Source organism: Gopherus evgoodei, chromosome 19, assembly GCF_007399415.2.
Source record: "Gopherus evgoodei ecotype Sinaloan lineage chromosome 19, rGopEvg1_v1.p, whole genome shotgun sequence".
Lineage (NCBI taxonomy): Eukaryota > Metazoa > Chordata > Testudines > Testudinidae > Gopherus > Gopherus evgoodei.
Window position 1 is genome coordinate 13,624,717 of NC_044340.1, and position 144,179 is coordinate 13,768,895.

The following is a 144,179-nucleotide window of genomic DNA, read 5'->3' on the forward strand; positions in this document are numbered from 1 at the left end:
TGCTGTTATTAATACCTTGGCACAGTTCTTTAGCTGGTGTAAATATAAGAAGTTACACCAGCTCGGGATCTGGCCCCAAGTATTAGATGAAAGATGATATTCAAAGCCAGAAGGGACAATTATATTGTGTAGTCTGACCTCTTGTATAATACGGGCCAGTTACCTGTTTACTACTGCATTGAGTCTAATAACTCATGTTTGGATGCCTTTCTGGCAGACATGCTTTAGTCAATTTTTATATGGATGTATGTCCTAGAGATTTTTTGCCATTAATAATTCCAAGACACCTCAGTATTCCGCCCGAATTCCAAATTGCATGTTTTCAGTATGCCTCCTTAAAATTCCTCCTGCAACTTTAATTTGGTATGATAGTTGTCACTTCCTGCCCTAACCTGTCCTCACCCACATTCCCAACCTTCACAAAATAGCTTTAATTTTTATCTCCCTAAAGAGCATAGCAACCAAAGATCTGAGCAACCAGAATAATCATCATAATGATGACACCAGCAGAGCCAGTGCTAGTCATAAGGAGACTAAGGCCATGACTACAGGTTTTGCTGGCATAAGGGGTAGTGTGCACAGAGACATAGCTACTGCTACTTGTTGGGGGTGGTTTAATTATGTCGACCAGAGAGCTTGCTCCCGTTGGCACAAAGTGGCTACGCGAGAGATCTTACCGTGGTGCAGCTGCGCTGCTGTAAGGTCTCTAGCGTAGACATGGCCTAAGCAATAACTTAGGGCCCCGAGCAGCTCAAAAGAATCCCCCATTTGCTTTTACTATGTGTTGTGGGGGGGGGTTCCAAAATATCCTGCTTAGGGCCCCCAGTGTTCAAGCACCACCACCAGAAATGGCATCTGGTGGGAAATATTTCATTGTTAACACCAGTCATAATTGTAGTGCTCAGCCTGGCCTCTGGTAAGCACTTACAGGTAGATACTAGCTCCCCGTATGGTAGCGCTGGCACATTCAGTAGTGCCTGCTGTTTGCATATGGGAGAAAAAATCATGAAGGAACTCAAATCCCCCAGGCAAGAAGATGCTGTAAATAGTGTGGCCAAGTTTCAGACTCTCACAGTTCAGTGGGACAGGATCCAAGCTTATCTGGTGTCGGGAGAAGGAAGCATTTTATGCATCCTAGACACACTGCCTCAGCTGGATTTACTAGCTCTGGAAAGGGCACATGTTGGGCTCTCAGCAGAGTGGCAATGTCTGAAGCAACAATCGTTCCTCAACGGATCTTGCTGAGTGTGCGCTGGTGGGCTCTCTCACCAGCCCAGAACGAATTGATGCCATGCCAGATTCTGTTCCAGGCTCTCGCCTCAGGGCACAATTTATTGGTTAAACAGAACTTAGGCATAATCTCAAAATAAAGTAGTTCCTCTGCCCAACATGGACTGCTTTCCCTTCGCCTCTCGCAGCCCTTTGAGGTCCTTGACCTGACCCAGGAACTTCTGTTCCTTGCATTCTTATTCATCTTGCCTGCCCGGGCGTCACATAATAGCAAGCTTCTTTCCACAGCCACCAGTCCTAGTACAGGAACTCAACTTCCTGGTCTTGGAATTTCTCCAGCCTAGCTGAGTTCTTGTTGGCCTTTTTAAGGACCAGGTGCTCCTCAAGCTATCACCTGAACCCCTTGCTGGACAGGCTCAGCAGAGAGGCAGCTTATTGGTCACAGGTGGAGCTAGGCCCATTTCCCGTTAATGGGGCCAGTCACTCTGTGACAATGAAGAGCACTTAGCTAAACTTGAGGTAGCGTCACTGCCTAATTATAAACACTGCATCATTGGCCTGCGGGGGGCTGGATAGCTTCCAAATGCCAAATAATTCAAGAGAGAATCATTTTTTGGACTCGAATGTCCCATGTCATTTTTCTTTCAAGAAGAAAATTGGAGATGGAATGCATTCCACTTGGACAGAGGAGTCGTCTGCAAGCTAGGCCAACGCTCTGTTAAATAAGTCACCGTGCCAAGTGCTTGTGGGTAATTAAGCATGAAGGGAATCGGCAGTCTGCTCCTTCCATTGTGTGTCACAGGCTGCGTATCTGCAATATGCCTTCAGAGTTGTAGCACTCAAATGGAAAATGGGCCCTGCACATACAGCCCTACAAGGGACTCAGTTAGTTTATCGGTAACATTACTGGAACATCAGAGATCTTTGTGTGATTGCAGCATTACAGCTCTTGCTCTTCATGCACTGATTCTCTCACTGTGATGCTTTAAAGAAAAATAAACTCGTTTGCCCTGGTAACTCCTATTGTAGTGAATGAGGACCACTATCTAACACAGAGATCGGCAACCTTTGGCACACGGCTCGCCTGGGTAAGCATGTCCCTCATCCCATGCCGCTTCCCACCATCCCCATCGGCCTGGAGTGGCGAACCGCGGCCAGTGGGAGCCATGATCGGCCGAACCTGTGGATCATGTGCTTACCCTGGTGAGCTGCGTGCCAGAGGTTTCTGATTCTTGACCTAACACCTCTTGATGCCATGGGCTTAATGGCACGATAGTAAGTGGCAACAGGAATTTCATTTAGTTCTGTTAGGTGGTTGCGATTCATAGCTAGGAATAGGGTGACCAGATGTCCCTATATTACGGTCTTTTTCTTATATAGGCTCCTATTTTCCCCCACCCCGTCCTGATTTTCACGTTTGCTGTCTGGTCATTCTAGCTAGGAAGAAAAAGTTGGAAAGAGGGTCCAGGCATAGAATCCAGTGCATTTGTCTGCTTTTGTTGCCCTGATAAAGTCACTTGTGAAGGCAGGCTTTGTTGTGTGAAATGAAAATGTAGCAATGGGAAACCTCCTTTGGTCTGTGTGTTTAGTTTTGGTTAGCAGAGCGTAGATACTTATCCAAGCCATGTTAACATTTCTTGTTAACATATGTTAGTATTTCTTGGTTTGATACAGGGCACAAATATAGCAAGACTTGCCTTTGTCGTGGATCTTTCTCTTAGAACTGTGAAAAACAGCAGGAAGTGCAGAGATGTATGAATTCAACTTCTGAAATGCAGTTTCTGTTCCAGGCAAGGGATTCAGACGTGTTCTTAGTTGATCCAAACTAGTGCAACCCCAACCCAATACAACAGTGGTTAAAAAAGATCCCTAACTGTAAGCTGCAAAGTTCAGGAAGTTTTTTGGATCCGGAGTATTGGTTCACCCAGTACAGAGATAGGATCTGGATCCAATCTCTTCCAGAGTTGGGAGTTATTCACACACAAAGTTCAGGTTCAGCCCATCTCCAGTTTCAAATGCAGGTCCCTATTCATTTCTAGAGAACGCCACTGAAGTTCATGGAGTTAATCAGGGATGAATTTGGCCCGTAGAATTTGTAAATTCTAATTACAGGGTTGCCAACTCTTGCAATTTTATCCTTTTTGCAGTTTTAGAGAATTTGTATACAGCAGCTGGAAGGGTGCTTACCAGCAAAGGTAGACATGCATGTGTCTAGCTGTCTTTGAGCTAGCATGCTAAAAATAACAGTGTCGCCATGGCGGCCTGGCTCACTGTTTGGGGTAGCTTGCCTAAATATGTACTCAAAGGGTTGAGCAAGGAACCACTGCCTGTGTTGCTATGGCCATACTGCTAGGTTTAGTGCACTGGAGCATAGTTAGCACATCTGTCCAGCTGCAGTGTAGACAGGCCCTTGGTGGGAGTCTCATGGTATTTGGTGTTTTTATTAAAGCCTCAGCTCCTGGAGACATGAGACTATCAACTTTCATTTAAAAAAAGAGTAAAAGCAGCAAAGAGTCCTGTGGCACCTTATAGACTAACAGATGTTTTGGAGTATGAGCTTTTTACATGCATCCAACGAAGTGGGTATTTACCCACGAAAGCTCATGCTCATGCTCCAAAACGTCTGTTAGTCTATAAGGTGCCACAGGACTCTTTGCTGCTTTTACAGATCCAGACTAACATAGCTACCCCTCTGATACTTAAAAAAGAGTAAGTTTCTGGGCCTTATGGTTGTGGAGAAAAGCTGGAAAATGTGACCTAAATTCTCAAAATCCAGACAGTAAATAAAAAGACCCCCCCCACATTATTATTAGGTTTTTAAAAATGATAATTTTAAAGCCAATTTTATGATTTTTAGGGGGAGGGGAAGGGGTTTGATTTATGATATTTTGAACACTTGAAGATGGCAATATTGTAATTATTAAAGTGCCAGCAATGTGCTCCATTCTGCACAGGTTATTGAAGCAGACAGAGCTTGCTGTCTGAGGCTCTGGTCTCGTTTTCGTTGAAGGTAATGGCAAATTCCCCTGGACTAAAAAAGGAGCAGGATTGGGCCCTAAATATTTAACTAAATCAGAAGGGAGTATTGTGTCTCTGGCTAATCCATTCCTATGCTAATTTAAGTAACGTTTGTAGGGGAACCTACAGCTCTAACTCTGTATGATGCATTTCAGCAGGAAATGTTTTTCTTATTTTAAAGCGAGTTTGGGAGAAATAGATTTAAAAGAAAATTGACTTATGTTATCAGCACATTTAACCATTATTTTAACGCTGATCCAGTTTTATTTTCTTAGGGGAGAGTGTCACTTTAGCTGAAGCATAAAGCAAACTCTATCAAGTGTAGAAAAAAATTCACCCTGACGCGTCCTATTTGAGAAACTGACCTGCGGGTCACAACCTGAGTTTATTGATTTGTGGGGCCTTGTCTGGGATTCGGGCCTGTTTTCTGGACTTTGGTTGCAGCTGCATTCCTGACTTCTGAAAGAGTAGGGGGTGTGGACTTCCACTAGGAGTAACCACTGGGAAGGAAGTAATGTTCATTAAGTGTGTTTCATGCAGAGGCAATGCAGGACTAAGCATGCTCAGTGTAAAAGCCTGTCAAGCCCTGTGTTTGAACTCACTCCAGAATACTGGATTTACTTTTCACAAGGAAAGAATACCTGCCTGGATTGCATTTTTCCTTCTTTCTTCTCTGTAGTAACCAGACGATTGGAAACAGTATTCTTTTATGATCAGTTCAGTCTCAGTAATACGATGTTTGCTTCAATGCAAGTATAACTATTCCAATGGAGAAAGAAGGGGAAACTTTGCTACCTGCGAAGTGAAGACTTCTTCTTAGGTCAGTAAAGATGACGAATAGAAACTATGTTTTCCAAGTACCTTTGGCAGTAGTTTAATGTTTTTTTCCAACCCCACCCCACCTCCTCAAATATTTTAATATCAATTATATCAAACTTCTTTAAAAGTTAATTTTCTAAGCTAAACAGCAGCTTTATTGTTATTCAATGTCTCTAATAAGATAAACCTGTTTTACATGAAAATGCTGTGACAAAAGTTTCTTTCTTTCTTTTTTTTTGGTTTTTTGGTGGGTAAACTCCCACTTCTGAAAACTTGATACTGTTGACCTTAGCAGGTCTTTTTAAAAAAAGTGTTTGCTAAAAGCTTAGCTCTTTGCTTCTATGCTGCACGTTTAGAGTTTTTAAAAGGATATTCTCCCTACCCCTGCAGCTGAAAATAGGACACATTTTTGAAAAATAAACTCTGTCTTATCAAGCGATTCTTGTGGTTAGTTCATATGGTCATTTTCCAAACTGAATGTAGATGTTTTGCATATTAATATATGACTCTAGTTCAGTCTGTGAAATTTATTATTTGTTTTGTTGCCAGGAGGTGGGAGGAGATTTTGCTTAAAAAAAAAAGATTTAGAATAGTGGATGGTTGCATTTTGAAATGATTTAAGAAGTTTACAGTTTTTTGTTTAAGAGCCTACTTAGAAGTTCCATCTACTGAGATTTTAAAACACAACTTTTGTAGAGGGGAAAGAACAATATTTTTCTTGATATGTTGTACTGTCTAATGGAGAGTTTTCTAAGTGTAGGCCAAGTGTTCAAGGAAGAAAATGACTATTAAATGAGAGGTAGACCCGAATAATACAGAGTTTAAAAAAGGTATCTTTAGTCTGTGGCTATCCTGGACAGATTAGAAATTGTGTTTTCATTTAGTAGCTAGTGCTGATAAACTCTCATTTCAAATGTACTACAGAGAGGAGATTTTTCTTACCAAAATTTAACATTAAATTTAGTAACTGGGGAAAGTATGTACTGCACTGACTATAAAAATTATATTTTGGAAGTATCTTTTAACTCGTGATATAATCCAGGAAATAAATGAGGACTGTGCTTATGCAGAAGGAAAATTACTTTGTTGTAAACTATTTTTTCTGTTATCTAGTAGTTCTAAGTGTGGAATTGTTTCTCCATGGGGAAAAAAAAAACAGCTCAGCAGAAGGAAGGTTATTGATAGATTAGGAATGGCATGTACTGTTTTTGGGCTAGAAGTGCACAAGTCTTACTACTGAGTGATTGTAAGTGAAAAATGCAGCTTCGTATAGAATAAGTCAGAAGTTTTATATTCTAGTAACAGGGGTGGAGTGTAGAGTGGAAATGATGGGATTATCTGACTTGTTTCTTTTTGTTCTTTCAATTGATTTGCATTGGGGTCACCTGCTACCTGCAGAACAGGAGAGAGGCAAGGATATGTGGAGCCAAACAAAAGGAATGTGAAAATGACCAGACCTGAAGCACTTGGAGCCTTTCTCTTTTCGCTGTTCTTCACTTTAGTTTCAAGGAAGTATTTGGCTGGAAGGAGGACAGGAAAACTCATCTAGGTCCACCCCTTCCTATGGTTTAGCAAGCTCATGGAGTCAGTGTGGTCTACTGGACTTAGGAGACCTGTGTTCTATGGCTGTGTGGCTGGGGCAGGTCATTTCTGCCTCTTTGTGCCTCAGTTTCCCCATCTGTAAAATGAGGATAGTGACATTTAGACACTTTTTTTGTAAAGTTCTGTGAGGCATTTTGATGAAAGGTGTTTTATATTTGCAGACCAGAGAGGCTTACGATGCAACTATTCATAACCGGATTTGGATTTCAAAGACTGCTAACTTTGAGGTTCTTCAGCTCCACAGATTTGGCTCAGGTCATTTTAGTGATAGGGATCATTTGCAAAATTCTGATGTAGGCACAAACAGCCCCTCCTTTCCATCACCGCTCTCCCTTACAACTTGAGTGAGTTCAGATCCAGACATTCATGTTGGACCCATCTCTAGTGCAAGACAGAAATCATCTTTGGAGGATTGCAACCCATCTCTATGTCTAAGATTTAGCAACTGGTAGGGTCATAGTTCTTTTCTATCAATAATGTCTATTAGAATATTGAGTTCATTTCCCCTCAACAAGGGAAACCCCAATCTGTTTAAATGGATACTGTTCATTTCCCATTCACCACAATCCCCCCAAACTTTTCTCTCTCCTGTTTTTCACACTACAGATGTGCTGGTGCTTTTATTCTGCATATGAACTTAAAGCCTCTGTTTAAAAAAATGTGGCCATAATTTCTTGAGTACCCAAACCTTTCCAAGCTCTCACCCATATCCAGTGCTATTTAGAGCCAACAATGTATTCAGTGTATGTCACTCTCTTTCTGTTCGTCTGCTCTCACACTCATGCAGTGAGTCTTGGATTGCTGAACAATTTAAATGGGGTAGGCCTGCTATAATGCAGTTCTTCACTCTAATTCCCATCTGTGATCCTGCTCATTCGCCCTCCTTAAAATTTGGGACAAGTCTTTTGAAACGGCCACCCAGAAGTGAATGTTCGATGGAGGAAGTAGGAGTAGCAGAAACACGGGATGTTCCATGCTACCCCAAAGCAGCAAGTTACATTTGCTTTGAGAATGGTCAGCATCCTGGGGTAGAGTGGGACGGGATAGAAACACAGTGGCCTAAAGTTTCAGAGGTGACTAATGATTGTGGGTGCCCATCCCCAGACACTTTAAAGGGACCTGATTTCAAGAAGGCCAGTGCTCAGCACTTTATGACAATCCAGACCCTTTTGAAGGGTCCCAGCTTGAGCACTCAAAAAATGAGGCATCGAAAATTACAAGTCACTTTTGAAAACCAGGCCCAACATACCTACATCTCTGGGGAGGTCCCCTTGTACAATTGGTGTTTTTGGAGCAGATCATGGAAAATGTCATGCTTTCAGACAATTAGAAACATACGGGAATACGGTGAAGTATCTCCAAGCATCTCCAAGCATCCTGGGGGTAGATGGCATAGCTTTACATATTCTGTTTAGAATCCAATACAGTGTAATCTTGAGCAGCTGTTGCGAATCGGCTCAGCAAACCTTTCTTTGTCAGATTTCCCTACCGTCTTGAAAGGGCTGGGGCAGAAATGCAGTGCCACATCTCTTATCGCATCTAAAGTAGCATTGCTATGCACAGTCCTTTCTGCAGTATTCGGGCAGGAATGGGGAATCTTGCCCTGTACTTCTGTCCTTATTCAGAGGACTCTTCGTAAGGCTCCTGAGCTGAGCTGCGAGGAGCATTTTTGTGTTGATTTGCATTTCCAGCCTCAGTTCTGATTTTGATTGAGACTGATTATTCTCATTCTCCTTATCAAACCCATGAGTGTGCCCCTTTCTTCCATCACCCTCTCCCAGCACCCCATAGGAATGCAAGGACTGGGAGGTGGGGAAAACTTGAGAACCAGAAGCAGGAGCATCCTTAGAAGGTTATATTGAGCTATTCTGCCACCCATTTACTACAGATCCTAGCATTTCCTCTGAAGGCTGCATCACAAGCTAGAACGTATACAAGCAAAACTTTTCTACGAATACTGCTATGCTTATGTTATTGGCTTCCCTCGCTGTAGCACATTTATATAATTGGGTTGGTAGACCAGCTTAACCAAAAGAGGAAAGAATTTGTATCCCATGCCCCTCAGTTACTGAAATTAATTCCCCGAGCCAGAGGCATCAGCACCCCAGGACTAGCCAGAGCTCTGTGCGCTGCTACCGATCAGAGTAAAGTTTAGCTGTATCGGTTCATCGTGGACGAGCAGGAGCAAGGAGCATTATGGAGCCTTGTCAGAGAGAGCCTGTCCACATTAGGAGACAGGAGGGGACAATATGGGACTAATTTCCCAAGGACAGCTTTGTCTAAGCTGAAGACACTGATTTTCTTCACAGTGTTAGAGAGAGACTGAAAGTATAGTAATATCACTGCTGTCTGGGGTTAGGACATAGGATGGGGCAGTGACCAGAACCAAAATGCTAATGTTCAGTGCTTTATTTGTGTTATTTTAAGAAAAAAAATGTTTATTCTTTCAGGTCACAGTGGAGATAAAGGCAATTATATTTACAGTATTGTCCACAGACTTCATAAATGTAAGTACCTAGTTCAGAGTTATATTGTGTTTCAATATGGGGAGAAGTTTTGATTCCAGTTACCAAAGGACAATACACCTGAGCAGGACAGGTGCCCCAATTCCCATGGACTTTCAATGGGAGTTAGGTGTGTGACCAATTTTAGGAGCTTTTGAAAATACCACTAAGTTCCTATCTGCATCTTTAGGTGCCTAAAGACCTTTGTAAATCTGGCCCTCAGTCTCACTGACTTTCCATAGATCTTAGGCTCTTAAGTGCCTAAGTCATTTTTGATAATAGGACTTAAGGTTTCCTAAGTCACTTAGGTGATTTTCCTGATTTTGTCTAGCCGCTTTAAAATAACAAGTGAAAACAAAATGAATGTAACAAACGGTTTTGGCTGCTGTTAATGGCTTCTTCATTCAAAAAGGAGTTTGACAGACGAGTCAATAGCACAGCAGTATAAACCAGCTACTGAAAACTAGACCTCCAAAATTCAGGTTCAGATCTGTATCACCAGAACCTGCAAAGTTCAGGAGTGTTTGGATCCAGGATTGTAGTTTGGCCCATTATAGTGGGGAAAAATAGTTATGACATTTATTTCTGCTTCAATTTTGAAACTCTGAACCCTGCCAAAGTTCAGGGGTCTGGGGCTTTGGTTTAGCCATTATGGAGGTAGGAAACCACTTCAAAATTTGGGACTAAATTCAATGCTAATGTTGTCCCTCTGCATCTAAAAATTTGCAAATATCTGAATCCTGGGACTTTGATCTGGGCCATATCCCTAGCAAAAAATGTGTAGTGAAATATCCTGCATTGACACATAAAGACTTGCAAGAACAGGTGTCTTTTCTGAACCTCTTCTCTAATGCTCTCAGGGTTCAGGTGGTTGAATAAATGAGCATTGTGTTCACCAGGCAGCAGGGTTTAGGGTTGTTCTCAAGTGCCTTTGTTTGTGTATATGTAAAGCCATCAATGTATCATTCCTTCTGCTTCAGCTGTTTGCGACTCCCATTTTCTCTATTGATTTTACGCAGAAATAGTGCCCTGGAAGGTGTGACCTGTACCTCTGGCTAATTTATTTCTGTCATACTTGTTAGAATTTGGGGAGGATGGTGATGGCAGTGGGGAAGGGGACAATGAATTCAAGATGTGGAATATAAATCCAAGCTCTGAAACCCTCACAGATTTCCAGTATCTCAAAGTGCCCGCCTACCATCCCCAAATCCCATAGTTTGTATTCTGTAGGGTTTGAGATAAAAAGGGAAATCAAATTCACATAACTAATAAGGCAGATCACTCTGGGATGAACTCTTCTTGGTGACGTATGTCAGGGCTAATATTTATTCAAATTTTGCTAGATTTCAAAACTGTTTTTTAAACTGTCTAGTTTATGGGCTTGAACCAAAAGCCCAGATCTGAACTCTCTAAAGCTTGCTTTAATCTGAGCATCGCTACTTGAACTCATCTGTATTTATTTCATAGGGCATGGAGGAGTTGGATTTTATTTGGTGCTGAAAATTCACTTTGGCCTAGAGTGGTGGTGGCTGAAAGATATGCAGTTGTTTTTATTGTAATATTGTAATTAGGATTGTTTGTGCAATGGACACAAATGTTAATCTTCTCTGTCATAGCTTTCTTTTGTTTATAATCAATGAAATGACATTTGCGTTAGATATGTGAGTAAAAGCCTATGCTACAAGTCTATAAATGATTATGGGCAGATTTGGTCCCCCTTGCTTACATTGACTAGTTAGTGACTTTCTCTCTGAATAGTCCTTTGGAAATAATGGCCCTTGTTCTCAGATGTAGTGCTGAATAACACAACTTAGTCCCAGTGAGTTCCCTGAACTTTGCAAAAGAGCAGTGAACTTTTTGGCTCTGACTGAAATCACGTGACATTCATGGCAGTGTCATGATTTCAGCAGGCAACTAGGTGGAACTCAGCAATTTAGACTAAGTTTTGCTTGGAGATTCTGAGTTGGTTAGAACCCAGCATGCCAATGTCACTTTGTACAGCATCTTGGGGCTGGATTCTTCTCTCCCTTGCACCAGTTCTAGATTGGTTTATTTCTCTCTTGACTGGAGTTGCTCCTTGTTTACACTAGTATAACTGAGAGCAAATTCATATTCACATTTTTCACTTAAAATCATTGGAGAAGAGCTGCCTGAGGTTTTTCTCTCCATCAAAATACCAATGCAAACTTCTAGTGAAATTTTTAAAAATATAAAACATTGTGGGGTAGGGTGGGAGAATAGGAGGAACTTTGGGGAAATTTTTATTTTAAAAACAATTCCCAATTTTATTCCCCCTCTCAAAATCTGAAATTTCATTGAGAAAACATCAGAATTTAGAAAATTTTGACCCGTTTTAATTTTTATTATTATTATTGTTCAGCACTCCAGAGAGTGCTAAGCCTTTTCAAGAAACAAATTAAGGCTGCTTTTTCCACAGATTACACAATCTTAACTCATGTATGATGCAACTAAAAGGGTTAAAAACAAGCATCAGAGGGGCAAAGGGAGAGGAAAGACGGCACCATAATAATGCGATCATGTGGTTACACAAAACATCATGTACAAATGGCTTCGCTAAGGGCTGAATCCAGCGTTCTCTGAAGTCAAGGGAAGGAGTCCCACTGACTTCAATGGGAGCGAGAACAGGCCATAAATTAGGACTTTTCTCTTTAATCAGTTATATTTGAAAGAATTGATCTTGACAGTCCATATAGGGCAGTAAAGGCTCTTACACATGAGAGATTACTATTAATGTATTTATTTGGGTTGCAGTTACACCCAGTACAGACACCAACTGGGGATCAGGATTCCATTGTGCTAAACACAGAACACACACATAACAAAAAGGTGGTGCCTTCCCAAGGAGCAAACACAACTTTCATTTGTTGCTGTCTCAATCTAAGTCATGTGATAATACTGTCTACTCTTATATAGCACTTTTCATTAGTAGCTCTCAATGCACTTTATAAAGGGAAATAAGTAGATGGGGAAACTGAGGTACAGAGCAGGGACGTGACTTGCCCAGGGTCACTCAGCAGCCTAGTGACCAGGCTGGGAATTATCTCCTGAGTACATTGTGGTTCTTGTTCCACTGGCTCTACGTGTGTGGTGCATGCAATTATTACTGTGATGGGTGTCATACAAATGTGTATAATTATTAAATATTCTCATTTGCAGTGTTTATTTGGCTGTTTTTGTTTTTGGCATGTGCCGTTTATATGCCTCTTGGTAATTCTTACGTACCATTCTCTTTGCAAAACCCAGGCCTAGGCCAAACGTTGTGAAATGCATCTGGTTTTACTGTACAACATGTACTATAATAGAATAAGATCATTCCCTGTTGCGAACAAGTTGTGCTGCTTCTGGAGATGAGCTTCTGAGCAGCCTCATTAAGGCTTTTCACTGCTACTGCAACAGCTGTGATTCTTGATTTTAGTTACCATTCGGGTCAGCAATGGCAGTGTACACAATGCAGCAGTCTCTCATTTGGTTGTGCTCTCTCCCTTTCCTCACCACAGGCATAACACAATGCTTGTAACGAACCCATGGATTACATCAGCTTGAATCACAGATCATATAAAAGAGGTTGGGGGCGGTGGGCTGGAGCCTGATGATGACTATGTTTACATACCCCAGGGTTGGTTGAAGTCTCAGTGTGCTGGGTACTGTACATACATATATAAGAGAGAGTCCCTGCCTTGAAAAACTCAAAAACTAAAAAGACAAGACAGTCAAAGAATGGAAGAGAGGAAATATTATTATTCCCATTTTGCAGAGGGGGAAAGCGGCACAGAGATTAAGTGAGTTGCCCATGTCATATAGGAAGTCTGTGGCAGAGACGAGAATCTCCTGAGTTCTAGTCTAGTGCATTGTCCACAAGAACAGACTTTCTCTCAACATACCCTGATCCAGCATAAATTCAGGCTCCACTGCAGAGGAACTTGCTAACCCATTTTATTGAACTCATTAATTCTGTATATATGATTATACGTGTTCTTTCTGAGCAAATGGTGAATAAATCACAGTAAACCCTGCAAAAGTTTTGTGGGTCACTGTGCTGCTGAAGTTGTCCTCTTCTGAATGGGACATAAAACCAAGGTCCTTTGTATTCATTATCGTTAAAGATCTTATAGCATTTTTCATAAATGAATGGCTGTTAACTACAGTGTCTGAGTCAGATTCCAGTCTGGCTATTTACTCTCTGCCTGCCTGAATTCCACCCGTGTTTTCAGCTGAAAATGGCATTTCCCACTTCCTATCCTAAACTGATATCCATGTATCAAATTGTGCTCTTGTTGTAGCCTCATTTCTGTAACGGGGGATGTGATTCCTAAATAGTATGCCTTCACTAATCAAGCACTAGGAGTCTTAGAAATACCACATATAGATAATGCATGTAAAGCGTGTTGGGACCTTTTGGGATGAAAGACACTATAATAATGCAAATGATTATCATTTAATATTTTATAAACCTGAAACTTCAGCTGATTTTCTAGTGTAAATTACTTCCCTATGCTAAATGTCCCAAAGAATCTAATTCTATGAGATAGATGCTTTGCAAAATTATTTCTTTTACATGAGAAAGTGTGTCATATCTTCACAGATGTACAAATCCCATATGTCTGTTTTGTAAGGTTGGTTATGAAATACATTAATTTATGACTGGGAGCTAGCAGGGGATTGGACTGCCCACAGAATAGGAGGGATAGCTGTGTTAGTCTGGATCTGTAAAAGCAGCAAAGAGTCCTGTGGCACCTTATAGACTAACAGACATATTGGAGCATGAGCTTTCGTGGGTGAATGCCCACTTCGTCGGATGCATGAGGAATAGGGTGGATCTCACTATTCATTTGTGTTTGGTTTCAGCCAATATGTTAAAGATTATTTGCTAGATCCTCTACTGGTGTAAATAAGTGGAGCTCCATTAACATCAGAGACTTACATCAGTTCAGGATCTGGCCCAATAATCTAGCCAATCAAACATTAGACATTAGGATTTTTTTGAAATAATATATTATTTAATCAAAGATTGTAGAAGGTTTAAACCTTCTTTTGAGTGTCAGAACTGTAGATATTCTGACAATACAGCCCCTTCGATATATTGTATTATTTCAAAAAGAACAAGAGTACTTGTGGCACCTTAGAGACTAACAAATGTATTTCAGCACAAGCTTTCGAGAGCTCATGCTGAAATAAATTTGTTAGTCTCTAAGGTGCCACAAGTACTTTTGTTCTTTTTGCGGATACAGACTAACACGGCTGCTACTCTGAAACCTGTATTATTTCAGTTTGGATAAATTATATTAAATCATTGCTGCTTGTTCTGCAGATATGCATGTAAGTAACTTTACTCACACAGGTAATCCAATGGGGCTTCTCCTCATTATATCATAGGAATGCCTGTATCTGGACTCCATCAAGATACCATACCCTGTTATGGTAGGTGCTGTACAGAGGCAGTGTAAGACCATCACTGCCCTGAAGAGCTCACCATCGGAATGGAGAAGACAGACAAAAGGAAGGTTATCTCCGCATTTAGAGATGGGGAACTGAGGCACAAAGGCATTAAATGACTTGTCCAAGGTCCCACATTGCCAATTTAGCTGATTGTATCATGGGTCTTGCAATATTAGGGGTTTTTCTTGAAGTCCCAACTCTTAAAATTCTGTGTGTGATGATTTCAGCATGCATTCAAAAACAAATTCTAACCTTTGTGGCTGTGGAGAAAATCTTTGAAAACGTGACTTCAGAAGGCTCAAACTCCCACCCTCCCCCTCAAAAGTAAGAACTCAGATTTATTATGGTTAACATTTCATGATTTTTAAGCTAATCTCTTGATTTCTAGGAGCCTGACTCATAGTTTTTGAAATGCTATGAGTTTGGCAAGGCTGAAAGGCCATATGGTAAGATTATGGCAGAGCTGGAAATTAAACGCTGATCTTCAGAGTAGCCAGCACAGTGCCTCAACTCCATGACCGTCCTTCCTTGCTGCTTACATGAATAAAGTTGCTCACATATGGAAGTTGCCTGTAGGGTCATGTCTATGGTTTAGAATTGAGTTACATCATAGGGAGAAGCTGCGAGGCTGCTGCCAGAGATTCCACAAAGTCCAGTAGGGACTTCACTATTGCTATTGATTTTTACATGGATGGTGCCCAGCTACTTCGGTGATGAGCAACAAAATAAAATCTTAAGAGAGAAAGAGGTTGGTGCTCAAGACTAGGAAACACTCAGGACACATGGGTTTTATGTCCAGCAGTGCCACTGACTTGCTCTGTGTGCTTGAGGGGCAAGTCATTTAATAGGTATGTGTCTCTCGTTTTCCTCATCTGTCAAATGGGAATGGTACTTTGTTGGCCTGTTGGAAGTATCTTTGTATTGATGCTTTTATATGCTAGGTAGAAGCAGGAGAACTAACGTATACAAGAGAAAAGGAAAAAGTAGGTTAGCCTGTCTGGGCTTGTCAGACTTATACTGTGTCAACAAACTCCGTGAGACAAGAAAGCGGAGGGAAATAGATCAAAAGAATGAATTAAACTGAAAGGTGCACCGACGAAGTTACATTTACAAAGCAGCAAGTGGGGAGTTGCACAAAGAGATCCGGCTAACAAGCAGCCTGATTTTTGGTGCCTAGCTCCAACAGTTCAGCTGTTCCAGTGCATGTGGGAATGTTCCCCATCATTATGCATACCACGCTAGGCTGATTAGGGCACCTTCTCCACCCCAGCGGAATTCCTGCAGGTAGTGCTTTGTCCTGTGATTACAATCTGATCTCACCAGCTAAGCAAGGTGGCATTGGCTTAACAGGTGGACAAGGGGTCCTCCAGGTGATGAACGGCTTTTTACTGGTGATTCAGAAAGTAGCACTGTCCTCTGTGAGTCGGTTTGGATCTGGGGCCCCAAACTGATGCGTGGAGGAGTTTAGGTATTGCAAGAGCTACATTTCAGCTCAGGTTATTACATTCTGCTTACTTAGAGACCCCCTTCAATTTAAGTTGGCTATAGGACTATTCTTTACTTCCTGCAACAGGCTGTTACGCAGTGTTGCTGACTGATGTTCAACAGCTGCTGTGCATTGCAGTGATGGTTGCATTTCCATGGGATGTGTAATACCTCTGTCTATTCCTTAGCTACCTCACAGAGATTTTGAGATGGCTAATTACTGCGTAAGGGGGGAGATCCTGCTGAAAAGGGGGCCAAAGCAGTGCAGAGTAGTAGTATTTAGAAAAAAGCATACAGAGGACTCCATTAGAACAAAGTTTCAGTTTTAGTGGGGTACACTTGTTAATTCCCTAGAATGATGACTGCATGCCACTCTGTACCATTACTCTCATTTTACAGATGGGGAAAACTGAGATACAAAGGGGTGACTTGTCTTCAGTCACATAGTCAGTGACAGTTGGGAATGGAAGCCAACTACCATGACTCCCCATCCCCTTTGCATCTGAAGAAGTGGGTTTTTACCCACGAAAGCTTATGTCCCAATAAATCTGTTAGTTTTTAAGGGGCCACCGGACTACTCGTTTTTGTACCCTTTTTTAACTACAGTATTAGACATGCTGCTTCCTTAATCAGAGATGGTATAGTCCACATCAGGGGTACTAAGTCCCTGCTACACAACTAACATAGTTTTAACGTGTAATGTAGATCCCTACTTCTTTAGCCACATAGCCTCTTTGGTTTATTTTTTCTTCTTGTTTCTTTTCTAACCACTCCCATAAAACATGCTAATGTTTCCATGACTCAGTGACAAATGGCTCCAAGGTTACAAATGTTCTGGCAATTTTCGCTGGATAGCTACAACACTTATTTCAGGGGATTCACTCTAGTGTGCTAGCACGCAATATGGATTACGAATAATAGCAGTTAATGCGTCTGACCCTTTTAGGTACCTTTTGACTGTTTTATTCAGGCCAGGACCTGTCTGTTACTCTGTGTTTGTGCAGTGTCTAGCACACTGGGGCCTCTTTCTTGGGCAGTCCCTAGGCACTACCATACTAGATACGATCAATAATAATATTGGATCATCAGGTGTGGGCTCCTCAAGCTTTCATTTGGCGGGGGAGGGAGCAGAAAAAATCACTTTCGCTCATTCACCTCTTGTCCGAGCTTTCTACAGCCAAGCACCCAAAGGTTTTTATTTCCACTGTGCCACTGGCTTGGGGCATTCATAGGTTGATTCAGCACAGGCTGGGATGTTGTGTCATCATCTGCAGCTGTGTGCAAACTGGGTATGAAATGCTACTGGATCATAACGGGTCTTTTGCCCAGGTGTAAGTGATGACACTGGAATGGAGAATCAGGCCCTATGGATTCACTACGGTCTAAAGTGTGTGTCTTGTTAATCTTCTGCTGCAGTATATCTGAGTATGTTCCCTTGGAAAAGATCAAGGTATAGTTATCCTTGCTTTTCTGCCAGTTTCTTGCACAGATACAGCAGTGTGATATGTCCTCTACGTTGTCTGTGCTTGGAATTAACTCACCAGAAGTTTTGAGTTATGAACGGTCAATGTTGTTATGATTGTTACTTGTATTTATTTGTATTGCAATTGCACCTAGGAGCCCGTGGCCTAACCCAAGAATCCCATTGTGATAACACAGAACAAAATGAGGGTCTCTACCTCAAAGAGTTTACAATCCGTGCTTTACATTGCTAAAGAACCTTTTCTCCAAGGATCTCAGCTATCAAATATCACGTCAGTGGGGCAGGTACATGGCCTCATTTTACAGATAAGGCAGGAGGTGTTGAAGGATTTGCTCATGTCACACAGCAGAGCTGATATTAGAAACCAGGAGTCTGGACTCCCAGTTCTTCTTTTAGCCATTATAAATAGCAGCTTTAGAACAGGAAACTTCAGAAGAAGATGATTACTAAGGTTTATCATAACAAATGGCTATAGGATGATAAAGATGATGTAACGCTTAACACAAAATGGGCTGTTAAAGGGCAGCTAGTAACTCAGGTTTCAGAAATAAGTGCAAATATTATACGTATTGGAGAAGATAATAATTTGGCTTGCAACTCAGTAGTTACTAAATCTTTAGTACCCACTGCATAAGGGGAAATTGGAGTTAAAATGCGAAACACTCCCTGCATCTTTTCTATGATTATTTCCATTAAAATATTTGTAATTGGTTGAATGTTAGTGATGCCATTCAGTCGATGAAATCTTGAGGAATTACTTTCTTCTGTTCATTTTCATTGTTCTCTTATTGTACTGTATGAGTTCCTCCTCCATTCCGTTTTGTATGTTATGCCATCACCTCTTGAACAGTCTAGTTAGAGTTTGGCTTAAAAGACCTCTCTCTCCCATGTAAACCAATTAACAACTACTTTCCATTTTACCAGTGGTGCCTAAACTGTAGGAAAGACTGGCCTCTAGCCAATTCATTAAAGACTCCGGGATAATAGTTTGCTGTCTAATGAACAGTCTGGCTTTAAGCTTCTCTATTCAGCTATGATGGTGCTTCTGAAGTTGACAGGTATTTATAAGGCAACGAGGAAAGGTCATTTGTTGGACGTTAGCTTCATCGCCTGGTCCAAAGAATCTTCTGTTCATTCACATCTGTGCTCCTAAGGCAGAATAGGCAAAAGCAAATGTCAAGAGGAAAAATTCTCAGATTTGCTTTAAAATTTGCAGTCAATCAGTGCTGGGTGTTTCTTTGTTACCTGCGAGTCTTGGTCTGTCCAGTATTAAATATATAATATATTTGTTACGCATTGCAGTAGCTGAAATTAGGGGCCTTATTGTTCCAGGCTTTTTAAACATTCATAGGAAGAGACACTCCCGGCATGAAGAGCTTATAGTGTAGCTAGACAGGACCGACAAAGGGGTGAGAAAGATTTAATACCCCCATTTTACCGAGAGGACCTGAGGCACAGAGAGATCTAGTGACTTGCCCAAGGTCACACATAGGGTCTGTGGCAGTTAGTAATTGAACCCTGATCTCCTGAGTCCCAATCCAGTGCCTTAAACATGAGACCATCTTAACTCTTTGTCACTGGGTCTTTTGTAAGTATAACAAAGTAAGTCTTTTTACTTAAGTCTTTGTCACTGGGTCTTTTGTAAGTATAAGTAAGGAGGGCTTTAAACTAGGTTCGACAGGGACAGGTGAGCAAAGCCCACAGATAAGTGGGGAACAAGACCTGGGAGATGGGTTGGAAACAGGAGGGAGCACGGGCTATAATGGCAGAGAGGAAGGAGGGTCAGGGCAAAGCTGGGAGGCAAGATCAAACCAGTATCTTAGATGCCTTTATACAAATGCAAGAAGTATGGGTAATAAGCAGGAAGAACTGGAAGTGCTAATAAATAAATACAACTATGACATTATTGGCATTACTGAAACTTGGTGGGATAATACACACGACTGGAATGTTGGTGTGGATGGGTATAGTTTGCTCAGGAAGGATAGACAGGGGAAAAAGGGAGGAGGTGTTGCCTTATATATTAAAAATGTACACACTTGGACTGAGGTGGAGATGGACATAGGAGACGGAAGGGTGGAGAGTCTCTGGGTTAGGCTAAAAGGGGTAAAAAACACAGGTGATGTCATGCTGGGAGTCTACTACAGGCCACCTAATCAGGCGGAAGAGGTGGATGAAGCTTTTTTCAAACAACTAACAAAATCATCCAAAGCCCAAGATTTGGTGGTGATGGGGGACTTCAACTATCCAGATATATGTTGGGAAAATAACACCGCGGGGCACAGACTATCCAATAAGGTCCTGGACTGCATTGCAGACAACTTTTTATTTCAGAAAGTTGAAAAAGCTACTAGGGGGGAAGCTGTTCTAGACTTGATTTTAACCAATAGGGAGGAACTTGTTGAGAATTTAAAAGTAGAAGGAAGCTTGGGTGAAAGTGATCATGAAATCATAGAATTTGCAATTCTAAGGAAAGGTAGAAGGGAGTACAGCAGAATAGAGACAATGGATTTCAGGAAGGCGGATTTTGGTAAGCTCAGAGAGCTGATAGGCAAGGTCCCATGGGAATTAAGACTGAGGGGAAAAACAACTGAGGAAAGTTGGCAGTTTTTCAAAGGGACGCTATTAAGGGCCCAAAAGCAAGTTATTCCGATGGTTAGGAAAGATAGAAAATGTGGCAAAAGACCACCTTGGCTTACCCTTGAGATCTTGCGTGACCTACAAAATAAAAAGGCGTCATATAAAAAATGGAAACTAGGTCAGATCACAAAGGATGAATATAGGCAAATAACACAGGAATGCAGAGGCAAGATTAGAAAAGCAAAGGCACAAAATGAACTCAAACTAGCTATGGGAATAAAGGGAAACAAGAAGACTTTTTATCAATACATTAGAAGCAAGAGGAAGACTAAGGACAGGGTAGGCCCACTGCTCAATGAGGAGGGGGTAACAGTAACGGGAGACTTGGAAATGGCAGAGATGCTTAATGACTTCTTTGTTTCGGTCTTCACTGAGAAGTCTGAAGGAATGTCTAGTATAGTGAATGCTTACGGGAAGAGGGTAGGTTTAGAAGAGAAAATAAGGAAAGAGCAAGTAAAAAATCACTTAGAAAAGTTAGATGCCTGCAAGTCACCAGGGCCTGATGGAATGCATCCTAGAATACTCAAGGAGTTAATGGAAGAGGTATCTGAGCCTCTAGCTATTATCTTTGGGAAATCATGGGAGACGGGGGAGATTCCAGAAGACTGGAAGGGGGCAAATATAGTTCCCATCTATAAAAAGGGAAATAAAAACAACCCAGGAAACTACAGACCAGTTAGTTTAACTTCTGTGCCAGGGAAGATAATGGAGCAGGTAATCAAAGAAATCATCTGCAAACACTTGGAAGGTGGTAAGGTGATAGGGAATAGCCAGCATGGATTTGTAAAGAACAAATCATGTCAAACTAATCTGATAACGTTCTTTGATAGGATAACGAGCCTTGTGGATAAGGGAGAAGCAGTGGATGTGATATACCTAGACTTTAGTAAGGCATTTGATACAGTTTCGCATGATATTCTTATAGATAAGCTAGGAAAGTACAATTTAGATGGGGCTACTATAAGGTGGGTGCATAACTGGCTGGATAACCGTACTCAGAGAGTAGTTGTTAATGGCTCCCAATCCTGCTGGAAAGGTATAACAAGTGGGGTTCCGCAGGGGTCTGTTTTGGGACCGGTTCTGTTCAATATCTTCATCAACAATTTAGACGTTGGCATAGAAAGTACGCTTATTAAGTTTGCGGATGATACCAAACTGGGAGGGATTGCAACTGCTCTGGAGGACAGGGTCAAAATTCAAAATGATCTGGACAAATTGGAGAAATGGTCTGAGGTAAACAGGATGAAGTTCAATAAAGATAAATGCAAAGTGCTCCACTTAGGAAGGAACAATCAGTTTCACACATACAGAATGGGAAGAGACTGTCTAGGAAGGAGTATGGCAGAAAGAGATCTAGGGGTCATAGTGGACCACAAGCTTAATATGAGTGAACAGTGTGATACTGTTGCAAAAAAAGCAAACATGATTCTGGGATGCATTAACAGGTGTGTTGTAAACAAGACACGAGAAGTCATTCTTCCGCTTTACTCTGCGCTGGTTAGGCCTCAACTGGAGTATTGTGTCCAGTTCTGGGCACTGCATTTCAAGAAAGATGTGGAGAAATTGGAGAGGGTCCAGAGAAGAGCAACAAGAATGATTAAAGGTCTTGAGAACATGACCTATGAAGGAAGGCTGAAGGAATTGGGTTTGTTTAGTTTGGAAAAGAGAAGACTGAGAGGGGACATGATAGCAGTTTTCAGGTATCTAAAAGGGTGTCATCAGGAGGAGGGAGAAAACTTGTTCACCTTAGCCTCCAATGACAGAACAAGAAGCAATGGGCTTAAACTGCAGCAAGGGAGATTTAGGTTGGACATTAGGAAAAAGTTCCTAACTGTCAGGGTAGTTAAACACTGGAATAGATTGCCTAGGGAAGTTGTGGAATCTCCATCGCTGGAGATATTTAAGAGTAGGTTAGATAAATGTCTATCAGGGATGGTCTAGACAGTATTTGGTTCTGCCATGAGGGCAGGGGACTGGACTCGATGACCTCTCGAGGTCCCTTCCAGTCCTAGAGTCTATGAGTCTATGAGTCTATAAGAGATGTGACTTGTACAGAATGCATTATTGGATAACAGTACCTCTTCATGTATTTGCTATGATCTATGGTACTAACAGAAAATAAAAAAATACGCTCAGTTTTTCTGGTGGTTTGCATTTCACACATTAATAATTTCAGTCTCATAGGTATGTTGTGAAATATTTATTATTGCTGTTTTTAAATGGGGGAAATTGAGGCAGAGAATAGGTGACTTGACCAATGTCACCTGGGACACTAATGATAGATGTTCAATTTGAACTCATGACCTGACCTAAATCCCAGTTAGCTGCCAGACTTCTTTCCTCCCAGCTGGAGTAACATTTTTATTACCCAATTTTTTAATTGCTTTATCCTTGTGCCCCTTTAATAGCGAGTGTAAGACTGCCCATTTGTCCTGGCATTGGAACACTAGGAGGTCAAAAGTCTTGTAATGAAGGAGGGCTACAGTACAGAAACAGGTACTGCCAATGCCCCGGACCATTTTTTTAATAAACTGTGACATTTACTTTTACTTTAGCTTTAAATTACTTTATACTGAAGCCACTGTCTGGAATTGCAGGTATGACGTTGCATGCTCCACTCTCCTGCTGCCCAAGGAAATAAAGTGTAGCCAAGAGGGACTTTCACTTATCTTAGGCCATATTATTAGGGGATGACTCGCATCTTCCAGCACTAAGCAGAGATGGGTTCAAGTCACTTAATTTTGGATCTGAATCTGCATTGTAAATTGATTTTTGTGGCTTAAAAAAAATACAGTTATTGAAAACAAATTTCCAGTGAAAATTTCCTACCTGCTGGTGTCTGTGTGAGCCTCTAGAAGGAGGGGAAGACAGGATTGTTCTGCGTTTGTACAGCGCTTAGCACAATGGGAGGTGGGGCTCTGGGTCTGTGATTAAGGTTCCTAGGTGATACCATAATACAAATAGTGAATAATAATAATAATTAGTAGTGACTCCAATGTGGGGGGTGGAATACAGGACTCCCTATGCCTAGAGCAGGAGCATTTACACACACAGAGTCACCCTTGATAACTGGTGCTCCGATGCCTGTTGGTTTGGTAGATGTCAGATCCTGAGTTATTCTTATATCTCCCTTTAGAAACTCATATTGCAAGATGAACAATCTTACTTCCTAAAGTTATCTGTATTGGTTCAGTTAATTGCCTTCTTCCTTGCCCTGGTCCCCCAGGCTCCTGATTGTGTCTGGGCACAGAGAGGAGAACTAGGTATTTGACTGTTTCTCCTGTTTTCTTTTCACCCTGTATTCCCCTCCTCTGCCCACAAGTAGTGTAAGCACACCCCACCCTTACTGCTAGAGAGTGACTAGTAGAGGAGTATAACTTTGCTCATTGCAACAGAGAGAATCAAAGTTTGGAGGAGTTCGCTGCTACTGTCTCTCTCTCCATGTTGTTTGTATCTGCAAATTGGAGGATGCTGCTTTCTGAGGGTGGGAGTTTTGGGACAGTGTCTGACTTCTCCAGCTCCCAGAGAACCAGCAGAGAGGGCAGCGATGTGGCAGAGTGGGCCATAAAATGGACAGCAGTATTTCCCACTGTAGAAAGAAGAGGAGACAAAAAGCTTTCAGACTGGTGAAGTTAAGTGTCTGAATTGCTGGAAGCTGGGTTGAGCACATTGTTAGGAGAGGACTGAAGACAAGCGTGCACCCCTCCTATGACTTGGTTGAGCTATATTTAAAATGTATGCCTTTTAAGCAGAGAAGCACATAGAAGCATCTTTAAAAATGAAGGACCCAAACCAAATTGCTTTTGCCAGTCTGCACCTATTCTCTAACAGGTGGCTGGTCAAAACAAATCAGTCAGGTCCAAAGGGTGGTCTTTGGAGGATCAATCATTTCTTGTCTTTCTCTTCCCACTCTCTCCGTCACTCTGTTGCATGCTCAGTTTTCATTCCTTTTTATCTGAAAGCTATAAAAGCCAAGGAGGGAATGGAACCATTTAGAGGTTTCAAAGCCCAGGAGTTATGGGATGAAACTGAGCAAAAGCAAAATTAAAATGAAGAATAATACTAGATCTTTTACATAGTGCTTTTTATCAGTAGATCTCAAGGCACTTTACAAAAGAGGTCAGTATCATAGTATCCATTTTACAGATGGGGAAACTGAGACATAAAGCAGGGAAGTGACTTGCCAAGGTTACCAAACAAATCTAGGGCAGAGTCAGGAATTGAGCACAGATCTCCTTAATTTTAGTCCAGTGCCATAGCTGCAGGGCCACTCTCCATAGCAGGAAATGTTTCTTAAAGGGGGAAATCCATTAGACTGCTGAATTTTCTCCCATAAGAATGTGGTGAAAACCTTATCGTGTGAGTCACTGAAAAGCATACTGGAGGATCTCTTGTAAGGCAACTGAGCCCCTATCTAAAGCCCATTGAAGTCCAAATTCTTTCCATTGATTTCCATGGGCTTTGGGTCGGACCCTAATTTAACTCTGGTTGGGAATGGACCAGAGAACACCTGGTTTGCTATTGTCTGCTTCTCACTCCTGCAATTCTGTGATAAGCATTACATTTAACTGAGGGCAAGTTTAACTGTTATAGTTCCGTATGCAAAACACCCGAACAACTTTTATTTTAGATGAAGAAAAAGGGCAACAACAAAAAGTTCACAAGTGCAGTTTTCACTAATGGGGGAGCACAGCCTTCAATGTCTTCTACTGTACAGCTGCGTACAAAATGGCTGCTGAACTCTACCACCCGGGAGAGTCTTGGAAATTTAAAGACGCATTTCCCAGAAAACAAAAGGCTGCAGCCTCAGAATATGTGCACCAAGGTAGCCCTGTGGACTTAGCGCAGCTCCACGCTTCTCAGCATTTCTGTTGCATTGGACAGCCACCAGAAATTGAAGAATTTATAAAAACGGGACCATCCATCTATCAGATCTTGTCTTGGCGTCGCTGGTCAGCATTTTGCCTTTAGGCTGTTACAGTTTACCAGAACTTGTCCCATATTCCCATTTGATCCTGGGAGAAAGGGAAAAATCTGGTCAATAAGGTTCTCATTAACCAAAAAAGCTGCAACATGCTGGAGTCATTAGTACTTTGTTGATTGAGTTAACCGTGCAAGGCAGACTGCAATTGATCGTCTGCATCCTCACTAAGTGTGCCTCAGTTAAGGAGAGTTTGTTATAAAACTGTTTGGATGACATTAAGAACCCTGGATTTAGCCAAGATCATCAGTTTCAAAACTGCCATTTGGCTTTAAACTAAACATAAAAATTGTATTCATGCTAGAGATGGGACCAGGGTGCAAAGCTGAGAGTTGATCTTGCCCCTAATGTTAGATCTGAAGGTCTTGTTTTGGCTCACTGTGGAAATACAGACCAGTGCTGAAATCTGAATCCAAGTCTAAACATTTTTAACATTTGGAGGTCTTCGGATACAAGGTATTGCCTGCTTTATTTAAAGATAATAAGCAAAAGTAAATACAAACCAACAACCAGGTTCAGTTTAATGTTGTTGATAACATAGACAATATGTTCACAAGTTACATAAATGGTATAATTTCTGGTGCCAAAAAACAGGTGAACAGGAGTTGCTGAATAGTTGTACCTTGGAAATACATCATGGTCACTTTAAACATTGTGTTTTTAACTTTTGAAATGCTGAAGATCACATCTTGAGGGAATTTGTTAAAGCCTTTGAAGTATTTTTATGTTATACCCCTATGGGAGAAGACAGTACAGATCAAGAAAGCACCGAGTAGATTTATTCACAGAAAATACATTCAAATTATCCAGATATATGGGGCATACATTCTTCATTTGTAGCCCAGTGTCTCTCACAAACCTTCCCAAGAAATGGAGTTACAGATTTTTAAAATGAGCTAGTGTGCCATATTTTTGCCTTTTCAGATGTAATGCAGTACATACTGTGTTGTAAATTGGAGGGCATTCAGATAAAAGAACCAAAAATAAGGGGATGGTAGTTAAAATTAAAAGCACTGCAAATTTATGGCTTTGTGACACACTGAGTACTGCAAGTCAATGGACGTTTCTGAGCAAATCATTCAGCTTCAAAATTCCTGGCCTTGTCTACATCTGGGATTTTTTTTAAAGTAGACATTTAGGCCTAGATCTTCAACTTGCCATAGCACCCTTGAAGCCAATGAAAAAGTTGACAGGTTACATCAGATGAGGATCTGGCCCTTAGCCTTTTTTTAACTGGTAGTAGCAGCAATGGCAGCTCTAGTTTAGACAGGCAACCCATGTCTGTAGCCCCAAGATGTCTAGACCTTCTCTGAGCAAGGTTGGAATACGTGATGGTTAAAATCCCAGAAGGCTACCTGGCATTTTGTTTACACGAGTTCCTCCAATATTGCTAATATCTGTGGACCTGCAACAATGGTAGCAAGTAGAGCCATTTGAAACATTTCAAAGTTTATAAATTTCACAATATTTTCCATCTAAATCTTGATAGAAGAATTATAAAAAATTTCCGTGTGTGTGTGTGTGTGTGTGTGTGTGTGTGTGTGTGTGTACACATCTACACTACAGGATTATTCCGATTTTACATAGACTGGTTTTGTAAAACAAATTGTATAAAGTCGAATGCACGCGGCCACACAAAGCACAATAATTTGGTGGTGTGCATCCAGGTACCGAGGTTAGTGTCGATTTCCGGAGCGTTGCACTGTGGGGAGCTATCCCATAGCTATCCCATAGTTTCTGCAGTCTCCCCTGCCCACTGGAATTCTGGGTTGAGATCCCAATGCATGATGGTGCAAAAACAGTGTTGCAAGTGATTCTGGGTAAATGTCGTCACTCATTCCTTCCTCCGTGAAAGCAACAGCAGACAATCATTTTACGCCCTTTTTCCCTGAATTGCCCTGGCAGATGCCATAGCATGGCAACCATGGGGCCTGTTTTGCCGTTTGTCACTGTCACCGTGTGTGTACTGGATGCCGCTGACAGAGGCGATACTGCAGTGCTACACAGCAGCATTCATTTGCCTTTGCAAGGTAGCAGAGATGGTTACCAGTCTTTCTGTACCGTCTGCTGTGCCATTGTAAATTGGCAATGAGATGACGGCTATCAGTCATTCTATACTGTCTGCTGCTGTCATGGGTGCTCCTGGCTGGCCTTCGCTAAGGTCAGCCGGCGGTGCAAAGACAAAAATGGGAATGACTCCCTGGGTCATTCCCTCCTTTATATTTTCTCTAAAAATAGAGTCAGTCCTGCCTAGAATATGGGAAAAGTGTATTGGAGAACCAGTGTGTCAGAGAATCAGAGAGCACAGCCGCTCCGTGTCAGATCCCGCAGAAATGATGAGCTGCATGCCATTCTAAGGGCTGCCCCTGCAACAACCCCACCTGTTGCTTCCCTTCTTCCCCAACCCTCCTGGGCTACCATGGCAGTGTCCCCCCATTTGTGTGATGAAGTAATAAAGAATGCAGGAATAAGAAACACTGAGTTTTTAGTGAGATAAAATGAGGGGGAGGCAGCCTCCAGCTGCTATGATAGTCCAGGCAGGACATTAAATGGTGACAGGGAGAGGAGCCCAGCATCCCGCTGCTATGATAGTCCAGCCAGTACAGAATCTTTTCTTTAGACATGGAAGTGGGGGGGCTGATGGAGCTCAGCCCCCAGTTGCTATGATGAGGACTGTTACCAGCCGTTCTGTACCATCTGCCGGGAATGACCAGGAGTCATTTCTATTTTTACCCAGGCGCACCCGGCAGACCTCACCTGAGGCCAGCCAGGAGCACTCACAGGATGATGACGAGGATGGCTATCAGTCCTTTTGTACTGTACCATCTGCCACCAGGGCGGGGAGGCGAGAGGATGCTGCTGTTCAGTGCCGCAGCACCGCGTCTACCAGCAGCATGCAGTAGACATAGGGTGACATTGAAAAAAGTCAAGAAACGATTTTTTTCCCTTTTCTTTCACGGGGGGGAAATTGACAAGATATACCCTGAACCACCCTGGACAATGTGTTTGACATTTGGAGCTCAGCCAAGAATGCAAATACTTTTCGGAGACTGCAGGGACTGTGGGATAGCTGGAGTCCTCAGTCCCCCCTCCCTCCCTCCATGAGCGTCCATTTGATTCTTTGGCTTTCCGTTACACTTGTCACACAGCACTGTGCTGTGGACTCTGTATCATAGCCTGGAGATTTTTTTCAAATGCTTTGGCCTTTCGTCTTCTATAACGGAGCTCAGATAGAACAGATTTGTCTCCCAATACAGCGATCAGATCCAGTATCTCCCGTATGGTCCATGCTGGAGCTCTTTTTGGATCTGGGACTGCATCTCCACCCGTGCTGATCAGAGCTCCACGCTGGGCAAACAGGAAATGCAATTCAAAAGTTCACAGGGCTTTTCCTGTCTACCTGGCCAGTGCATCCGAGTTCAGATTGCTTTCCAGAGCGGTCACTATGGTGCACTGTGGGATACTGACTGGAGGCCAATACCGTCGATTTCCGGCCACATTAACCCTAATCCGACATGGCAATACCGATTTCAGAGCTACTCCTCTCGTCGGGGAGGAGTACAGAAACCGGTTTAAAGAGCCCTTTATATCGATATAAAGGGCCTCTTTGTGTGGACAGGTGCAGGGTTAAATCGGTTTAACGCTGCTAAATTCGGTTTAAACACGTAGTGTAGACCAGGCCTGAGTGTGTTTAACTAGCTCAAGTAGCAACAGTGGGAAATTTAAGGAAAAAAAGTCTAGCATAGGCATATCCTTGTTAGGGGACGTAACAATATGTGCGTATTGGAAGATTGCAAATGTAATTCTCTGGTGAGTGTGTATGCCATAATGTCTCCCTCTGTGTCACTTCTGTTGAAGGACAGGGGTTTGGTACAGTCCCAGTTAGAGAGTTTGGCTCTTTTGTTCAAGTTGTAGCAGTTAATGCTTTCAGCTTTGGAGATCCCAAGTTCCATCACGGGTGTGTTGGCCAAGATGGCAGCCATCATACAAACTGCAAGGAGGGGGAAGGAATTGTTCAGTGTCATTCATGGGGACAGGATTAGGGTGAAACTGAGCAATTGAAAATATAGGTTTACTCTTTGGAAATTTCTCCTAAGAATGAAGTTTGTGTGGCTGTGGAATAATCTCAGAAAGGAAGCGACAGAATCTCCATTGCTTGGAACATGGTACTTTTCACAAAAGTATGGCCGTTAACTGAAATATCCTGGCCAAATTCCAAAGAACAAGTTAAATTCTGGTTTCAACTGAATAAGGAATTCTTCACTCACTGTCCTAAAGTATTGTGCAGCCTTGCTCTGTGGTGTTGAAAGGCTGCCTGGCACCCCAGAAGCAGCTGCATTTCAGAGATGCGTGAAGTGGTCAAAGGAATATGAATCAAGTAAGGAGATTAGAATGTGGTACCCTTTCAGTGGAAGTCACTATGTGTGTCAGTTATTGTTACTGGTTTTAGTGTTCCTACTGGATTGAGAGATTCTACTGACTGAATATGTCCTCATCACAATTAGCACTAATTTGCAGTCTTATTGCCTATTGCAGCAAAGAGGCAAGATATTGAATGGGACTCTGGCAACTGAGTTCTCCTCTCACCCTTCCATGCCGTCCCTCCTCGTCAGGCTTGGGACACACTGCCGTGCCAGGGCCCAAACAATTCCTTTTCTGTGGATAAACACATGAAAAATGCTGCACAATAATAAGACTGGTGAGTAAAGCTCAGTCCTTCCCAACTGAATATTCGAAAGAGGCTTGGATATTTTGGTGAGACAAACAGAGCTAGACAGGAATACTGAACATAGACTGGGGATGCCAAGGGAATCGTTTCCATGGAAACAAAAACATGGCGGGTTTCAGGGCTCTCCCAGCTCTGCCATACAAACTCGTCTGATTATCTTAATGGTCAATATAATGGATTGAAAAGATGTGGGTGATTAGTGAAATGTGATCTGAATTAGCTGCAGGTGTAGAAAGCATTGCACTAAAATCTCTCTCTCATGTGGGCTCTAAATGGCTCATAGCTTGTGCATAATAGACCTGAGTTTGATCTCATGCTGGTGTAAATCAGGAGTAGTGCCATAGTAATCAGTGGAGTTCCATCGATATACAACGGGGAGAGACTCCGTCATAGTTTCTTTCATTGACATGCAGAAAGCAAGAGCCTCGTCGACTTCTTTGCATCCGTTGCTCACCCATGTGGGCTGATACATATATGCATGCATGCCTACATACATAACTTTTTGCTTGTAAATCAACAGAAAATCATGTGTTTCATGAAATATTGTTATGAGACATGGCCAATAGAGGTGCACACCTTCCTATCATCGGGCTTCTGAAACTGTCTTTGGAGAACAGGCTGTGGTTGCCTTCCTTTTGTGTGTCGGGGGAGTTCTTCCCTGCTGGGCAGTTAGGGATCCTTTAGTCTTCTCTGGCCCCTTTACCAAGAAAAGAGGTGAGAGAAGAAGTGAGAAACTGACAGGAACTTTCTGTCTTTCTGCCCAGTTTCTCTGTTTTTAGTTTCTGTGTAGTACTATTCACCCATGATATCTATGCACTAGGTCTGAAGACCAGTGCTGCATGGCTGACCTCATGGAATGGCTGACTTCCTATTCAGAATCAGGAAGGACGGGAAATTTCATGAGAGAATCCTGTTCATAAAAAAGAATCTGATGGTTTCTATAACGTCCAAATTTCCTATCCTTGTAGGAAAACATAGCCATGTAGATGATGAGGCCAAACCAAAAATCCCAGAACTGAATGCTTCCACATTTGGGTCAGGTTCCAAAGTGGAGTGGAGCTCTGTGGTTTGGACTTATCTCTTCTCTGAACCTTCCAAGACTTGTTCATCGCTGGTCATTACTCATTATTATGTACTGTGTTGGTTTAATGGCCTCTTGTGATGTTTTGTTTTAAGTAGGACTGGGCAAACTTGTTCTGTCAGATTTTTAACCAGCATGAACCTTGTGGGTTGTAAAGTTCTAATTAATTATAATAGTTTGTATTCCTCTTTAGAAGAGACTGAAGGGGGTGGAAGGAGGGAAACAGAGGGAGGGGAGCCCAGAACTGGAGAGGGGATAAATCCTAGGAAGCATTAGACTGGAAAATGTGAACGAGTCAGAAATGAATTGACGAAGGCAGGAAATAGAACTTTCTAATAGAAAAACATTTAATATATTGTGTAAAGGCCCCCATTTGTAGTAGTTAAGCTTTTTGAGCTGTTCTCTCACTTCTAATAGAGAACTCAGGTTGTTCTATAGCTAGGAAAACAGGGTTGTTATTTATTTTTGATATATTGAATCATCCTTGAGAGGGAGAGAGAACATACAAAATAAGTGCTTAAATTACGGGAAGATGGTTCATAGTCTCCAGACTAGTTTTGCAACCACACAGGTTTCTTGAAAAATGTCTTGAGACCCTGAAAACTGCAAGTCTCTCCCATCTCAAAGGCTTGCCTCTCAACAAGCATACATAATGCTCCTGCAGTGTTTAAAGGAAAACATCACAGCTTTGAGAAGGGTCAGCCAGAGATGATATAACTGCAAATACGAAAGGAAATCAAAGAGCTGCAGGGTTCCACCCATGAGAGAGAAGCAGAATTAGACTCTGCTAGAGCAGCCAACACTGACACAAACTGAACAGGGAGAGATGCCTCGAGAGGAATATTTTTCCTCTAACTCTTATGTGTGTGAATGCACAGTTAAACTTAACCCATGCTTTGAATTTTTAAGCTTTGAAATGCCCTACCTGAACTAATAGTGGGGCTACTATTCCAGTGTTGCCAGCTTTCAGGATTTTAGTTTGAAGTGAGTGATATTGGTGGTGGTCTTAAAGCCCCAGCTCCTGGAGTCATGTGAATATGTGACTAGAGCAGTGGGCCCCTGATCTTTGTTGGGGCCCCTGGATGATACCCTAATACAAATAAGAATGCTAGTAATAAAAGGAAAAAAATAAATATGTTCTAATAATTGAAACCATCAAGATGTGCACACAGCTTATTTTACTATTCCTTATCTACCCTCCCTTTTATGGTCATTTGTGTATTGTTTGAAATTATGACAGTAACCTCTGTGGGCAATAAACTCTGTTTTCCCAGTTTTGTATAGTGCCCTGCACAATGAGGTCCTAAACCTACCACAATACAAATAATAATAATGAATATTTTTAGCTTTACTGTTTGTTGGCAGGTTTCTCAAATTTTTCCCATATGGTGATCTCCCTTTCCACACCAGATTCACCAGAACCTCCCTCCATGCCTTATTTAGCTGAGATCCAGGGTAACGTTTTCTAAAGCACTTACTTGCCATTTTCAAAGTACCCAGGGACTAGATGTGGATTCTGTTTAGGCACCTAAAGGTGGAGTCAGGCACCAGGTGAGAATTTCAAAAGCACCTAGATACCTAATTCTCATTGATTTCAATAGGAATTGGGCACTTGGTGGAATGTTCAGAAGTGCCCAGGTACTAACTCCCATTTGGAATAAGGTGCCCAGACAATTTTGAAAATCTCCCTAAGTGCCTATCTGGATCTTAATGCTAAGTGACCTTTAAAATCTGGCTCTAAATATCTTTAAAATCTGGTCTTAACTAACTGGATTTCAATGAGGCTTGGGTACTTACATTTAGTTTACTCCTTCTGAGTTAGCAAAATGGGAAAACCAGATTGCGATGCCTGGCTTGAAAGCCCCTGATCAATCTTTAATATTAACTTGCAACCCTTGCCTTAAAGCTAACTTAGTTTCCACCTGCTAACATGTAACATATCTTAGACCAGCTTCACGCAGTTATTAATCTATAGATAGCTGCCCCCCAATTCATGCCTGCAAAATGTAATTGGACATCAACTCTCACTTTCCTGACCAATTTCCAAAGCTATTTCATTTGATTGTGTTTGGTCTTTTTTTTTTTTAAATTATGTCTAGATTTTTATCTGAAATCCATTGATAGTGGTTATATGAGCCCTTTCTGTGCTGTCCAATTGTTTTAATTCCAGGGAGTACTTTGAAGATTTTAAGTGTGTATTAGATATCACACTGATGGATCAGCCAAGCAAGGAACATTTGGAAATTCACAATTTCCTACTCTTTGACCTATGATATTTGAAATGTAAGCCTCCGACATGCCATTAACAATTTGAACATCTATAAACATTTCTCAGTATGTTTAGATTTTGTTTTGGACTAGTTTGAATATGTGCATGTAGTTTTTTCCTTTAACCCATCCAAGAATATTAATTGCCTATTCGGTTTTTTGTTTGCCATTTATTTCATTTGTTTTTTCTTCAAAGTAATATCAGAGCAGTTTGTATTGCATAATGTAGAGTAGCGGGAGACGGCCTGGTCTAGCTGACTGTGCACAAGGCTGAAAGCAAGGAACTCCTGAATTCCAATCCTGCTTCTGACACTGACTTGCTGTATGGCCTTGATAAAATCATGTACCACTGTGTCTCAGTTTTCCCAGCTGTAGAATGAAGATATTGTGACTATGGTAAGTTTGAATTAGTGCTTATGCAACACTGTGTGGCACTGAAGTATAGTTCAGATGGCCTGGTGGCTTGCGGTGCCAGAGGTCATGGGTTCATTCAGTCCCCATGTGGCTGTTGTTGTGGGAGCTATGCTTTAGTTCAAACAGGAATTATTTCAGGGAAGTTCTGTGGGCCGTGTAATGCAGGAGGTCGGACTAGGTAATCACAGAGGTCCTTTGAGGCTTTAGAATCCAAGAATCTATAAAACTGAAAGTGCTAAGTTTTATTAGAGAGGAGCTCAAAACTTTCAGAGGTGTGATTTGTATAAGCACTCAGATGTTTGGATTCTTATCCACGCTTCTTTCTCCAAATGACTAAATGTTTTTTGAATTCAGGACTTAGACTCCTAAATAGAGCTGGGCAAATAACTGATTTTTTTTGTCTGTTCCAAAAAGTTGGGAGAAAATTGTTTTCTTTTTGAGCTTTTAAAATCCTTCTTATTTTTTTAAAGTGAAATTGAAATAAATTTCAAAACAAAAAAAAATGTTTCAAACTGAAAAATAGAAATGTTTCATCTAAAAAATGTTGAAACAAAACATTTCAATTTTGGGTGGATTTTTGTTCAACCGAAACAATTTGGAAAATTCAGCAGAATTCATGAAATGTTTTGGTCAACCTGAATCTGTGTGTTTTCGTGAAAAAAAGTTTTGGGTGAAAGATTTTTCCCATCTACTCCTAAATCATTTAGATGCTTTTGAATATTTTACCTTATATCAATAATTATATTCTGCCTACCTAAACATTCCTTTTGTAGTCTTAAGTGCCTTTCTTTTTCATGAACTGTCCTGAATTGTTTCTTGTGCAGTGTTGCTACGTGCTGTTAAAAAGCTGACATGTTGCACCTCAGAGGTGTCTTCAATGCAGTGGTGGTTTGAACGGTCTCCATTACTGTATATTGCTTGGATGAAAAGCCTGTGTCTGTAGTTTTGTGGCTAATTTGCTGTACTGAATAAAATCAAGCAACCTTTCAATACTGCAAATGTTATTGCAAGTTTCCCTGAAATACTTCAGTGCAGAAGCAAAAATAGAGCAAGCAAAGCAGGAGGCTTTGCTCAGATCTTCTGTGATTCTCTCCTATTTAAAGGAACTAGTATGTATGTCATAGTCAACAGACTGATTGGCTGTGGCAATATACAGCTGTAAATATCTGCTGCACAGGAGCTGCAGCCTGTTTTTACAAGCTAGTGAGTCAAGAAGTCAGATTTTGGGAAAAGGGATTCCTGGCTGTTTTCAATAGACCAGGAGGTCCATATTCTTTCAATGGGAGTGTTCTAATTTACACCAGAGATTTGTCATAGTGCTGTCCTCTAGCCGTCCAATACTTGAGCTACCACCCTTGCAAGTGAGATTGTTGAATTAGTGCAGTTCCACTGTAATCAAAGGAGTTGCACCAGGAATGAATTTGTCCCACTGAGTCTGTTGGATTCTTTGTACAGTTCCAAAACTGGACTGCAGTTAGACAGAAGGAATGCTGCTTGCTGCACAATGTTTGGTTTTGATAGCTTTATGCACATCTGTGTGGGCCTGATCCAATGGCCATTGAATTCAGTGGGCATTGGATCAGACCCTTAGCCATTGAGGAGAAGAGAAGTAGATGGAAGGCTATGCCCTAAGCTAAAAGGACCTCTGCAGGACATTTCAACAAGATTTTCGTGCAAGTCCTCAGTTTCCCAGACTCAAATAGCTATCAAGTGGTGACTCAGCACAAAATCCACTCCAATGATTGATGGGAATTGGGGTGGTTCCATTGACTAAAACTGAGGACGAGTCCCATAGTCGCTAGAAAGAATTCAACACCTCTTTGACTATTTAATTTGTTTGAGGAGAGATGGCTGAAATAATGTACATCTCAAACTGGGGATTAATGGGCCTTTTCTCCAGTCCTGCTAGCGTAACTCCATTGAAGTCAGTGTCGTTATGCTGGTGTGAAAATGATGCGAGTGAAAGAACCAGTCTTTGTCACTGTAAGAACACCAGCTGCCTCAGTCATACAAATACACAATGTATAAAGTAGCTGGGGCAAGGAATCACAGAATCCAGATGTGGAAAAACCTTTTAGGTAACTGAGGGTACGTCTACACTACCCGCCAGATCAGCAGATAGCGATTGATCCCCGATTGTTTTCCCGTTGACTGCTGAACTCCAGCTTGACGAGAGGCGGAAGCAAAGTCGACGGGGAAGCGGTGGCCATCGACCCCGCCCCGTGAGGATGTGAAGTAAGTGATTCTAAGTCAATCTAAGATACATAGACTTCAGCTATGCTATTCTCGTAGCTGAAGTTGCGTATCTTAGATCGATCCCCCCTCCCAGCATACACCAGGCCTGAGTTTATCTCAGTCGCACAGAGCACAGGATTATTTTGTAGAATATGTTTGTTAAGAAATGTGTCCAGTCTAGTTCCAGCAAACAGGATCTCCATCTCTTTCTACTGGACACTATTCCACAGATGTAATTGTCTAGAAATGTTGACTGGTATTCAGCTGGGTCAGGTGTACACAAGTCATTGGTTACTTTTTCTAGTTCATGCTGGACAGTGTACAATGCCACTCTCAAGCAGTGCTCTGTTAATTTCTTTAATGAAGCGTGATTAAAAAATTCCCTAGGCCAGATTCTGCTCTGTTACCCTTGAGTAAACTGAATTCCACTGAATCCAGTTTTATGCTGCTATAAATGGGAATAGAAGTTGGCACTTAATGTTTATGAGTTTCATGGTGTCACTTGGTGTCAGTAGAGATGTACAAAAATATATCCAATATCATCCTATGAGTGTTTTCCAATAGGCAGTTCAGAAGATAGGGGGGCAGGATTTCTCGTTTCTATTCCTGATTGCCACTGACTTGCTTCATGACCTTGAGCAAATAATAATATCTCTTCACTTTTTGTTTTTGCTAAAATCCAGTATGCTTTCAGTTTAATATTGATTGCATCCTTTGATAGAAACGATAGCCTGCATTTTCAATGGGATGGACTCTATGAACCTGACTCACTACTGCATTAGTCCAGTTTCATTTGGGTGTAACTGTTAAAATCAGTGGAGTTACATCCTGGTAAAACTGGACTAATGCAGTGGTGAATTAAGATCTATAATCCTAGTAGAGGGTGACCATCTCTAACTTATATGAGCCATCTGTAAATGGGTCTAACGATACTAAACCACCTTCCAGGGTTCTTGTGAGGCTTAATTCACTAATGTGTGTATATCCAGGATGCTTGGATGAAAACTAGAATATAAGTGTGCAGTACTCTTAGGATGGTGATGAAGAATATCCCTCTCTCTGTCTGAGGAACATTTGAATTTTGAAACTTTTAGGGTCCCATCTAATAGCCACTGGAGTCATTAGAAAGACTCTGACTGCTCCAGGAGTTGGATCAGGTCTTAAGTGGAGAATTCTTCTTGGTTCTTCCAAAACACATCTCACAGGGGAAACTTTGCCTATATTTTCCCAGAAGAGTTTTTTCTTTCAGTTAAGAATTTTTATCAGCAATTCTTATGCTAACAGGGGTCAGGAGAGGAGATGTTTCTCACGTTACACTTGAAGCTTCTCATGAATAATGGCCTATATCTCTTCTATTGTCTGTTCAAAACATAAGCAACCAGACATAAGGCCAGAGGAGAAATTTAAAGAGTGCTGAATGAGCCAGCAGGATGGATCCAAGAGCTAAGATAGGAATGAAATAAAACAAGGTAGAGCAGATGGTTATTTGGATAAATGTTTGAGCAGATTTACTACTCAGAAACTAGAGAATTAGTTAAATTCTCTAGTTAAAAAGTACCTTGAATCTTCAGAGTGAGATTAAGAGAATCGCAGATGAAGATCACTGTATCCAAAATAAATTAGAGATCATTATTCCTGAGAGAATTTTTTAAGTATTAAGTAGTGCTCATCAGGCTTTTTACAGAAATCTAAGGGGGGTTGCTAATGCTACACTTTGGGCTGCCATTTACTCCAGTTTAGGGGCAATCTGTTTATTTCAAAGAACTTTTTTTCCCATCATCATTATCTTCAAGTTAATTTCTTTGCATTTTTCTGTTTCCTAAAATTTATGTGGATAAAATAGTTGAATAGTTTCTAGTTTGAGTAGGATGAGTGTTCCCACCTGAATTATATGGGATTTTGAAGGGAAATGAAATCCCCCTGAAAACTCATTCATTTTTGTTTGGTAAGAAAGCAACAGCCATCTGATTTTAATGTTTATGTATGCTTTTTTTATTGATGTTGATGCAATAACAGAAAAATATAAAGCACCATCGGTACATGGAGTTACAATCTCCGAGTTACAATCTCGCAAACATCAATGCATATGAGTAACTTTATGGATATAAGTCTTCCATTTGAATTCAGCAGGACTGCTCTCATGCATAAAGTTTGTAATGTGTGTAAACGTTTGCTGTAACTTCAGACTCTCACCATATGTTGATGGCAATTTGTTTTCTGGATAGTGTTGGTTTTTGCAACAACAATATAATACCTTTAGAAATTTCAAGTCTCTAATCAGCATTTGCATATGATTTTCAGCTAGATCCCCCTCCCCCAAAGCCCACTGGGCCAGAGATCTTCAGACTGGTAAAAATGGGTAAAACTCTGTTGAGGTCAATGAAGCTGCACTCATTTACACCTGCTGAAGATTTGGCCTGATGGGTAGTCTGCAAGCATTTTCTTTTGGATTTGAACAAACCCAGTTTTGACCCTTAGAACCAGTGAGTTAAATGAAGTTGCACACCAAGCGTAAACACTGGGTCCATACCCCAAATAAATCCCTTCAGGACACTCTGTGAAGCAAGCTTTGGGCCAGAGCTTCAGATGGTACAAATTGGGCCCCTTTACACCAAGAGAACTCACAGTTGCAGGTGGCCATTGAGTCGAAGGAAAGTGGTTGGCTTTGAGATCAATAATCATAATTATGCAGGCTAGGATAAGAGTGATAACATCATCATGCATAGGTCCACAAGCTAACTACTGCAACGGTCAGGAAAACATTCACTTCCATATTACATATGGCTAGTTCTATTGTGGAGGTGAGATTTGCCTTCCTGTGAAATATAAATCACCGAGTTAAAAGAACAGTGGAAAAGTCTGTGTTTTCTGTTAAAGCTCATTAAAAATCAGCATAAAACAGTCTCTTCAGACACCTCAGATTATCCTGCATCTCAATATTTGAGTAAATTATTGATCAACCCGCTGAATTGTAACAATTTTTTGCTTCGATCTAGCCTTGCAAAATCTAGGATTAACATCTTCTTTAGAAGAGTCATTTCCATACTTTTCAACCTGCCAAACACCAAGTGTGAGTGTGTATATGGTTGGAGGGGCTTTGGGAGTGAAAGAACTAACTTAAGGGACACAAGAAAATTATTAGACAGCAGAAAGTAAGATGGGATTCATTTCTGTGGCATAAAAAACATTTTCCATAACCTCACTTTCATGAGTTGGTGTTCCTGATATGTATCATAGAAGTGAGACAGATTTGGGTCTAAAATCAAGGAGAGCTGAGACATCAGATAACATTTTCAAAAGTTCCTGAATCCCATTTTCAAAAGTGACTTAGTCACTAAGGCTGCCAAATCCAAGTGAAAACAAATGGGAGTTGGGCACCTAGCTTCTTAGGCTGGGATGTTCAAAGATGTCTAAGTCTCTTGGGACTTGGGCACCTAAATGCCTAAAGACCAAATTTTTAAGGTTACCTACGTGCCTGAAGATGTAGATAGGTGCCTAGTGGCATTTTCAAAAGAACCTAGAGCCTGACTCCTAGTCAGATCAATGGGAGTTGAGCACTTACTTAGACAAATTTGAAAATCTCACGCGGTGCTTATCTGCATCTTAAGGTGCTTAAATAACTGTAAAAAAAAATGTCCTTTAGATTCCTCAGTCACTTTGGGTGAAATTTTCAAAAGCATCTATGTCTCGATGTGGCTTTTCAATATTATAGTTTTAAAACCCAAAAGAGCAACTCACTGTCAGGACAAAGGTGACCAGATAGCAAGTGTTGAAAAATCAGAACTGGGAGGGTAATAGTTGCCTATCTAAGACAAAGCCCCTAATATCAGGACGGTCCCGATAATATCGGAATGTCTGATTGCCCTAGTCGGGGCAATGTTTCTTCTGTTGTTTACTCAATCTCATGCTCAGGTTATAGTAGAATGGTGGCCTGGGTGGAGTTCTATCAAACTGAATCCAATGGGATTTGAGTGGGAATTCTGCCTGCATTAGTACTGTTGGATCATGCTCTACAGGAGCAAACTGTAGCCTGGTGCAGCTTGGGGGTGGGGTAGGGCGATGGAGAACATTGTAGCTATAAAATTGACATGATACCAACTATGTCTGAATTTTGCAAAGCCGAGGGCCACTGTGGCAACTCAACCAGAAGCCTAAGCAGCAGATTCTATCCAGCATCCAAGTTCCAGTGAGTACAGGAGAGTAGAAGGGGGTTGTGAGGGAGTTGATTTTCACATGCTTCTGTGGGCCAATTGGTGCCAGCTCAGCTCTGATGTGAGGTAGCTGCATTTTAGCTTAAGTCAGAGGCATGTGGTCGCTAGGCCCATGCACCATCTGAAGACTGGCAGAGCAAAGCTTCACCACTTCTTCCCTTGGCATACTTTTACGTGGTGCGGTGGGGAGCTGGGGCAGGAACTGGCTTCTCCAGCATGATACCAGTTGAGAACTCACCTAGTTGGGAGTTCCTAGCAGGTCAGTTACAGCTAAAATCCAGCTCCTCTGTGCTGCCTAAACTGTGCAGAAGGGCTGAATTTCAAATGAGAATCTGGCCCAAAGTGCCATGAACTTGTGAAGGCATAAAAAGAGACCCCAGGGTCATCACTGGGGTTTCAGTCCAGTCTGTCAGTCTTGCCCTTGCCCCTGGAGTAGCTAAGTAAATGAGCTGTGTGTAAGTAGCAGCTTCCTAATCTCAGTGGTGGCCTAGGGGAAAGCATAAATATTTGTACTCAGTCAGTGTGTTACGCAAGGGCCAGGTCTAATTTGTACATACAAAGACATTATATGCCTACAGTTATGTGGTGCCAAGGGCTGGCTTCCTTAGAGTTCAAATAAACTGAGCTAACAGTTTCCAAATTGAAATGTATGGTGGTCTAGAGGGAGGATCTTCTGGCCTACATCTCTTACTACCGCCATGTAGATTCCCACAGTGCAGAATTGGGGCCTAAAATCATAAGCACCTCAGAGCAAGAAGAGTCTAACTCAAGGATACATACAGCCCTGAGCATGCTGTTGGAACTTGACGAATGATGTATAATAATTGCTATAGGTACCTTACAGGACATCAGCCAGATGACTTTAGGATGCCCCTCGTGTGAAAAGCAACTCTGAGTCAGCCTGTCTGGGTTATTAATACAAAACAAAATGTGAGGGAGAACTGTGACAGGGGTTCTGCCTCCTGTTATGGTAGCAGTATCTAGGGATCATAAATGTCTTGCAAGGGGAGAATTCCCTCAGCTCAGGCACTGTGTGTAGACTTCATAAGTGGCCGTATGCTGGCCTCCTGCCATAAGCCCTGGTGCAGAGGGTGTGTGGGCGGTAGAACCAGGGGTGGCATGGGCAGAGGCATAGTGCGGAGTGATTTAGGGGAATCTAGGTCTCTCTGTACAGTGGAACAGCCCATAGCAAACCCTGAGGTTGCTCTAATTTACACCAGAAGCTGAACCAGTCCCAGGCGCAGCCCAGAAACTTGAGGGTGCCAAGGAAGCATAAAATCCCCTTTGTCCTCCTTGGGCCTTTTGTTTTTGACCTCCAGGAGATGCAGCACAAAGCCACAGCCCATATAGCCTTTCTGCCAAGCCTAATGTCTTAGAGAAGAGATCCCAGCAGGGGAATCGAGAGGCCAATTAATAAAACTCCTTTCTGTGTCTGCTTCCTCCGTGTGTGTTCTTGGCCTGTCTCAGATGATCCTAAAGAGCGGGGCTTATCCTTAGAACGCCTTGTGAACTAGGAGCAGCAGTTTTGTATAAATTGGGAACAAAACTGGTCACCAGAGAATGAAAATCTGGCAGGCAGAGCCGATTAGACATGCTCAGAAAAGCTCACGATCTCACTGCCGCGCACCCTGTGGGCTCGCAGTGAAAAACAAGCCTGTGTGCTGCCAATATTTAAATATGTGATTCCATTGTTTTATCTGCAAATGAGATCAGTTAGGAGGAAAGAGCCCAGCACATCTCAGTGTTTAATTTTTTCCCCTATGCCATCGCGAGGGATGTGAAGCATTAATCACCTCTCCCAGAAACATCTTCAGGTTTTCTAGTTCAGTGCCTCTTTGTCTTTTCCATACCTGGAACCAATTTTCCATCCTAGGCTATCATCCTCCCATCGGCCCCTCCTGCTCCCTAGTTGGGATGTATCCAGGACCCTCATTTAGCAATATGGGAAACACACTTGGGTTGAGAACTCCTGTTCTAGTCTATTCTGTTTAGATTCTCTTATGCCATACCCATCATCATGGTCTCCGAGTGCCTTCCACTAGTGCATTAAGTGATATGACTAGTATCTGGCCCATCCGTTCTTTCTTTCCTTCCCCTGGGGGATGTGGGGCTTTACAGGTGCAATCTCTTTCTCTATGGGCATGTCTACACTGTGAGCTAGGGGTGTGATTCCCCTCATGTACACATGCTCATGGTAGCTTGAGGAGAGCTAGCACAAGTATAACTAGTAGCGTAGCCATGACAGCCCAAGCAGTGGCAGCAGTGGTGCAGCTTAGCTGTGCCATGTATGTACCCACTAGTTTCAGGCAGGCATTATACTTAGCATGGCTGAGGTTGTTGGGTTTTGAGTGGTGTTGGCGGCCTATGGTATGCAGGAGGTCAGACAGGATAATCTGGTGGTCTCATATGACCTTCAACTCTAGGACTCTATGAATCACACCCCTACTGCATGGTGTAGATAGAGCCTATGTATGTGTAGGTGTGGATATGAATGTGTGTATTATATCTATAGTGTATCCTTGTGTGTATAAACTCTCACATGTCACAGTGAATAAATTGTATAAGTACCTGGCTAAATCACTGCTATCCTACTATCATGCCCTTGATCTCCCAAGAAATTTCACCAGAGCTAAATTTGTCCCATTACATGTATTGGGGAATGAGGTGAGATCATGTGTCTGATGTAGGATGCAGTGGTCCAGTCAGGTACCTGTACAACTGATTCTCCATGGTGTTACCCTATCTAGCAGTTGCCATGCATCTGTCATTTGGTGCTGCCTCTCTTCATCCCAGTGACATCATCATTTACTTTAATTAAGCTCTCCCTGTTCTTGCTTGTGGGAAATCTTTAGTTTTAAACAGCAAGGGAGAGAGCTTGCTCTTCTAGCAGCTTTCTTCCCAAGCATTCAAAGTTCTGAGGTCCTCCTACCTCCAGGTATACCATACTGTTGTTATGCTGTGAGCAGAAGAATGGTCTTGTGGCTGGAATCCAGGAAATCTGGATTTGGTTCCTCGCTTATTAACATACCTGCTGTGTGACTTTGGGCAAGTCAGTTAGGCCCAGATCCTTGAAGGTATGTAGGTGTGTAACTCCCAGGGAAATCATTGGGACTTAGGGACCTAAATACCTTTTGAGAATCTGGGCCTTTTAATCACTTTCCATGCTCCAGTTCCCCATCTGTTTGATTCTTCAAACAATCTTCCCTGCAACTGTTGTGACGGTAAACCCATAAATAATTGGATGCTACCTTGATGGCGGCCATGTAACTCTCCAGGTAGGTAAACAGTGAAAAGGTGACCTGGGGATCAAGAGCAGGTTTATATTTTGAGATGGAGCTGGTTGATAGCGGTAATCTATTTTGTGATGACCACAGTTTGGATATCCCATTGCCCCTTCATGGGGTGCTGTTGCATATAGCAACCTTGACTCTACTATATGGTGTAGTTATTGGTGGTAATGTTTCCTTTGCTTTGCACAGTGATGCTGAAAGGCTGGGTTAAGATGTTTGCTTAGGTTTGATCTAGTGATTATTAAACTATCTGTTACCATTGTTGACTCAGGGGCAAATCTCCTTATTTCAGTATGGCCAGATAGTCTTTCCAAGAATGATACTTGGGTCCCCACAAAAAAGCATTTTCATTGCCATTGGATTGCTTTGAGTATTAAGGTGACCAAAAAGATATTAGATGATATGTAGGTACTGGCTAATCCCCACTCTCTCTGCCAAGTTTGGAGCTATCAAATACTTCCAAGGTCCACACTACTATTCATTTCCCGTGGCCTTTTGAGGCTCACTAGCTACAATAATGTTTCTTCCCTTTTCTGCAGATGTGAGTCACTTACTAACATGGGCAGCCGTGATTGCACATGGTTCTCTAGCAGAGCAGTAATTTACAGGTAGTCACAGGCTACTTACATATTTTAAGAGGTGCATTTATATTGCTGAGATTAGCATAGCTCCTACTGGCTTTCCTTTTTGTTCATCTGTTAGAGTTGTTGCGTCCAGACCATTCAAGGATCCAACTTTAAATCTTGAGGGTCTGATTTTATCAAGTGCCAAGCACCAGTAACCTCACAGGAAGTCAACAGCAAAGGCAGGTAGGCTGCACCTCTGAAAAGCAAGCTTTAATTGTGTGTGCATCTCATGGAATGAACGTTGGGCTCCACTAACTAGCTAAATCCGCCTGTCTCGAAAAATGCCCCGTCTACAGTGATTGGAGATGAAACTGATACTGGGTGGTCTAGTGATGTGAGATTCAGGATTATTTGGTTCTATTCTGGGCTCTGCTGTTGACCTGAGAGGATGGTCTCACGGTTAGGGTGCTAGCCTGGGACCCTACAGAAACCCTGTGGATAATAGCATTGACCTGCCTTACAAGGGTGTTGTGAGAATAAATGCATTAAAAATTGTGAGGTGCTCAGTACAATAATAGGGCCAAGACAGGCAGATAGTCTAGTGGACTGGATTTAGGATTCCTTGGTTTTATTACCATTGACCTTATGCAAGTCACTTCACCTCAATTTCCTCATCTGTAAAATGGGGCTAAGATACTCCCCTTGATTTATAAAGTGGTTTGAGGCCAATGGATTAAAAGTGCTGTGTAAGAGCCAAATGCCTTTTTTGCTTCAAGGTTTGTTTATTTCAGTCTGATTCTCACATAAGTATAGCCTTCACATGACCCGCTCGGAAACAATGGCAAGAACAGTAAAGATTCTCTCAGGCTTGTGCGTATGATCTTTTCTTTTCTATCTCTTGCTTGGAGGCTTGAGAAGATTAAAGGGTTGTTTTATGAGCCCAACTCTGACCCAGGGGGGTCATAAGTAAAAGCAAGAGAAGTACACAGTGAGAACTTCAAAGTGCTTCAGAGCACAACTCTGCTTCAGTTCCATTAGAAATATTGAAATTGCCATGCCAGATTAGACCAATAGTTTGTCTAGTCCTGCCCTCACAGTAGCAAAGAACTTATGTTTCAGAAGAAGATTTTAAATCCTTCAAATGGACAGTTATGTAAATCATATTGGTAGGAGGGCATTTCTTCCTAGCTGTTGGTAGTGGGCTTATGTCCTGAAGCATGAAGACTGAGGTCCTTTATAAACATTTCTCCTTGTTACTATAACTGCCTATGATATTCAAATTAGTGAAATAAATATCTAAACTTTGAACCCTACTAAGAGCTTTTCTCAATAATATTTTGCTGCAGAAAGTTCTGCAGGTTAATTATTTGTAAAATGGGGCTAAAGCTTTACTTACATTTACCTCAGCTGAAAAGTGCCGTTGTAATGCTACAGTTCAATAGGGTTCTTGGGGATGGCTCTGGACGTGCTTCCTAGACAATGAAGGGGCAGAAAGGAGATTATGTAGGTGTCTGGCTGGCTGCATCCCACTTGAATTGACCATTTGAATGCTGCAGAGATTTAATTATGTTGTATTGTGTGCTTGGGTGTCTAGAGCTTTGCATAGGCATCTTTTTAGTTATTGTTTATAAATAAATGAAATAATCACATTATTTACACATTGTGATTGTTGGGAAATTTTAACCCAGGCCCTTCCTAGCCAAGAACATGAGCTAGATCCTCTAGTAGACTCCAGTCCTCTGCTGATCAGGCACAGAGGGGAACGTACATAGGGGAAAAGTGTTGTTATGACCATGATTTGTAAGTATTCCTTTCCAAAGCGTAGGGTTGGTCACATGTATTAACAGCTTGCGTGGTTTTACTGTATGCCTCTCTATATCACAACCAGACAGGTACTTGGGTTTTTCTGTTGACAGTGGCTACTAGAGGCTCAAGAGCTTTTGCAGAGTGATCAGTTTCACAAGGCCAGATGCTCCCTTCACCTACGCTATTGTGTGAGACAGACAATTATAGAAGCATCCTCTTTATGCAATTCATCTGCAGGCATAGCATCATAAGCTCTTTCGAGAGTGTTGAGGAAAAGCCCCTGAAAATTCCTGCTTAAAGCTTGTCTAAACTTCTTTTTAAAAAAGCACGGTTATTGTATTTCTCGAAGTCTGTTTGCAGCTACGGCAGAAGGAAACAGATGTAAGCAAGCCTATCCATTCCTTCTTCCAAGGGTCTGTTAGTTCCTGGATGGCAGCCAATGTTCAAACAGGGCTCAAGGCGGTACCGCTTTCTCTCCTCTCCCTGACCTGCTAACAGACAAGACATTTGTACATTACTGAACACTGAAGTACACACTGTGTCTTGCAACTGGACAGTCTAGGGTACTCAACAGAGTTGTAAATCTCCAATCGTACCTTTCGTCGCGGGAATCTTGGATATTGTCAGAAATACTCCCTTGTGAGCCGCCCTAGATTTAAAGAAAACCGCCCTCCCCTAGTACACACAAAGAAAGGAGCTGGAGTTGCTGTTGATACAAAGTCTCCTGTTAGCCAGAAAGTGATCAAAACAACCTTGTGATGTGAGTGATTGGCTGTGTATATGGTGTCAGCTCTGTGATACAGGGGGACTGCAATGTGTTTGTCAAGTTCTGTACTGCAAAGCCTTGATAATTTTTGTCATCAAACCAAGTCTTATGCCAGTTCAATGATGTAAGGTCATTTTAATTCCATCCCACAGTTGTTGGTGGGTTCCTCCCACCCCTTTTCCCTGGAGGTTAATCACTGCATGAGGTGATTGTCCCTGGCGCATTCTGTGATCTGGAAATTTGGTTGCTAATTACTGCCTTAGCACCAGGGAAGGAATCTGCAGAGTCCTGCCTTGTGAGTGACTGCACTGGTCCATGATTTGAATTGCAGGATGTTTCTGGCTAACTATGAGTCTAATGGGGGTTGACCAGTCTGCATCTGGAAGAAAAATGGACTCCCTTTGTAATCTAGAGTGTATACCTAATAAACTCTGAGCGCTTCCCATGCTTAGCAACACAAGAAGGACAATAGCCGTCTGAAAAGGGAGATAATCCCAGTTTAGGAAAAGCATAGTTGATTTTTCAGGTTTTTTGGGGGGGTGAGGAAGGAAAGGGGGGATACTTGTGTAAACTGGCCCAAACCTCCCTAAAAATCTTTCTCGGAGGATGACATTTTTCTTCCTCTTTCCCTTTCTGGTCACGTTTTACCTCTGGAGTTACTCAGCAAATTAATAGGTATAGAAATGCAAAGCTCTTTTCTTATTACACGCCATCGATCTGATTGCAGTGTCATTAATTGAAAGACTTGGGAAATGTGATGGATGGTTCGGCTTAGGATTCCACATTCATTTTGGCATAGCCCTGCAGGAGAAAAGCTGCATGAAGTTGATTGAAGGGCTCTTTTTGTCTGACTTGAATTATTCTTTCATTGTCAAACCTTGTAACAGCATTCAGACATAGGGAGATTTACAATGTGAAATCCTAAACGGGGTCTAGTCTTAAAATAAAATTGGGGGGAAAGGCTTTATCGTACGATGTTGAAAATAGCTATATTTGTTAAAAAACCCTATTTCTATCAATTAAATCTCTTCTGTGAATCCCAAGGGGTTAACTTTGCTCACTCAGTTTTGAATTAGTTCAGTGTTAAGGCCACAGATGAGAAACAGTTGCTTTAATCGTGTAGCTATTGTCAGCATTTTTATTACAGCCAAAGATGTTTGGTAGTTTGGAAGAGTTGGTTGGTTGGTTTATCTGACTACTATCATTTACCTCCATACCAATTTGCCCATTAATCTGGGGACCCCAGTTGTCCTATAAAATTACAGTTGAGAGTTATTTTTATTAGGGCAAAAAAAGCAGCAGGCAATATTTAAATTATTAGTTTTAAAGAAAATGTTTAGAATTTGGGAGAGCAGGAAAATATACAATATTCCTTGTGCTCTCAAAATTTCAGATTACTCCCAATTTGTTTCTGAAGGCAAATCTTGTCAACTGTCTTGTAATTCTGTTCTTAGCTGATGATCCTAGAGAGTTCTATTGCCTAAATTCCTGTTGCTCTTTTGTCTGTTAAATATTTGTGCTGTGCTGCTGGGAAATGCCCACAATATCACCAAATGGAACAATAAAAATCCAACGTGAAGGTACAGTCCATCCCTTACTTGTAACTGATGTTACTGGTGAAGAGTTTTTAAATGCAAAATAGCCACCCAGCTTGTAGTCTTATTTGAAAATAAAATAGTGCAATAACATTATAAATTGTAAATATACAAACGCCTAGGGAGGGAGGGAGCTAAATTAGACAGATTAGATGAAGAAAAAACATTGGTTTAGATTAGTGGTGTCTATTCCTCTAATTATTTTTTTAAGAAAACAACTCATTTTATCAGCATGTGGTATGTTTTAAGGACCGAAGGTATTAGAAACCAGGCTGTAAGCTCAATACAAAATGGGCTCAGAAACAGAAGAATTGGACATAAAACATAATAATGAAAATGATCTCTCTCTCTCTCTCTCAGCCTACCTACTTGCCTAAGCAGTTATAACACATCCACTACAGGGATTCAGATTTTCTACTGTTCTCTTTGCCCCCCCACTCCCCCACCATGAGACAACACGTTGGGTGTGATTATTTTGTGTTACAAACTCTTAAATAAACATTCCTTTAATTTGAAATATATATTGCAGGCAACAAATTAGTCCAATAAGGAAGATTAGTAATTCATATTAAAGTAGGAAATAGCCTATTCACATACTATGAAATCAAATGAGTTGCTAGGAATGGTTGTCCTGTCCCCATCCCTATTCTGCATATAACACTCTCACGTATGTATATTAAGATCTCATTCTTCAGTGAAGGGTGAGATTATTTTGTAGAATCTGTTATGCTTTTGTCTCTCTCTCTGATAGGACCTTTGGCAGAGGGGCCGAGAGCAGGGTTGTTTTAGTGGGACTGCAGATCCTTGCTAGCGTTCTTCTTATTATACAAATCCTGTGGTGTGTCTCTTTCAGAGAGCAAAGAGACTAGGATAAACCCTGCTCCTGGCATATTGGAAATCTGCTGTCACCATAGCACCTGCAATTCCCAACAGCTAAGTTCTGAAATGAAGTACATGGCGGGTCAGCACTATTTAAAATAAAAAAAGTCTGTTATTCCTTTTCTTCTGCTGGACAATCTGCTCTGGGATTCTTGCACTCAGGGCTCCGTTTGGTCAGGAAATTGTTTTACTGCAGCTTACCTTTAATCTTGTTTCATTGAGAACACCTGCTGTGTGGTTACCAGCGACTAGTTATTCACTACTCTTCTATCTATTACCATTCTCTTGTTGGGGAATTCCTCTTTGGGGATGTACTTTTGCTGCTTTGTTTATTTTAAAGAGAGTTTTGTTTTTAAGGCTTCTCAGGCTAAATAAAGCTGATGACTTTTGAGGGTCACTGGGAGGAAATAAATGGTCTGGTGTCCCTAACAAGCCTTCCAAGGATTGTGATATAAGTAGCAATAGAGCTAACGAGATAGTTAGGCAGCATATGTCTCCATGTGGGACTTTGTGGACACATTACCCAAGAGAAAAAAATGCTTCTTATAAGTAACAAACTAATTCCATCAAATGATTTAATTTTTTATCTGTGACATATTTCAAAACATTCCTTCAAATTAAATTTCAGTTGGCATTAGAATTGTTCTTATGAAATCTCTGGACATAAAATTGCCCGCAGGTTATAGTCGCACCTTTGAAATATTCTGTGCTTAGCAGACAGTAAACTGGATCTTTCTCATTCTTACTTCTTATTGGGGAGTCAGGGTGGTGGTGGATTTTTTGATTTGGGAAGGTGTTGTTTTTTATTTTTGTCCTTCTTGATTAAGTAGCATTTTGCTGGTTTTCCTAAGATGAAATTCATTTGTCGAGCTTAAAAAACAAATGAGAATAAAAGGTTCTGTATTTTTTCTTTTTAATTGTTTGGCTAATGTCTAAAAATGTGCAGAAAATACCCTTAAAATGTCCTTAAAAATAGCAGCTGTTTTTAAAAAATTAACTGTTTCGGTTTTTAAAAGGGTTTAATTTTCTCATTTTGTGGCTTAACTTGAATACAATCAACCCTCTTTTAGTCTCTTCTGAAGACATTAAATTTCATACATATTTATATATCACATTATCAAATACATATTTGTCAAATGCATCCTTAACTCCAGAACAGTTGATAAAAATAATAAGGACGCACAGCTACAGATCAGAGAATCTCTTTTGTTAAAACCTTTAAATCGCCATTTATTTATTTGTTCAATATCTTTTTATTGTGTTGTCCAAAGGAAAATATGCAATGCCATGTCTAATTATGTTAGTATTCACATTAATAACCTGTAACTTTACATAACAATGAGCACTAAACATTGAAAAGGCAGAAACAGATGCAATTATTTGTTGCTAACTAAGTTACTGTACGTGACCCAGGTGCTGTATTATTATTTGCATGTGCTTCCCACCTTTGTTCACTCAGACACATGGGGATCTCAAGCTATTGCTGACTAATTGATAGTTGTAGTAACTGCTATAGGCTCCTTAGATTAGAAATGCATGCAGACGTGTGTCTTGATTCAAACATTAAGGAACACACACTCTCACTTACTTACATGGGCAGAAAGTCTTCATACTAATAGAGGTGTGGGATGGAGATAGCAGGACATAAAACAGAAGAGAGAGAGAGGGAGAGAGAGAGACAGAGACAGAGAGATGGCATGCAGCATATATACCCCTACAAATAGTTCTAAAATGCGTTTGCCAATGGAGAAGTCTTCAGAACCTTCCAACAGTTCAGAACACCCTTTTTCTCTCTTCTCTGCGGGACGTCTCCTCCAGATTACTCGAAAAAAGCGGAAAAGGTGAGAGCTCTGCCATCTTAGCTCTGAATTCATCTGATTTCCTTCCCCCCCTCCCTTATATTCCTCATGCCATTGTCCATTCTTATGATGGCAGCCGCCCTTGCTCTTGAATGCAAGTGTCACAGCAGGAGCAAAAAGGGTTCAGGGCTGCATTGTCAAAGCCATGGTTGCTTATTGTTTCTTAGCCTTTCACTGCTCTGCTTTTCCAAGCCTCTTTCCCTATCGGTGGCCCCTGTCAAGGGGAGGAGTAGGGAGAAAATTGCAAGAGTTAGTCGTCCTTTTTTATTGCACAGTGTTATGATAAACAGCCCAGCAATAGATTCCACAAAATTAGGAATTATAACGATGGGACGGGGTAGGGTGGGGAGAATTCTTTGTAGGTTTGTGTTTGTCGCTGTCCATCTGTCAGAAGGTTGGTTTCTTAGGAAAGACTTTTGTATTGGTGTTTTGGCCAGCCAAAAAGTAGAAGCAGCTGCAAAGTGAACAGTGAGTTATTTAGCCACAAGGTAAAAATTTCCTGTTGCTATTTGGATACTGAAGCTTTTCAATCTTAAGGGGGAAAAAAAGCATGACTGAAAGCATTTCTTAGCTGTGGTCCATCCATCTATCTATATTTTACGTATAAAAGCAATATATGATGATTGCAACTTGGCTTCTTTTGAAAATGGTTCAACCAGAGAATGAGGTTTTTGTTTTAGAACATTGAATCTTGCGCTAGAAAACGAAGAGGGGAACAACTTTCTTGTTCTAGTCACAAGAAAGACGCGGGGTTGTCAGTTCATCTAAAAGTAATATTGTGTCGTAATTTTTTCCTCCCACAACAAAAATTGTGCTCAAATATATAGTTGGCATTTATAATCTGTCTGATTGTTTTCCACAAACAGGCCAGCTTTTCCGGTACCCCAACTTCAGGGAGGTTACAGAGTGATGGCCTCAAAAGTTTTTTGTTTAACTATGTCCTGATATTAAAAACAAATTATATTTATAAAATGTGTCTTCCAGTAAGAATACAAATGCATTTAAGTATCCAAGCTATATATTTTTGTTAAAGCTAGGCAAATCTGACCAAGAAGAAGAGAAGCAAGTTAAATTTGGGCTCGAGCTCTAAATTGCTCTACTAAATATCAATATTTTACCAATCCCCTTTTATAGTTAGCAACCTCAATGTAAATGAAATTTGCTCAGTGTGGAATTTAATTTTTAAAAGCATCTCTCATTACATTACATAGACAAAACCATTTTGATATCTATAATTATCGAGAGAAAACATTTCAAATCATTCAGATGTTTATTCCTTGAACTCTGAATATCTAAGTGGTTGTGAATGTCTAGCAATATTTTATCATGTCTAATTATAGTGGGCAGAGTGCTTTCTCAGTTGTAAATGTAGTTTAAGTCTGAGTGGGGTTTTGGAGAGAAATATCCTTTAACTGAACGTTCATACCCTGTTTTGGTTATATTTGAGAAGACCCCGTTGTTTGGCTCTCCCAAATGATAAATGTTTCTTGTGAATTATTTTGAAATAAATGGAGACAAATATTTCAAACCAACTCCTTCCCTTTTTAATAGAGAATTTTAGAAGTTACCGATTCAAGTGTGTGTTAATGGTCCGATGAGCACATTATCTTAATATATCCTGCAAACACCTTGACTTGCTTTGTGCAATAAGGTTTTTTAGACTCATGCATTGTCTTGTATTACCGAGGTTTAGGTCAAGCATGTGTCTGTTTTGAAATTTCTCTATAGATGAAACTTTTGAAGCAACATTGAAAGAACTCTGGCCTTATTTTCCGCCAAAGTCTGAATGCAGTTGAGGCCACCCTGAGAGCACAATGTTTAAATTCTATTCCACATCTGCCTTATATTTGCAATTGTAGGCCAGTGGTCATGGGCAAGGAGTACTGATCAGTGATAAAGTTTAGTACCTTCTTTGCCAGGAGATTGTCATGTCTGCCCTGTAAATCTGGACTATTATTTTTGGAAAATCTTCTTAAATGGGATCTGAACTAATAAGCTCTGATGATCCTTACTATGGGGAAAAATACGACTGTAGAACAGGATTCAAATATGTTAAAAATTCTGCACACTGGCTCTTTCAGATACGATAGGCTTCATTCTGATTCTGACTCACTCTAGTGTGAATAAGGAGTCAGTCTATTGAACTGAGTGGAGTTTTACCTGTGTAAAACAAGTAAGAGTGGTATCAGTATCAGGCTCAGTTAATTTATTTTCAGTTCAAGACTATGGACCATATCTTTCAGGTCTATATCCATGCCCAACTCCTATTTACCACTTGTAATGACAGATGCTTGTGGGCCAGGTACAATGGTCCCAATTCTGCTCTCATTTACATGGTGTAAATCTTTGACTTGGGTGGATACTCCAGTTTCACACCCACTAAAATGAGATCAGAATTTGACCTTCTGGGGTCCAGGAATAAACTGCTGAATGTTTTCTTTAGATAGTAAAATGTATTTCCAATCTGAAATAAGAAGGTTGGGATTTTTACAAGCGCTCTGCATTGGTCTAACTCTGTTCTCATAGATGTCAATGGAAACTTGACCACTGAGTTTTCATGGAAGCAGAGTTAGGCCAGTGCTGAGCAGTTTTGAAAATCCGATCCTAAGAGAGTAAATGGGAGATTAGCCAGCATAAGGACAGCAGGATTTGGCTGCATAAATGTGGTTTACTTCAGCACAGAGCAGTTAATGGGGAGTGAATGCAGAGCTGTCATGACTCTGGGAATGGGAGAACTGGTTTGGATGTAATAATAAAAAACCTACCTCTAAGTGCTTTAAGCTGTATTTAATTTGAGATAGAATATTATCTCCATATTTTTTGTGGTTTTTTGCAATGTTCAATAAACTTCTTATATAATAAATGATTGTATCAGTCTCTCTATTCCTCAAGCACTATTCTTACTGAGCAGAATTTACCCCCGTACTGAGGAAAGACCTAGGCACCTCTTAACTCCCCAAAACCAAGCTTAAGAGGGACTAAAGTGGTATGCAGGCCTTGTATTGGTCCCCTAAATAGCAGTGAATGTAATCTTACTGGTGTTATTGAGTAACTCTCAGTTACTTCAGTGGGAGTAACTTTGTATCCAGAAGGCAGAATGGATCATTGGGGTCCTATGTGAGACCAGAATCTGAGCTAAAATCCCATTAAAAAGACCATAAGAATGGCCATACTGGGTCAGACCAAGGTTCATCCAGCCCAGTTTCCTGTCTTCTGATAGTGGCCAATGCCACGTGTCCCAGAGGGAATGAACAGAACAGGCAATCACCAAGTGATCTATCCCCTGCCGCCCACTCTCAGCCTCTGGCAGACAGAGGCTAGGGACACCATCCCTGCCTATCCTGGCTAATAGCCATTGATGGACCTACCCTCCATAAATTTATCCAGTTCTTTTTTGAACCCTCTTATAAACTTAGCCTTCACAACATCCTCTGGCAGAGAGTTCCACAGATTGGCTGTGCACTGTACGTAGAAATACTTCCTTTTATTTGTTTTAAACCCACTGCCTATTAATTTCATTTGTTGACCCCTAGTTCTTGTGTTATGAGGAGGAGTAAATAACACTTCCTTATTTACTTTCTTGACATGTGTCATGATTTTATAGACCTCAGTCATATCCCTCCTTTTCCAAGCTGAAAAGTCCCAATCTTATTAATCTCTCCTCATATGGCAGCCGTTCCATATCCCTAATCATTTTGTTGCCCTTTTCTCAACCTTTTCCAATTCCAATGTAAATATAATGGCTACTGGCACAGCAATGGAAATCTCACAACATAATCCGTTCTCTTGAGATTTGTAGTCTTGTTTTGCAGTGAGGTTCAGGTGAGTTTCCTGACCTTTGGGGTTCGTTTTTCTCACTAGAACCTGAACTCTGAACCTTTTGAGGTTTCCTCAGCACGTTCAATTAACTATGGTAATGAATTTAAAAGCCAGTCGCTGTACACCTTGCTTACAACATACAACTCCCATTAACTTAACTGGGATTTACATACATATAAAGGCTGCAGGCTTAGAGAGTAATAACTGAGCACAAGCAGAGCAGACTTTTTTGATAACAGGTCAGGACAACGTGAATGGCCAGTGGAGGCCAATATTAAATTTTTATTGAATCTGCATCCATATTTCATTGTCATTTGTGGTATATAGGAATAGGACAGTATCTCTTTAAATAGTACATGACCCATCTAATAGTGCTCACTGTTCTGTGTTTTAGAAGCCGCTGGAACCCAACCAGAAGTGCAATGTGTACATGTATCTAGGCCTTGCATGTTGTGTGTATTCAGTGAATGTGCTGTGCCCATGTGGTTTCTTCATTTCATGTTTGTTATATAAAGAGCAAAAGATACAATATCATTGTGGCCCAGCTACTGATTCAGTTTAGGCAGCACTTCACTCTACAACTACGTGCATTTGCTTCAGTGGAACCATTTGTATAGTTAAAGTGCTCTTCAGATACATGCAAGGATCAGAATCTGCCCCCGTAGGTGGAAAATAAAACAGCTTAAGTTCTGGGGAGCAGCTGAGACAGAAAGTTGAAGATATGTAGAGGAATTCTCTGCCTTCCAATGAGAAAAAAAAACTGGTAGGAAAAACCTTCTCAACAATGGGAAACTTGGAAGAGAGTATGGAGTGAAAGACTTGCCCAGCAATTACCTTTCTAGTGGGCAAGATTGCCTTGGTTTTCAGTACATAAATGTAAATTTGTGGATACTGTGTCTATTAGAGATGGTTCAGAATGGTAGAGATGGAGGAGGGGGCAGGTTTTCAGATGGTGTAACTTGTCATAGCAGTTTATACCAGCTGAGGATCTGTCCTCGGACTCGTATTCTGATCTGAACTTTCCTAAAGTTGGAGATGTTTGTATCTGCTGCTTTGGTTCCTTTCTACATTGGAGGTGTCAAATGGATTAACCAGATCAGAACTTTGAAAGCTATTGCCAGTTAGCGCAACAGAGAACATTCATGTGATATTAATGGCAGCCAAGATAAGGCGGCTTCTTATAGGATTTCTAACTGGTTTCATTAATTAGGTTTAATAGTGTGTGTGAGATATTTTAGATGATCAAATATCAGGGTTAATTTGTATTTTACAACTAAACACAGTTTCTGCTTTGCAGCTGAGACTGCCAGAAGGTGCCTTCAAAAGGAAAATTAGCAAATGCCTTGTCTTCAGTTTGTTTGATTGTTTGTTTATTTTAGCTGTCTAAGAACTGCTTATGAAATTCCCACTTCTATCAGCGCATGTTCCATTTCTGGACCCAGCACAGTCCATGATGCAATGATAGTACCTAAGTAAAAAAGCTTGGGCAATACTCTGCCCTCAGAGACGTGTCCACCATTCCAATTGACTTCAGTAATAGTGGATCAGATCCTGAAGTGTTTGACTATGAAAACTTCCCCTGAATGGCACAAAATGAGAGACAGGCAACCAACTCCTACTGATTTTTTTCAATGGGAATTGGGCAACTAATTGTGCTTTGTACCTTTGAAAATCTCCCCCTTTGGTTCTTGAAATCAATCATTGTTTAATCTGAGCAAGGACTGAGTAAACGTACTTAGGTTAATAACTGTACATACTTACCCTTTTCATAGTCTTCTATCCTATAGTCTCTAAGCATCTCAAAAATTAGTTTATTGGAGTTGTGTAGATACAGAATCTGCAAGCACAATTTGACCCCTTGTGTAATAAATACTAAACTTGCTATGGGAGGATTTGTCTCATGGGCCATGTGGCTAAATCTTGGTACCTTACTTTCAGAGGCAAGAAATGGTCTTTAGAACATGGGATTTGAAGTCAAGACTCCCAGGTTCTGTTTTCTGTGCTAGAGACTGACTGACTGGGTGAGGACTTAGGCAAGACACTTAATCTCTTTGTGCCTTAGTTTTGCCGCCTGTATGAGAATAATACTGCCCTATACCTCTGGGCTGCTGTGAGACTTAATTAATGCATGTAATATGCTTTGTTAAAAGGGACTACAGAAGTACATATAATAGTCATCATTTAAAATTCGTTCTGCTAAAATGAGTGAATTTGTTTTGTTAAAATCAGACAAATCCCCCACACGCACACATTCTTTCATCGAAATCTCAGACCAAACCTCTTTGGAGGCATGAAAATATTCATTAAACTCTTTTCCTCGTTTGTTTTAATTTTCATTCAGGTCTGAAATTCCAGTTTCCAAACTGGGCTAAAAAGAGAAGTTCCAAAATCTTTTGAGACAGGCTATTTTAAAGAGTGCTTCTGACTTTCCTGAAAGCAAGAAGTATTGGATATCTAACCAGAGAGTCAGTCCTCATTAGATTTCAAACATTGGGGCCAGATCATACAAGGAGCCGAGTGCCCTCCACTCACATGGATTTCAGTGGAAGCAGGGGATGTAACACCTTGCAGTTCCCAGACTTGATTCCCAGTTGCTGGAGTTTCTGGAGGAGTATCCATAAGGTTCAGAAAAGCAACTTCCTATTCAAGTGCTTATTCCAATCAAAATCAGCCTCCAAGATTATGGAAGTTCACCCATTACTGATAGCTACCCAGTGTCATCCCACATTAATTGGTGTGGTCAAATGCGAAAACACTGAGGATAAAGATATCTCACTCTGTGTCTCTCAGGTAGTTGTACTGGTGAATATCACCATAGTATCGGAGAGCCTAATGAAAGTGCTGACATAAACTTAAATGTAATGGCGCAAAAATGCTAGAATAAGAAACCTATTGTGTTTCATGTTATTTGCACTAGAATTTATTGCAGATCACGTTTCCTGTATGTTGCCCCTCTTTTCCGCCTATGATACTCACCTTAACCCCTCTACTTGTTTGCTATTCTCTCTCCTACCTATTTTGTGGCTTTCCCTGTGCATGGATCATCCTCCCAATCCCAGTTTGTCAAGTCACCGTCTTCTCCACATCAAATCCCTCCTAAATTCTGACGTCTTCAACAGCACTCAGAGGAAAAGAATTACCCTGTTAATATATGGATGTGTGTTTGTTATGGATCTAAATAGATTAGCTAGAAGATGTGCATATACCTAAACAAAGTAACCATATAGTCTTCCTACTGTAAGCTTTGTACTTCCTTCCCTCACTTGTTTATTAACCTCACTTGTGTGAGGTCTAGAATTAGACTGGTAAACTCTTTGGGGGCAGGGAGCCAGGGCAAGTCTTTTTGTTTGCTCCACATTGTTCATAGCACATTTTGGGGACTGCGTGGATAGGTTTAAGTGGTAACAATTAAGGGTTAGTTCAAGTACAAGTTTTGCAGAAAAATGTGAGATCAGCATAGCTGGCACTAAGACCCATGCACAGACAGCAGGCGGAGCTTGGGTGGTAAATGTCAGTCAGTGGAACTATGCTGATGGACACTAGCTGTGGATCGGGTCCTGTTTGTTCTACTGAAAAGAAATTATCGGCCTGATCCTGAGAGGTACTGAGCATCTGAAGTTGTTATTCAAGTCAGTGGGCGTTGTGGATGCTCACAACATCTTCTTTCAGAAGACGTAGACAGTCACTGGCTTACTTCTCAGTGATGAACACTTATGTACCACCAGTCATTGTACTAACCACTTGTTACTGTGATGTAGGAGGATAGCAAAACCCTTTAGAGCCAGTCTAATCTGTGGTGTAATGCCATATTCAGGACAAATGCCCACTAATCACTATTATCAATGCACATTACTCCTCCATCTAATGTTACTGATATTAGGGGACAAAGCACTCTTCATAGACACTGACTGAAGTTAGATTAAATCACAAAATGCAGAACCAGTCCTATCATTTGTTGGGTCTCAGCTGATGGAAACTGGTAGAGTTGATGGTTTCTCTGGACCAGCTGCTGGAGACTGGATGATATGGACTGGTAGGGTTACTTCCTTCTTCTGTATTTGTATTGTTGGAGGGGAAGATATAATTACCCACAAATGACCAAGTTTTGATGGGATGTGGAACCTCTGAAAAAGCATGTCTTGCTTTGCTGGTTAAAAGTGCTTCAGTTACTTGTACTGTGTATGTCACGGAGAGCAGGAATTGTAGGCATTTTTGTGTGTGCATAAAATTACACAAAACAAAATTTGACTTTCTTGAATGTTCATACCAAAAAAGCCACTGACACAAACGGACGAACGTGGTTCGTACCAAGGTTACTATTCAGCCAGTCAGCTCCCAGCATGCAGAGATGTAATATTTGTTTTTGTTTTGTTCACAGATCTTTTAATGGCTTGGGAAAACTTTCATGGGGTCAAAATTAACCTAAGGTTATTATTTGTATTATGGTAAAACCTAGAGCTCCACATGAGATCAGGACTGCATTATGCTAGACATAGTACAAGCATAGAGTGAGGGGCAATCTCTGCTCCAAAGAGTGTAGGCAGGAGAGACAAAGGAAGTATTTTGCAGTATTGTTGTAGCCATGTTGGTCCCAGGATTTGAGGGAAACAAAATGGGTGAGGTAATAGCTTTTATTGGACCAACTTTTGCTGGTGATAGAGACAAGACTTTGAGCTCATTCGTTATGTGTGTGTGTAGTCATATAGCGCTTTTCATGTTTAAAGCACTTTACTACCCAGGAGCTTGACTCACTTCTTGTGAGTGCAGATGGGGCTACATCAGAGCGGGGCACAGCTCCATGGTGGGAGAGAAGGCACTGACGTTATCATCATACTTCTCCAATGGAGGGTAGCTTTATGCTTCGCTAGGGTTCCACAGGTGAATAGGTTGCTTAGGAGACCTATTGAATCTCCTATAGGTCTTCTCATCTGGTCCTGCTATTCCTGGGGCTTTGGCAGCCATCTCCTAGCCACTTGGCAGTGGGCTGGCAGGCAGCTTGCACTTCTGGGAAAAAATTCAAAATCTGGAAAACTTCCCTAGGATGAGACAAATCTTTCCCACCCAGCTCTGCCTGAACCACTGGACAAACACATCACACCACATTTCAGGGACCATCCGTTTGTTCTGTGTTTGTATAGTTGCCAGCACAATGGGGTCCTGGTCCATGTCTGAGACTCCTAGGACCTATGGCAGTACAAATAGGAGTCCTTACTGTCTTTATGGGAAACCTCCCTCTACAGGGGTAGTAGCATCACTCCTGCAAAGTCCTCTGGTAGCTGACTCATGATACTTACAGAAGTTTGCATATACTCCCAGCTGAGTGCAGTTACGCTGGTAAAGTGGATAACTCTATTAGAAGGAAAATTGGAAGGGGAGAGAGAGCATTTCAGAAATGCCAGGATTCATTTGAACAAGTTATTAATCAGCTTTTATTATTATCTAATTTAGCTATATACTTTAGCTTTAAAATTAGCTAATCTAATCATAACATTGTTAGTATTAATTAAATCTATGCAAAAAGGTAGAAACTCTCAATAGTTCTCATGCTATATATTTACTGCCTGTAGTGCAATACAGATGAATCTAGATGCTGTAGTAATAAAGCTATAAACACTGTTGGCCTTGTAGTCTCAGTCTTTGAGAAAGCATGTCTGTTTCTAAGGGAGCACTAAGTCCGTAGCTTACTATTTTGGATGCCTCCTTCTAGGAAATGATTCAAAAACTAAACATTTGTAAAATGATCTTGTGGGCCATCTGGTTCTTGCATGTTTGAAAAGCTACATTCAGCAGGGTGGATCAGACAAGAAAGTCAGCAACAAACCTTCATTCTTCTGAGTTTTAAAATAAACTTGTTGTGGCTAAAACGTAAAGTGTTAGCTCATTAGAAGGCATGCTGTCCTTCCAGTGCACTGTACTTGGTCAGTCAAACTGGGATTCATTGCAGCACAGTGGTTTACAATTTGAAAGAGAGGTAAAATGCAAATATTTCTTCCCATGATACCCAGGTCATATCCGTGCAGAATATACAGAAACATAGTCCCTGCTCCTGCAAACATTTGTGCATACAAGAGTATTGCTTTGCTCACATAATTAGTCTGACTGACATAAGGGGGCTACTCACTTGAGTAAAACTGTGCACATATGTGGTTGTGTAACCCATTGGTCTCACTCTGTGTCCAGTCCACATGGGCTCTGAATCTGTTGCAGCCCCAGCTATGCCCCCCAGTCTCCAGCTCAGGCTTGTGGACATTTTACGTTATCATTTCCGTCCCTAGTGCTGGCCAACATGGCAACCATCACATAAGTGGAAGGTCATTTGGGGTTTTGAATTGCTGGAGACCTCAGATGTGTGGATGTCGCTTCCTCTCTCCAGAGGAAGTACGTAACCCACTTGACAGTATGTGTTATGCCTCCTTTCTGTGCCAGATTCACAGAGGATATGCGTCTCTTACAGCTCCTTAACTCAGCCTGGTTCTTTATCTCAAGCTGTAGAGACTCCATCTTGCAGTTTGGGAGGGTCCCAGGTATAATCAGCTGAGATGATAGCTAACACACTTGCAGGATCTGACGCCTTAGGCTATGTCTATAAATGAATAAAATGATTTGGTATTATGAAATATCAAACTTATTGTACAAACCATCAAGGAAAGTTGCGATTTTAGATCTTTGTTTATGTACCACCACAAAGAATGGACATTGTGATGGTGGCTGATGATTCGCTAAAGATACTGGGCCTGGTTCTGATCTCTCACTGTTTTCTCCTCATTTGCAACACCTTTGGCTTCATTGGAGTACCCATGATTTCAAGTGTGTACGTGTAAGGGAGATCAAAATCAGGTCACAAAAGATTGTGAAATATAAAGTATCATGGGATGATTATTTTTTCAGCTGTTTTGTGGGTTAGACACTGAAAAAGGCTTGAGAATACTATAACTAGCTGAAAATAAAGAGGGAGTTTTGGAAGGCAGAATGTCATTACCCAAGTTGGACTTTGTCCAGGACTAACATTCCTGCGCTTGCAAAAAATACAATGGAATTTTTAGAAATAAAATTTTTCATAGTGTTGCTAGGATTATTTTTGAATCCCATACCAAAGACACTATCTGCATTCACAAGCTATCAAAATGGACTTACAATTTGTTTAGCTAAGTTCACAGCATGCACAGTTTAACAATCACAAAGTGCTTGGTTTTAAAGTTACTGTAAGTCCTGAATATGTTCTCTCTGTATTTTTTGTCATTTCCTAGATGGAAATCAATGAAGTCCAGAGCTTAGGGAGTTTGTGGAAGCCCATCTTTTAGAAGAGAGGGATTTATAGCAGTAAGAAAAGTGAACCATGTGTAAGAAGGTAGGGTGCTTCAGCCAAGAACTCTGCAGGGTGCATTGCCTTGAGTCAGGATATTTCCATAGGATTTCATGCCTCTGGCAACAGTTCATTATCATTAAGCTTTAAAAACATTGGGTTAGATCCTCCTTTGGTGTGGTTTCATTGAAGACTGATGTACACCAGTTGAGGACCTGGCCCACTGTATGCTTCGGGAGGAATAATCCTTAGTATGAGGTAGTATAAATCACTGCTTGTAGGTTGGCTTGGATAAAATAACCACTGATTTGAGCTTTCACCATCCTGCAACAATCCAAATCTTGACCCAAATCCTGATGCACTTTCTGAAAGAATCAAACTTTACTTAAGCAAAACTACCATTGAAAGCACTAAACTGAGAAAGGACCGTGAAGAAGGGACCTCAGGTTTTCAGGATTTAGCCCAGGGTGGGCAAACTACAGCCCACGGGCCACATCTGACCCACTAGCCGATTTAATCCAGCCCTCGAGTTCCTCCTGGGGAGCAGGATTTGGGGCTTGCTGCACTTCAGCTGAGGAGCGGGATCGAGAGGTGCTACGCGTGGCTCCCAGAAGAGTGGCATGTCCCCTTTCTGGCTCCTATGCATAGGGGCAGCCAGGGGGCTCTGCACCGTGCCCCCAACCTCAGCAACGCAATGGGAGCTGCAGGGATGGCACCCGTGGATGGGGCAGCACCTGCAGATAGGCAGCATGCAGAGCTGCCTGGCCGTGCCTCCGTGTAGGAGCTGAAGGGAGGACATGCCGCTGCTTCCAGGAGCTACTTGAGGTAATCACCTCCCAGAGCCTGCACCTCGACCCCCTAACGGGGCCCTAACCCTCTTCCCCTGCCCAGAGCTCCCTCCTTTACCCTGAACTCCTCATTTCTCAGCCTCACCTTGGGGCCCACACCCCCAGACAGAGCCTTCACCTCCTCCTGCACCCCAACCCCAATTTCCTGGGCATTAATGGCCCACCATACAATTTCCATACCCAGATATGGCCCTCGGGACAAAAAGTTTTCCCACCCCTGATTTAGCCTCATAAAGCCTGATGCAATGACCAATAAAGTCAATGAGAGTCTTATTCCAGTCCTGGTCTACACTACTATGTATATGCAACTTCAGCTACGTGAACAGCATAGCTGAAGTCAGAGTATCTCAGGTCGACTTATCTGGCCATGAGGATGGTGGCGAGTTGACTGCTGCCACTCCCCCATCAACTCCACTTCCGCCTCTCATGAGCTGGAGTTCTGGAGTTGACGGGGAGTGTGTTTGGGGATCGATCACTACTCGCCAATCTGGCGGATAGTGAAGACCTGCCCCCAGTGGATACTGGATCAGACCTTGGTTTAAGGTTCAAGAAGCTCTGGCAAACTTTTTGTGCCTTTCTATTTATTTTAATGTTTTGCCAGCCTCTTTGCTTTCTGATCTCTCATTCTGGCACTGCGAGAGTAAGGACATTATGTTGTGGAGATTTAGTTTATGCTAACATTTTTCCACGATGTGGCAGGGTGCAGAGGCTTTATTTGGTTTCCAGCAAGCAGAGAGTTATTTCACTGTTCAGACCCTACACAGAAGTTCTGTGCTAATGGGATTGAGAACTGAAAGTTCCAGTGTTTACTCAGAACGATCCCAGGAAATGCTACAAAAAGAGCCATTGGATGTGAAGGATAGAAGGAAGAAAGACCTTTGAAGGAGGGAGAGCAGCATGTCTGGTGGCTTAAAGTAGAACCTGAGGGCTTATATCCCTTCAAGACATAATCCAATTTCTTACTAATTGGGGATAGGAAGAAACTTTCTCTAGGTGCAGGCTATCCCATACCTACGTATGAGAGGGGCCGGGGGAGGAAGGACATCCTTCCAAAGTACCTGCTACGGGATACTATGAAAGACAAGATTCTAGGCTAGATGGACAGTTGGTTTGACCCAGTATGGCAATTCCTATATTCCAAAATCAAACCAAGTTCACTGGAATAGTGCCCAGAGGAGTCACTTGATTTACATGACTGATTTGCTGAGCCTACCCCTTTATGGTCAGGAAAGTCACCATCAACTCAGCAGAAATAATTCATTACTGACTTCTCAGAGAGAGTTATTGATAGACTCCCTATGTTAGTTGTACTCTCCAGAAGATAGGGAAGAAAGGAGAAGGACCAAAGCATTGTCCCTGTGCCTCTCTGATTCAGATGGGCAGTGGCCTAGTACAATGGCATCTTCCCCCAGTAATTGTGGTCTGTCTCATTATTGCATTGCATTTTATTTTACAGAATAATTATACTTAGTTTGTACAAGGGGAACATGTTTCCCCTTCTGGTTATTGTCAGAGGGGAAGCTTAATCCCAATCTAGCTACCAGCAAACCTGTGGGAAAGGGCACAAACTCATTCAACCTGAACCCTGCTTATGGGTTTGCAATGAAAGTCAGTCAGTGGGAAACTAGGTACATTCAAACTTCAGGGCCTATGAACATATGCAAACAGGCCCTGACCAAAAAAATAACAATTCAGAAATCTTTTTCAACTTGAGTATGGAAAGGTTTGTTTTCCAGTAGAATACTCAGTGCTAAAGCGTTGCAAATTATTGAATAGCAGAAGCATTTGGTGGTCTCCTGATCTTGCCAGATTTCTAGTCCACCCAGAAAGGGTAGTTTTCTTGCCCAAGCATTACCTTTGAAATATGTAGACTGCCTCAGGCTGCAGATTCAAATCCCAGCAGGTGCGACTCTGTCCTTTATTCTTTTGCGAAAGATAAACTCAGTTCAATTCCATTTACTCTTTAGAACAAAACCTTGCTACAGTCCTTTCTACGCTACATGGGTATTAAAAATCTAGTGACACTTTTCATAAGGCTAGGAGTCTGCTGTGGACCAATTGTCTGCCAGCACTGCAGACCGCCCCATTGATTTGTATCAGTTGATTGCCACCCATACCCCAGACATGGCTTCATTTCATTGATGCCATATGAAGAATTTTCAAACCTGGATGATGGACATTAGAAAAATGTAATGTTCCACAGATGTGCAGATCATTTTGGATAAGCCCCAGGTGATCATCTGAATATTGGGAGGGTGCTGATCTGAGCAGAAACCTTTCAGGGTCACAAATGTCCTTCCTCGATCTTCACCTTTTCTTACATGTCTGCTTCCTGCTCTGTGGTCCAGTAACTACCCCTTAGCCAGAGATCTTCACTGCCTCTTCACTATCCTTGTCCTCCCCCGCCCCCCGACCCCTCATGGCACAAGGGACAGAACAGAGCAGTCACTGTTAGGAGAGAGAGAAGAAACACTACAGAAATGTGTTTCACCACCCACACTTACATATCTGCTCTTCGTTTCTTTAGATAAGCAAGACTTTAACTATAACCATAGCATAGATAGAGACACACCATAATATTTATTATCTAATTTTAATTCTCATTATATTCTATATTAAAGAATGAAGACTTTGACAAAGGGCCTGAACTAATAGCTAATTATGCTATTTTGCAATCTTTTAACAATTTTGTTCAAGAAAGATTAAAAAATCTGCTCATTATTCGTTCCTCTTGCTGGTGACCTCAACAGAGGATCTCTGCTCTTGTGCCTAAGGCACAGTACTGGGCCTCAGGAGTGTGGTAGTCAGCTGGCTCTGCTACAGATTGTTTATGTGAACTTTGTCATGTCACTTACAGCAGGATTTTCAATAGTTCCTAAGTCCTAGGAGGCAGAAGCATCTTAGGCTCCAGGTGGACTAAATTTTTAAAGGTATTTAGACACCTAATTTCCATTGGTTTCACTGAGTTAGACTTTAAATACTTTTAGAAATTTGCCCCAAGTGCCTAAGTCACTTTTGAAAATGAACTTAAGCACCTAAGTCACTTAGGAATGTTTTTAAAATATTACCCTTAATATCTCTGTGCTTATTTCCCATCTGTAAAATGGGGAATAATGATACTTCCTTTCTTCTACCTATTGTTGGTCATTTCTAGTTAATTTGGAAACTCTTCAGAGTAAGGACTGTCACTTACTATGTGTCTGTACTGTGCCTAAGACAATGGTGCTTTGATCTTGGCTTAGGCCTCTAGGTACAAGTAATCATTAATTAATTACTGAATGGGCCATGGGGATGGGTGTGACTCTTTTACACCTACGTCTGGGTCAGAATTGAAAGGCATTGGCAGGGTGAGGTAATGACAACCAGACAGCACAGCAGTGGAAATGAATGTGTTCTGTGGATAAACTGCAAGCTTCAGTCTGCCTCCTCTTTCCAACCCAGCAGCTTTCACCAGCATTGTACAACTCCCACCAAGATCTAAAAGCTATTAAAAAAAAACCAAACAAATAAAAATACACTTGTTGCTCCTGGGAACAAAACCCTCCCTGGAATGTTGTCTGGACCTTCCTTGTGGTTTCTCTTGGGACCCATGAGCTAGTTTCAAAGCTGTCAGCTGTTCAGAGTAGAGCAGTGAGACGTTCTTTCACTCTTGTTGACCTGGTGTCCTGTGAGTCACCCTTGCCGCTTGTCTCTTTTCATATACTGTATGCCAATGACCAATACCGGGGGCGTTCTTGTCTGTTTCATGGCTGTTGCTGACCATCTTGAGAATCAATGAAGCACAAATCAAGTTCTCATGGATGAACATGACGAGCAACAAAGACAGGCTCCAGATGGTGGATCCACCTCAGTAGCCAAACATAGGCCACTGCAGAAGGAACTGTTTTGAGAACAGAAGTGTCAGTGTGATCAGAAAACCACTGAGATTCTGTCATTAGGAACTATAGACAGATGCCCAATGGGAGGCAGAGTTATGAACACAGAGTGCTGCAGCAACGCAGACTACATGAATGCATCAGACCTGTCTTCCAGTCACTATGCTGATTCTCCCAAAACATCATGTCATGGTTGAGGTCTTTGTCTTGATCTTCAAGGTGCTCAGTGATGTGGTCTCAGGCTATCTAAACCCAGAGCTCTGAGAGGAGAACCACAACCCTGTACTCCAAGCACACTGGAACTCTCTGCCACAACGGTAAATCTTCTCTGTGCAGGAGACAGTGTCTTCTTGGGGACTGGCCCAAGACACTGGAATGTTACTCCCACAAGATCTAAGAACCGTCACAAATCTCCATTCCAAGCCCACTTCTTCAACTTCCTTACACTAAGAAAAAACACGGGGCCACAGACTTTTAAAAACAAAAATCCACCCATGATTTTCCTCATGTGGGGAACATGGGAGAGAAGAGAGACCCAGATGTGCTACATGCTAATCACATCACTTAATACAAAGCTGGAAGGCGCTCGTATACCACAATGATGGAGGCAGTATAAGAACTGGAACAGAGTGGAAGAAAAGAAAGGAAAAAGTCTTTTCGTCTGCCTCTGCGTAGAGGTTGTATATTTTGATTTGCATCTGAGAGGTCACTATTTGAATCTGTTATTCACTAGCTGTATTTGCGATGGTTGTTTTTTAGGTTGCTATTAAGTTTAATTTACATAAAACAAACACACGCCCTTTTTATACAATAGGAACATATCACAGTATGTAGCTGCTGGACTTAGTGAATCCTGCTCCCTGCCTAGTGATAGCCATATAACCATTTGTAACCCTGACTCCTGTCATATGAAGTGCACTTACCAGCACTCCTGTGTCTCTCACCCTTATTATATGGTATATTAAGGATGGTGAAATTGGGCCCACACTATTATGGGGCAAAGCAGAAAACACAACACCCAACACTAAGTATAATAACATAATAGGATAAGTGAGAGAGCGAAACAGCAGGATGTAATAGATGCCTTAGATACTTCAGTGATGGGGCCCATATATTTACCTAGATAACAGAAAGCAGGAAAACTAGGGCGCAGGGAAACTGTAATGCTCCAGGAGATAGGTGTGAGTGAATTGAGAATTCAGCAATGTGGGACACTATAGAAAAAATAATAATACCCTGGGTTTAGCCCTGTTCATCCTGCAGTACTGGATCCCCAGGTACTTTATACACCTCATAGCATAGTGCTTTCCCCTAGCTATTGTCTTTCCTAATATGTTTTCCCATTGTGCCATGTAAACATCATCTCTGAACAGTGCTTTGTTAAACCTGGAATGAAGGGAAGATTAGCATCGTCTCCAGTCTAGTTTAAATGTCACCTCTCCACCTACCAACACTTTGAAATCCAGCCTAGCGGGGTAGAGGCATGTGCATGATGTACCAAGGACCAGCAATGATCTCTGACATTTGGGAATGGAACCAGCAGGAGAAAAAGCAGAACTGTTGATACCGAGCAGGGATCTGAGGATACTGCATGCAGGGGAGCATATGCAGGTGTTGATCAGCCAGGCCTTATCTGGCCTCTGAAGGAAACCTCCCCAAATGTCTTCTCCTTTGAGAAATGTTTAGGATATATTGGGTCCCCGTATGCTCAGAGGGGGCCCTCCCCACTTGGATATGCCTCTGTGATGGGGTCGGTCATCTCTGTGGCACTGTTCCTGTATGCCATGCAGAGGCCTCTGTCAGGACCGGATGTCTGGCAATGAGGAAAGGCAACATTAGTTGTTGAATTGAGCCCCCCCCCCCCATTCCAGCACTAAGGTGACCCTCTTTAAGGTCAGAGCAGGATATGAATCTGTATTTCCACAGAGCCGGAGGTTGAGAGCTGGTGGCCTTGGACTGCCCTTCATTTCATGGTTGGTACGTCCCCTATCTAGTCCATTGTGGGATGTCCCCCTTCCCACCAAATGGAGTGACTAGGAAGAAACTCCAAGAGGGAAACCATGTCAGAGCTCTCCCCCCTTCCTGCCCCATTGGCATCCCGCCCCCCCAGTAGCAGACGGAGGCAGTATGACTTCCCATATTTAGTTTCATGCTGAGCAGTATAGCTCTGGCAAGAGGCTATGCATTGAACTGCGAACTTCCTCAGGCAAGTTCAGATCGTTTTCTTGCCCGTCTTTAGCATGCTGAACATTGGTTTTCTTTGAAGAATGCTGATCTTATTTTCATGGTCTTTTTGCTGCTCCGAGTCTGGATTGCTTAGCTCTGACAGGGCTGCTCTTGGGCACTAACCCTTTTATTGTTTGTCAGGTTGACCAGTTTAGCTTAACTGTCAGTGGAAATGGACGCTTCTCTTATTTGTTGTTGTGGATTGAGAAAGATGATGGCTCATATATTCTCCCACTGAAGTAAGAGTCATGTATTCTTTTTTTGCTAATACAATGACTCAGATATTCTCTTTCTCAGTTGTGCTTAGGATCAGGTTAAGTTAAATGAACCATTTAGTTGTGTTGGAGATAAAGGCCCAGATACAGAGGTGATGTGTAATATGCCATTACATCATTTCTCTTTGATTCAGGCTGCCTTACACTGAGTGAGACTCTCTTAACACCCACCTACACCCACTTACTGATATCAAAGGGGGCCGAGCTGGCTTGTGTTACAGTGAGGAGCTCAAAGAAGTAGTAAGAAGTGCAAGTTAAAATAGCCATCACCCTTCTTTAACTTACACCTTCGCTGATTGCTTTTCATGCTATATTCTTCTCTTCTGACCCCACTCCAGCATGTGACTGTGTCCTGGTCTACAGCACATTGTGTCGACACTAGCTGGGGAAGTGTCTTCACTTAAATTTGGCTCCTGCCAATGTAAGTGCCTCTCTGTGCCGATTTAGTAATGCCACCTCCTCGAGTGGCGTAGAGTCATGCTTGATGTAATTAGACTGACGCAGTGTCAGTATAACTACTGTGTTGCTTACGTCGACAGTTACCGGCTTTCAGGAACCGTCCCACAATGCCCCACACTGGCAATGCAATCGATACAAGTGCTCCTGCTGTGGACGCGCACCGCCAACACAAGAAGTCAAGCAGGCGCGTACACAAGCTATGTAATAACTGTGCTGGCTGCATGCTGACATAAGTTAGGGCAACGTAATTTTGCAGTGTAGACACACGGCTTTAGTCACACAGACTTACACTCAGAAAGCCAAAATCCTTTTCTTTTGTTATAAGATTTTGGGGTGAAATTGTTTATTATGGGCCAGAGTCTCAACTGAGGTAAATTGATGTAATGCCATTTGAGTCAATGGAGCTATGCCTGTTTACACTATCTGAGCATCTGACCCTATACTTATTAAACGGACATTAGTAAGGATAGGGAAATTTTGTGTGTGTGTGTGTGTGTATGTGTATGTGTGTGTGTGTGTAAGACCCTCATTTGTTTTAAAAGGGATTTGGGACTAACCAGCCCGTGTAAAAAAAGAATGTATTTTTCCTGTGTTTTGGGGGATTGAGGAGGGACAGGAGAGGAGACCTTTAGACTAAAAAGGATTGAGGACCATACTTTGATCTCAGTTGCACCAGAATGTTAATCCATTATAGTAAATGGAGTTCCTCCTAGTTTAAACCAGTGCAAATGGCAATCTGATTTTGCCCTTAAAATTCTAAATGATTCCTTAACAAAATCTCTGAAGAGAAGTGCCACCATCCAGAACATTATCTGTATTTCTAAGTCTGAGTTGGGTGGAACTGTATTGGGGCCGTTAAACTCCAATTTGCCCTTTATTTGTTAATCCATTCTCTTCAAACCGTGTTAGTATGTCAGGGTCCGGAATTTGTCTAGGGTTGATATATAGACTCAAATGATATTACTTGTGTTGTGTTAAATAAATGTCCGAAGGAAATGGATAATAAAATTCACACCATAGTTCAAAGAATTGCCAAAATGGACAAATCTGTTGAGCATACTCAGAAAGATGCGCGGTGCAGTTTTCAATACTAGAACAGGGGATGTTTAAAAAAAAAGAGAGAGAGATAGAGAGAGACTGAAACTTCTAAAAATTGGTATAGTTCTTTATTTGGAGAAAGTATATTGTTATACAGGAAAAATGATTTAAAAAAAAATCCCATGGTAAGAAACTTAGAAATTTTAGAAGTAAAGGAAGCTTACGAAGGACACACTATCCTTTTATAAATTTGTCAGATTTCTTAGGGAAAAATCAATTTTAATCTTATTTCAACCTACACAAATGAAATCATCTTGCTCGCTTAAAAATGGTCTAAAAGTTGTACATTTGCTCTTTCTTCCCTGAGGAACATCCGTAGAATTTGAATCCAAATTAAGGAGAACGCTATCCTTTATTAAGGACAGCATACCTTCATAGATGTAAATTTAAGGATTTAAAATCAGAATTTATTAGATGTGACGGCAGAGCTAACCATATTTTTCCCCTGCCAACTTCAGAATTATTAAAGGTGGAAATAAGTATGCCATTTCAAATTATGTTGATGCAACACACTGGTTGGGTGCCATGTCCTTGTCTCCCAAGGATCAAGATGATGATATTTTACAGAAATTCGTATTTACCCAAGTTTTAGTTAATCTTGGTCAAATGATTTGTTAATGACCTGGGTTACACAATGTAACACTGCTACTAATATAACAACATCTTTGGTGTTTATATGGCCCCCATCACTGTAATGCCTGACCATCTAGAATCTTTAGTGTGTTTATTATCATAACACCTCTGTGAGGCAGGGCAGCCCCCTTTTATGGATGGGAAACTGAGGCACAAAGTCGAAGGGCCAGATTGTTAAAGGTATTTAAATGCAAGTACCATTAGAAATCTGAACCTAAGAAGGTTACCCAAGGTCATATATGATGTTCATGGCAGAGCAAGGACTTGAACCTAGGTGTTGTATATTCTGGGCTTGTGTCCTAACCACAGCACCATCCTTCCTCTCCACTAGGCTTTGCTACATAGAATAATAGAAATGTAGGACTGGAAGGGACCTTGATAGGTCATCTAGTCCAGCCCCCTGCACTGAGGCAAGACTCAGTGTTATCTAGACCATCCCTGGCAGGTGTTTGTTCTTAAAAACCTCCAATGACAGAGACTATACAACTCCATAGATAATTTGTTCCAGTGCTTAACTACTCTTATAGTTAGAAAGTTATTCCTAATAGCTAACCTAAATCTCCCTTGCTGCAATTTAAGCACATTACTTCTTGTCCTGTCCTCAGTGGATAAGGAGAAGAATTTATCCCTCTCCTCTTTATAAGAACCTTTTACGTACTTGAAGACTCTTACCATGTCCCACATCAGTCTCCAGACTAAACAAACCCATTTTTTTTTCAATCTTTCCTTGTAGGTCATGTTTTCTAGACCTTTCATCATTTTTGTTGCTCTCCTCTGGACTTTTTCCAGTTGTCCACATCTTTCGTAAAGCGTGATGCCCAGAACTGGACACAGTACTTCAGTGCTAAGTAGAGTGGAAGAATTACTTCCCATGTCTTGTATGCAACACTCCTGCTAATACATCCCAGAATGATGCTTGCTTTTTTTGTAACAAACGTTTGTGATCCACGGTAACCCCCAGATTCTTTTCTGCAGTCCTCCCTCCTAGGCAGTCATTTCCAATTTTGTATGTGTACAACTGATTAGTCCTTCCTAAGTGGAGTACTTTGCATTTGTCCTTATTGAATTTTATCCTATTTATTACAGACCATTTCTCCAGTTTGTCCAGATCATTTTGAATTCTAATCCTGTCCACTGAAGCACTTGCAACTCATCCTAGCTTGCTATTGTCTGCAAAGGTTATAAGTGTACTCTCTGTGCCATTAGGCAAATCATTTATGAAGTTATTGACTAGAACCAGACCCAGGACAGATCCCTGCGGAACCCCACTTGATATGCGCATGGGTAAGAGGCGTTTCAGCAGGTGGAGTGTGATTCCAGCCAGAGTTGGAAGTAGGGACTACTAGCAGCCCAATTTTTGTGGAGAAAATGCCACGGGATATTTAATCCACAGGGGACCTCAGTTTTAGATCTCATCCAGAAGATGGATAACAAATGGCCACGTTCAAACCTGCCTTGTGCGTGCTCAGAGCTTGAAAAAGCGTTTTACTGCAATGTGGGAATCCGAGTGTCAATGTCAGTGTGTCACATGACAAGCTTCAATCAGATTTTAGGCTGCAGTATGCTGAGCCCAGAGACCATTTTAACTGGATTTTCACTGATTTGCTTCTTGTAAGAGTTGCTGGCTACTTAGCATTATTGATTCCTCTTGACTTATTGGGTGCATTAGTTGCCATTGACCCTGGCATCCTGTTGGAACAGCCGGGTGCCTTACGTGATGCTGTCTGGCTTTGTCCTTGCTCTGAGTCAATTCCTGTTTGACTCGGCAGATGTCTTTTGTTCTTCTCAGAAAAGAATTGCTCATCCAATTGCTCAGAGGTTTTACTGGGTGTGACCCCGTCAGACTTATATTTTTGATCCCATACTCCCCTGTAGGTCAGACTGCCTCCATCTTCCCCCCTGCCCCGACACACACACTTAATCGATATTACTGCTACAGCTACGAGTTGGCTGGTACGTTCCTGAAATCAACGTCGTTCTTTTCTGAAATGAAGCAAGGGGATGGGTTAAAAAATGACAGAAAGGGCCTGTTTAGTGTAAATCAGTGTGACCCCATCGCTGATTTCAGTGGCTCTGTGCTGATTTACTCCAGCTAAGGACCCAGCCCTCAATGCAGGGGGTTTATGTGGGGCTGAAGTGGTACCCTGGCCCTCTGAAGGCCCTCTCACCAGAGCTTAATTTCAGCCTGTTTAGCTTAAAAAAGCTGCAGAATTCAATATCTTCTTCTAATGCCTATATGGAGGTAAGAACTAGGGTTTTGCCTTGGATTCTAAGATTTCTTTATTATAGGCCCCAGCTGCAAATTTCCTAGTGTGCATAAAACTTTCACATAGTTTGAAGAGGGAGCAATAAGGGAGGGTCTATATCTGGGACTTTGTTTCTACCCCTGGTACAGATGGAGTCTGTCTGTGTCACAATCTGAATTTCCCCAAAGGTCAGGAGTGTTTGGATCCAGGGTCCTAGATCATTGCAGGGGCATGTGTTCATTATACTGTGTAACTGCAAACGTTTCTGCTCAACACCTTCCGTATGCTTGATTTTTTTGTTTTGTTTTAAATTGCCAAGGTAAAAATGCAATAGGGTCTGATTCTTCTGCAGTTACTCCTGATTTGCAGCTGTGCAGGTGAAATCGGAAGCCGACCAAGTCTAGTCAGTTTCATTATCTTCCAATTGTATTATTCCTTTTCTGACTTACTATCACTGTGCCTCTGTAACGGAATATTGTGTTTCATTAAAATCTTACTATTCCTACTTAAACCACCATAAATTACTATGTTATCACCTCCCGCTACTGACTGCATCTTTGTTCCTATGAAACTGGGAGTTTTGGAATATATATATATATGTTTTAGCCGCTGTGAGGTGGGGTGGTAAAATTAAAAAAAAAAAATCTACTAAAAGGAAAACTGATTCTGGTGGTAAACTAACATACCTGTCATTACTATAGAGGCGCTCCCTCTGCTGGTTATATATGGAATTGACTGTCGATAAAAGTGTTTCAGACAATAGGGCTATAGCAAGTCTGGTTGCATTGTTTTCACTTTTATTTTCCTGATGAAAGGTCTGATTTTAAGCTTGCTTTACACCAAAATTACACCAGAATAATTCCATTGTCTTGAGCACGGTTACTCTTTCTTTGCACGGGTCTAAGTAGAGTTTCAGCTTCACTTTGTTCGGGTGAAAAGGATGATGAGGTGGAAAATCGTTTAGAATCAGCCCCAGTGTGCCATCAGGACCTGTTATGTGGAGTGTAAATGGAAGAAGGGAAAGGCAAGGAATGCTCATCCGGGGCCTGAGTCACCTGTCCTTTACACTGGTGTGAATCAGGAGTAACTCCGCTGAAGCCCATGCGATCAGTAAAACTGGCAGGTGAGATCAGACGCAGACCCTGTAAGCAGCAAGCAGACCCAAGATGCCAGTTCCATTCCAGATCCTAACTTTCTCCAAGGTTTTGTGGGTTCAGGTACGGCAGGGTTAGCTTGGCTCAAAACGGTCAACAGCCAAGTTCATGTCCCACTCCGGATTTCATTTTCCAGGATTTGGGTTGAATCGTAAAGGCAATTGAGCTGGAGACCTGTTGCTGTCTAGTTGTCTAACGTCCAGGGCCGGTGCAAGGATGTTTCGTGCCCTAAGCGAAACTTCCACCTTGTGCCCCCACCCTGAGGCACCCCCCCAGCAGCTCCCCCATCTGCCCTGAGGCGCCCCCTCCCCCGTGGCAGCTCCCCACCCCCCACCCTCCACCCTGAGGCACCCACCCCGCCCAGCTCACCCCTGCTCCATGCACGAGCACCCCGAGCATGCCCTCGCTGCTTCAATTCTCCTCCCTCCCAGGCTTACGGTGCCAATCAGCTTAGGCGATGCATGCCTGGGAGGCGGGAGAAGTGAAGCAGCCACAGCGTGCTGGGGAGGAGGTGGGGCAGGGGTGAGCTGGGGCAGGGAGTTCCCCTGGTGCTGCCTCCCCACCCTTACTTGCTGCAGGCGGCCCTCCCCGTGCTCCCCTGCCCCAGTTCCCTCTGCCTAAATGCTGACGGTGACAGGGGCAGCCGAAGATCCAGCCGCCGCAGTTGCTGCCAAAGAAAATGGCGCCCCTCAAATCTGAGCACCTTAGGCGACCACCTAGTTTGCCTAAATGGTTGCACCGGTCCTGCTAACGTCTGCCTTATTGCCCCAGAGCTTTCCTCTTCCTTCTGCAACGGTAATCACTCTGGAGCTGGTTACCTCCACCCAGCCTGTTACAGGTAGTAGGGAGGTATTTTGGGAACATGATTAATTACAAACTGGGGTGCGATCGTCTTGGAGTGAGACTGGGGAGCGCAGCTCCCCCTTCTCTGCTAAAAGCACAGGGAGAGCTCCCCTCCCTGCCTAGGCTTGAGTCAGCCTTGCATCCCTACTGTGCTCCATCCTCCTTGGCTGGGGCGATGAGAGCACCTTCTGCTGTTTCAATCTACTTCAGCCCCGGGTGCAAATTGAGACCAAAATTAAAAAATATGGAGTCAAACCCAACATTATCTACAGGCAATCGAGGCTGGGATCTGCTGGGCTAGCAGGGAGGAAACACACCTTGTACTTCCCAGAGCATGGAGGTTGTTGACCCTTACACAGGCCATGGAAGGGGGGAGAAGTTTCCCTTCCTATCCTTGCCACTTGGCACCTGTAGAAGGGCCAGGCAAAATCTGAGCCTCTAATATTATGTCAGTCGGCGGGAGATGTCTATATAATGTCGGAGTGGGAGGACCATCTATTAAGCTATGTACACCTCTACCTCGATATAACACTGTCCTTGGGAGCCAGAAAATCTTACCACGTTATAGGTGAAACTGCGTTATACCCAACTTGCTTGATCCACTGGAGTGCGCAGCCCCCCTGGAGCGCTGCTTTACTGTGTTATATCTGAATTCTTGTTATATCAGATGGTGTTATATCGATGTAGAGGTGTATTGTGAAATTTAAATGATTCCAAGGAATCCAGAACATGGGAGGGTGCTTTGTCTTATGAATCCATATACATACTAAACCTGTCTTTGGAGAGAATGAAGTGGCCACATGGGCCAATGGGCAAGGCACTCGCTTGGAATTCAGGAGACGGGTTCTTTTATTGGCTCTGACATGCTTAAGTCACTTCACCCCTCTGTATCTCTCTTTTCCTGCTCACCCTTTGTGCCTGTCTTGACTATTTGGATTGCAAGCTCTTTGGAGCAGGCACTCTGTCTTCCTATGTATTCTGTGTATGTACAGTGCCTAGCGCAAGGAGGCCCTGATCGCAGTTGGGGCATCTAGGCACTACTATAATGTAGATGATAATAAGGCAACCTGCCAACTACTGAATGTGTTGGCATTGAATCACCTACTCCCTTTGCCAAAAGAAGGCATCTGAGCCACTAGGGGAGTGCTGTGAAAAGAGAAAACAATCTGAATATATGTGTGGAGATGTCTAATTGAAACCCCAGGCTATGTCATAACTGACCCATCTTCCTTTCAGGTAGAAAGTTTCCAAAGAATAATGAATTCACTCCAGATCTGAACTGAATGCAAAATTGGCAACTGCAGGAACCTCCAGAAATCAGTCGGTTACGTGTGCGTGCGCGCCATCCGCAGCATGGCTGAGGAGTCTGTGTGTGCAGTGCATATTTGTTCCCTCTCTCGCCTGCTTTCTCCTGCACCTGCCTGCGGATGCCATGGAAAATTGATTTTTATGAAACTAAAAAGGTGAACCATGGCGCTAGGCAGTTCAGAGCCATCTGTCTTGTCAGGACCATAGTTGCAGGGAAGCCGCAGAAGGTGGTTACTTAGAATTATTCATTAATAAAGAGACAGCCGAACTCCAGCCAAAGAGCCATCCTTCTGTGTGCGGGGAAAAAAAAGCAACCTTATTTTTCTACAAGAATTAGGCAGCAAGTCTGGGCTTTCACTCACACAGATTGAAATCTGGGCAAACGATTCATCCAAGCACATATTTATGAAAGGCCTGACACTGCAAAGGTGCTGGGAGACTGAGTACCTGCAGCTTCCATTGACTTGGGCAAGAATTATGGGTGCTCAGTACCAATGAAAATCAGACCAGAAATGGAATAAAAAAATTCAGAGACAGATCCCCTTTGGTGAGCTCTTGTTTCCCAAAGGGGCTGGAAATCAGCTGGATCTTCTTACATGGATACTCCCCTGGCATAGCCAGCTCCTGTGCTGCCGCCACTGCCCCTAGTCACCAGCATCTATCAGAACAACACTGTGCTGGGGCTGGGTGGGAGCTGGACCCAGACTCAGGGAGCCACAACTAACTGAGCCCAAGAGAAGCTTGGTGCAATTGAGAATTTAGCCCTTAAAAATCCCCCACAGTATCAAGCAGAATATGAAGGATACTCTTGGCAAAAAATGAGAGGTTGCCCACGGTACGAGGACAGAGTTAAGGTGTTTTGGATCACCTTAACTGTTCATGCTTTTCAGCACTTGTATGTTTTGTACTATAGCCCGGGTTTCCGGGTATTTACATCTATTCTTCATTTCACTTCAGTTGGGTTCCCTTTGTTTAACCGTTTGGCTTTCTTTGGTTTTAAACCAACTCCTCTTTATCATTCATTTTTACGCTACTTTTCTTTTCAGGTCGCATTGTACTATAGAGCCAGATTGTCAACTGCGATAAACTAGCATAACTACACTGAAGGCAAGGAAACTTCCGGTTTACACTAGCTGAGGATCTCGCTGATAGTTTTACCCTCTTCAGTCACGAAAAGGTGGGTTATCATTCTGTTTTCCCAGTCACATTCTCCATACCTTGGTTTGCTGAGGACCTTTGACTTCCAGGCTATAAACTGTACTGTTTGGATTTCAAAGTGGGAGAGACTGCACCTTCCTGTTATTATTTCAATATTGTATCATGCTGAAGGCCTCTGTTCTGAGATCATGTCAATGATTAAAAAGCCTCCAGAACCCTTTTCTGTCCCCAAAGAATCAATCAACCTAAACTAATACTTCAGTGATTACTTTTTCTACCAAGGAAACAAATTCAGGCATACTCACACACACATCCACCTAAAAAAAAAAAAGAGAGAGAAAAGACAAAAAGAAGCTAGTAGCTGAGGGGGACCTTGTCTGGTCAATGAAAGGAAGAGACGGATGTCTGGTGCCATGGCAATGGAATAGGGATTACTTTGCTCTGGAAAATAGGTTCCTTTTTTTTTTTTTATTCCAGTGCTTTTTCTCAGGCAGCTAAGAGTTGTCACTGAGCCTGATGAGAGGCCCATTTAGAGGAAAACGAGATTTTCTGAGTAGAATTGAATGCCTGCTTTCACAGACTGCTGCTTGAGCTGTCTGCTTTGCTTTTAAGGAAAAGAGGCATACCAATGCCCGTGTTTGTTTGGAGCACTTTCACAATCAATGTATGTGTGTGTAAGTGTGTGTGTGTGTGTGTGTGTGTGCAAGAGAGAGAGAGAATGCACGTGCAATTCTATATCGATTGAGATCGGTGGAAATTAACAACATTAACAAGTTACTTGAGGATTATTTTGGGGGTTCAAAAATATTTCATGTTGCTGGATATTGTGTAGAATCACATAAGTGAGTGCTTAGCACTTTACCATCATTGGGGTATCAGTTAGTACAGATCCATTGACTTCGCTGGAGCAGCTCCAGTTTACACCAGGAGGGTCTGGTCTAAAGCTGATTGCGAATTTTTCGACACAACATTTTTGGTTGGAAAATGCCAGTTCGTTGAAACTTTTTGTGGGAAAGGATCTAGTTTCAAGCAAGTTTTCAAGCATAAGTGCTGGAACAATGGGTGTTGGGGATGCATCAGCACCCCCTGGCTTGAAGCAGTTTCCATCATATAAAGGGTTTACAGCAGGAGTCAGCAACATTTCAGAAGTGGTGTACCAAGTCTTCACATATTCACTCTGATTTAAGGTTTTATGTGCCAGTAATATATTTTAATCTTTTTAGAAGGTCTCTTTCTATTAGTCTATAATATACAACTAAACTATTGTTGTATGTAAAGTAAATAAAGTGTTTTAAATGTTTAAGAAGCTTCATTTAAAATTAAATTAAAATGCAGAGCCCCCCAGACCGGTGGCCAGGACCCGGGCAGTGTGAGTGCCACTGAAAATCAGCTTGTGTGCTGCCTTCGGCACGTGTGCCATAGGTTGCCTACCCCTGGTTTACAGTTTGGTTCAATGGCTCCCAGCACCCCAAATATACACATTGTTCCAGCTACCCTGTTTTCAACTTGAAAAATTTTTGCAAAAAAGTTTCACGATTAGCAAAATGTTTTCATTTTGACTCTTCCAAAATGACAAATCCAGTTTGAAATGACTTGTCCTTTGGACACTGAAGCTATGGGAATTTTGATGTCATTGACTTTTTTTTTTTAACCAAATTTTCAGTTTGCGAAAAGTTTTGCTACTTTTACTTGCTGTCCTGATTTGGGATGGGAAAAATTTTTGTATGATGGGAAAACTGCTTCTTGCCCAGCTCTAATCTGTTCCATTAGCTAGTTAATCCTGCTAACCATATTTGGGAGGTAAGACGGTGTTAATAGGGCCATTGACAGATAGTGAGACAGGGTACAGGGAAGTTAAGGGACTTGCTGAAGTCGTACAGTGAGTCTCCAAGCCAGCTAGTATTAGGATGTGGGAGCCCTTAGGCCCCCAAACACCCTCTGTGCTCAGTCCCTTGCTGTTTCTCAAATTAGAACTGGAAAGGCCATCTGACTCCTCCTTTCCAAGGATAAGATTGTTCCCTTCTATGCTACAGAGCTGCTATAAATCAGGAGATAATTCCATGAAGTCAGTGGGCTTGACTTTCCATTGCTTTGGAAGTTATTAAAACTTGTGTAAAATGGGCCAGGCCCTCAGCTGGTCTAAATCAGCTGAACTTCACTGACAGTCATGGAGCTACGCTGATGTACACCAGCTGTGGAACGGCCCAGCGAGTGAAAAGTGGTGTGAATGGTACTTTGTTAGTGATTTAGGCCCTAATTTCGCTGGTGTACATGACAGCATAAGGGGCACGGCGGAGTCAAACAGGCAGGGGCGTTTATTTGGCATCCGTGTTCAGGTTGGCATTGTACCCATACATAACTCCCTACTGAAGCAGGCTGCTTCTACTGGGAGGAGGAACAAGAGGAATATGGGAGAATGGAGAGCATGTGCTAGTGATCAGGAGTGCAGTGCTTAAGCACAGAGACAACACCCCCTGACTACATCCACCCTGGTTTAGATTCTGAAGTTCAGGGTGCACAGGGTTTGCAGTGTGTCAGTTCTAAGAAAGGCCAGGATTAGGGTGACAGTGTTTGTGCTCTCTCTTTCCCCCTCCTAGCCATAATAATAATTTGAGGGATATGTGTAGCCTGATATCAGTTTTACCCACTGGGCCAAATTCAGCCCTGAATAAACCAGTGTGACTCCAACATCGACTTCAGAGGAGTTCCAATTGCTTATTCCAGGACTGAAATTAGGTTCTTTTGCTTGAAATGTTTTAAATCATGTCCATCATGATGATTAGCTGTCCTGTAAGAAACCACTCTGCCCCGTGATAGAAGGATGGTGGCTGGACTGGAACTCGAGATCTTAGCTCCTGGGACTCGAGATCTTAGCTCAGTTCTCAGCACTGCCACAGTCTCCCTGTGACACCTTTGGCAACCCATGTGATCTCTCTGCCTCAGTTTCCAGACATCTGATTGTACGTTGAATCTTTCTCTAACACCTTTTGTCTGTCTTGTCTATTTGGAAGGTAAGCCCTTTTGGCCAAGGACTATCTCTTATTATACATATGCCCAGCATTTAGCACAACGGGGTCCCAAACTTAGTTAGGGCCACTGGTTGCTCTTCTAATGCTAATAATAATATTGTACCCTCTCTTTTTCCTGTATGTGTAGAATAGACTTCATAAGCTCTAATACATTTACTGCATTTGTATGTTGTCTGTCCAGTCTGGAGTGAAAAAGAGCTCCCCTCTCTGATTTTCTGTTATTTTCTAAGAAGCAACCACAAATAATCTCTCATATTGTGTTGTGTGAGGAAAATGCACCAGGACTAAAAACTGAATGTAATTCTCCTTTTAAACTGTTAGCAACTGTGAAACATAAAATCTCTGTCCAGGTTAAAAAAAAAAAGTCTAGTAGTCATAGCAACAGCAGAACAGCTATTTATTTTTGGATTTCCATTTGCACTGAGTTATTTAACACATTGAAAATCAATTTGTAATAAACAGAAATTCGTTGAGAGGGTTTTGTATTTGTTTTTAAATTGAACAATACCAGGGTTGAGTTACTTTAGCCTGGAGAAAATAAAAGGGATAAAATAGAAACCTCTGTTTCTTTCAGTGGCTTTTCTTCTTCCCACAAATGTGTGCACTGAGGGGAGTGTGGGAGGGTGAGAACATGACTAATATGTGTATTTGCTGCCTGGTGGAGAAACCTTAGTGGATAAAGCTGAGTGGAGGTTTAAGCACAGTGAAGCTATCAGCCATCAGAAATGGATGCTCATTTTGGCCCATGCTTGATTATTTGCACACACCTTCTGCCAAGTTGATATACACAGCCAGTGCTGGATGGCTTTTGCTGCTGTGACTATCAGAGAGAGTCAGGGAGTGATAAAGGTGAGAGATAGCAGGGACAGTTGTACTGTGTCCCCTAGCTTGGGGAAGCTCCCAAATGTCTGTAACTGGAGTGAAATGGGAGGGGGTAGGGCACCAGTGAAAATGGAGTACCAGGGCCCCACATTTCTTTCAGTGGGCCTTGGCCCTAGGCAGTGAACAATAACCACTGGTAACTTCTTGCTTTCGACCTCTGAGGGTCCAGTCATTGGTGTGCTAAGCTGGCAAGAATTAAAATGAGGACATACACGGCACAGTGTGTATAACTAATTAGTGTGCAGATGTGCTACTGCCCTCTTCTGGGCAGAATGAAAATTACTCAACTGCACATCATAGGCTCTGTAGTGCCAATAGATTCCCCTTTAGCTCGAGTGGCAAAAGCCTGTGCAATAATAACAACACATTTTAAACTTTAATGACATTTCCTATCAAAATTTAAATTTTGGGGCTGACGGAAAGAATTTTCATGAAATTTTTCACCTGTTTTTCAGCCATCACTAACTAATACTTAGCCCTTCTATAGTCTTTTAATTTTTTCATACAAAGATCTCAAAGGGCTTTATAAAGGTGGGTAAATATCTTGAGTTTAAAGATGGGGAGACTGTCTCTTACATAGTTGTTTGAGGCTGATTCCAAGCATTTCAGATGTGGCCAGCAGCTTTGGATACTTCAGTTTTTGGGTTTCCATCTTAAGACACCTGGGGCCTGATTTTCCAAAGTGCGAATCACCCACAGATCCAGCTGAAATCAATGCTCAGCTTCTCTAATACTCTCAAGTTGGGTGCAGAAGAATGGTGGTGCCCCAAATCAGTGGCCACTTGTGAAAATATTGGCCTAACTAACTTGCTGAAGACCATATAGTGAAACAACAGGAGAGGGGACAATAGAATCGAGGAGTCCTAACTCTGCCTAGTGCTCTGTATGGATTATTCTATTCTATTCTCACTCCATTGCCTGCTAGTAAATCACCTTTTATAGTTTATAGTTAGGAGCTATGCTAAACTCTGGCTATGTCTACATTTGAGCTGGGAGGTGTGATCCCCAGGTTGTGTGGATGTACCCAAGCTAGCGCACTAAAAATAGCAGTGTAGCTGCAGTAGTAAAGGCAGCATCTCAGGCTAGAAACCCAAGCACAAACCTGCCCAGACCCCAGGGTATGTACTCAGGCAGCTACCTGCCCCTGCTATCCTGGCTCCACGGCTGTTTTTAGCATGCTAGCTCAAGCAGAGCTAGTGCAGGTACCTCTTCATGTGCTGGAAATCAGACCTCCCAGATCAAATGTTAGATGTAGCCTCCGTGATATTGATTCATAAGGGATTTGCCACGTGTGTCGAATTTTGGTGTAAAACGTCTGTTTTCCAACCAGATGTAGTCTGTTCATCTGTGAATTTCACCTTCCCTTTGAGTTTCATCTTCCACCACTCTCCTGAACTCAGTCAGAGTTTGACCTTGCCCAAGCAGAATCAAGCCTTGGGCCAACTTTTGAAAGGCTGGAAAATGTGGGTGTTTAAGGTAGGATTTGTAGAATCAAGCAAAATTGGAAGCTGAATAATAGGGAGCAAAACTAGACACACAACTGTGGAGGGAGCCTGAGTAGTTCTGTGATTGGTTACAAAAGCATCATTGCTTTATCATGTTGCTCCAAAGGTTGTTCCCTCTCTGTGTCATGTTCCCTGTGATAGATTTAGATGACTAAGATTGATGACTGTAAAAGAAATAGTATTAATGACACATTATATAAGGCTCATTAAAAATTGTGAGTATGACAGATAGTTGGGAAGTCATCAGTCGTTTTCTTTTTCTATTAATATGCATTTCCTTGGCCCAGGCTTGGACTGTATTCAAGAAATGTGTGACAAGAGGCCAGCAGCAGACCAGAGAAGGCTTTTTGCAATTTAGCAGGTTTGAGCTGAAAAAAAAATGTGCATTTTGCTTTTGGATTGGACATTTTGGCATAAAGTGAGCTTAGGTTTGCATTTCTTAATAAAATCAGACCTGGTTCCAGGTCAAATCCTGAGCTGGTATAAATCAGAGTGTGGTTCCATAGAATTCAGTGGAGCTTTGTTGATTTACATCAGTTGAGGATCAGGCTTGGGAATAATATTGAAGTGGAGGGAACTCAACAAAAACCCAGCCTCCAGCCATAAACGCTAAGTGGACAAGGCCTAAACATTATTAAAAGCAACTATATCCCTTCAGGGCAGGTTTGCTTTATAATGCTTTCTTGATTACACTTCCCCAAAGCTGGGAAAAGTGAATAGTGGTCTGATTATCCATGGACCATGATCTAAATCGGGATGAAACTGTTCCCATTGTAAGTGAATGATGAACTTTGCATATTCATAGGAAAGGAAGAGTCACAGAGCTGCTTGGGGCCTGATCCAAAATCTACTGAAGTCAATGGGAGTCTTTGTTTTGGCTCTTCCTGTGATCCACATTACGATATATGACTGTGAAAGATTTGTTATATATATATTTAAAAAAAAACTTGAGGAAGCTTCTGTAATATTGACAATTTAAATGATCACAGCCCAAAATTGCTGCACAAGGTACACCGAAAAAAGCCTAGATAGCCAGATCAATGACTTCAAGTTCAGAATAGGTAGCCAGAGGAGCTGAAAAAGAAAGCGACAAAAACGCTATTTCCATGCAAATATCCAGAATAAGAACATAAGCAATAGAAGAGGCCAGACGTATAATATATTAGCAGAATTGTTTCCAATTGGTAAAAAAAAAATCAGAGAGGTGTCGAAATCCTTTTATGTAATGCTTCTGTGGGGAAAGACATTGATAGCTTCACTCATATTAAGTACCCATTGACTTTAATAGGACTTCATATAGAGTAAAGGCATTGCTTACTGTGAGCATTAGAATCGGGCTGTTGGTGGATAGAGTCACAGAGAATCAGACTTTGCATAAGGATTTGTTTTGGCAAATACACTTTATGGAGGGCCACACTTGCTTAGTATTGTCAGCATACCATAGACTGTTAAAACAAATGCACAGCATGCGTTTGTCTCATGATTCAGCTATGACAGACTTTTCTCCCAGCTTTTTAATTAGCACTCATTTACTAAGCATTAAACCATCTTGTCCTTTAACATAAAGATCACCCCTAGGAGCCACACATCCAAAATATAATTGCACCTAGTAATTCTGATGCTTCAACAGTTCAGACTAAAATATTGATGGTAATATTCCAGTGTTGTTGGATTGGTTTTTTTTTCTGAGCACATTTACTAATCTTTTAAATATATCTGTGTCATAAACTTTAATACAAACTCCAAATCCAGTTTGGCAGTAAAAATGTAGTGGTTTGGGATTATGCTAATCAGTCAAAAGCATTTCAAGCAGATTTCTATTTTCAAAGATGAAAGAGGCAGTTAACATAAAGTATTGTAAATACAAAATTATGATGGATCTACATTGGTGATTGAGGAACCTCAAAAAAGGGGAGGGGAGGGCTAGATTATTAACTTGTAAATCCAGAGTAACGCTACTGATTTGCACCAGATTCTGTCTTCATGGCAACTAAAAGTTTCATGAAACCTGTAGTAGGAATAGAATCAACACTGAGATGTGTCCCAGAAATTGCAAATGGATATGTAAATCCAATTTTAAAATGGGGGAAATTATTGGAACAGGAAGTTACACTTAAACCCTAGTCTCTTGAATAGCAGTCAATGGCCAACTCTTCTGTTTGTGTGTTGGAGGAGGAGGACCACTAAAAAGTGCATAGTAGAGATACAGAATTTGGTCCTGAATTTATACAGGATCTGATGGTTGCTGGAGGGAATTCAATGGAGAAAGCATATTTCTGCTCATTTGAGAGGGATTCCCTAAATTACAGAGAGTTGCGCCACAGATTACTGAATTAATTGATAAATAAATAACTGACCTTCATTCATCCTTAACATTGACCTTCTATCTCTTAGTGGTTCTGTTGGGACTCCCAGGAAAGAATTATTGTCTTTTGAAAAGCATCAAATGAATTTCACATCTTCTAGTCTCAAACAGTTGGTCTTTGGCTCAATTATGGAGAAAGGGTAGAACTCTTAGCTACAGAATCAGGCGGCCTTATTCTCACACAGCAAGTCACAAGGGGCTCTCACTGAAATCAAGGTGAGTTATCTGTAGTTTATGCAGTGTGAGTGGGAGCCTGTATTTTGTAGGATGAGCAGTCTCCTGGTTGTGGACAAAATGATGAATGATGAAAGAAAAGGGGGAAGCCACCTTGAATGGTTTGGTGTGTGGTTCAGATGCAGACAAAATGACTCTAGAGAGAGAAGGCTGAGACCTAGCAAATATTCCTTTATTGTGATACAAAGTATTCTTTGGTTACGTATTTGCAGATCAACACACTCTTGCCTTGATGTTCTTGAGATATTCCTGCGTGTTTCATGAAGCAGTTTGCTGCATCGACCTGTTATGTTTTCAGTTGGTCTGTAAGCTCACCCACTAGATTATTCTTGTAGTTTTATCCCATGTTCTACCTGTTGTATCTCGCATTGTTCTCCCTGTTTTCTTTGATGAAAAATTAAATAGGCTTGTGAAGTTGGTAACTCTGCACCCTACCAGTTTGCCTCAACTTCTGTCCTGGAGGGACCCTTTCATCGACAATGGGACATAGTCCAGCCTTTCTTCCCATTTGGCCTTTGGCTTCTCTGGCAAGGCTGCCAAGAAGGATACACATTGTGATCATAGTGTTGACCTGTACCCAGTAGGAACTGGAGTGAGACCATCATTTCATTTCATATAGGTCTCCAGGGATAATCAGATGAAGATGACTGTTCATAGGTGTGGCTTGAATTTGAATTAGTGTCTTAAAATGAGTTTCCTTATCCCATTGCCCATAATGCTTGTTGTGTGTTACTCCAGTTTGCCCCTCAGAAAAGATAATGCACAACCAGTTAGTGACCACCCAGGACTATTCTACTTTGGCTGGTTGCCATTTTTTCTGGCAAGTGTACAGCTCATGTCTTGAACTGTGCCAGACATACTGTTTGTGGTTCATTTTCTGCTCTGAGCTTGGCTGCTCAACAAGGCTATATATACACCAGTTGTATTCATGTTACATGCAGTCTGACACTCACTAGATAGTCTTGGGTGTAACAAGGCACCCACTGCTATACAACTTGTGTTGGAAGCCAGAAGAGCTGGTGGTGAATCCCATGCCTTCCTTTCTTCTGAGAGTCTTCAAGTTTCTTTTTGGCACGTAGATGCAATCAGGCACAAGATACTTATACTGCCAAGGTTTCTTGCGAAATAGATGACATTTATATTATTATACAGTTTACTGCTCTGAACATACCATTGCCATGCCCTCATAGCCCAGGGCAGGTTCTAATCAGCTTGTGTGTAGGCACCAGGCCATCTGAAAGGCTAAGCATGAGTAGAGACAATTTGTGCATCAGCTGTGAGCGTTGAGCGAACATGATTTCCAGCGGAGGGCATCCAAATGCATTTGCATCCTGAGCGTGCATTTCTGTGGTTTAACAGAGACACGCCAGCGCTAAGTATCTTACATTTTAAATAAAACCAATATCTATTCTGCAGCCATAGCAGGTGGTCTTCATTCTACAGGTCAGATCCTCAGCTGGTGTAAATTGGAGTAGCTCCATTGAAGTCTATGGAACTGCACTGGTTTACATCTGCTGATTTCCTTTTATTCCTTCACAAGGAAATTGTGATCTAGAACTTAGCACATGAGACTAGGAATCAGGACTCCTGCATTCTAGTCACAGTTCTGTCACTGACTTACCAGCTGACCTCGGGAAAGTCACTTTTTAACTTCTGTGTCTTGCTTTATCTAATTGTTAAATGGGAATAATAATACTTACCTACCTCATGGGGCAATTTGCTGTTGGCCCAAGTTTGTAATCATTGAGCTCATTGGATAAAAGCTTTGAGATCATTGTATAAAAGAAACTGTCTGGGTGCAAATATTATTTCTTTAGAAACATTTGTGACCCTTCTGAGTATAATCTGTACTAATCAGCAGGTGGTTTATGTCCAGCCAATGGCCTCATATCTAAAGAAATAACATAGAGCACAAATCTTCTGGTTAGCCCTTGGACCTGATTCTGTTCTTACTGTAAATCAACAGTAGCTCCATTGAAAGAGGTTATCCTGATATAAAACTGGTGTAAGTACAAAGAGAGTCAATCCTAGTGGACCTGATTCTGATCTCAGTTTCAGCAGTGTAATTTTACTGGCTTCAGTTGAGTTGACACTGATTTACGTCTGTATAAAAGGCATCAGCATCAGGCACATTATTGCTATGTTGCTTACCGAAGTTCATTGTTTATCCTTAGATTCATTATAAAAATAAAATTCCAGGTGTATCTAATTATTTAAGAAGCCTTTAAAGTTCACCAGCCATGAAATTTGGATCCAGACACTATGTGGATCCTGGGGTTTGATTTAGACCATTATAAATCTCTTTCTCGGTATGATGCCCATCAATGCAGTATTGGAGCACTGCACCTATGTTACTGAATTTATCCTCACAAAAACCGCTGTTGTAGGAAAGTAGTATGATCTCTACTCTACAGACGGGAAATGGAAGCACAGAGGGCCTAAGGGCCCAGATTTGTAAAGGTAATTAGGTACCCTGGATTCTAAAAAGCTTTTGGGAATCCCACTAGGCAACTATCTGCCAGGGGCGGCTTCAGGCCACAGCACGCCAAGCGTGTGCTTGGGGCGGCAAGCAGCGGGGGGTGCTCTGCCAGCGCAGCGAGGGCGGCAGGCAGGCTGCCTCCGGTGGTTTGCCTGCGGAGGATCCACTGGTCCTGCGGCTTTGGAGGACCTCCCGCAGGCATGAAGCCGCGGGACCAGCAGACCCTCAGCAGGCAAACCGCTGGAGGCAGCCTGCCTGCCGTGCTTGGGGCGGCAAAATCCCTAGGGCCGCCCCTGCTATCTGCATTTCTGGGCTCCTAAATATCTTTACAAATCTGGCCCTAAGGTACTTGACCATAGTCACCTAGGAAATCTGCCGTGAATTCATAGCTCTGTCATTCATCGCATAGTCCCAATCCAGTGCCTTAACCAGAAACAAATGCAAATAAAAAAGTTACGTGTGAAATTTGAATCCAAATTCAGCCTCCGAGTTCTGAACAGCCCTAAAGGTTGGAGAGTATTTTGACCAATCTCTTGTTTCATTTTAATTGATTCACAGTAAACTACAATGATCTGTGTAGTAAGCAGCAGCTGCTTTTTAACCTATTTCAAAGATGGGTTGGGAGTAGGGGCAGGTAGGGGATAGAGAGGATGCCTACACAGAGACACTCATTGCAGAATAGGCCCTCTCCTGTAACTGTCTCATCAGGTACTACAGTGGTGTTGTGTGTCACTTCTAAGTGTTGCCTATTATCCAATGATGCAGTTAAGAAAAAAATCAGGAAAGAGAGTTTACAAATTTGTATTTAATATGAGACTTTGTTCCAGCTATTCTTCTCCTGATAGTGCAGAAAATACACTGTTTGATCTCCTGCATTAAATCGAATATCCTCGTTTGATACCATTTCCTTTTTCTTTCTCCCTCTACTTTCCTTTACACTGTCATTTAGTTTGATTTTTCCTTCGCAGTTCATATTTTTCTGGCCAGAGTTTCACGAAAGATTGCCCAATTTGCATTACATTGCATGTAACAAATTGCAATTGCAAGCTTCTGAATTTACAAGTGCAAATGGTGCTTGCATGGGAAAACGGGGTACTTTCTGTGTGCAAAAGGGGCAGGTACAAATTTGGAAGCTGTATGGAAGTTCTGCTGACTATTTGGCCCCTGCCATTCTATAAGCATGTGATAATTTTCTTTCAAACAGGGGTTTTTATTCACAGTAGAATACACATTAAATATGTGCTGTACCATCATCTACCCTTGGGCATAACAAATAGTGACATTTGTAGAACAGAAGTATACTGATGTTATATTGTAAATGTGTTACATTTAATAAGAATTAAAGTTTTTTTAAAAAGAGGAGGAGGATAATTTTCTAGAGTCAAATTCAGGGAATATTGATTTGATCTAATTGCTGTTTTCATGTAAGTGTGTAATTGAAACCAATCACGCTATTCAAAGCAATGTATACACCAGAGGTAGGCAACCTATGGCACATATGCCAAAGGTGGCACGCAAGCTGATTTTCAGTGGCACTCATACTGCCCAGGTCTTGGCCACCAGTCTGGGGGCTCTGTATTTTGATTTAATTTTAAATGAAGCTTCTTAAACATTTTAAAAACCTTATTTACTTTACATACAACAATAGTTTAGTTATATATTAAGATACCTTCTAAAAACATTAAAATGTATTACTGGCACGTGAAACCTTAAATCAGAGTGAATAAATGAAGACTCGGCACACCACTTCTGAAAGATTGCCGACCCCTGGTATACACAGTATTAATTAGGGTCTTGGGGCCTGATCCAAAGCCCATTTAAGTTGGTGGGTGCCTTTCTTTTGACTTCAACGAGTATTGGATCATACCCTAGAAGAGATGATAAAGATCCTGTGATTTAAGACTAAACCAACACGAGCTAAGGGATGGGAGCTTCTGAGGTTTAATTTTGGCTTCTGCTGCTGACACATTGGCCTCACACAGGTCATTTCTGCTTTCTGTCTCACTTCACCTGTCTGTAATCTCTCTCTCTCACTTCACCGTTCGCTTTGAACATATACCTGGGCTATAAGAAAGCTGTGTATTGTTACTGGAGATTTGGCATCTTCAACACACGTGTACATGCACGCTATTTCCCCTGAAAAAAATGATTGTTTTTGGTATGGAAGATAGGAAAATGATCTAGTCTGTAGCTTGTGCAAATTGTTGCAGTGTCATTGACCTCACTGGAGCTGCACAGTTTTACACCATCTGAGGATCTGGCCCTAAGATAGTGTCATAAGACTCTGTCAGCTCCAGTTATAAACCATTCACAATGCTTGAGTTGAACTTTGATTCATTTTCCTCCATTTAGGTGGATGTCAGATTTCAACAGCATAGAGCAAAGGAGTGGGGAAAAGAGAGGTGTGTTTTTAAGCAGGCCAATAGAATGAAATGTAAGTAAATTAGTTTTCCAGTAAATATATCCTGTAATAATAATAATTTCGTGGCATATTATTTTTATGTAATGGAGGAAATGGTGGAATATGCATATGGAAATACCATTAAAGTTTAAAGAAGACACACAGCTGCTTGCATCTAAAATATAGGGTCTGATTCTCCACTCACTTCAATCAGCTTTATGCTGGTGTATCTTTACTATCTTCAGCAGAGTTAGTCTTGACTTACACTAACATAAACTAGAGGAGAATCAGGCCCAGCAAGTTCTGAAGTAAGGCCCCTGATTCACTGATCTACTTAAGTAGATGATGGATTTTAAATAGGACTGGCTTGAAAACAGCTATTCTGTTTCGTTAGGAAATTTCAAGATTTTGGCATTTTCTTTTTTCCAAAGTGGAACCCTGAGACTTGATGAATTTGTTTGAGAAGGGGAGAGAGAGCCCAAACCAACCCAAAATTTCCAAGTGGTTTGGGCACTCACCTGTGATGTAGAAGGTACCCTAAGACCATGATCTGCCTGATTTGAGGAAGGGATGTGTACCTGGCTCTTACACATTGCAGGTGAGTGACTGAACCGTTTGGCTGTTCTAGGGTGGGTCTCTCTCTCTCTCTCTCAAATTACATCCTGGTCTGGAGAAACCTTCCCAACATTTTCATTGAAACTGATACACATCTGTGAAACATTTTTCGTTTTGACAGAATGGCATTTTCTGATGGGAAAAATAGTTTTGTTGACATTTTTTCAACCAGTTCTATCTATAAGTCCACATGTAGTTCTGCTGAAGTCAACTGGACCATGTACATGCTTAAAGTTAGCTTAAATACACTGATGAACTGGGGGCTATGAGAATTGATGGGCCTAATGCTGTAAGGTGCTGTGGACCTATACCTTTCATTGATTTGAAGCCCCTAGTGGGTAAGCTTCCATGGGCTACAACCATCAACCTAAAACAGTTGCATAGTACGGCAAGTCTCCGAAGCATTGCTGTTGGTGGAGAAATTAATGGAAAAGAGGTAAATTATAAATTGTACATTGTATATAATATATTAGTGGTTTAGGCTGGATTGTCTCATCATTCAGAAACTAGAGTGAATGAGCACAGCTTGTCAGGGTTTGACATTGCCAGTTCATCTCCAGCTCTCCCCATTTAATCATATTCTGGAGCTCCCTCAACAGAAATGTGGGAGGGGGCAGGTTTTTTTCTCTCTATGATATAGATCCACATCTACTAGGAATTGAACCAATGGTACCAGCTCTTTTCACATAGGCCACTGAACAGCCATTGGACGTCAAGTGAGTCCATTCCCTATAAACCTGACTTGGATTAATACCAGTGACTGACAGATCAAAAGCTCCATAGCCTGTTACCAATCTCACAAGTGTCTTATTTCTCTACAGTTATCCTCTTTTTTTAATTCTTTTCAATCTGACCATTAATTACCTCCTGCTGCATTGTGTGACTTGATGTGGCTAGAATTTCTCTCATCTGTGAATTTCACACCGTACATTTTAAGGCACTGCTGGGTCTGTTGAAGGCATGTGAGTTGAATGCTAGAATGTACGTCATTTAAAGAAAATGAGCCGCATCAGCCATACAATATATGGGCAATAGCATATTGAAAAATATCGTAAAGCCAAGTATCATGGATAGCACACTGTCCACTGTCCATATGCAGAGCTGGTTAGAAAACAAATTTCCATCCCATGAAAAACATTGAGATTTTGAAAAAAAATTCATCACAAATCAGGATTAAAAACCAAAATTTACATTTTTTTCATTGAAAAAAAGTTCTAACTTTTTTTTTTTGTTTCAGGTCATTGGCAAAGTTTGCCTTAAATACATTCAAAATATTTTGTTTATATTACGACTCTCTCTTTTTATTTTTTTTTTAAGTTTTAAATATAAAAATAAAATTTCAAGATAAAAAGTCATTTCAGAATGAAAAATCAAAACTCTCCCATCTGAAAATGTTGAAATGGGACTTTCAACATTTTTAAAATGTTCATTTCCCTCATTTTGTTTTCTAGTTTGTTGTTGAAATCAATACAATTTCACAAAAAGTTTCAGTTGTGTGGCAGTGACATTTTTATGACAGAAAATTGACAGATTTTTGACCACCTTTATCCATGTATTCAGTACTGAGGTAAATGCTACCCATATGGGTAAATGCTACCCATATGTCATTGTGGAACAGTCTATCAGTTGTCTCTCTGTATATTGTCTCTCTGTATATTACCGGTGGCGTTTCATCATCTCAATCCTATCTCCATACACAAGACACTAAGGATTTTTTGGAAGAGTTACTCTCCTACATGAAACTGCTACCCAGTGGGACTCATCCATCATTTAACTAATGATTTTACATCACTGGAATGCAGAAAAGCATCTACAATTAAAAACAAATAAACCCTGCAAACAATTAATCTATTTCACTGAAGGCCATCGAGTTCTGCCAAAGATTAGTTTGGACAATCCATAATGCACTTCTGCAGATCTCAAAGCTTTTTCGATTCCATAGTTCAAATTTTTAAAGTGACCTTTCTGTGAGTGGGTCCTTTCTAATAGGAAATGGAGTTCACATCTCAACGCAGTCACAAAAGTAAATTTTTTCTGTTTTTTTGCAAAAGTGGACACATTTGAAGCTCTTAATGACATAGAAGACATGCAAAATGTCAAGTATGTTTTCATGCCCCTCTAGTTAAAACTGTATTGGGTGCCAAAGTTGCAGGATGTATTGCCATTGGCCCAGCATCTGCAGAACCCTGCAACACATGTCCAGTGACTGCAGTTAGATGAGTCATATGAAGCATGGGCCAAGTTTCATCCCAGATGGGAAAAAAAAACAGCTACGGCACAGGAACAAATCCCTGAAAATAACAGAAATTGGTTCTGTATTTGGGCTATAAAAACAGGTTAGAACAGCCTGGCTATTTGTTTTAATCCCCTGTGCATCTATGTTAAATTTAAATGGTATTACTCTGTTAACCACTTTCCATTTGTGCTCCTTTTTACCATGATGTAAGTATACGAGATATTTTAGAAACCAGAATGAGACCATTTGGCCTGATGCTAATTTCTTTCCGTTTCCCGAACTGACCCTCATTCCAGTGATGAACTGTCTATTTCTTAACATAGGGCTCCCACAAAACTTCCCATCCCCTTTAACCTATGATAAACCTCATGTGGGTTGTGTGCTCTCAGAGAGGAGGATGGAAGGACTGGAGGAAATCTACCTTTTGCCTCTCCTCCTGCTCCACTGTGATTAACATTGTACAACACAAGATCCTCAGGGTAGGGATTGTTGGTACAATTTTCAGTATCTTCTGAATCACTTAGGAGATACTGAAGTCACATTTTCGAAAAGCACTTGGGCATCCAAGCTTCATTAAAAATCAGTAGGGTATAGGTTTCTAAGGTCAGATTTTTAAATGTATTTAGGCAACTAAAGATGAAGTTAGGTGCCTAGTGCAATTTTCAAAAGTGATGAGCCTAAATCCCACTGAAATAAATGGGAGTTAGGTCCTAGATGCTTTTGAAAATCTCACTAGTGCTTATCTGAATCTCTAGGTGCCTAAATACCTTTAAAATCGGATGCTAAGTGTCTAAATCACTTTTGAAAATGGGATTCCTAAATAGAGCTTGGAGAAAATTTTCAGATGCAACTTTTTTTCCACCAAAAAAGGCAGATTTGGGTCAACTGAAATAGTTCACAAATGCACCAAATTGTTTTCATCAGGAAAAAAAATACAAATTCAGAAGAAGTCAAAACATTTCATTTGAATCCTTGAACACTGAGGATGGAGTGGAGGTTAAGGATAATCTAGGCATGGCCCCATATCTAAAAAAATACTTTGCCTCAGTCTTTAATGAGGCGAATGGGGAGCTTAGGGATAATGGAAGGATGACAAAACAGGAATGAGGATATGGAGGTGGATATTACCACATCCGAGGTAGAAGGCAAACTTGAACAGTTTAATGGGACTAAATTGTGGTGGGGGGCACAGATAATCTTTATCCAGGAATATTAAAGGAACTGGCACATGAAATTGCAAGCCCATTAGCAAGAATTTTTAATGAATCTGTAAACTCAGGGGTTGTACCATACGACTGGAGAATTGCTAACATAGTTCCTATATTTAAGAAAGGGAAAAAAAGTGATCGAGGTAACTACAGGCCTCTTAGTTTGACATCTATAGTATGCAAAGTCTTGGAAAAAAATTTGAAGGAGAAAGTAGTTAAGGACATTGAGGTCAATGGTAATTGGAACAAAATACAACATGTTTTACAAAAGGTAGATTGTGCCAAACCAACCTGATCTCCTTCTTTGAGAAGGTAACCGATTTTTTTAGACAAAGGAAACACAGTGGATCTAATTTATCTTGATTTTAGTAAGGCATTTGATACAGTTCTACATGGGGAATTATTAGTCAAATTGGAAAAGATGGGGATCAATATGAGAATTGAAAGGTGGATAAGGAACTGGTTAAAGGGGAGACTACAACGGGTCATATTGAAAGGTGAACTGTCAGGCTGGAAAGAGGTTACTAGTGGAGTTCCTCAGGGATCAGTTTTGGGACCAATCTTATTTAATCTTTTTATTACTGACCTTGGCACAAAAAGTGGGAATGTGCTAATGAAGTTTGCGGATGACACAAAGCTGGGAGGTATTGCCAATACAGAGAAGGACTGGGATATCATACAGGAAGATCTGGGCGACCTTGTAAACAGGAGTAATAGTAATAGGATGAAATTGAATAGTGAAAAGTGCAAGGTCATGCATTTAGGGATTAATAACAAGAATTTTTGTTTTAAATTGGGGATTTACCAGTTGGAAGTAACAGAAGAGGAGAAGGACCTTGGAGTATTGGTTGATCACAGGATGACTATGAGCCGCCAATGTGATGTGGCTGTGAAAAAAGCTAATGTGATCTTGGGATGCATTAGGGGAGGTATTTCCAGTAGAGATAAGGAGGTGTTAGTACCATTATACAAGGCACTGGTGAGACCTCGCCTGAAATACTGTGTGCAGTTCTGATCTCCCATGTTTAAGAAGGATGAATTCAAACTGGAACATGTACAGAGAAGAGCTGCTAGGATGATCCAAGGAACTGAAAATCTGTGTTATGAAAGGAGACTCAAAGAGCTTGGCTTGTTTAGCCTAACCAAAAGAAGGCTGAGGCGAGATATGATTGCTCTCTGTAAATATATCAGAGGGATAAATACCAGGGAGGGAGAGGAATTATTTAAGCTCAGTACCAATGTGGACACCAGAACAAATGGATATAAATTGGCCATCAGGAAGCTTAGACTCAAAATTAGACAAATGTTTCTAACCAGCAGAGGAGTGAAGTCCTGGAACAGCCTTCCAAGGGGAGCAATGGGGGCAAAAGACATATCTGGCTTTAAGACTAAGCATGGTAAGTTTATGGAGGGGATGGTGTGATGGGATAGCCTAATTTTGACAATTAATTGATCTTTGACTACTAGCGGTAAATATGCCCAATGGCCTGAGATGGGACACTAGAGAGGGTGAGATCTGAGTTACTACAGAGAATTCTTTCCTGGGTGATTGGCTGGTGAGTCTTGCCCACATGCTCAGGGTTTAGCTGATCACCATATTTGGGGTCGGGAAGGAGTTTTCCTCCAGGGCAAATTGGCAGAGGCCCTGGGGGCGGGGGGTTCGCCTTCCTCTGCAGCATGGGGCACTGGTCACTTGCTGGAGGATTCTCTGCACCTTGATTTGTCTTTAAACCATGATTTGAGGACTTCAGTAGCTCAGATATAGGTTAGGGGTTTATTGCAGGAGTGGGTGGATGAGATTTTGTGGCCTGCATTGTGCAGAAGGTCAGATTAGACAATCATAATGGTCCCTTCTGACCTTAAAGTCTATGATTCTATGAAATTTTTCAATTTGAAACAATTTTTAAAACAAATTAGTTCATTTTTTCCAAAGGTTAAAAAAACACATAACTGAAATGAAATGTTTACTTTTTGGTCAAACAAAACGTTTTTTGTTTTGTTTTTGTTTTTACATGAAATTAAACTTCTTTGACTTTTTCAGTTCATTGAAACTTTTACAAAAATATCTTGAATTTTTCCAAAACAATTTTTGTTTTCAAGTTTTGAGTCAGCCACTGAACCAAAAAAATTAGTTATTCGCACAGCTTTCCTCGTAATCCACTTAGGTATTTTTGACAATGTTACCGTTTGTCTGTATTTACATATAGATATCAATATGTGACATTGCAACTCCATGCACACCCATGGCACCATTATACACAAAAGTTCAATAACAATGACAGGTGAGGACAATGCTTTCTGATGGTATGTTAGTGCTGCATTTTGTGGACAGACAGTGTTAATAGGCTGTTGGGGAGCACATTGCTTGAGACAGTTGAGGTTCACGATAACAGATATTTAATTTGATGTATTTAAAGCTTTTCAGCCTGGAGTAGCACTCCTGTTGCTGGAGAGGTAGGGTGGGGTACACAATTATTGCCTTTCCCTCTTGCAGACCCCTATAGCTCACACAAGGAGGATGTAAAAGCAGCAAAGAGTCCTGTGGCACTTTATAGACTAACAGACATATTGGAGCATGAGCTTTCGTGGATGAATACCCACTTCGTCAGATGCATGTACAGGGAGGATGCAGCTTTTCAAATGACAAAGGTATTTCCTGAGAGAGCCCAACCTCAAGGCTATGTCTGCACTAGGGATTTGTCCCAGTTTCAGTCATCAGCAGCCCAGCCACTGATGATGTGGCCCAGTGCAAACCCCTAGAGTAGACGGGATTGTTAAACTGCAATTTGCACTGTTGCAATTTATCCTGGTTTCAAGCAAGGGTGAACCACACCCAGGGCCGACTCTAGGCACCAGCGCTCCAAGCATGTGCTTGGGGTGGCACTTTTCAAGGGGAGGCACTCCGGCTCCTTTTTTTTGTTTTTTGCTTAGGGTGCAAAAAGCCAGGAGCCGGCCCTGAGTGGAGGTGAGCTGCGGCGATGGGGGGCGCGGGGAGGGCTGCAGGAAGTAACTCTGGGTGTGGGCAGAGGAACTGTTCCCCCCCAGCTCACCTCCGCTCCACTGCCACCTGCTCCCCTGAGCACACTGCTGCTCCGCTTCTCCCCCCTTCCCTCCCAGGCTTGCTGTGCAAATCAGCTGTTTTGTGGCAAGCCTGGGAGGGATGAGGGAGAAGTGGAGCAGTGGTGGCACACTCAGGGGAGCAGGCGGCAGTGGAGCGGAGGTGAGCTGTAGCAGTGGGGGGTGCGGGGAGGGCCACAGGAAGTAACCCTGGTGTGGCAGAGGAACTGCCCCCCCAGCTCACCTCTGCCTCCTCCCCTGAGCTCACTGGCGCTCCACTTCTCCTCCCTCCCACCCAGGCAAGCCTGGGAGGGAGGGGTAGGAGGGGAAATGTGGTGTGCCCAGGGGAGGAGGCGGGCTAGGGATTTGGGGAAGGGGTTGGAATGGGGCGGGGAAGGGGCGGAGTTGGGGCAGGTTCTGGGGGGCACTTGAAAATTTTTTTGCTTGGGGCAGCAAAAAACTTGGAGCCAGCCCTGACCGCACCAGTGGTGACACTGGTGTGTGCAAGGTATAACATTGCTTAAATGGAGTTGCTTGTACTGCAGTGCTTTCTGCAAGCACCATGCATGGCCATAGAAATTTCAGTCTCCTCTGATGCCGCACAGCAGTTCCTGGTGAAGCAGCCCAAATGGTATGTGAGAAATGGAGATGAAGCCAGTTGTGGGTTTTTTTTCCAGTACTGTAAAATATTACAAGGACCTTGCTATGCATCTCTGCTTTCCTCTGTTCTCCTGTATGTTTGGGTGTGATTTAGTGGGTATGGCTTGTGGCCAGATCTAGACAGAATCTCAAAACACATACAGTGACATAGTGAGGATTATTTTATAGAGGGGTAAACAAATCTCTTTTTTCCCCTCCCCTTAGCAGTAAGTTGGTAAAGCCAGTGAATTTTAACAGAGCCCTAAAAAAAATAAAATAAAAGTGCCTGCCTGTTTCCTAGGTACACCACATTACCCACAGCTAGTCTTACCACTCCCCAAGAAAGTTTGTGCAAGTCCTAAAATAATTTCATCCCACTGGCCCACAAATATTCCCATTTGGTAAGCCTTATATAGAGTAATTATTGTTTAACATGGCACCACAGCTAGGTCAGGGTTTATTTTGGGTTCTGCGTTATAAAAAGCTGTTTGTAAAAAAATTACTCTGTTTGCCGATCTGTCATTTTGAACAAATGGGTCTAGAAACTTGTTAGTTGACTTTGTTGTTGTTTGTTTTGCCTTAAGAGTCTGCATTCATCAAAGTGCTGGCATCCGTACCAAAGCCATCTAGTCATCGCAGCCTCGTGTATTTAGACATCTCTGCACTTTAATTATAAAAATGTAACTGGTAGGTAGCCAGGTGCTGTGGGACCATTGACCTATGTTGATGGGAGACATGTGTTTGGAAGAGGGGGTTAAAACTTAAGAACCACAAATGTAAGAGACTGAATATCATGGGCAGGTAATAGGTGTGACCTTTGAGGAGGAAGTTAAGCTAAGAATCTTACCTGCTTCACTTTTCACTGCTTTCCAAATGGCACTTAACACTTTAAATGCTCAAAGCGCAGCATGGCTGTTAGGCAACTAATTCTTACAACTGCTTTGTAAGGTAGGCAAATGTATTAGTTCTGTTTTTCAAATGGAGAAATTGAGGCAGAAAGAGGTAAGTGGATTCCCCAGGCCACATGGGTGAGTTAGCTTGGATTAGAACAAAGTTGCTTCTGGCTCCTATCCTTATGTTCATTTCTCCAGACCATGCTGCTTCAGATAGCAAAGTTCTTTCTAATTTTAATAACTGGTTGTACAAACTACCATGTGTATTTATAACAATTGCTTTGCCCATTTCTGAAATGCAGCTACCTCGGGGGGTGGGAAATAGCTGCTGTTTAATGGTGCATAGCAAAACTTTGCAGTATTTTAGAACAGGATTGGAAGAATATTGCTGTCAATAATTCAGTTATGTAATTACTCAAGTTGGAACTTGGCCAAAACATCCAAATTAACACCACATACTCTTACAAAGATGGTCATAGCATCTTTAATGATCACAAAGGAGAAAAGTGTTATCTAGGAGTTAGAGGAAGGATCTCTGAGTTAGGACTCAGATTTAGTTCTTAATTTTCCCAGGGTCTCATTGCATGACTCGGAGGAATTCTTCTCACCTTTCTATGCCTCAGTTTTATCCATAAAATGGAGTTAGTAATACTCGTTTACTGTGAATGGGGCAGGTTAGGGGCTAAATGAATGTTTGTAAAGCCTTTTATGACCTAGAGCAACAAGTGTAACAGTATTATTACAAGTGGTGTGGATCTTGGCTTTATTAATGGGATGCCTTCTCTGTAAGTGGTGCTCACGCAAAGAAGGCTGGGACCAAATGGAGGAACCGAATGTAGATAGAGTTCATTGTTATCTGTGGGGGAAATTATCCAAGGCACGCATCGCAGTTGTGTCCACACACATTGTCAAGGTTCCTTTCCCGCTCTGAACTTTAGGGCACAAATGTGGGGACCTGCATGGACACTTCTAAGCTTAATTACTAGCTTAGATCTGGTAACTCTGCCACCATCCAGAAATTTCAGTGTCTGGATCACTTCTTGTCCCCCCCCAAAACCTTCCCCTCCCTGGGCAGCCTTGAGAGGCTTTTTCACCAAGTTCCTGGTGAACCTCGATCCAACCCCTTGGATTTTAACACAAGGAGAATTTAACCATTCCCCGCCTCCTTTCCCCCACCAATTCCTGGTGAGTCCGGATCCAATCCCCTTGGATCTTAAAACAAGGAAAATCAATCAGGTTCTTAAAAAGAAAGCTTTTAATTAAAGAAAGAAAGAGGTAAAAAATCATCTCTGTAAAATCAGGTTGGAAAAATACTTTACAGGGTACTCAGATTCATATAGCCCAGAGGAACCCCCTCTAGCCTTAGGTTCAAAGTTAGAGCAAACAGAGGTAAAATCCTCTCAGCAAAAAGGAACATTTACAAGTTGAGAAAACAAAAATAAGACTAACACTCCTTGCCTGGCTATTACTTACAAGTTTGAAACAGGAGAGACTGATTCAGAAAGATTTGGAGATTTGGAGATTTGGATTGACATCTGGTCCCTCTTAGTCCCAAGAGTGAACAACCCCCAAAACAAAGAGCACAAACAAAGACTTCCCTCCACCAAGATTTGAAAGTATCTTGTTCCCCCATTGGTCCTCTGGTCAGGTATCAGCCAGGTTTACTGAGCTTCTTAACCCTTTACAGGTAAAAGATACATTAACCCTTAACTATCTATGACACACATAAAATGACATGTTTTTGCTCCAAAGAATGTACAGTCTAAGATAGATAAATATACAGCAGATTGACATGTTTGCTGGACAGGTACATAATTGTATTGGGGAGTTTTTCTAAGTTCTAAGGTGCTGTTTTCTCTTCTGTTTATGGGACCTTTCATTGTGTAACTCCTTAACTTTTAAGAGGAGCTACCATTTTAAGAAGATTTTGAAGGTTTTTACCCACACGAATATGCTCCATAGAGCCTCTGAGTTTCCAAATTATTGATTAAGGCGGGAGTTGGTTGTTTTGTATCGGGACGGGTGAAGTGGTTGGAACAAAATAGGAACCAGACCAAATCTCCCTCTAAAATTTAAACCAAACTTGTTTGTGAGGCTTTTGTTTTCACAATGGGGTGTCTGAATTTTTTTTCATTGACCAAGAATGCCAACAGAAAAGCCTTTGCACATGGTACTTCAGGTGTCACAGGAAGCAGGTTGTGTTGTGATATACGGAATCATGGAAAACAAAGATGGATACAGATTATCGCACAGCTTGAATTCTAACTTTGCCTCCTTTATTTATCACAGACCACACCCTGCATGAAACTCTGTACAGCCCATAGAGATATCTACTGGCTGAATAATACCCTGCAAGTAAACAGATAGAAGAAGAAGCTGAAGTTGAAAAGAGCTGCTTCTCCTGGTGTTTCCAGTCTGAAAGGAGGGGATATTTTGTTTCCTTCTCTATATTTTCTGCCATGTCATGCCCCAATCCAGGTTTTCCTCTGCATGCATTCTGAGCCATCTTCCCTCTGAATCCTGACCTGCAGAAGAGTGAGGAGAAAACAGTTTTTCATGCTGATCTATTTTTGTTGATGTAGATCACTGCTGTTCAGAGTTGGCTGAGAAGAGGGGCAGGCTCAAGACCACTTCCTTTGCTTGAGGAACGCAGCTACCGCACTAGCACAGGACTGGCCTGGGGAACACAGCAGAAAACAATTTTCAGGGTAAGGAAACAACAGTTCCAACGTGTGCAGCAAAATGAGCAGCAGCAGAACAAGGTTTAACCTGTCATAATGCTGGCCATAGCAGCACAGGCAATAAACCCCATAGTCTCCTTATTCACCACCCCAACAGTTGAGATTTGTTGGGATACTTTTCATAAAGACTATGCTTGTCTACAGTATTTCTGTTGATGGCATATCTAATGGACCCATCATGGTTAGATCTCAGCACAAACAACGTCTCAGAGACCCCAGATGTAGACTCTGTAGAATTTCAGCGTCAGGATGTTCTCAATAAGAGGGCCTCCACTCCTGAATGTGCTTGCCACATTGGTCTGACAAAGCTTGAGTTGGTTGATCTGCAAGGCATGCCTAGAAATCCTGTATATTCTTAAATAAATGCCTGGAGTAAGCCAGGCTTTTGATTCGGACCTCTTATTTGCATGGACTATTGTCATCTCGGCCATTCTAATTTGAGGTTTTACTTTGCTATAACTGCACACAGAGAGCATAATGGGCACCTGTTTTACAGGTTTAAAAAGAGAGAGATTTTCCTTGTCCATTAATTTTCTTTCTTTGACATCGTCTGTACCACTCCTAGTGTTTGGGTGGGAGGAAACGGAACCCAAGCATTTGAAGTGGCACTGAGGATCAAAGAGGAAATAGGAAAATTTCTCTCTCTCTTAAGCTTCTTTCTTTGTGTATTTCTGCAACCAATCTTAGCTATAATTCCTCCCAGTCAAGCTTCTGGACAACGTGAGGGAAGCTTGCTACCTGTCCTTTAAATAGCTACATGAATGTGCATTAGGATATGACTACACTGCAATAAAACACCCACAGCTGGCCTGGGTCAGCTAACTCGGGTTTGCAGGGTGTGGGCTGCGGGGCTGTAAAATTGCTTTGTAGACATTTGGGCTCAGTCTGGAGCCCAAGCTTTGGGAACCCATGAGGAGGTAGGGTTGCAGTACCCAAGCCCTATGAGCCCAAATCAGCTGACCCGGGCCTGCCACAGGTGTTTTTATTGAAGTGTCGCTGTACTCTTAGTCCTTGACTAGGAGGAGGGCTTACTTCTAGCGATTAGAGAGGAGTTCAGTCTCTACGTTCCTCCAGTCACAGGCTCCTCTGTTGGGCAATTGGCTGCCAGTGGTGATCTTCATGATCAGTTTTAAAGCTGTGTAAAATATCTAACTCTTTGTTTTGCTTCTTCATATCACATGAAATGTGCACAATGCATGCTCTCAATGCAGAGCCACCTTTGCTCAAAATGGGCTTTTTTATGGAAAACCTTTGCAAGCTGGTGGTCTCCTGCTTACGTCCACTGGAGTCCTATTTCACATTTCACCCTGGTCTTCAAGGGCATCAGATAGCCACTCCCTCTCTGGCATGCACTTCTGCCCGGGGAAGGTCTTCTGTTGAGGCAAAAAGGGACCACCCCACCAATAATGCAGCAAGAGCTGGGAACGCTCCGAGTGAGCTCTATCCCTGAAGCATGCTAGGGATAAAGCACCATCTTTGTTGTAGCTCAGAAGAGCGTTGGTGGCCTTGTTTAGAGCCAGGAGCATTTTCCCACTGCATTGTGGGACACATGTGAGCTACCTGCCCACCCTAAAAGAGCCTCGCGAGGACTGGACGAGGCAGAGGACCATATCAAATAACCTCCGAAAGAGCCTTCTGAGGAGGACATATGACATGCTACTGAAGCAATGGAAAACTACTTTCCCTCTGCCCCCATGCACCTCCTCCATCTTATTACCTGAATCTTCTACCCCAGGGAAAATCTGACCAAATTTAGCTCAATAGATTAAATAGGCTGCTAGCAAGCAACAGTGTTGGGTGTGTCCAGACATAATGCCAATCCCACAAGGCTTGGTGTGTCCTTAACTCCTGTTGACTTGTATGGAAGTTGAGGCTCTTAGCATCCTGCAGGATCAGAGCCCTGATTCCAGGTTTTAGGTGCTGTGGTGACTGGGGAGAAGGACGACTTTTCATTTACAGCCGCCCACTGCGTTGCTCTGATATCTAACTCTGCCATCTGAAAACCTCTACAAGCACGGCCAATATGGCTGTATGGCAGCAGCCAGTGCTCCAACTTGTAGGATAATACAGAGCTTATCTGCATGCAGAGACATAGACAGCAAGAGATTTAATGCAAATGTAGCATCTAGCAGCCTTGGTGCCTTCTTGCAAACTATTGATTAGATGTCTGATTTACTTTCCCTTGATAATAGACCATAGGAATAAGCCAATAGAAGGAGGAGGAAGAAAACCTGTCATGATCATTCGATGCAGCTGGCGAGCCAGTGGAGAGACAAAGCCATCTGATTGGGTTAGAATAAAGCTGGGGTTGGGGGAACTGTCTTAGCAACAGCAGAAAACTACTCCTCCCTTCTGTGCCCACTGTACAGCCACAATGGAAAGTTCCTGATTATATCCCTTGATGCTTTTTTTTCACTACAGCCCTATTTGAACATAACTAGTTTGGTTCAGTGTTTGCCTGTTTACCTGATAACTCCATGGTCCTTTAGAAAGAATGAAAGGGTTTCTGTTTTCCTGACCAGTCTTATTAAAACCCAGTATTGATCTCCAGGTAAAATAATACACCATTATCGAAATTTTGTTCGTTTTGAAATCCCTCTGTGTGGGCATCTCCAGCTAAAAATGAAGGTGGTTTTTTTTTGTCTTTTGGGGTTTCCAGTATCTTACTGTGGATGCATTTTCAAAGCAGATGAAACAGTGCAAAACTGTCACCTCCAGTTTGATTTGATTTTTATGGTACAATATTACATTCTAAGGGAGACAGCCAGTTCTTGTGGCTAGAGCTGGAAACCCGGGTTAGTATGTGCAGCTCTGCCAAGGACTTGCTGTGGAAAATCACTTCACCTTTCCAAGTCTCGTTTTCTCCAGACTCCATCTGGATCTATCCTGCCACTAACACAATCCACACCAGCCTGCACCATGGCTGGTGTTTATGTCCTAGTCTTAGAGTTTAATGTTCGCAAAATGTGTTGAGATCCTAAAATGAAAGATACCTTCTCTGCCAGGTGAATGCCACTGAATAACATTGAGATTCCTCAGTAAGGACATTCCTTTATTGCTAGATAGGTGAAATCTTCAGTTTCCTGTACTACACGTACACAATTTGGGGAGCCAGCCGGGTCTGGTTGCTAGGTCACTGGCCTGGGTATAAGGAGAAAAGAGTTCTAATCTCAACACGACCACTAACCTGTGTGATCTTAGACAACTCACTTCAACTCCTCACACCTATTTTCTCTTCAGTCTTTTGCCTGCTTTATACTTAAGGCAGGGGCTGTTGTTATTGTGACATGTACATACAGCCCCTAACACAATGGGGTCCTGATCGGACGCATGGCTGCTGGGCACTACCCTGAGATAATAATGAGGTGTTAGCAGTGGGCTTTTTTTTTGGCTAAATCAAGTGAAAATGCAAAGGGCAATTTAAAAAAAAAAAGTTGACACTGGAGATTAGCTGAACATTTATTGGAAACCAAATTTAGGCATTTTGAGTCCTCTCTGGAGATGACCTTCATTGTCCTCTTCTCACCTGCTGCCATGTTCAGCTCATAAGCATTCACACTTTTATCTCACTATTTTCATGCTGATAATAGGCATAGATTTTGTTAGTCCTGCATCTGTTGAGACGGCGGGTACGATAATAAAAGCACCGCCTGGACCAATATATATTGGCCTTGTCTTAGGAGCGTGTCCAATAATGTCTAGGTCAGGGAGCCTTTAACTGCAGAGTCAGGGAATTTAGTCAGCTGTCATCGCTCCTTAATTAAAAATAGCAGAGACTCACTTGCATTCCATTGTTATGTGTTAACTCATGTGTCATCTGTCCTCTTCTCACCGACCGACCACCACCTCACCGTGAAAAAAGAGATGATGTGCACAAGCTTAACAGGTACAAAGACCATGTGGCAGGTTTTAAAAGAGAGCACATTTAAGAAAGAAAATACTTTTTCATTCAATACATAATTAACCTGTGGAACTCATTGCTGTGAGATGCTATTGAGACCAAGAGGATAGCAGGAATCAAAGGAGGATTGGAACTCTATAATTATGTGGGATGTCCACTTTAATGCTTCAGGGCATAAGCCAAACAATAACAGCCTGGGGTTAGGAAGAAATTTTCTAATGGGAAAATTAATCCATAATTTTCCACTTTGGGTTTTCTTGCTCCTTCCTCTGAAGCAACAGATCCTGTGCTGTCAGAGACAGACTGGACTGTCAGTTTGGTCCAGTCAGGCTGTTCCTGTGTTCCTATATACATAACTGATTGAATTCCTCACTTCCCACTAAATGGAATCCTACAATCTCTCTGCTTGCTATCACCTTGCAGTAGGTTTCACTAATTTCACTGTGAAATTCCTGAGGGGTCAGTGAGATGGAAGGTTACACAAAGGCCCAGAAGCTGCAGGGAGAGATAAATAGTGTGTTGTAATATATTTATTGAATGAAAATGCAGCCGTCTTCCCTCTTCCCCACCAAAAAAAAAAGGTGTGGTGGGGGGATACATTGCCTGATGGAGATGTCATTTAACACTTGGAGGCAAGGAACAGGTCTGGCAGTGGGGAGAATGTTTCTGGTTGCTGCTACTACAAATAAATCAAGGTGGAATTACATGATTCTAATCATTCTTACACCAAAGTCTGTAAATTTCAATGAAATTACTCCTGGTATGCACCAGTGTAAGTGAAAAGAGAATCGTGCCCAATATGTATCTGACCTGTTACCTACATCCACAGAAATGTATGTGCAGGTCCATTTGATTGATGTGGGGCCAAATTCAATCCCTGGTGTAATTTCACTAAAGTCAATCATAACATTGGGGTGAATTTGGCCATTTGTGTTCAATTACTATTATTTAGAACATTTAATATGGTTGTGCCTAGGGACCATCCAAGAACAGGGCCCTGTTGTGCAAAGCACTGTACAAATACAAAGAAGTAGAGAGGCCTTTCCCCAAAAACACATGAACAAGAAGTCATGTAACAGTTTAGTAACTTAACGTCACCCAGTGGGTCAGTAGCTAAACTTGACTGGTTTCCACTCTGGGTATTTTAAAAGAATTAGGTGCTCAACTCCCATTGAATTTTAATAGGATCTGGGCGTCTTACTGCTTGCTATAGGTTCTTTTGAAAATCACAGCCTCAACTACTTTGTAGTCCAAGCAGGTATTGTGACATGGATTTATAGCTATTTGTGTTACTGCTCACTGAAACCTTTGACCAGTCAGACATGTAGAGATCACTTTCAGTTGAAACCACTTGTCAGCTCATGTATTCCAAGAAGGGTTGCCACTTGTGGCTGCTAAAACAGAGCAGGCATGATGCACACAGCTCACCAGTTGTCTGGAATCTATTCTCAGCCTTTCCTGCCATTGTAAGGACAGCACTCAGCTGCTACATGGAGGACCTCTTCTAAAATACTTTCCGTAAAGAAATAGACTGAAACACAGTGCGTATGACAAGAACTAAAATTATTCTAACTCCTCCAGAGTTTTCCCAGGAAGCTTTCCTTTGACCCTCAGAGTGGAGGCCTGATATTGTGAAAGTGAAACCACTCTGTCCAGGCTCATATCATTCATCCACAACCCCAGCCCACTATCCATCTGTTCTATGAGTAAACCAAGGGCTGTTTTCCAGGACTGTCAGTCCATCAGCCCAAATCTGCAAGCTGCAATAAATCCATGTGGTGCAAACAGCAGGCACAACTATCTCTGTATTCCCCATTCTGCAAGGATAGTAGGATTAGAAGAACCATCGTCCTTTGGCTTCGTAAAAGTAGGATTCTAATACTTGAGCTGGAGAAGGCCAACTTTAGCCAATAGCAGGGGCAGGTTTCATAATCTCTCTGTGGCCTAGCTGTTAGAGTGGGACATTGCTTGCTCATGCACACAAAGCTAGCATGTTACAAAGCCCTCTTTGTGTGGAACTACCATTGACTTCACTGGGAGGTTCATGTGCAGACCAGTGACAAAATTAGGATACTTAGTGCCCTTCCTGGCAGTGGTATGATTCCTTTACAGTGGAAATGCATTCACAGCCTGGAAATGGAGCCCCCAATTCATCGAAAGCTTCTCTAAGTTGTATAAATCTTTGGCGTGAATCTGGCCCAGTGCTTAATTTGTGCCAGGGCTTGCCATGTCAGTTATGAATGTAAACAAATTGCTTGAGCCCCGGCACCTTTTTCATTACAAATTAAGCACTGATCTGGTCCCCTGTTCAAAGAAAAACGGAAGAATTAATAGAACAGGAATTCTCAACCTTTTTCTTTCTGAGTCCCCCCAACATGCCATAAAAACTCCATGGCCCATCTGTGCCACAACAGGTGGTTTTCTACATAGAAAAGCCAGGGCTGGCATTAGGGAGCAGCAAGCTGGGAAATTGCCTGGAGCCCCATGCTACAGAAGCCCCTGCAAAGCTAAGTTGCTCAGGCGTCGTCTTCAGCCTAGGGCTCGGGGCCCTAAGCTTCAATCCTGTGTGGTGGAGCTTCAGCTTTCTGTCCCGGGCCCCAGCAAGTCTAATGCCCACTTTGCTTGGCGAACCCCCAGAAACCTGCGCGCAGCCCTCCCAGGGGCCTGGGGCCCCTTATTGAGAACCACTGTAATAGAGGAACCAGGGGAAGCTAACTGGTTTTGACTGAGTTTTGCTTTGAGATTTTAGGTTCTTTCAAAGAGATCTTCAAGGTATGCTAATCCAGAGAGATTCAAATTTCAAGTCAAGGTTCACATGGACCCCTAGGAAGCAAAGTCATCCAGTTTGGGGCAGATCCAGGACAAATTTACGTTAAACTGTTGAGAGGGATAGAGAACTATGAAAACATTTCAGAACCTCAAAAAAGTTTAGTTCCAGTTTGGTTCTAGAGTGATTCCAAACTTCATCTGAGGGTCTCAAAGCGCTTTATAAAGGTTAAGCCTCATGGCGTCCTTGTGAAGTAGGTTAATCCCATTTTACTGATGTGGTAATTGAAGCACAGAGAGGTTAAATCCAACATTTTTTAGTTTCTACTAATTTTGGGTATCCAATTTGAGAAATTAATTTTTCAGTGGTTCTTACCCCTGCTTTTCCCATTGACTCGATTTCAGTAAGGCGTTTGACACGGTTCCGCATGGGGAACTGTTAGTTAAATTGGAAAAGATGGGGATGAATATGAAAGTTGTAAGGTGGATAAGGAACTGGTTAAAGGGGAGACTCCAGCGGATCGTCTTGAAGGGCGAACTGTCAGGCTGGAAGGAGGTTACTAGTGGAGTCCCTCAAGGATCGGTTTTGGGACCGATCTTATTTAACCTTTTTATTACCGACCTTGGCACAAAGAGCGGGAATGTGCTAATAAAGTTTGCGGATGACACGAAGTTGGGGGGTATTGCTAACACGGAGAAGGACAGGGATACTATTCAGGAAGATCTGGACCACCTTGTGAACTGGAGTAAGAGTAATAGGATGAAATACAATAGTGAAAAGTGCAAGGTCATGCACTTAGGGATTAATAATAAGAAATTTAGATATACGTTGGGGACGCATCAGTTGGAAGCGACGGAGGAGGAGAAGGACCTTGGGGTATTGGTCGATAGCAGGATGACTATGAGCCGCCAATGTGATATGGCTGTGAAAAAAGCAAATGCTATTTTAGGATGCATTAGGCGAGGTACTTCCAGCAAGGATAAGGAGGTGCTAGTACTGTTATATAAGGCGCTGGTGAGACCCCATCTGGAATATTGTGTGCAGTTCTGGTGTCCCATGTTCAAGAAGGATGAATTCAAACTGGAACAGGTCCAGAGACGGGCTACTAGGATGATCCGAGGAATGGAAAACCTGCCTTATGAAAGGAGACTCAAAGAGCTTGGCTTGTTTAGCCTGGCCAAAAGAAGGCTGCAGGAGGATATGCTTGCTCTATATAAATATATCAGGGGGGTTAACGTTAGGGAGGGAGAGGAATTATTTAAGTTTAGTACTAATGTAGGCACGAGGACGAATGGGTACAAACTGGATATTAGGAAGTTTAGACTTGAAATTAGACGAAGGTTTCTAACCATTAGGGGAGTGAAGTTTTGGAACAGCCTTCCGAGGGAAGTAGTGGGGGCAAAAGACTTATTTGGCTTCAAGACTAAACTTGATAAGTATATGGAGGGGATGTTATGATGGGATAGTTTAATTTGGGCAATTGATCTTGGATTATCACCAGATAAGTCTGCTCAGTGGTTTGTGGGGAGATGTTGGATGGGATGGGAACTGAGTTACTGCAGAGAATTCCTTCTTGGGTGCTGGCGGGTGAGTCTTGCCCACATGCTCAGGGTTTAGCTGATCGCCATATTTGGGGTCGGGAAGGAATTTTCCTCCAGGGCGGATTGGCAGGGGCCCTGGAGGTTTTTCGCTTTCCTCTGCAGCATGGGGCATGGGTCGCTTGCTGGTGGTTTCTCTGCAGTTTGAGGTCTTCAAACCAGTTTTGAGGATTTCAATAACTCAGTCCTGGGTTAGGGGTTGTTATAAAAGTGGATGGGTAGGGTTCTGTGGCCTGCCTTGTGCAGGAGGTCAGACTAGATGATCATATTGGTCCCTTCTGACCTATGAGTCTATGAATCTATGAGCCTATGAGACTTCAGTTGGAGCTAGAGGTCTCCACACTTCTGATAATCATTTCCTAGATGTCTCACGCTGGACATCCAGTGGATGGTAAAGAAGCTGAAGTGACGTGTCCATGGTGTCACGGAGAATCTGTGGCAACGTTAGGACTAGTACGCATGTCTCCTGATTCCAAGTCGCCTGCTTTAACCCCTAGATCACACTTTCTGTTTGATCCAATGTCGACCTTAAAGAAAATCTGTCAGTTAATATTTCTCCACTGCTGGTCATTCTTAAAACTAGAAAATAACACTCCTGTAATCTTTCTCCACTGTATCGAAGTCTTCGTCTCCTCTCTAGAAACCCTAGAGGCTTCTTATCTTCATGTCAGTGGAGACGTTTTCAGACTGCACCAAACTTTTTTCAGACTAATTAAGCTCTGATGACTTCAGCTGTATTTGCAGCTCCTGATTAAGGCCATGATACTAATTAAACTCTTAGATGATTAAAAATGCAAATAGTCAAACCTGTGTTCAGCAGCAGGTTTCCATTTTCAAGCTTCGGGACAGCAGAGTGACTATGTGGCGGAGTCTCTAGTGGAAACAGGCTTTTTAAAAACTATTTAGCTACATTCCACTTCATGCAGAAGTAACATTGGCTGCTGGGGTAAACATCTCATCTGTCTCACAGCTAAAGAAGAAGGTTTGATTAAAACACAACCCCTCACCACCACCTTGCCTATTGGTGCCCTAGCTGTGACAGTCTCAGCAGAGAGGCCGAGAAACCAAATGAGACATGAGCATTGAATTACCCTGTTGACTCTATAGGCTGATCTTGCTCCCACAGAAATCAATAGCAAAACTCTCAGTGGGTGGAAACTACTCCTGTGCAGAGGGCGTAAGTGAGATTGAAGAGGAGCATAGGCCGTGTGTACAGAAGTGCATTAAACACAATGGCAGTACAATTGGGTGGGCCTTAGGAGAGGTCCCATTAGGTCAGGATTGAGCCTTATTGGCCAGGTGGTGTGAAAGATGCTTTCACTGCTGTTGCCAGTGCCATAGCTGGACCACAGAGAAGGCTTTCCTCTCAAGGGCTGAAAATTCAAGATATTTCATTGACATCACGAACCTAGGAGCCTAGGGATTTCCATACTGGATCAGCAGAGGGGTTTCTGTACTCAAGTATCCTGTCTCCACCAGTGATCAGTACCTGATCCTTCAGAGAAAAATGTAAGAACCCTGGAACAGGCAGTTATAATTGTAATGGGCCCAGAGGGAAAGTTTCTTCATAATTTCTGTTAGTTATATTCATAATAAAAGAAATAAATGAAAAAACAAACGGAAGGACCCCATAGGGATGCAGCTAGGGCTGGTCACATCGAATGAGCCAGATCCTCAGTAGGCAAAAATTGGCATATATCACTTGGAGTTGCATCAATTTATAATAGCTGAGGATGTGGCCCCATTAACTCCAATGGATGATGCTGATTTCCACTAGCTGAGGATCTGGCCTATTATCTCGAACTGATTCCAGTCGAATAGTTCTGGTGATGTTAAATTGTGTCTCTGTTGTTTAGGTGATGATCTTTTTTTTTTTTTTAAACAAGACTCTCCTTTTAATAGGCTAAAACAAAAGAGTAAGAGGTAAGTACTCCACATACAAATGGTAGATTTTATTCACCCAGTGACAGTGGGATGCAGGTGTTTCACAGCCGGCACAAGTTAACAAGGACAGACTTGTTGGCCAAATGCCAAAATGATAAAATTGTCCAGAGAGGGGGAAAAAAAGAAAATCACAAGAGTTATTCCATGCTGAGGTTTTGTACTTTTGTGTCTCCTGAAGTGAACCCATAGGTCAGTAATCAAAGGTTTGAAAAGTCATTTGACCCCTCCAGCGTGCCCTCTGAATTAGAACGCAAACCATCTGCACCCCACGCCACAGCTCTCCTTAAAGGCTGCAGGTCTGATTCTGATCACTGTTATACCAGTGTAAATCCAGAGTAACTCCCTTGGAATTAATGGAGTCGCTCTGGATTTCAGATTCTAGCCCACTGGATATCTCTATGCCAGAATAACATTTGGAGTCTTGCCCTTTTACAGGGTATCACCATATTAATGGGCTTCTCTTCTCCAGAGCTGATGAGAAATCTCAGAGGATTGTCTCATTTTAATCAATCCCGCTCGGCCAAAATTTGCACTCAAAGGAAATAGAAGCTATGAAGACAAGGCAGCCCAGTTGCTGTTCTGCAGCCTCCCATCATCATTCACTTCAGGGCCAGATCTGTGGTGCCAGTCCCAAATGCCACAATAAATCCTACGCTTTGTCTAGACATTGTAATGCTGATGGCAAGTCAGCGGGAGGAAGGAGGTACCATGTCTGTACTGAAATGTCATGCCCATCCTGACTGCTTTGGAGATGGTGCTGCTTTGGAAAGCTCCTGTTATGAAGCAACAAATCTAAGACGTTATGTATATGGATGTAAGTGAAATTGCAGCTCCTGAGAAATGGATGCAGAAGTTTAAAAGAAGAGATGGGCCTGACCCCCTAAGTTTGCATCCAAAACCACGTTCAAAGATTTTGTTCAGCCCATTGTATAGATAGGGACCCAGACACGATGGTTATGAGTGTATCCAAAATAGATTTAGTTTTAGATTTAATACAGTAGGTCCCAGTCACTAATCGTAGATCCAGGAAGGCATCCAAGGTTTGGTTCAGGTTTTTTTCTATCCAAGTAATTTTCTTGTATTTTTGCCTGCTTAGAAGAGGAAAGCAATAACCACTGAGTATTTTTTATTTCTCTTAGATCTCCCTTGGCAACTGGGTTGACTGGACTTCCACCAGGTGAGAAGAATCATAGAGACAAAGTTAGATTCAGAGGTGAGTATTTACCATGCATCATGTTGCCACATTTGAGGGTTCAGTTCTGCTCCTGCTGAAGCCACAGAGAATTTTGCTGTTAACTTCAGCAGGAACTGAATCTGGCCCTAAATATATATTTAATAGGTAATGAACATTTTTCCTAGATAATTTACCAAATGTCATTTGAATTTAAAATGAATTGTACTGTACTGGTACTTGGTTCAATGTTTTAAAATGTGCATTTAAATTGAAGCTGATGTGAAACCAAAAATGTAAAATGTCTTCCTCTGAGTGTGGAAACTTCATGGTGTATTTTGGTTTCATGTGTGAGCCATGGGCAGTTTAGTTTTGCACGATGTTGATGTGAAAGGAGATGAAACTTTTTTTTGTTTTTACCAGAGTTTCAAGTTAGGTCAGATCTTTAACTGGTGTAAATCTGTGTCTCTTTTGACTATGTCCATTTACAGACGCTAAGGATCTGCCCCTTTGAATATGGGGGTTGACTCAAAGCACAGCCCCCAACTCAGGGCTCACAAGCCCCAGGCAGAGCAGAGCTGAAGAAAATATTCACACAAACATCTTCACAGTTAACAAGTTCCATACAGTTCTAGTAATCAGGCAGAGCTTCAATCTGAGGATTCTGTGGCTTTGATCATTCCTTTAATTGACTTCAATGTGGGTTATGTACGTACAGCTGCTGAGGTGATAAGGTGCCAATATAAACCTCATGCACTTTACGTTTGTGGCTTATTTTGTAACCAGAAATTCTTAATAAACATACAGCTTTATAATGTGAATGTTGTATGGAATTTCCCATTTTCTTTCTCATTCCCATGTGCACACACTTTAAGTATCATAACTGTACATAAATGTACAATCATGATATGCCATGAATCCTGTTGCATAGAAATAAACATGATCTCTACGTATAGTGTTTCGGACTGGCCCAAATGCTGCAGACCTTAATCCATTTGAAGTCTGTGTAAGGATTGAATAAAAACTGTGTAAGGGCCACAGAATTTGGCATAAGCTTGTGAATTAGAAACACCGTTTCTCCCTACCATTTAAGAACCTAAGGCTCTGATCAGCGGTCAAAGATCTTGCAATATAATTAGGACTGGTCTGTGAGTTGGAGTGCACATCCCCCCCCAACACTTGTCATAGATTGTTTGCTCTTTGTGCTTCATTTCAACATCTAGAAAATTGCAAACGGCATTACCAAAATAATTTGTTTATTGCCATTTGCAGGCATACTGCTTCTGAGACAAGAACCCGGCCATATAAATGAATTCAATTTCCAGTGACCAATGGGAAGCTCCAGAGTACCACAGAAGTAGCTGTTCTAGGAGAGGAGATGCCAAAAATCTGATGAGAGACCGTGTTCTTTTAGTCCTACATTCTGGCCTCGCAATTTGCGCATCAAGGTGAGGAAGAATATGTGTGGAGAGTAGGCATGGATGCAGGTCCCTTTAAGTACTAAAAATAGCCTTCTGTATGGAACAATGGTGTGTCTCAGGACCCCTGTGTGCCCACCCCCTACCTTGCTACTGTGCGGAGAATGGTTAAAAGGGGGATGTGGAATGGATGAAGACATAGGCTTAACTGTGATATTCACCATGTTTGGTGATGGTGTTAGTATTATTAGTTGTATTGGGGTAGCAACTAGAGGCCCAAATTATTATTTGTTGTTGTTATTTAGTGTTTGTATTTCAGTAGCCGATCTGTTCCCCGACCATAGACTAGGATCCCATTATGCTAGGCACTGCACAAACAAAGAACAAATAGCTGGCCCCTAACCCAAAGACCTTACAATGTAAGTATAAGACAAGAGATGACCGATGGAGACAGACAGGAAAGTGCAAGGAAACCGTGAGATAAGGTTGGTCAGCCTGGGCTGTATTGTGCAGGGTGTGGTACATATACCTAACAATATGATGGTCCTTGCCCCAAGGAGTTTACAATCCAAGCCACAACAGGTGGAAGGGAGGACAAGGAGACAATGAAACAGTTAAGATCACCACAGCAAGCAGCAGTCACAGCATACCAGCTGCCTAACCTGTCAAGAGTGTTGTAGGCATCACAACAGATGGCGAGGATCTAAGGAGAAATTCGAAGGAGGGTGGAGTAGTAGCCTTGTAGGATTTGCTTCTGCTCCTAGGCAGCACTTGCATTAATGCTAGGCTGGATTCCCTGCCCTCAGCTCTGCTTATCACATGGTATATATCCAATGCTCTATACCAGTCGTTCTTAACCTTTACTGCAGCCTGCACCCCTTTGGTTCTCAAAATATATTCTTGCGCCCCTTATCAAAAATCATTGAAGTAGGTCAGTTCTTTAAACCTAGATATATTGTTTGTTTATATATTACCGTAATTATTAAAAAATGTATAATGTTAATAAATACATAGGTTTGATGAAACAAAGTAGTTGTACTTACATGCCTGTGCTTAATATGTGTTTTTGATGATTTACCTTCTAAATAAACCTGGCATGTCTCCCCCCCGGTCCCGAAAGGGCATCTCGCACCCCCAGGGGGTGAGTGCACCCCAGGTTAAGAACCACTGCTCTATATCCATCTGCAGGATTGAGCCCCAAGTGCTGGAATGGAGTTTATAAATTAAAGGGCCAGATCCTCAGCTAGGGTGACCAGACAGCAAATGTGAAAAACCGGGATGGGGGTCGGGGGTAATAGGAGCCTATATAAGAAAAAGACCCAAAATCAGGATTGTCCCTATAATATCAGGACATCTGGTCACCCTGTCCCCAGCTGCTGTGACTCAGTGGAGCTGCAGTGAAGACAACAGAACAGTGCTGGTTTACACCCACTGCAGATCAGCCCTATTGTCTTTCAGATGTAGCCTTTTCTGCCTGCCTCTGTCAAAGGCCAGCAAGTGTCTTCCCAGGAACCAACGTGCTGTTTTCTGCTGTGCTCCTGAGTTTCATTGTTTCAGCTTTGCTTGTGTCACTGTTCTTAATCTACTTCTGCCACACTTACAGTTTTTGTTGTTTGTTCTGAAATTTGGTCTCATTTGCTGTCGTCCTTGTGCCAGAAATCAGACAAAGTCAGAGGCAAGGGAGACTCGTCTGGCTTATGTCAGAATGCACCACTCTGGAGGATTGTTCCTGCTGTGTAGCTCCACCTGCTGGAACTGGCTCACAACATGGAGCTCACAAACCTATAACACTTCCCTTGCTTTCCATCCAAGAGTATAGATTTGAAACTGAGCAGACAGCTGGTAGACTCTCTAACGCCAACCCATGTGTCTGGGCCTCCATTGTTCTCGTCGAATCATATCTGTTCCCTATCCAAAGACTCTCCACTCCATAAAACCAGGTGCCATGATTGTATTCCTACCTAAAATACCATCTTTCTATGCTCTTGGGACAGATCTCAATTTCATTTCAAATCTGTGATGGATTTTGCGGTGATTGAAGCATCTTAAGTTTCCTTTTTGGTTTCCAGAGACAAAGCCATTTTGTCCAAATCAACCCTAGATCTTTTTCCTGGTTCACTAGATAATCTCTCACTAGGGCATCTAAAGTTCCATCCTGGGTTGCTGTCTCTGAAATGTGGTTGCTGGATCCAGTCTTTGAACCTCAACCTTTTCAGGTTGGATTAAAGCTAATGGCAGGTCTAGTGCCAACCTTCATTGCCTCATGCTTTTCTACTCTGCTCAGTAATTACCCTGAAAAAGATTAGCAGAAGGACTTAAAGATTGGGGCTGCCTCTGATTCTCATGTCAGTTCTTCATCTCCATTGAATTTGCAAGAACTGAGTACAACATCCTCTATACCAGCCTCCATACAAAAATTAGTAGCACTGGCACTAAGGCCACAGAGGGTTTCCTGATGCTACCAAGAAGAGGGGTGCTAGCTACAGAGCAGGGATTTGCATCTTTATGTGCTGGGGATCTTGCAAACTCCAAAATGCATCTGTTTTGTTTCAGGTCATGTACTGCCTCGAATAGTTTGTGTGCTCTGCGTCCAGCTGCTGGAACTGGCTCAGAAGAACCTGAGATAAATATATGACACCTCTCCCTTGGTACCATGTCCTGACCCACACCCGCTGGCTATCTTGACTTGACTGTTTATATTGTTATGTCAACTTTATTTCTTATCAGGTAACTAAAGATGGGCCAAAAGAATGTGGAATGCTTTTCCATACCTCTACATACAGGGTCATTTGGAACCTCTACATACAGGGTCATTTTGGAGGTCCACAGAATGGACGGGCACTTTGCTACTGCACTAGTTACCCCTTGGTGAATGCCATGATGTTCTGTATATCATTGAAGAAAAAAAAAATGATACATCTTGAAATGACAGAACCACAGGACGCTTGAGGGCTGGTTGGCATACTCACAGCTGGACAAATCTTCCTTCCACAAGTATGTGCTGGTATTTTAAGACTTGCATATGTGGTGCCTGGGCATTTTTCACATCGGGTCATTAGTTTCTAAATTCATACAAATTCTCCCTGTAGTTTCAAGTGGTTACAATAGTCTTCATTTCTTGTATTGAACTGCTTTACATAGTCTTGACATGGACTGTTTAACAACTCTCATTTTCCATCCTTGAAATGCTTGCATTTCATGGTGGGTGAGGGGATTTTATATATACACAACTATACACAGAAGACAGGCACTATATATCTCTGAATAGGTTATATATAGCATTCCACCTGCCAAGCACTTTCAAATGTAGCCCTGGTTTTGAATGAGAGCTGTGGATGTCAGTGAGGTGAATGGGACATGCAGTTGCTCTGAAAAATCAAGCCCAGTGTGTCACAAGTTGGGCTTCTAAAGACCAAGGCACCCAAACTCAACAGCCACTTTGACTGATTGTGTGTTTGTGTGTGTGTGTGAGAGAGAGAGACACACACACAAATAGTATCATATGGAAAAGTGTGACTTCTACCTCTGATACATGCAGTTCCATTCCTGGAGTGCCACAAGCACAGCACTTGGTGCCGTTAGACATTTTTAGAAGGCTGGCTTTTCCTTCCCTGACTCTGGAAAATGTTGGGCTGCATTGTTGTTATCTTCTTGCCCATCTGTGGGAGTCAAATCTTTATACTTCTAATCTGTCCTGGTTGACTAAGCCAGGCTCAGATAGAAGGCAAAGATGGAGGAAAAAGGTGTGAATGGTTCATTCACAACTCAGAAGTTGCTCAGGACACAGCCATGGTAATATTGCCAGATCCCCTCTCCTCGTCTGCTCTGGTCCATATATCTTTCAGGGTCAGAAGACAGAAGGTCCCATGATGTGATGGTAAATCACAAGCACTGGTGATCATCAGCTTGCTGATGCCCTTAGCAAATGACCAAATGTTCCCTCAAAACAAATATCCAAAAGGCGTGGCAATCTTGTATCAAAACTGAGTAGTCACAGCAGTTTACAACAGCCAGGCACTTCTTAAGTTTCTGATCTTTTGTTGTGACTTTTTGTAACTCTCCCTCTTCGCCATTCCTTGAAAATGGCTTAACAATTCTCTAAACTGAAACAACCTGCATTTATGTTGTTTCTGGGACTCTGTTCTGTGCTGATTCAGAGTCCCACTGAGTCATCAACATCCTTTGCTGCAATACCTGGCTTTTCCTTGAAAGTCTAGTTCAGGAGAGAGAGTGTGTGAAAAGCATATAGGTGAGGAGGAGAGGATAGGAATGGTTTCCAGAAGCTGTGAGGTTGTTCTCGGTGGATATATAAGGGGAGATTGTTCTAGGATGGACATTACATGAGAAGATGTGCAAAGCTGACAGAGGGTGGAAGAGAAAGGGAATAGTAATGCAAGAGAATTAAGAGTGATGGATGGATGGATAGATAGATAGATGTCTTTTTCAAGCATTTTGGGATCCTTCCAGATAAAAGGCACCACATAAATGTAAGATTTATTATTTATTATTATTAGTGTTGGGGGTCTGCTTCAGTATTTTAAAAATCAGTAGTCCTATATTCTCAGACCAGGTAGGACTTTGAATCCAAGACCCTGGTTGCATGTTTCAGCTCTTTTAGATTTGATTTGATCTTTTTGTTTTTTTCCCATCCAAATCAGTGCCTGGCCCTTCTGACTGGCTGTCCCACTCGTGAGCAGCAGGTCACGTTGAGACATAGGGAGTCAGCCAGTAAGGCATCTCATCAGCCTTTGAAAAAGTAGATTTGATAGAAAACAGTTTTGATATCCTAGTTTGCTTCTGCCTTGGGCCAGCTCCTTCCTAGGGTGAAACTCTAAAGGCAAATAAAAAAGGAGCTAACCCAGCAAGCAAAACACAACAGAATCATCTTGTCTCAGGGATGCTCTCAGAAACTGGGTATTTATGCTGCCTCAAACCCTTTGTTTTATATTCCAGTGGTCACCTATTTTCTTTCTACTGCGTTTTTCCTTTCATTAAAATTTTTGTGATGATTAGGCAAGTGAATTGTCAATGCTTCATCATCATTATTATTTATTTATGCTGTGGTATCATCTAGCAGCTCCAGTCATATATCAGGATGCCACTGTGCTCGGCGCTGTACAAATGCAGAGGAACAACACAGTCCTCGCCCCAAGGTGCTTACAATCTAAGTAATATAATAATAGTAGTAATCATTTTTAATAGAGCCAGCCCAAGCCAAACTCTCCTAGATTTTGTGGGTGTTTGAAATCCTAAACTAGCTCCATATCCATATTTTGCATATGCCTATACATTTATGATCAGTGGGAACCAGCATCCAAAACAGACTCATGCTTTGAGATGTTCAGAAGGCAGATCAGAATCCATATGCTGTGGCTTGTTGCACTGTATTAGTACTTAGGGTTTGATTGTTTCTTGGGCTGTGTGCCCAAGTAACTGTGTTCGAGCAAACAGTCTATTTTGACCTAGTGTCCAGGCATTCAGGAGTAAGCGGACATGGCACATCAGCTATTCCCCCGCCCCATGCATACCAAGCAGGTGGATGGAGGATTGGTGGAGGGTTGGTTATTCCCCCATTATGCACTGACCAGAATAGGTGAGCCAATGCAGGGATGTCATAATATGCAATGCTCATAGTGCAGCAGCACATTTCTACCCCCTGGAGTAAGGAGGTGCTCAGATACTGTAGCAGGCATCGGCAACCTTTCAGAAGCGATGTGCTGAGTCTTCATTCATTCACTCTAATTTAAGGTTTCTGAGCCAGTAATACATTTTAAAACATTTTTAGAAGTCTCTTCTATAAGTTCTATAATATATAACTAAACTATTGTTGTATGTAAAGTAAATAAGGTTTTTAAAATGTTTAAGAAGCTTCTGTAAAATTGAATAAATGCAAGAGCCCCCCGCACCAGTGGCCAGGACCCAGGCTAGTGCGAGTGCCACTGAAAATCAGCTTCGTGCTGCCTTCGGCACCCATGCCACAGGTTGCCCTACCCCTGTACTATAGTGATGACCACAATGTAAGAACCTCGACAGAATACTGCCGGAGCTACAGTTTCCTTTCCTGGGATGCTAGCTCAGCAATCCACTGCCCCTTTTTTTGGCCTGGATCCTTGTGGCCTTTAAAGATTATTAGCATAATCTAATGTGGTACTGGCAGCACAGGCAAGGGAAAATGTGTTTTTTGTGTAAAAATTGGTGTCTTTATCCTGTCAATATCCCTTTGAAAGTGGATATAGAAAGGAAAACTTGGGTAGTATGCTTGTATTGCTGCCCCCAGGGGCACTGGGTATTCAGTGTGGTAGTGGGCATGCCCTTAGTCTCAAACTGATTGCCAGTTATGTGACTCAGATCCCTTAAAAATCATACAAGGAATTCAGTAGAGGTGAAAATTTCAATCTGGGGAGAGTTACCAGCTCCTTTCTCCTCCTCCTGCCTGATACTACAGACCAAGCACTCGCTTAAAATAAAGATAGATTCAGATGTCCTGCCCTCCCTCTCTTTTGGCCTTTGTGTAAACGGCATTCTATATTCCACCTTAAAAAGAAAAAAGAAGAGGAGGGAAAAAAGCCCACATTGTGCGAGAAGGAGAGAGCTGCAGAAAGTGGGCCCCCTGCTTTTTCAGAGAGGGAATGTAAGCAGATCCCAGCTGAAACTGGCTTCGCTCAGCAGTTTTCAGCTTGTTTTAATTGGCCTGGCCTGAAAGCATTCTGAATGCTGTACCTGTGCCAATGAAAATGCAAATGTTTCCCCTAGACTGAGGCACTCATATTGGTCAAGCCCCTGCTCTGATAGCAGCAGCAGGACATGGCGACGTGTATCTGACGGGAAAACAGGGAGGCTGTGATCTAGTGCAGCTTAAAAAAAACACAAAGGGCTGTGGAAAGCAAAGAAATAATAATGGAGAGAAGGGCAAAATGCCGTGGTACCTTTGGAATTCCCTTGAAAATAGGAGCTTCTCCTTACTGAGGGACAGATGCAACACAGGCCTTTTAAAGGTTCTTTTTTTAAAACTTAAGGGGGAGCTCTGTCTCTATATGAAACCACTATTGTGGGAACTTTCTCACCAGAAAGGAAGCTGGTGTTTTCAGACACAAGAGACACTAAAGTTCAGAGCAACCCTACAGCCTACTGATGTGGACATGTTAGGCACCAAAGTCTGGCCTCCGTTGCACGGATTGAAGACCATGAAAATGCACTGGAATAAACGAGGCTACAATCTGAGTTAGATTTAAAGGCCCAGGAAGCATGACAATGATGGGAAGTGGGATGTGAGAGAAGGAGAAATACACAAGATATGATTCTGGTACTTTCCGGCTGCCCTTGAAGTCAGCGGGTGGCCCGGCTGTAATTGGGGCATAAATTGATTTACAGTGCCTAGTGTTTTGAGCTGTTGTTTCCTTTTTGTTTTGTTACATGAATGATATTGTGCATATTGATTTGGGCCACTCCCCCAACTTCTCCCCTCCTACTTCGATCATTAAGAGCCAAATTTTGTTCCCTTTTCTACAGCTGCAAAGGGCCAGTGCTGCTTCTTAGTGTGGTTCTGCTGCACGGTGCAAGTAGTATTTTGGGAGTTAGTGCAGAAAGGGCTGCACCCTTTGCCTCTGGAAGAGCCTAGCTCCACAGGGAGTCTCTTTGGAGGTGGAATCAGGGGGGCAGGATTGGGGCTGGAGTATCAGCGAATATATAGATATACCAGCCAGGGCCCATGGAGGACTGGAGGGCAGGAACAGTGGGGACTACTGCATATTCTGCTGAAGAATCAATGTGGGCCGAGAATGGGCCCCTAGAGTTCTAATCCCAGCTCTGCCGCTGATTCACTGTGACACCTCAGGCAACTGATCGGAAGCTTCATATTTCCCATCTGTGAAGTGGGGTAAGAATACCTCCCATTTAGAGATGTTGTTGGGTTAATTGATTACTCCATTCCTATAGAGCCCCTTGAAGCTATAAATGCTAAGAAGGTTGTTCTTAGAGATGAGCCAGGTAGGTGAAGTTCAGTCCTGGAACTTGCTGCATGCCTTAAGTTGCCCAAAGATCAGGGGCATTCAGACTTAGAGTTCCCTGGGTCAAGGCCATAGTAAAAATGGGGCCGAGTCAGAAGTTTGGCTCCTAACCCAAAGTCTGGTAGGGAGGATTTGGAGCTGCTGTTATAGGTTAGACCTCATCTCGAATTATTATGTAGAGGCTTCCTTGAGGCTCGCAGTCCATGTTTTCCTTCAGGAAGCACCAGAGCACTAGTACAGACTAATACCGTTCAAGTGGCATTCCTTCCTGAGCTCCATTTCTTGAGTAAGTCCTTATTTGCCTGATCCATTCCTAAGGCACAGCCCTGCTTAACCTTACCACAACATTTACTCCCTACTGGAGCGGAACAGGGGGGCTGACTGAGGGAAAACTGCACTAACCAAATCCTGTTGCAATAAGATCCCTGGCCCAATCTGTTTTTCAGAGGCTTGCTTAACTACAGGCTGATAGGTTGGACCCTGAATAAGCTTTTAACTTAAAGCTTCAAACGGGAATCCAACATAGACCATAGAAGCGCAGGGCAGGAATTAACTGGAGGATTGAGAGGGGAAGAATTAAGAAGCGTGGACAAACAGTTTGGGACAAACTTGCATCAGGCCTGAATCTTTGCCCAGAGATCAAAGGAATCTCAGAGACTCATTTTAATTTTTTTTTTAAATAATAAATTGTACTCGTATGAATGGATTTTGAAATATGAATGAAGCAAAATGGGATTTGTTCCCCTCCCTTTCTCATACAAACACCTACAGAATGTTCGTAAATATAACACAGCAGTTATGCTTATAACTATATAAGATACAGAACCATATGTCTCTGTATCTCTCTCTCTCTCTCTCTCTCTCTCTCTCTCTCTCTCTGTCTAAGAACTTCTGTAGTGTCCATCACTGTAGTATGTAAGTATGTCTTATATGATCTTTATAGCCCATAGGGCAAATTTTCAAACAGACAAATTGTACTTTGCAGTCCTCACCATTCCTACGTTGCATGGGTACCTGCATGCCTCATGACCAGTTTGAGCACCTTGGTGTGATATTTGGGCATCCTGTGTCATTGCTTGCGTTTGAAAACTCAGTTCTGTAGACATGATTGATCAAGGCTCTTTTTTCTTCTTCCATAGGGATGTTTTCTTGGTCTGTTGTTCATAATACCTTGCACGTCTCACAGGAGGATCTCAACAGATGGGTGTGATTAACCCATATTTATAGAATGAGCAGCTGAGGCTCAGAGAGAAAAAATGACCAATCCAAAGCAATGCAATAGGCTGGGACAAGAGCTTAGATCTTGATTCCCTGTTCCCTGCTATAATCACTAGTCTAGTCTGATTGCCAAGTTTCCCCAGCTACCCCTACTCAATAATAGGCCAACCAGAATTCCAGATCCAACATCCTTGAACTTTGAGGAGGTTGAGGAAGTTCAAATCCATATTCAAATCCCAACTTTGGGAGTTTTGATTATGGTTACAAAGTAATTGTTCTCAAGCAGTGGTTGTTTATCTTGTCCGTTGGGGCTGCGTAATTCAATAGTCAGCAGTATGTAGACATTTCTGGAGCTCCCACGGCATCCCTGCATTCTTGCCTTGTCTTCCACCTATTATGCAATCTGCTTCTTGTTTTTCGGTTCCTGCTGTCTGTCTGAGTTGGTCCAGTTTGTTGGATATGAGTTCTGCTTTGTCTCGATAGGATACAGCACAAACCAGATGATGCGCTGTATCATAAGTACAATAAAACCCTGTGTTGGCTTCAGATAATAGGTTTCCACCTATGGGGTTTGTCCTGGCCTCTTGACAATATTTGAAAATAGGAGACATGTTGGGCTTTTGTTTGTTTCTTCTTTGTTTGAGGAAATTTTGAGTGTCTGCAAAAAAAATTTCAAGTTCTACTTGGAGTTGTCAGTAAGTCATTCTGGGTACATAAGAGTGAAACTGTGGCCTGGGCATACATGCATGAACACAGAACTTCCCTGGACATACTCATACTTCCCCTTTTCAAGACACAGGCCAACCACTCCAAAAATCTTGTACAACTCTTATGGCTCAGCTCATTCCCCTAAAATGCCACCACACACACAGACTGTCTTACACAGGCACACAAATCGCCCATAAACACACATATTCTTAATACACACACATGCCTACGTATACCTTCCAGGCACATCGTCCTCATGGATCAGCACACCTGCACACAAATCACGCTATACAAAAACACATGTCCTCCATATATGCACACATTTATGCACAACCACTCCATACACAGACATCTACAGATTTTCCCCCAACTACTCATTCCCCTTCCATAGCTATGCCAATACCTGTTGTCAACATCCATAGACACAAACGTACATTGATCCAAAAGGAGTTAAAAGGAGTCATGGGAAACCAGCCCCTTTGCTTACCTGAGTCAGTGTATGGTCTATGACTGCTACTTGCTGCCTCCATTGTGTATTAGTCCTGTTGTGAAGGTAGTGAATTTAGAAAACAACTCATTTTTAATAAACCATTGACTGATTTTTCTGTCCTCTCAGCCCCATATCTAGTAATGAACACAAATACTTTCCATTTTCTAGATAACTATCCAGCATCTTACGGTATTTAAAATTAGACTTGTATACATTTATGGAGCAATGATTATTCTGAATCTCATCCGTGGCAATTAAAAGGCATCATGTGACATTTAAGGTGATATTTTTCTTCCTGAACATTAAATAATTATAATAATAAATGATTACAAATTGTTCCATTGCTCCCACTCTAGATAAACCTTTAGGTTAATGATTCAAGCCATTAAAATTCATCTTTCTCAAAGGACTGAGCAGTTAGAAAAATGAGAGGAATCTTTGTGCATAAGTGTGATTGATATTATTAAAGCAAAGGCCATTCATGAGATACATGGGTAAAAATTATGAGGGTTCACCAGCTTAGAGGTCTGGTTAAGCTAAGCACCCATAATATTGAGGGTCCGAATCCTCAGCAGCTGTGAACTGAAGTCAGTGGAGCTGTGCTGATTGACACCAGCTGAAGATCTTTCCCTGGTTACAGAGATTGAACTTCATAGACCTGATATAGGGCCACAGTGAGAATCAGCGTGCCAAGCAGACCTCAGCCACAATCTAGTCCTCTGTCTCTAGATGAATCTCGCTTGATTACACTCGCGTGAAGAGCAGAATCAGGTCCCTGTTGATGGGCTGGAAATGTGAAGCTTCCACCCGCAGGGTTTAGTACATTGTGAACATCTCAAACATTTGTGGGTTTCCAAAAATTAGTGAGGGATCAATCATCTTTTTTTGTTGTTGTTGAAGAAAATAATGTTTTTCTAATGGAAGGTTTCTGTATTAAGGAGAGAGAGACTCCTTAAAATCCGATCCAGCATAAGTAGGCTTTATGTACTGAATACTAGACTAATGTGGGACCCCTGTTGTCAATTAGCCAGTGTGGATGAAATCAGTGGAATTATTCCTAATTTAATGAAGAGTAGAAGTCCGATCCTGTGTTCGTTAATTTATTTCTTTTTTCCTTTTCTTTCCTCCAATTACCACTGAGAAACTGGAAGAGATTCATATTCCATAGTTTTGGCCCAACCCTATATTAATCTAAAATGGGCTTTCTTAAAGTCATGGGCGTGAAATCTTAAAGCAGTCTAGGGTATATTTAAGTTTAATGGGAAGCTGTGTGGCTAAAATCCCCTAGGCTGATGTGAAAATCTGAAACAATCCTTCATTTTCACACAGTGGTTAAAACTGCTGATAATAAGGGTTTTCCAATACAAATGAAAAATACTACAATAATTATCCAGTAAAGTGTAGTAATACTTTGCATCTGTATTAAGTTGTTGTTGTTTATTATTTTATTTTGATTGCACATAGAAGACCTAGTCCATAGATCAAGACTCCTACAAACGTGAACAGAAAGACAATTTGCACCTCAAATTGAATTCTCTCCTTTGATGAAGTCAATGGGATCGTTTAGTGGTCCCCAACCAAAACCGGGCACCCATTGTGCTGGTGCTGTAAAAAACGCATAGTAAAAAGACACTCCTGTCCCAAAGAATTTACAGTCTAAACAGATAAAGGTAGGAAAAGAGGCACAGAGAAGTGAAGTGATTGCCCAAGTTATCCAGCAGGGATTTAGCAATCAGTTCGTCTGACTTGCAATCCAGTGCCCTTTTTCCCACATCACACTGTCTTGCAGAGATGTACCCCAATCCTGCAATCCTCATACGTATGTGAATAGTCCCACTGAATTCAGTAATAAGTGAAATTATGTAGAGGTTGCTCGTGTGTTTACACGGTGAGTACCAAAGGCATCCGTCCCGTCTTTATCTACAGACCCCATCATTGTCACCATGCTACTGAAGGTACAGTTGGGCACATAGGATTTTGGGTCATTACTGCAGAAGAGTGTAATGTTGTGTAGTTTTGTTTGTTTTCAGTTATATATAGTAAAACACAAATGACATTTACTCATGAGACAAAACAAGGATGCGCTGCCAGAAACAGAGGCTCCAGTCAATTACACAGGATGCTGCTGTGGTGTTATATGATTCATCCACTATGAGTATGAGCAATTCTTAATCTTAAAGCGCTCTCACATTTCACGGCCCTGTGGCACGAGTACCAATCAGTGCAAAAAACCTCAGATTTAGTAAACAGGAGGGCTATGATTTTAACTATTAAGGGTCATCACGTCTGCTGGTAAGAGGCCACTACTTACCATAGGCAGACCAATACTGTCTCATTGTTCGCTTGTACTCTTCCATCTGTCTATATCTATTTTGTCTGTCCAGTTTGTCTTAAGTAGTATATTGTGAGCTTCCTTGAGGAAAGGATCATCTTTTTGTTCTCTATTTGCAGGACACTTAGCACAATGGAGTTCTGCTCCATGAGGTTCCTCAGCTCTATGGTAATACAAATAAATAAATACATAAAGTTTGTGTGTGATCCTTAACACTGCCACCATGTTGCATTGTGCCTTAGGATCAGAGGGAAGATTTTTGTACTTGATCATGTAAGCAATGTGACATGTTGTTTGGACAAATACTGGTTGACCTGGCCAAGTGTGCCTATGTGATCAACACGTCTTTGATGTAACTCCATTGCAGTCAATTACATGAAGGATTAATTTGGCCCATATAGTCCAGTGGCGGGTGGACAGAGCTGGCTGATGAATGGTTCCCAGTGAACAGTTTAGCCAACAAAGTTAGAAATAACATGGCTACAGTGAATTTATTTAAAAGTTTGAAAAGAATTATGAGAAACGTTCGTGCATTCTTTGCTCAGCTCTAAACTGATATAGAAAGTCATAGCTGGTGTCAATCAGTGTAGTTTTGCCAGTTTACACTGGCTGAGAATCTGGCCTTGAGATTCATATAGCCAAATGGCTATATATTGAGTATCGCTTGCTTTGGATAACAGCTAATAATGAATGTTTCTAACCATGACTAATTCTTTTGCATAGCTCTCCTATTTTTCTATGTACCATAACATGATATAAATTATTTAGCTTCTCCATGGATATTTTAGGCACAACCACTGGGCAACTTGTCCCTTCCAGTCCTATATCGTATGTTCCTAAAATCTCAAGCTTCAGGGCTTCAGACAGTTGCCTGTGGGGGTGGGGTGGTCAGGAAGGGAAACTATTTCCCCTCCATGTGCTGGATGTGTTTTATTTCTCTGTCCTCTGAAGCATCAGAGATGGCCATGGGCTGAGATGGGACACTGTCCAGGGGATGCTGGTGTGCTTGGAGGCTGTACAGAGAAGTCTGTTTTCTCAGATGCCTGGTTGGTGGGTCTGGTTCCGTACTCCAGGGGTCATACTGGGTTGCTGGTTTCAGAGTCAGCAAAGAATATTCCCCAGCTCAGATTGTCAGGGACCTTGGGGTCTTTTTTGCCTCCCTCTGCAGCAGCGGGCATAGTGTATTTACTAGTGTCATCTGGGAGTATCTCACCAAAACAATTTCTGGCCGTTGCGGGAGCCTCAGGCCCTGATCCTTACAGGACCTAGGATCAGATCCTCAGTTATGCACTGAATGCTACATCTGTTGTCCCTAGCTGTGACTATGGCCTTGAACAGTTGTGGTGCAATGTACCCTCAAAGCGAAACTTACTTGAAATTTGGGTGTCCTCAGTATTAGAGCAGGTGAAATGTGGCAAAAAAAAATTGTAAAAAAATATATATATATTAATGATCTTTTATCCAAAATAAGTTTCTGCCCCGACCCATCTCTAAGTACAGCACACCATTTCCAAATTGATTCTTGTTTCAAGTTGTTAAGGGAGCCCCAAACTTACTTAATAAATAAGTAAATATTTAAAAAACATCAGAGTTTAGCAAGCATGATTCACCTCTGTGCAAAGTCTGTGCTCCACTCAAGCCCTGTTGTGGTGTGAAGCGGCATTTAAATGATGCATAGTCCTTGAGCTGGCTCTGTGCACGGGGTGAATTGTATTCTCACTGCCTGTTTAATAAGAGGGCACTCAGGTGGGTAGGGTAGTGGATTAGCTCATTTGGGACGATCATAATGAGAGGAGAAAACGTCGCAACAGGAATAAATACTCATGTCAAATAACAGTAACGAGTATGGAAATGGTAGATACCATATATAGCCTCCATCTAAATGGGGGGTGGGGTCCTTTTGACGTCACAAAGACAGCTGTTGGCTAACTGAAATCTGGATCTTCGATAGGAAACGTTGCTGAAAGCAGCAAAGAATCCTGTGGCACCTTATAGACTAACAGACTGAGTTAGTTGCTGAGACGTCCATTGTTTGGATTTCTCATTTTGCTAAACAAGTACTGCGATCTTCTCATTTGATCCCTTCACTCTTCACAAGGGTCAGGCTAGGTCATCCTTTGGAAAGCAGACTTACTAGGAACAGCCATGGTCAGTACTGTAGGAAGTGTTGCCGGAATTCAGTAGGTGATTTTCAAAGATTATAAACCAGAAGGGACCTTTGTGAGCATCTAGTCTGACCTCCTGCATAAAACAGGCTATAGGACTTCCCTGAATTAATTCCTGTTTGAAGTAGAGCAGATGGTTTAGAAAAAATCCAGTCTTGATTTAAAGTTTTCCACTGACGGAGAATCAACCACAGCCCTTGGTGAGTTTTTTCGAAGGTTAATTACCCGCCTGTCAAAATTTTGCACCTTATTTCTAGTCTGAATTTGTCTAGCTTCAACTTCCAGCCATTGTATCTTGGGATACCTTTGTCTGCTCAATTAAAGAGCCCTCTGCTATTAAATTTCTGTACCCTAGGTAGATATTTATAGATTGTGATCAAGTTGCTAAAGCCCCACTGTGATATAAGCAACCATCAGAGCTGTCGTCTTTAGATGAGATGTCAAACAGAGCTGCTGACCACTTGTGTTCTTTTAAAATTTTCCACTCATGAAAAAACTGCAGTGGGAGTTAAACGCGGTGTCCTGGATTCCAGTTGTGTTTAACTATATATTGCCCCTGGTAATTTCTGTTAGGCATGACATTCTTCAGTTCCAATCTGAAATTGTGGCCAAAACACGGTTTTTGTACCAGTGTCACGGTGTCAGTTAGGGATACAAGCCTGTGGGGGGGGCAGTTATACTGGTATAAAGGTGCCTTATTCCGCTTCCCATACTGGTGTAAGTAGATTTACACTGGTATTATTTGTCCACCCTCGGGGGACTACACCACTAAAGCGATACAGCACTTTTTTGTACACAAATCCTTACGTTGTGTAGCATCACTAGTCACTGTGCACTAAACACACTAGCCTACTTTCAGTGATGTATGATAGGATCATTTGGCAAAGTGCTTTGTGCTGCTTCAGGGTGTAAGACACTACTGTATGTGTGCCCAACCCAGTGTCTATAGAAGCCATTGGAAGCACCCTGATTGAGTGGGCACTGGAGTAGGATCCATGATACTCCTATTAGGCTGATTACTTCTCACACACACTTTCTCTCTGAATCATCATCCCTTCCTCCCTCTCCCTCATTCTCTTTCTTACGCCAAGAACTGTCCTCGTCTTTCACTGGCTAATAGCTCAGAACTGCTCAGGAAGGGGATCTCCACTAGGATAGTACATTTCCACCCTGTTAAACCACCTTTGACTCATTTCCTTATGAACATGTCTTGGTTGATCTTTAAGCTTTGAAAAGTCTTTCCACTTAGTGTTGTTGGTGATTTTTTTTTTCATGTCCTGTGATAGCAAAGTCCTTAGGTTACACTCAACTTTTCTATAATATAAAGAAGAAAATACCAGGTTAAACTTTATGGGCTGGATTTCTAAAAGGGCCTCTCTCTGATTTTTTCACCTGCAAAGTTGCAGGCACAGTTGATGCCATTTAGGGCCTGTTCTGCTCTTGCTTGTTGCCCGTATAAATCAGAAAAGACTCACGGAAATCAGTGGAGTCACACCAGTGTATATCGAGTGTAAAAGAGGAGAACCAGACCCTCCGCTTCCTGACTACATGATTTACAGGTGCAGCCAAGTGGTTAGAGACCTGAAGGACACAAGGCTAGACTGTGATTGGACTACATGCCTGTGAGTGGAGTATGAGGGAGTATGGACCTTACATTTCTATGCAGCCTTCCCGGACATTGGTTCTGGGTGTGCAAAGGTAAGCAGGGCTATGCACTCACTTACTCCTTCCCTCGGACGGACGGACGGACACACACAGGCCTGCACAGCAGAGCTGATGCAAAAGATGTTGTAATTTACTGCTGGTAGAGGTCAGCAGCAAATTCCTACCTCCACCCCCGGGAGCAAGGAGGAAGCAGGAAAGCATCATGACTCAGAGACATGTGTCTGAGTCACAGCCTATGCTGCTCCTGGGGTGGTACCGTTTACACACATCCCTTGTTCACGGCTGTGACTGATGTCACAAACTAGGCCCTAAATTTCTCCTGCAGTTGTTTGCCTTCCCACAGTTATTTGCCGGGTACAAAGTGAGAGCCTGCGTCTAAAAATCCAACTTAATTAATACTCTTTTTAGTACCCTAACAAACAGCTCAAGGCAGATGTTTAGCAATATCATGATAATCAACCAGCCATTTATTGCAATTCAGGAAATATATTAATTAAATGTCTCTCCACTCAGTACAACGTATGTATGGCTTCAGTTCACTGTGTCTGGAATCCTTGAGGTTGCATGGGAGCATGTGCTGTTCAATTTCAGGTAATAAATCAAACGGCTGAACAGATTGCATTGAAAGGACACAAACTGATCAAGAATTTAGCTCAGAAAAGTAAGCATCAGCACAGCCAAAGGGAAACCTTCCAAGCAAATTTGCACTTATCTCAAATCCAATTATTCCCTCAAGGCAATTGAGTCATCTGAGTAAATGCAGGTCACTTTACCTTGGCTAAACAACAGCTTTGCTATTATCGGTGCTAGACACATAACGGTTACAAAATGCACTTGAAAGTCTCACTGGTAACAAGATGTCAGGTTAAATGAACCAGCTAGTCTGATGTGCTTTGGGTAGGATTCAGGATACTTAGTTAGATGGGGCCAGAGGTCTGCTCAGCTGGTTCAATTCCTCCAATAGGATTATAGTATGCAAATGAACAGAAGGGTTTAAGGAGCAAGAAGAGGAGGAAGTCAGGGATAGGGAGAAGAGATGACTTCCTAGTGATGTGGGGAAAAAAATCCTGCCCTTCAACCGTCAGCTGCTCATAGGACAACAGGAGAGAAGAGTGAATGTGGAGAGAGGAGAAATACAGGGAAGGGGCCAGCTAGTTTCTCTCCCCATTTCTGTTGTTAACACTATATACTGCAAAAGCAGATATGGGCCTTAATTCACAATCCCAGATGCAAAAACCTTTCCAAACATTGGGAAAGTTCCAATTCAGATCTTGACCTGAACTATACTGCATGTGTGAGTCCTGTCTCAATATTAAAGTCATCAGATAGTTAAACATTCAGAACAAACACTTTATAATGTCTTTGTAGCTCACTTTATGGCACTTTGCCTGGCAAACTGAAGTTGGGTAAAACAATGTTTGGGCTTTCAAAAGGGCCAGTGGTGTTAGAGTGAGTTATTTTGTTAAGAGGAAGAATGGTCCAGCGATTAGGACGCTGGACTTGGGAGGTCACATTTCAGCCCCCGTTCTTCCAGACTGCTGCATGACCTTGTGCAAGTGACTTAGTATCTGTGAGTCTCAGATCATCATCTTTAAAATAGAGCTAATAGCACTGCCCTGCCTCATAGGGGTGTTGAGGATAAACACATTAAAGATTGTGAGGCGCTCAGATATGGCAATGATAGGATCACATAAGTACCTAAGAAATCTAGGTAGACTGATAACTCCCCCCGAATTTCTAAGGGAGTTGGACAACTCTCTTGCTCTCAGGCGCCTTTGAAAACCCCAGAAATGATGTCTTGCGTTTTGCAGGTCCGATTCTTTTGGTGTCAGTGGAAAGCTTCCCATTGATTTCAGTGAAGACTGGGTCCAAACCCTATTTACATTTATCTCTTGTACATTGTTGTGTCTGCTATTGCCTTCAATCACTCCTCCTCCACCAAAAAAACTCCCCACTACATAAATAAATCCCCACATTTTTTGGCCACAAGTGGTTACTCTAAGCAAGTAATTAGGTGCTGGATTTAAAAGTTTAAATCCCTCTTCTGGTATGTGTCAAGCATGGATTTTGTATTAATCACTCCATTACTCTATATGGTATATATTTCCTTAGGAAATGAATCAGAGAAGAGGAACCTTTGCCTCATCTCCTCTCAAACCAATGAAGAAAGAGAGGAGGTTTTTTTCAATGGTGGGTCAGTTTACAAGTGTGTCCTTTACTGGATGACTCATAAACATTGATACATTTCACAGCAATGCAACCACAGAAACATTTCTTAAGCTAATAGGGAATGCCAGCCAAAGATAAATAGAGGAATGAATGCTCATGCCTGTAATAGAAAGAAGAATGGAAATGCTACCTGCCTCCATGTAGGACCCAATCCTATGAATTCCTGAGCACCTCTTGGGATCAGGCCCCTAATGTACTTCCTGCACTGTGTGTAGTATGTTTAATTTATTTCACCTGAGTCCTAAGTACAAGAGAACCCTGTGTTTCTGCTTAAAACCCATTCCTAAATCCAATTTGAATATTGGTGGATTTGTATTCTGTTTAGGAGAGACTGTGAGAAAGATGCAAAGTAAAAGATTTGAATGAGAAATGAAATTTTTGTGGGGGGAGGGAATAGCGTAGGTGGGGAATGAATCATGATTTTCCTTGAGTTGGCTGAAAAAAACAATTAAACAGACTAACAAAAATGCCAACATTTTTTCTACTGTTTTTTCTACGTTTCCAAATTTTGTATAATTTTTTTTTTCCAAATCAAAATGTTTCAGCTGTACAGCTGTTGGGAATTTGTTTAAAACTTGTGTGCGAAAATTGTCACAGGCATTTTTCAACTCTTTTTATTAAGATCTGACTTTTAAACAGAAAAATCTTGAGTCAAAAAATCAAAATTTGAAAAATGTTGCCTCTCTTTACTTTCCCCAGAGCTCACAGGTGGGGGTCCATTAGTCCTCAATGCAATTTATTGAGATCTCTATTTTGTCCTAAGGTTAAGGGTTAAAAGTTTTAGGCAAGGAATCAAATGTATGGGCCAGATCCTCAGCTGGTGTAAACTAATGTACATCCTTTCAGATCAATGGAGCAATGTCGTTTTACCCCAGCTGAGGAACTGGCTTCATGGTTTTCAGAGAAGTTTCTAAAGAGACCAACAGCTGATGAGGTGCAGTGACTGTTGCTCCTAAGATGAGTGTCCAGTCCCGTAAGGTTCTTCCTCTAAACAAATTCTTAGAGGTTTGGGTTGTATTTTTATTATTAATACCCTGCATCTAGTTGTCATCTGTCAATCTGAGGGCTCCCAAAATGTTCATGATCTTTCTCACAGGAACATATTTTTTTGTTAAAAATATAATTATTATTAATAATGCAGCTTTAGAGGACATGAGGAAGGAAGATTTAGGGCAGTGCCATTGTTAATTATTTGTACGGCATAAGCATCTGGAACAGCTGGGACTGGGCCGCTATTGCACCAGGCAATGTACATATACGTAGCAAGGGACAGTCCCTGCACCAAAAAGCATAGTCTAAAGGGAAGAATTTCTAAGTCACAAAGGGCAGATAGGTGCCAGGTTCCCATTGAAAAGAAATGAAAATTGGGTGCCTGCCTCCCATCCGAGCCTTTGAGAATCTCCCCCTAGATAGACAAGACAGACAAAAGGGTGGGAAAAAGGGGATATACCATTATCCCAATTTTATGTATGGGGAACTGAGGCCCAGAGATATTGAGAGTGGGTTCTTCAAAGGAACCTAAGAGAGTTGGCTGAAATTGAGAGAGATTGGATGCCTAAATTTCTTCAGAAAATCTCAGCCCCAGTGACCTGTCCAAGGTCACACACTGAGTCGGTTTTAGAGCTGGGTTCAAACCCATATATTTTATCACAACCTATTATCTTAACCATAAGACCATTTTTTCCTGTCTATGTGATTAAACCTTTAATCATACAAAAAGTGCTGGGAGATCTTCAGTGTCCTTGCAATGCAGACAGGGGCTTTGGTTTTTGTCTGCCACGGTAATCTGGATGAAGCTCAATTTAGATTAAAAAAAAATTCTAAATTTGGTGATTGAAACATAGAGCCACTTCTCTTTCTTATCCCTAGGCAGTTGTCCCCGCCCTTCCTGCCTTGAAAAAAAGGATCCTGCCTAATTCTTTGCACCAAAAAAGCATATTTCAAGATCAATGTGAAACAATTACACCAGTGATCTCTGTACTTTGAGGAGAAAACTGAGCAGCAGTAGCTCTGCTTTGACAGGTCTTTGGAGGATTTCAAGGAAGTTACACCCACTTCATTCATGATAATCGGCTGTTTAACGCAGAACAGCTCAGTGTTATGAATGAACGGGAACATGTTTTGGCTTGTGGATCAACTCAAATATAACGCATCACTCATCAAATACCCACCAAGGTAAAAATCTGACTTCATTCTTGAAATGGAAATTAACAAATGTAAGAATGTTTAATTTTTTTTTTTTAAATCGCAGCTTTTGTTTCTCTAAAGATCCAGAAACGTTTTCTCTTTCCTTATGGCGGACGTGTGAGTCACTGCGGCTGGAGAACTTGGAAGACAAATCACAGCCTCTGAAGCAAATTTGATGCAACTGAAATCAGGTTGTGGTGGGATTTATGTGTTAGTTCTCGACATGCCAAACTCCAGAATTTCATAATGTGGGGGGAGGAGGTGGCATATTAGGACTGAGATGGGATGGAGCTGCTAGATGAACTGGTTTCCATGCTACTTGGAAAGGGAGGTTGGGAACATGCTGGCAAGGCCTGGGCCATATCCTGTGTTCCACAGTGGCTTGGATATTCTTGAATGCCAAAATGGCCCGTAGGGAGCTGTTGCAGCCGAATATAGGTTAGAACGTGCCAATGTAGGGAGTCATGAAAGTGGTTTAAAGCTCTCTTTGGCCCACCCCTTATCCCCAAATGATTCCTGAGCTGAGAGGAGAATGTTCCTCTCTGTTATGTGATCACAATCTGCTTGTGCTTTCTGTTCCAGGCAGGAACGGGTGCAGGAACTTAAACCCAATAAACAGTCACAAGCGGTTGCTAAAGCTTGAACTGAATTCGAGCTGAGCTGCTTCTTTGGTAGTTTTGAAAAAAAAATGTGGATAACCATTTTCTTTCCGCTTTCTTGCTGCTTTTCTTTGGGCTTTGGGACAAAAGGACCAGAAATAATATTTAGCCCTTTTCTTCTCCCAAGTAGGGATGTAGGGGGACAGATCACTACCTCCATCTCAGAAACAAGTACACTTTGGCACGGGAGGTGAAAGGACTTGCCCAGTGAGACAAGAGCTGAAATTACGTGTCTGAGCCAAAGACCATCAAAGTTTATTTATGTGTCTTAGGTACTTACATCATATGCAGCATAGTAGCTGGACCCTCACAATCTTTGGTGTATTTATCGACAACACCCTGGGGAAGGTAGGTAGGGTGACCCTACATCCTGTTTTGCCCAGTCCCTTTTTAAGCCCTATCCCAGCCATCCTGACGTCTTCTTCTTTTTTTTTTTTTTTGGCAAAAAATGGCCTTTGTCCCCTTTGCTCTTGCCAGCTGATCAAGTTGGCAGGATCAAACGGGACAAATGCCCACTTTTGTCAAAAAAGTGAGGTGCAGTGCATGGAGGAACATGCAAGGGGGAGGGAGTGGAGATGCCAATCCTATGCAGGGGAGATTGGCCTGGAGGGAGGGAGGTAAGAAATGTTCCAGTGCGTGGGGAGGGGCGAGCGGGGGCAGGCAGGATTCCAGCGACAGCCTCAGGTTGGGGGTTGGGAGGGTTTGAGTGACCGGTGACAGTCAGAGGGGGCAGGCCTCTGGTGAGCGGCTGGGGCGAGCCCCGTGGGTGAGGAGGGGAAATATGGTTATCCTAAAGGTAGGGAAGTGATGTTGTCCCATTTTACAGAGGGGGAACTGAGGCATAGAGAGGCTTAGGATACATTGACGCAGTAAATAAGACCCAGGGCACTGAGTCTCAGATCCCGGTCAAATGCCTGGGCTTGCGAGGTTCAGCTGCAGAGCTCAAAATAGCAGTGTAGACATTCAAACTGGAGTGCAGGCTCTGAAACGCGGCAAGGGGGAGGGTCTTAGAGCCAGGCCTCCAGCCAGAACCCAGATGTCTACAAGATTATGTGTAGCCCTGCAGAGTGAGCCCTGTGAGCCCAAATCAGTTGAACCAGGCTCCGAGACTCACTTCTGTGGGTTTTTTTTCCCCTGTGTAGTTACATCCTAAATGATTTGCCCAAGGTCAGATAGGAAACCTGTGGCAAAGCTGGAAAAGCTCCTGTTGACTTTGATGAGCTTGGGAACAGCCGGTATAACTTGGAGTTTCTAGCTCCCAGGGTCATTTAGTTGTAATAATAATAATAATAATAATAATAATAAAGCTAGAGCAGTAAAAAGAAGAAGAGGATTACAGTAATGAATCCTGCCCAAGCGTTTTCATTCTCTAATGCTAATAGAAATCTGTGCTTGGGGGAATAAAATAAATGCAATTTCAGTGAAAACAGTTTTTTGGGTTAGGCTTTAATATTCCACTGTGGTGTGTGTCCCCCTCCCTCCCCCCCAGCATTGCAATGTGTTATAGATGGACGAGTTGCTTTGTGCTCCTGCAAGGAAACCTGTAAGTGATTGTGTAATAGATATGAAAGCGAGTAGCTTTCTGTTGTTCATACTCACTGAAATCCACAAAAGAGTGCAGTTCAGCCCCGCATCAGGATCGCCCAGAGGGAGGGGGGCAAGTGGGGCAATTTGCCCAAGGCCCCCGGCCCCACAGGGGCCCCGTGAGAGTTTTTCAGGGCCCCTGGAGCGGGGTCCTTCACTTGCTCCGGGGGCCGCTGAAAACTATCACGGGGCCTGGGCCCCCGGAGCTTCTTTTGCTCCGGGACTTCGGCGGAGGAGGGTCCTTCCACTCCAGGACCCGCCCCTGAAGTGTCTCGAAGATCCGCGGCAGGTCCTTCCACCCTGACACCTGCCACCAAAGACCCCAGGTCCCTGAATCCTCTGGGAGGCCCTGCCCTGCAATGAGCGGTCAGCATAATGCCTCTGCTCCGCTTAAGTCCTCGAGATGGAGCTTAAGTAGAACTTAAGTGGCCCATAGACCTTGTGCTGGCCCTCTGAACAGGGATGAATGTCCCCCAAAGAAAACAGACAAAATAAATGGTGAAAAGTCCATACGATTTAAGATTCTTGCATTAATTCCTTTTTTGTAGGGGCGGTCTGAGATTAGATCTGGGCAAATTTTTCATTGGAACCTTCCAATGAAAAATGAAGCTTCAAAAAGTTTTGCAAATTCATGTCAGTTTCAAGGAATCTTGGGATTCAAAACAAAAATCTAAAAGAAGAAAATGATGTTTTTGAAACGAATCAAATTTTGGGGAGGTTCAATATGACTTTTTGTTTAATGATCTCATTTATTTTCCTTTCATTTTAGTTTTAAAAAATTAAAAAGTTATAAAAGGCTTGAAATCAGAACAAAACATTTTGTTCAATTCAAAAGGCTTGTTTTAAACTTTTGATTGACCAAAAATTCTGAAAAAATTCATTTTCATTTCAACCCAAAACAATTTGAAAAAAATTCAGAATTGCCACTGACCCAAAAGATCCATTATTAGCACAGCTCATTTTGACCGGGAGTTCTCAACCTTTCCATACCACCACCCCCTTTTCCGTACCAGGATCTTCCAGAGTTACCCTTCCCTATGGCTGGGAGCTCACCAGAATTCTACCCTCCACATCTAGAAACATGAGAAGAACAGATTGATCGTGACCCTATGATGCCTGTTTGTGACCTCCAAGATGAGAAGTCCAGAGCTAGAGTGAGGCAAAGCGGTGTTATTATGGGCTGTCATACACTCCATAGACTAATGGCTGTCTTTCTTTTACAGGACTGTATTTGAAGAAATCAAGAAATGGGGAGGATTTTTTTTTCCACTCAGGTGTTTAGGGTGAGTAGAACACCTTATCTTGTACACTGCGCAATGAAGAAGCATGTCTGTATAGTCAGAGGAACCCCTCCCTTGTTCTGTCTTTGCTAGGATAACACCAGGCCTAATTTAGCAGCAGCGAGGCAGAACATTTGGATTTTGTCATCCGTTTCCAGAACTATTGTTCACTTCCTTTTGACCCCTCCCACTTCTCATTTTAGCTGTATGTTTTCTGGTAGGTTCCTCCTCTGAAAATCAAGCCCTTCAAAAGTATCTCAGATTGGGCACTCACAAGGTGCTTGTGGAAATGTAGGCCAAAGATCGTTCCTGCTCTGAAGGCCCATTCAATTAAGGGCCCAGTTCAACTTCCATTGAAGTCAATAGGATGCTTTCTGATGACTGCAATGTTAGATCATCTAGTAGGTTAGGACATCTAATAACTACCTGGATGTTTGAAGGATGTATTACCCTGTTTGTATCGCTTCAATGAGAGTTTGAGCCAGGATCCTCAAAGATATTTAGGCTCCCGACTTCTGCTAAAATCAATGGGACTTAAATACCTTTGAGGATCTCGGCCTTTGTCTTGTGTCTGAGTATGGATTTCAGGATTGACTCCCAATGAAGAAGAATTATTACTTAGGATGGCACCAGTGCCATGGCACTCAGACCTTGCAAGGATGAGTATGATGTAAGGGCATAGATACAACTAGAAATACTGGAGTGAAATGGAGAGAGAGAAATTCAGGTTGAATAGCATGGCAGATTTCCAGATGATGAAGTCTATATTACTTGGTGAGTAGACTTTCAGTGGGAATTGGGCACCTAACATAGTTTTCGCACCTTTGAAAATCTCACTCTTGGGCTAAAATTCATAGATTCCAGTCGGGTTCCAAAGATGTGAGGGCAGAAAATGGGCCTTCTTTTGAAATTCACACTGTGCCTAAAGCCCCCAAAGCACATGTACACCACTTTACTCTGCACAAGTAATGCATAGAACTTGTATCAGCTTCCTACACCAAGGTTTTACCTTCAGTCACAATAAATCCATATCTTAAGTTTTTAAGAAACAGCTCTACTATATTATATATTATATATTATATATTATATTTTATATATATATATATGATATGATATGTGTAGACCAGGGGTAGGCAACCTCTGGCACTCTGATTTTCAGTGTCGCTCACTCTGCCAGGGTCCTGGCCACCGGTCCAAGAGGCTGTGCATTTTAATTTAATTTTAAATGAAGCTTCTTAAACATTTTAAAAACCTTATTTACTTTACATACAACAATAGTTTATTTATATATTATAGACATATAGAAAGAGACCTTCTGAAAACATTAAAATGTATTACTGGCATGTGAAACCTTAAATTAAAGTGAATAAATGAAGACTCAGCACAGCACTTCTGGAAGGTTGCCGACCCCTGGTATAGACCGTTTCTAACTGAAGTGTCTGAGTGCTACTGCAATATAAATATTAAATAGATATATCCTACTGAATACCACATATGTAAATAATATAAGACAGTCTGTCTATAACGTATGGATGAATGTGTTCTGTGTTGTGTGTGGTGTGTGTGTGTGTGTGTGTGTAACGTGCTGTTGGAGTCTGGCAATACCCCTGCTGATTTCAATAGGCACTGGTGAAAGGCTCCGTGGTTGGTGAAAGGCTCCGTGGTTGAGCATTTTGAACCCTAGGTCAGTCTGCACCCAACTGAAAGTGGCCTGATTTTTACAGGACTTGCAGCCATCGTTGTCTTTAGGGATGTTGAAAGGGCTTAAAACATCAGGCCACATATGTCTGAGGCTGCTGACTAGATGTGGGGGCCTCACATGGCTTGTTGGTGTAGCATAGAATTTGGAAAGGAGAAAGAGCTGCTGGGTCATTTGGCGGTGTTTATGTACCTGGGTGGGATGGACGGACGGACAGACACACACAGTGTTTTGTGATTAAGTTTCCTTCCTTCCTTTCTTTCTAGAAGCACTAAGGGAGGGATTCTCACTTCTATGCCATGACTTCTATACAGAGCCACAGTGTACAGGGGCCACAGAATCTCCTTAAGTGCTGCGTGACAAATTCAATGGCATAGTCATTGGATGTGGGACGCTGCAATCAGAGGTGTGACTGCAGCACATCTAGACATACCTGAGCTAGCTTTGATCTCCCTAATTTGAATGCCAATAGCAATGAAGCCGTGACCACACCCGTGGCAGCTTGGGCTAGCAGCTTGGTCCTGGGTGGGGTTGAACAGCCTGTGCTACCACAGCTTCGCTGCTATTGTTACTTTAGCTAGCTAGATCAAAGGTAGCTTGAGTATGTCTGCACATGCTGCAGTCACACCTCTGCTTGCAGGGTAGACTTACCCAGAGGCTGTCCTACAAAGGCTCCTTTGCAAGCCCCGAAATGGAAAAGGGGGCTGTATGCAGCAGCTGCAGACTCCCTATAACTTACACTGCTATGGAGATTCTTGGCAGCTGCAAAGCAGCCCCATGGGCAATTGTGGAGCTGCACCATAATTTAGAGCAGCTGCTGGCTGTTCTAAAGGATGCTGGTGGCTGCGCAGCCCTTGCAGGCAGCCCAAAACTGGGAGGCGTTAAAGCCACCTTTGTCCCATGTCCCCTGATTGCACCCGCTGAAGAATCCCAGCTTTTGATTATTGTCGTTCAGTCCCCTGACTGTAAGACCTCAGCAAACAGCAGGGTCATGAAGATCCGTGACGAGCATGAGCAATTCATGACTGAAACTGAAAAAAGCTGACTCTCAGCCAAACTGATGGTTCCCGGGTGCATGCTCTTCTCTGATATTATTCATTGCTTTGTAAATTCTCAGATTATGCAGGAAAGAGGGGATGCAAAATTAAAACTCTACTATACAGAGGAATATGAACAAGGTGTCCGAAAAGTTAGAACCAGCTGCGCTTATGGTGATGAACTAGACATATCTTGCAGAACGTAGCTGCTTTGTATATGTGCTCTCATCCATGAATACCGTAACTACGCTATCTCTGTGGCACTCAGAGTTTAATGTGTTTTGAATCATATATTACAGTATTGTGGAATTATTTGTAATCTAGGGCCTTATTTGCTGGAATTTTTACCCCTTTTCTACACCAATATTATTGTTTTGTTTTGTTTTTAAACAGGAAAAACACACAATGGGACTTTTTAAAGATGATGACCTGTTTTAATTTAAGTGTGAGGGATAGTAAAGTTTGGCGAAGGCCACAGACTGGCATCTTGATCCTAACTTTCACGCAGGTCAGGGGCCAGATCCTCAGCTGGTGTAAATGGTAATAATCAGGGATAAATCCACTGAATCATTGGAATTCACCAGTGTAAAAAGTGAGGAATTAAATCTCTTAGAGTTTTGTTCTGAAATAGGTTTCCTGAGACAACAAAAATGCCCCATGAAAAACAGATTGGCAGAGGCCCTGGTGTTTTTTCCGCCTTCCTCTGCAGCATTGGGCATAGGTCACTTGCAGTTTAAACTAATTTAAAGGGTGGATTCTCTGTAACTCGAATCTTTAAACCATAATTTGAGGAGTTCAGTAACTCAGCCAGAGGTAGGGGTCTGGTACAGGAGTGGGTGGGTGAGGGTCTATGGCCTGCAGGGGCTGCCCAGAGAATTCAGGGGGCCTGAGGTCTTCGGCAGTGGGGGGCCCTCATTTCAGCAGTAATTCGGCGACGGGGAGTCCGTCTGCCCCAGGACCCGCCGCCCGAAGTGCCCTGGAGACCCGTGGCGGGGACCCCCCTGCCGCCCGAATTACCACCAAAGCGGGGACCCACCGTCGAAGCACTGGGTCTTTGGAGGTAATTTGGTGGCAGGGGGTCCTTCCGCCCCGGAGGGAAGGACCCCCTGCCGCCGAAGTGCCGATGATGACCCAGAGCAGAAGAAGCTCCGGGGGCCCGGGCCCCGCGAGAGTTTTCCGGGGCCCCCGGAGCAAGTGAAGGATCCTTATTTGCCCCCCTCCCCTCCGCTGGACGGCCCTGTGGTCTGCAATGGGCAGGAGGTCAGACTAGATGACCATGATGGTCCCTTCTGACTTTAAAGTTTCTGAGTCTATGAGACATATAGACAAAAGATAAATACATGCCGAGCCATCACTATAACCCATGCAGAGTCCTGATGCCATGAATCTCCTAGGGGTTAGGAGCCGCAAGACCAAATGAAACTTCTCCCGTGTAAATCCATGTGATATGGATTCCTGTGGGACATTTCGCACGACGGCTGCCTAAGAGAGTTGATGTGCTACATTTGCTGCAGCAGGGGGAATAGAAATCTCTGTTATGATGCTTTGGATTTACTCCACACACTCCTTTTTTTTAAAGGCATCCACAGCAATACCAGTCATCTGAGCCTGTATAGTCGTGGTGGCTTAAACTATGCCCCTGTGGTGTCTTGGGGCAACAAAGAGTTAAAAATT

At 42.1% G+C, this 144,179-nt stretch overlaps 1 long non-coding RNA gene across 3 annotated transcripts; it reads left to right on the forward strand.

Moving 5' to 3' along the window:
• The first annotated feature begins 4,832 nt into the window (after positions 1 to 4,832).
• LOC115637154 lies at positions 4,833 to 117,962 on the forward strand. Of its 3 annotated transcripts, none has more exons than XR_003997178.1 (10): positions 4,833 to 5,068; positions 9,120 to 9,176; positions 78,052 to 78,182; positions 91,010 to 91,091; positions 97,612 to 97,766; positions 99,398 to 99,500; positions 101,996 to 102,414; positions 113,797 to 113,870; positions 115,101 to 115,276; positions 117,800 to 117,962. It is a non-coding gene; the product is annotated as an uncharacterized LOC115637154 (long non-coding RNA). The 3 variants fall into 3 exon arrangements; XR_003997176.1 differs by lacking the exon at positions 117,800 to 117,962 and adding an exon at positions 115,804 to 116,146; XR_003997177.1 differs by lacking the exons at positions 4,833 to 5,068; positions 9,120 to 9,176; positions 117,800 to 117,962 and adding exons at positions 50,508 to 50,900; positions 115,804 to 116,146.
• The last annotated feature ends 26,217 nt before the right edge of the window (positions 117,963 to 144,179 follow it).